Raw genomic sequence first — 144179 nt, 5'->3', positions numbered from 1 at the left:
TAACTGTTCTCGAAAGAACAGATTACTGTTGTTGACTGTGCAGCTTTTCCCTGGAATAAATGATGACTAACTGAAACCCTCAGCTGCCGACAGGTGTTGTTGATATACCTCTTATTTATGTTTTCTATAGGTCGCTTTTAGAGGTTGTTGTGAAGATTTGACCATCGAAACGCATAATTTGTAGTGTTTTTTACATTGTAAATAGGTGTTCGAGCCAACATTTTAGCATTATCCTTTACAACCACGATCTCATATCCATTGTGGATGAAATCAAAACATTCTACAACTGCTCAAGTCGACTGCTGATGTGATTGTCAAGTGGAAACAAGAAGAAGCTAAAACTAAAGCAATATCAGGTAAAAAATGGTTCAGATGGCTCTAAGCAATATGGGACTTAACATCTGAGGTCATCAGTCCCCTAGACTTAGAACTACTTAAACCTAACTAATCTAAGGACATCACATACATCCATGCCCGAGGCAGGATTCGAACCTGTGGCCGTAGCAACACCGCGGTTCCGGACTGAAGCGCCTAGAACCGCTCGGCCACAGAAGCCGGCCAAGACAAGGTAGACCTCATGTATTGAGGAGAGGCGACTGTAGAGCATTATAGAAATCTCTAGTCAATTGCAAAGTTACCCGCTGTCCAGCTAGCCCACTGACTGCGTATGAAGTTAAAAGAGTGGGGTGAACGATCGAGGAGCTCTTCATAAGCCATACGTTTCTGTCGTCAATGCTAAGCGACGCTTGAAGTCGTGCAAAAAGCGAGGGCACTGGACATCATGGATGATCAAACACAAGTAAGTGGTAATGATGAGTCACGCTATAATCTGTGGCAATCTGATGGAGGGGTTTGGGTTTCGTGGGCGCGTGCAGAACGCTTCCAACCATCATACAGGGTGACAGGTATTGACTATAGGAAGTAAATTCGTCATAACTTCTGAACGATTTGCGTTAGAACGTTCAAACTGCACGATTGGCCGGGGGCATGATGGGAATAGTATGCGCTGTATGGTTTGGTTTAGCAACGAAGCCTACTTTCAGTTGGATGTGTTCGTCAATAAGCAAAATTGGGGCATTTGGGGGACTGAGAACCACATTTCGCGATCGAGAAGTCCTGTGTGATGTGCAGTGTCTAGTCACGGAATCATCGGTGCGATATTCCCTGATGGCACGGTGACTACCGAAAAGTACGTGAAGGTTTCGGATAATGATTTCATCCACATTATTCAGTGTGAGCTTGATTTCGACAAGATGTGGTTCATGCACGATGCAGCTCGACCCCATCGAAGAAGGAGACTGTTGGGGACCGCATTTTGGCTCTAGGGTAACAAGAAACCTCTGGAATTGTCTCGTTTGGCCACCGAATTCTCCGGATTTGAACACATGTGATTCTTTTTATGGGGTTATTTAAAGACAAGGTGTACAGAAATAACGCCAAAACCACTGCTGAACTGAAAACAGCCATCCAGGATGTCATCGACAGCATCGATGTTGCGACACTTCACCGGGTCATGTAGAATTTCGCTATTCGTCTGTTAGACATCATCACTAATGACGGCAGGCATATCGAACATGTTGTTGTTGTGGTCTTCAGTCCTGAGACTGATTTGATGCAGCTCTCCATGCTACTCTATCCTGTGCAATCTTCTTCATCTCCCAGTACCTACTGCAGCCTACATCCTTCTGAATCTGCTTAGTGTATTCATCTCTTGGTCTCCCTCTACGATCTTTACCCTCCACACTGCCCTCCAATGCTAAATTTGTGATCCCTTGATGCCTCAAAACATGCCCTACCAGCCGATCGCTTCTTCTAGTCAAGTTGTGCCACAAACTTCTCTTCTCCCCAATCCTATTCAATACCTCCTCATTAGTTACGTGATCTACCCACCTTATCTTCAGCATTCTTCTGTAGCACCACATTTCGAAAGCTTCTATTCTCTTCTTGTCCAAACTAGTTATCGTCCATGTTTCACTTCCATACATGGCTACACTCCATACAAATACTTTCAGAAACGCCTTCCTGACACTTAAATCTATACCCGATGTTAACAAATTTCTCTTCTTCAGAAATGATTTCCTTGCCATTGCCAGTCTACATTTTATATCCTCTCTACTTCGACCATCATCAGTTATTTTACTCCCTAAATAGCAAAACTCCTTTACTACTTTAAGTGTCTCATTTCCTAATCTAATTCCCTCAGCATCACCCGATTTAATTTGACTACATTTCATTATCCTCGTTTTGCTTTTGTTGATGTTCATCTTATATCCTCCTTTCAAGACACTGACCATTCCGTTCAACTGCTCTTCCAAGTCCTTTGCTGTCTCTGACAGAATATATCGAACATGTCATAACCTAAATCCGAATATCTTTAGTGACGTTTGTATGTTGAATAAAGTGTGTGGACCCCGTAGTTTGTAACTAATCTACCTTTCTTTCATATAGTTCGATAATTGTCGCCCCGTATGTAGTTCAGGCACTGAAGTAAGGGAAAGTCGGTGGTCTCACGCTGTATGGTGTTTTTTTGTTGTTAGGGTTTGGTTCCCTTATTGAGATAAGGAAAACGCTATGTCCAGGATATGAACACCTTTTGCGCATTGTGTACTGCTTACGGCAGAAGAATAGTTCCGAGACGATGATTGTATCAGTCTGACACAGCACCCTTGTCACAAAGCAGCCACTATGAGACAATGGTTTGTAGACAACAACATTCCTGAAATGGACTAGCCTGCCCAGAGTCCCTATACGAAAACCTGTGGGATGAGTTAGAACGTCGCTTCAGTCGTGACCTCGGCGTCCAACATGAATACTTTATCTGGGTTTGGCTCTTGAGGACGAATGGGCTGTCATACCTCTGCAGACATTGAGGCACCCCACTAAAAGGGTCCTCACCAAGCAGTAATAAAAGCTAATGCCGAACACACCTATATTAATGTCCACTAACACGCTTGCGGATATCTTTGACCAGATAGTATATGTTCTTAAACGATTCATCGCTCTAATAATCGCCATGAAATAAAAATGGGTAACAGCTGCAGGCTGACCAAGTGGGGTGCAGCAATTTTTCGTTCTTCTTGAAGAAAGATCCAGTCGCTGGTTTCCACGCTATGCAATGTGTCATCCGTGAGAAGTATACAAAAGTTTGTCGCAACTGTGAATATTTTTGACATCAGCTATATTTGACATGGAAATTAAAATCTGTGAAGCACCGAGAATCGAAACCGGATTCCTCGCTTATCGTGAGCAGTTGCCTTAACCCCTCGGCTATCTGTGGACGCTTCCAGGACCGATCCAAACCACCATACGCATCAGTGTCTGCATGGATGCCTAAAGAAAAAAACATTGTAATAATAACTGTGCGAATCAGTGATCTGCTGCAAAATAGAATTTTCTATTCATGTTGGAAGGCAGCCTACGACAACGACAGAAAAATGGGATCGCCCAGTGTGGTGAGCCCCAACCAATTCAACCCAAACACCAAGGACCACCAACCCCAAGACACGCACCCCATTTCTTGTAGGCCAACGATATGGCCATCAAAGCTCAAGAACACGGTTTTAAGAGTGTAGAGAAAAAGTGGGACGCCCTCTAAGCACCTTTCTGGTACACCACTACAAAAATTCCCTTACACAAAGTCTCTAAAAGAGACAAGTCTACCCCTTCCATTTGCGACCAAGCAAACTGATTGCTGAAAGTAAGCTGGAATGGAACAACACTGCAATACACAGATAATCCAACATAGGTCGGTGTCACTGGACTGGCCATCGCTGCGATAAGACCCGTCAACAAGTCCAGTGAGAAGCAACGAACACTACCGGGAAAATGGGCCAACAACAAATAGGAGGGAAACTAAATGTGATGAGAACTACAGCCCAGGCATTGTACTTCTTCCGCGGGCACGGGTTCGATTCGTGGCCGGGTTGGAGATTTTCTCCGGCTATGGACTGGGTGTTGTGTTGTTGTCGTCATTATTTCATCCTCATCAGCCCGCAAGTCGCCCAGTGTGGCGTCGACTGAAATAAGACTTGACTCGGCGGCTGAACTTCCCCGCATGGGGCCTCCCAGTTAACAATGCCATATGCTCTTTTCCTTTCTTTTTGCCTATTGTGATCCAGATGTGTTCGTGCCAAAAGCTAAAATGAAACATGTCAACTAATTATGCCACCCCCTTCATCCTCTCCACGCGCAGTACTGTATATTGGGGTTCCCAGGCTGTGTTCCGCGGAACACAAGTATTCCGCGGGGAGTAAATAAGTGTTCCGTGAAAAGTGTTCCTTCGACATTTTAACGATACTCAATTTTTAAAAAAAAGACCTTTATTATGAATTCTGTCTTATTAGCTACGATTTAAAATTGAAGAAACCACAAAGTAAAACCAGTTTTCTTGATTTTTGAAAATTTTATTAACCTTCAAAATAAAGACCGTCTTCCATCAAAGTACGAGGATTATTAAAGTGTTCCACCAGAGGAAATCTTTGGTAAACCCTTCCCTATACAAACCGACTGGATTTGCTGACGCTGATTCCCAAAGAGATTGTTACTAAAACACAGAGAAGCTTGTTACTTGGAGCTTTCTGTTGACCTGGTAGACTTAAATCACACAAGAGATTCTTGAAGAAAGAACTGCCGAGTCCAAATGACTACCGTTCACAACCGGTGATGCCCAGTGGCGAGAACTGGAGGTGGAAGATTTGGAGGACCTTGAACCACATCAGAACGAACGTAGTGCCAAGGCAGGCAAATCTTGTCGCGTGGGGCCTTATAGACGGATATAATTACAGTTGTGATTGTAGGGAATATAATGGTATGGAACATCACCTCATCCGCCCTAACGCTCTCAGCAAATGAACCCTCGATGAACGTAACCTAATTTTGTGTTGATAACTCTGATCTCCGGAAACGAAAAAGCAAAGCTTGTTATCATGTTGCAAGATGCTAAATCATACGGCAGACTGTCACTGCTCTTTTATCTCTTTTCATGAATGAAAATGAAACTTAGTACTGTTTTGACATATAAATTTCAGTACCTTCCATAGTTCTGGAGATACATAAAGTGCCTTAGAACAAAATTCTCTGTGGCTAAAAGCACTGCGAAGCTGCATTGGTAAAGTACCGGAACTTCAAGCGCTGATAGAAAGCACCGAAGCTGAAATCGTTATAGGTACAGAAAGCTGGCTGAAGCCAGAGATAAATTCAGCTGAAATTTTTACAAAGGCACAGACGGAGTTTAGAAAGGATAGATTGCATGCAACCGGTGGTGGCCTGTTTGTCGCTGTTAGTAGTAGTTTATCCTGTAGTGTAGTAGAAGTGGATAGTTCGTGTGAAATATTATGGGTGGAGGTTACACTCAACAACCGAGCTAGGTTAATAATTGGCTCCTTTTACCGACCTCCCGACTCAGCAGCATTAGTTGCAGAACAACTGAGAGAAAATTTGGAATACATTGCACATAAATTTTCTCAGCATATTATAGTCTTAGGTGGAGATTTCAATTTACCAGATATAGACTGGGACACTCAGATATTTAAGACGGGTGGTAGCGACAGAGCATCGAGTGACATTATACTGAGTGCACTATCCGAAAATTACCTCGAGCAATTAAACAGAGAACCGACTCGTGGAGATAACATCTTGGACCTACTGATAACAAACAGATCCGAACTTTTCGACTCTGTAAGTGCAGAACAGGGAATCAGTGATCATAAGGCCGTTGTAGCATCCCTGAATATAGAAGTTAATATAATATAAAAAAAGGGCGGAAGGTTTATCTGTTTAGCAAGAGTAATAGAAAGCATATTTCAGACTACCTAACAGATCAAAACGAAAATTTCTGTTCCGACACTGACAATGTTGAGTGTTTATGGAAAAAGTTTAAGGCAATTGTAAAACGCGTTTTAGACAGGTACGTGCCGAGTAAAACTGTGAGGGACGGTAAAAACTCACCGTGGTTCAACAACAAGGTTAGGAAGCTACTGCGAAAGCAAAGAGAGCTTCACTCCAATCCAAAAACCCACCGTGGTTCAACAACAAAGTTAGGAAGCTACTGCGAAAGCAAAGAGAGCTTCACTCCAGCCAAAACCTCTCAGATAAACAGAACCTAAACGATGTCAAAGTTAGCATAAGGAGGGCTATGCGTGAAGCGTTCAGTGAATTCGAAAGTAAAATTCTATGTACCGACTTAACAGAAAATCCTAGGAAGTTCTGGTCTTACGTTAAATCAGAAAGTGGCTCGAAACAGCATATCCAGACACTCCGGGATGATGATGGCATTGAAACAGAGGATGACACGCGTAAAGCTGAAATACTAAACACCTTTTTCCAAAGCTGTTTCACAGAGGAAGACCGCACACCAGTTCCTTCTCTAAATCCTCGCACAAACGAAAAAAATGGCTGACATCGAAATAAGTGTCCAAGGAATAGAAAAGCAACTGGAATCACTCAACAGAGGAAAGTCCACTGGACCTGACGGGATGCCAATTCGTTTCTACACATGCCCCCCTTCTAACAGCCGTGTACCGCAAGTCTCTAGAGGAACGGAAGGTTCCAAATGATTGGAAAAGAGCACAGGCAGTCTCAGTCTTCAAGAAGGGTCGTCGAGCAGGTGCGCAAAACTATAGACCTATATCTCTGACGTCGATCTGTTGTAGAATTTTAGAACATGTTTTTTGCTCGAGTATCATGTCGTTTTTGGAAACCCAGAATCTACTCTGTAGGAATCAACATGGATTCCGGAAACAGCGATCGTGTGAGACCCAACTAGCTTTATTTGTTCATACCCAGAAAATATTAGATACAGGCTCCCAGGTAGATGCTATTTTCCTTGACTTCCGGAAGGCATTCGATACAGTTCCGCACTGTCGCCTGATAAACAAAGTAAGAGCCTACGGAATATCAGACCAGCTGTGTGGCTGGATTGAAGAGTTTTTAGCAAACAGAACACAGTATGTTGTTATCAATGGAGAGACGTCTACAGACGTTAAAGTAACCTCTGGCGTGCCACAGGGGAGTGTTATGGGACCATTGCTTTTCACAGTATATATAAATGACCTAGTAGATAGTGTCGGAAGTTCCATGCGGCTTTTCCCGGATGATGCTGTAGTATACAGAGAAGTTGCAGTATTAGAACATTGTAGCGAAATGCAGGAAGATCTGCAGCGGATAGGCACTTGGTGCAGGGAGTGGCAACTGACCCTTTACATAGACAAATGTAATGTATTGCGAATACATAGAAAGAAGGATCCTTTATTGTATTATTAAATGATAGCGGAACAAACACTGGTAGTAGTTACTTCTGTAAAATATCTGGGAGTATGCGTGCGGAACGATTTGAAGTGGAATGATCATATAAAATTAATCGTTGGTAAGGCGGGAGAGTCCTTAGAAAATGTAGTCCATCAACAAAGGAGGTGGCTTACAAAACACTCGTTCGACCTATACTTGAGTATTGGTCGACAGTGTGGGATCCGTACCAGATCGGGTTGACGGAGGAGATAGAGAAGATCCAAAGAAGAGCGGCGCGTTTCGTCACAGGGTTATTTGGTAACCGTGATAGCGTTACGGAGATGTTTAGCAAACTCAAGTGGCAGACTCTGCAAGAGAGGCGCTCTGCATCGCGGTGTAGCTTGCTCGCCTGGTTTCGAGAGGGTGCGTTTCTGGATGAGGTATGAATATATTGCTTCCCCCTACTTATACCTCCCGAGGAGATCACGAATGTAAAATTAGAGAGATTCGAGCGCGCACGGAGGCATTCCGGCAGTCGTTCTTCCCGCGAACCATACGCGACTGGAACAGAAAAGGGAGGTAATGAGAGTGGTACGTAAAGTGCTCTCCGCCACACACCGTTGGGTGGCTTGCGGAGTATAAATGTAGATGTAGATGTAGATTATAGAACACATATTATTAGAATACGCGTGGAGGGATCAGAATACTCGTGTAGTGAACAGGAAATATACATGAAGAATGAATTTTGAATTCTGAATCTGTGAACATTTTTTCAGTAGTGAAAAATTTTTAGTAGTTGCAGGGGCTACAGTCTGGATGATTGATTGATCTGGCCTTGTAACATCAACCAAAACGGCCTTGCTGTGGTGGTAATACGAATGGCTGAAGGAAAAGCTACACCCTCAATTTTTCCCGAGGGCACGCAGCTCTACTGTATGGTTAAATGATGATGGCGTCGTCAGGGGTAAAATATTGCGAAGGTAATATAGTCCCGCACTCGGATCTCCAGGTGGGGACTAATCAGGAAGATGTCATCATCAGGAGAGACAAAACTGGAGTTCTATGGATCGAAACGTGGAATGTTAGATTCCTTAATTAGGCAAGAAGATTAGAAAATTAAAAAAAAGAAAACAGATGGCTAGGTTAAGTGCAGTTCGGTGGCAGGAGAAACAGGACTTCCAGTCAGGTGAATAGAGACCTATAAATACAAAGTCAAATAGGGTTAATGCATGAGTAGATTTATTAACGAATAAGAAAATAGGAATGCGGATAAGCTACTACGAACGGCGCAGTGAGCGCATTATCATAGTCAAGATAGACACGAAGCTCACATCTACCACAATAATAAAAGTTTATATGCCAACCAGCTCGGCAGATGTTGAAAAGATTGAAGAAATATGTGATGAGATAAAATAAATTATCCAGACTACTAATGGAGACGAAAATTTAATTGTGATAGGGGATGAAATTCGACACTAGGAAAAGGAAAAGCAAGAAAAATAATAAGTGAATACGGATTGGGAAGAAAGAATGAAATAGGAAGCCGCCTGGTAGACATAATTTAACCATCGCTAACACTTGCTTTAAGTATCATGAAAGAAGGTTGTATAGACCAAGAGATCTAGAGACTCCAGAAGGTTTCAGATTGATTGCATAATGGTAAGACAGAGATTTAAAATTTAAATTCTAATACATTTCCAGGGGCAGATGTAGACTCTGGCCACAATTTATTGGTTATGAATTGTAGATTAAAACAGAGAAAATTGCAGAAACGTTGGAATTAAGGAGACAGGACTTGGATAAGTTGAAGGAACCAAAAGCAGTTTAGAGTGACAGTGGGAGAATTAGGCAATGGTTGACTAGTGCAGAGGAAAGGAATACAGTAGAAGAAAAACAGGTAGCTTTAAGAGATGAAATTGTGAAGGCAGTAGAGGATCAAATCGGTAAAAAGACAAGGCCTAACAGGAAACCTTGGATTACTCAGGAGATATTGAATTTAATTTATGAATGGATAAAGTATACAAATGCAGCAAATGAAGCAGGCGAAAGGGAATACAAACGCCTAGAAAATGATATTGACGGGAAATGCAAAATGGCTAAGCAGGGTTGGATAGTGGACAAATGTAACTATTTAGAAGCATATTTCGTTAGGGGAAAGATAGATACGCCCACAGGAGTATTAAAAAGGCCTTTGGAGAAAAGAGGAGCAGCTGTAGTAATATTAAGAGCTCAGATGGAAAACCAGTTCTAAGCAAAGAGGGGAAAGCTTAAAGGTGGAAGGACTATACAGAGGATCTATACAAGAGAGATGAATTTGAAGGCAATATTATAGAAATTGGAGAGACGGGAGATATGATATTGCGAGAAGAAATAAACAGAGCACTGAAAGACGTAAGTCGAAACAAAGTGTCGAAAGTAGACGAAATTCCGTCACAGCCACTGATAACACTGGGAGAGCTAGCCATAAGAAAACTCTTCCATCTGGTGTGCAAGTTGTATGAGACAAGCGAAATAGCCTCAGACTTCAAGAAGAATGTAGAATACCAGTTACAAAAAAGCAGGTGCTGACAAATGTGAAAATTACCGAACTATCAGTTCAAAATGTCAGATTTGCAAAGTACTAATATGAATTCCTTACCGAAGAATTGTTTTAGCCAGCCTCGGAGAAGATCGGTTTGGATTCTGGAGAAATGTAGGGACACGCGAGGCAATAATGACACTGCGACTCATCTCAGAAGATAGTTTAAATAAAAGGAAAATCTACGTTTATAGCTTTTCTAGACGGAGAGAAAGCGTTTGACAATGATGATTGCAACAACCTCTTTGAAATTCTGAAGATAGCAGTGGTAAAATACAGGGAGCGAAAGGTTCTTCACAACTTGTGTGGAAACCAGGTGGCACTCATGAGAGTCGAGGGGCATGAAATGAAAGTAGTGGTTAAGAAGGGGATGTGGCAGCGTTGTAGTATGTTACCAATGTTATTGAATCTGTACATTGAGCAAACAGTAAAGTGAACCAAAGAAAAATTCACAGAGATGTAATAAAAACTATGATGCTTGCCAGTTAGATTATTAATGTCAGAAACAGCAAAGTACTTGGAAAAAGGGTCAATAATCATAATAGGAAACAATGTCTTAGTGCTGATCTTTAAGAGAAGTACGATACGGTTTTATGTCTGAAGTTAATTTGGCAATTACGAAATAATATTTTTACAAGTAAAATGAATTTCATTCATGAGTTAATATCGATCAGTTACGGGATTTTCTATGTTATGTGAGAACAGACACGACTCTCATTGGCCATCACTAGTATCAACTACTCAGAAAAGTCGAGTGTTGTAACTGAAGAACCGGTGCGTAAGTTTGTGAATGCAAGGACTCCGATGATTTTGTTAAAACGTTGCAGAAAGGTGTTTGATGAGGACAGAGAGACTGCGGGCAGTCAAATCCGGACATGTGTATGATATCCATTTTTAAGGGAGATTCTGATAATGTATTCTCATAAGTGACACAGGTCTTCCTTACAATATGTTGTATTATACGCAGACGTCGCTTAGAAAGTAACTAAGAGAGTGTGATATTTTTAGCGAACAAAAATTGTTGAACTGTGCGGTAGAGTATTGCACTTGGGATTAGAGTTCGGACCTGGAAGCATTTTTGTGACGTGGCTGTTCCGAGAACACATTTTCTTTCTTTAAAACACGTATTCCATGTATTCGAAACCCTAATCCTAAGAAGTGTAATGAACTTCGTATTTCAAAGTAAATATGATGCAGTTTAGGGACACATGCAATGCAATAGTCATAGGTTTTCATAAATTTTCTTGGCTGACTAATTTCGTGTGTCGCCCTAGATCAGGCAGCGGAAAGTGTGGAGGTTACTGAGGTGAGTGGAACCATCAAATTTCAAATGAACAGTAATGTGTTGATTTTTAAGACGAAAGTTTTATTTATTCAGAGTCAAAGGTAAGAATCGTCAGTTTAATTTACGTGGTGACTTAAGAAAATTATGTAATCCAAGCAATGGCCATTCTCTTGAACACAATTTACAACTATAGGTCGGAAGTTACTTGTGTCTCGAGCCAAGAGGCACATGTCAAACAATGTTTTTCTTAATGCTAGCTTTTAACATTTCAAGCAACACTTCCAGCAGTCGCAGTTAAGCACTCTGTCTCTCAGTCATGGCTTCAGTTACGTGATTTGAACCTAGCTAATGACATTTTCAAGTTTGTTGTTAAGTTTATGACATTTGCAGAAATTAATTAGTACCGACATTACCAAGAAAAGCTTGATGAGAAATTTAAACCTTTCCCAGCGTATGGATTGTCCCATGACATTTCGGGCAAACTGCCGGATGCAAAAAGCTTACTGTCAATTGTTGGACGTCCACACCTCGTCACAGAATGTGGATGTCGGAGACTTTTACACACTGCAGATCTAGTTACAAATGTTTTGGAGCACTCAGTTCAATTGAAACTGGGGCCCCGCAACTCTTACTCCTCAGGTGTTCTAAGTCTGATCTGACGATATTGTCAACTATGGTTACAGTGATGATGGAATCATAAGAGCTGGACTCCAGATCAATGGAAAGCTGTCATCTGTCCGAATGAATCATATTTCTTATTACACCAGGCTCACCAGATCTCGACCCTCACGTGTCTCTATGTTGATCCAACAGCATTGTCAACTTCGGTTGTGGTGGGAATGGAATCATCGAAGTACAATGGAAACCTGTCACTTATTCGGATAAATCTTCATATCACGCCAGGCTCACCAGCTCTTGACCCTCATCATTTCCCCTACTGATCCAGTGACATTGTCGACAATGAGTACAGTGGGGATGGGATCACTGAAGTTCGATACAGATCAAAGGAAAACTGTCACCTGTTCGGATAAATCACGTTTCTTATGATGGCAGGCTCACTAGTTCTCGACCCTCAAATGTACCCATGTTGATCCAAAAACATTCTCTAATTTGGGTTCTGCGGGAATGGCGTCATCGAATTTTGATTGTGAACCAATGCAGACCTGTCACCTGTTCAGATGAATCACATCATATCACACCAGGCTCAGCGGCTCTCTACCCTCACGTGTCCCTCTGTTGATCCAACGGCCGGCCGGAGTGGCCGAGTGGTTCTAGGCGCTACAGTCTGGAACCGCGCGACCGCTACGGTTGCAGGTTCGAATCCTGCCGTGGGCATTGATGTGTGTCAAGTCCTTAGGTTAGTTAGGTTTAAGTAGTTCTAAGTTGTAGGGGACTGATGACCTCTGAAGTTGAGTCCCATAGTGCTCAGAGCCATTTGAATCATTTTTTGTTGATCCAATGTCGTTGTCAGCTTCAATACCGTAGGTATGGGGTCATTGAAGTTGGACTGCAGATCAATGGAAACCTGCTACCTGTTCAGATAAGTCACATTTTATATTAGACAAGGCTCACCAGCCCTCAACTCTCACGATTTCCCTGATTCACGCAGCAACATTGTCGACAGTGGGTACAGTTGGGATGGGATCATCGAAATTCGACTGTGTATCAGTGGAAAACTATCACCTTTCATATCACACAAGGCTCAGCAGTTATCAATCCTCATGTGTTCCCTTGTTGATCCAATCACATTATCAACTATGGTTACAGTGGGGATGTAATCATCGAAGTTCGACTGCAGATCAGAGAAGCCTGCCACCGGTTCAGATGAATTACATTTCTTATTACACCAGGCACAGCAGCTGTTGGCCCTTACGTGTTCCCACATTAATCCAGCGACTTTGTCAATTTTGCTTATAATGGGAATGGGATCGTGAAAGTGGGACTGCAGGTCAATGAAACCTGTCACCTGTTCAGACGAATCACATTTTTAATTACATCAGAGTCAGCAACTCTCGACCCTCACATGTTCTCATGTTTGGATGAATCAAATTTCTCATTACACCAGGCTCAGCAGTTTTCGATTCTCATGTGTTGTCCTGTTGATCGAATTACATTGGCTGCTATGGTTACAATGGGGATGGGATCATCAAAGTGGGAGTGCATAGCAATGGAATCCTACCACACATCCAGATAAATCACATTCCTTATTATACTAGGTTCTGAAGCTCGCAACCCTCACATGTATCCATGTTAATTCAACAACATTGTCAACTGTGGTTATAGTGGAGATGGGATCATCGACTGCAGATAAATGGACACCTGTGACCTGTTGGGATGAATCACATTTCTTATTTCACCAAGCTCAGCAGCTCTCGATCCTCATGTGTTCTCATCTTGACCCAGTGACATCGTCAGTTATGGCTACAAAGGGTATGGGTTCATCGAAGTTGGACTACCGGCCAATGGAAACCTCCGCCTGTTCAGACGACCTCCTTTTCAGACGAATCACATATCTTATTACTCCAGGTCGGTTGTCATATGAAGACACATCATACATGTGATTGTCTGCTCGGAACACGCTTTGTGTCGTTGATGCACGTTGGTAGGGACAATATTATGCTTATGGGGGACGGTGGCTTCTTGGAGAAGTAGTACTTTTGTAGTGACGGATACGCTGAAGCTGTTTCTTCAGTTTCTTGAGGGTAGCAAAGTGCCCTTCAGAGTTGATCGTTGCACCACGAGGGAGGACATCAAAGAGAAAAAAAAAAAACACCTTCAGTGTTTCAGAAATCCGTTGTCATGAAATTACCGTCTGAGGCTGCGGCCTTGGAGTGTTTCTTCGGAGGAGAGGCGGCGTGGCGCCACTCAGTGGACTGCCGTTTTGTTTTCGGTTAGAAGTGATAGAGCCATGTTTCATCGTCTGTAACGGTTCGACATAGATAGCCACAATCCGCCTCGTAACGCACCAGTAGTCCTGCACAGATGCTCCTTCAGTGCTCTTTACGGTCTTGTGCTACGTGGCGAGGAACCCGGCGGTTCAAAAATGGATCTGAGCACTATGGGACTTAACATCTGTGGTCATCAGTCCCCTAGAACTTAGAACTACTTAAACCTAACTAACCTAAGGGCATCACACACATCCATGCCCGAGGCAGGATTCGAACCTGCGACCGTAGCAGCCGCGTGGTTATGGACTGAAGCGCCTAGAACCGCTCGGCCACACCGGCCGGCAGACGTCTAGTTATCCAGCGAGTTATTTGATTGTAATCTGTTGACCACCTCGAATGAGAGTGTCCGCACGTTCCAACGCTGCAGAAGGCACAGCTATGCGCGGTCGCATGGCAGGCAGGAGTTGGACATGTTTGAGCGACCTTGTTGCAACGAAAACAGACGTCTCGACCAGTGATTCGTGGTGCTTTAGCTCACTGTCAGATCTCCATAGACATTCTACAAGCGGCTCTGGTTTTCCGCCAAAGGCAATTCAATGACAGCTTTCTTCTTGGAATGCACTTCCGTTACAGACCCCATTTTGAAGGCTACGTATAGCGCCGAGACCTATCAGAACTTCGTGAAACTATAGGGGTTGAAACTGGAATATTCCACGAAGCCTCACGACAATTTTTTCAACTGAATATGGCGAGAGAAAAAATGTGTTGCATTACTTATTTAACCTCCTCATATAACCACCCTGAATTCTAATATACGTGCATAGTGTAGCGTCAGAGTCCATTTGGTTAATATTAGTCCATTCCTTTCATTATTTATCCCTCTCGTACTTGTACACTATGTCTGTCGACCTGCAAAGAAGTGTTGCACCAGCGACACAAGCAATGGGGACGGCGATAGCGACGGCGTGAGACGCGAAATGGGAGCCTGGCTCATATACGCGTGCGCCCTGTTATTATATGGCTGCCGCGGCCAGCAGATAGCATCGTCGGGGGCGGTCGGACATGTAAATCAATTACGAGTGTCGGGGATGCGCGGTGCAGGCGCAGAGGCTACCTGCAAGCGGCGCGCCGGGGAAATGAATGGCCCGGCGCAGTCGCCGCGGGACACGCCGGCACTGCCGCCCAAACGGTAGCAGCGGGGGCGGCGGGCCGTGTGTGAGCAGAGAGAGAGAGAGGAGAGAGAGACAGAGAGAGCCCGTGCACTATGCGGGCCGTTAAGGCGCCAGTGGCGGCCGCTGTTGGCAGTGATTGGCTGTCATCCCACGGCCAAAGTGGCTGCGAGTGTCGGGCAATTGCGAGTGGAGCAACTCGTGTACCTCTGCGATAGCGATCGACATACAGATGACGCGTATATAACATCAGCGCGTGAAAAATAGAGGCGGTGATGGGGCACTTTAGTCTAATAGTAACGACATATCATAAGCACACGTACTGCTGCTGCTGCTACTCGAGCTGTCTGGACAGCCGATTGAAGATATGCAGAGTGTTCCAAAACGATACCGACAAACTTCGAGGGGTTGTAGAGAGTGTCTTGGCGAACAAAAGTCTTCCAATGACACTGTACAGCGTTGAAGTTACTGGCACTAGCACCGGCCAGTACGCCACTGCTTCGGAAGAAAAGTCATTTTGTACGCTGACGGACCATAGGCGGAACGTCTCACAATGATGTTTGGTATTCAATGATCGCAACTGCTTGACAGAATCACCAGGGGAGAAGATGGAGCTAGCTGCTGGATAGACTGGCCTTCTCCCCTATGAATGTGATGCTTTGTTGTCTTGCTGGATGACGGTTTCAGACGTGGATTTCCATCAGCAATTTATTTTTCTCCTGTATACCGAAAATCGTTGGAGATTAGAGGGTTCCAGGAGAAAAATGACCAGCAGTTGTAAACCCGTGTGCGAAACTGTCATCCACTGGGGCAACAAGGAATGGCATTCAAGGGGACAAGGCCTGTCTACACAGCAGTTAGTCTTCTACATTGGTGATCGGGGCAGTTAGTCACGATCACTGAATAACAAACAACATTGCCTGACGTTCCGCCTGTGGCTAGTAAGCATACAGAGTCACATTTGCTGCCAAAGCGGTGGCGGTACACTCTGTTGGATCCTCACTTTGTTCCACAAGACACCCTCCAGAACATACCAGTTTGTCGGTATCGTTTTGTAACATCCAACATAAAACTTGGGGAAACCTATCAGTGGATATTAATATGAGGTGTGATCATCCTTCGTCTTTATGAGGCTTTAACTTTGCTGATGAGCTGTCTGAACGTCTGTGGAGGAATGGCTGGCATTCTTCCTCAATAGCCGAGACCAGAGACATTAATGATGTTGAAAGCTGCGGTCTGGAAAGAAGTCGAGGATGTAACTCATTCCACAGCAGTTCCATTGGGGAATCTGGGCAGAAAAAAATGTTGAAATGTGTGTAAAATCTTATGGGACTTGATAGACTGCTAAGGTCATCAGCCCCTAAGCTTACACGCTACTTAACCTAAATTATCCTAAGGACAAACACACACACCCATGCCCGAGGGAGGACTCGAGCCTCCGCCGGGACCAGCCACACAGTCCATGACTGCAGCGCCTCAGACCGCTCGGAATCTGGGCAGAACATGCTACTTTATGACAAGGTGCATTATCATGCTGATACAAAGGACATCATCTACGAACAGTCCCTACACTATGTGCAGTGCACAAAGCTGTAAAATATGTTCATATCCTCCTGCACTTAGCGTTTCCTTAAACGCAATAGGGGGACCACGACCTAACCACGAACTCCTCAAGCCGTAACACCACTCACCGCTTCCGTACTTCACTGTTGGCACTACTCACTTACGGGAACCCTTCCATAGGATCGCCACAGTGTAGAGCGAGATTTATCATTCCACACCACTCGCTTCGCACCCACTATTCAGTGGCGTCGCTCTTTCCACCACCTCTAGCACCGCTTAGCAATTACCAGAAATGTGTGGCTTAAGACGCGCTGCTTGACCATCGTGCCCCAATCGTAACTCACTGCAGACAATAATTGTACTAGCTGCACTGTTGGTAGCACTTTCGAACTCATGAATGATTTCTTCTGCTAATTTTATGTGTTATTTCACAACCATTCTTAGCAATACTCAACGGTCCCTGATCCAGGTTTAGTTGTGATTGTTCTTCCGAGAGTCTATTCACAACCGCATCACCAAACGTCGACTTTTGCAGCTTTAGAAGGTTTGGAAAGACCCTGACGGATTTTTACATGCAATGACTACTCCCCATTCGAAGTCAGTAAGCTCTCTGTCCAACAAATTCAGCTGTTACTTCTTGTTTACTTGCACAAAATACCCTGCCCTTTTAATACTGATGGTTCCCCCTATTACGTCACAAGTCACCGCCTCCACTTAAATATATGTCACCCCCTGTGGCTGGCAGTTATGACAGTGAGTGTGAGAACATAGAGCAAATAATTTTTTCTTAGAGGACATGGGAGCAGATATTCTGTTCTTAGAGGCCATGGGTGGGGAGAGTGGTGTGCTGGCCACAGGCCCCTCCATACCCCCATCAGCGGTGTCCGGTCAGTAGCGGTGGGCCTTCATGGTGGAGTTTAGTTTTTAGTGGCCATGATGACAACATGTATTAAAGTGTGAAGTTGGTGTGCGTGTTTTAATAAATGTGTTCTGTACAAGTTGAACTTTTGTTCAACATATTAGGCAAATATCAGTTATTTGACATTGTTTTAAAAAACTGTAGAACTTTATACTCCCGTCATGATATTTGGTACTCACTTCTGCGTTACATAGTGGTGTCTGGATCACAGATAGTGTACATAGTTTCATATTTGTTCTTGATGGCGATGAGAGACAGGGGAGAGAGATGAAGGTAGCACTTGCACACATCCAATACGTGTGTGTATGTGTTAGCCAAGGCATTACGAGTACCGGCTTGATAGTGAGCTGGTCCACTTCGTAACTGAACACAGCAGTGATTCTACATGGCATGAGTTCGACAAGTCATTGGTAGGTTTCAGAGGTAATGTGGCACCAGAACCCTATGTACAGGTTATGCAGTTCCCATAAATTACAGTAAATTACGCCGCAGATCTGGCACCCGACAGTGTCCTAGATGTAATCTATAAATGAACTTGATCACAAAGATGTCAACGTGTGTTCACTATCAAGCTCTTCCAGTTAAGGTAGCACAATTTTGTTCTGCTGGAAGATGTCACCGTCATCTAGGATTACATGAAGCGTTAATGGATTCTGATAGTTCGAAATAACGTTAATGTAGTCCACAGGTATTCTGATGACTTTGATCATAATGCAGGTCTCCTGGAAGTTTCCTAGAGCAGCTCACGAAACTTCATTGAACTTTTCGTCCTCATCCACCCTACAGCCTGGATCCTGCACATAACAGCGCTACGAATAAAGACCTACTCCCCTAGTCATGCCCATGTTGTCTGTCTGCTGCTGTAATGCACTTGGATGCACGGATGCTCGTGTTTCAACGCTACGTCGCTGTACTAGTAGCTGCGCCTAACGCATGTCCTGAAAATAAGACTTCTAATAACGCAAATCCTGCAGCGCACAGTTTGAACATCATTCCCATGAAGTCTGGTACCCACGTACTGAATAGTTTTACGTCTACGTTGGCTCAAATACTTAAAACTTAATTTTAACCACCCTGTTCAAATGATTCAAATGGCTCTGAGCACTACGGGACAACATCTTAGGTCATCAGTCCCCTAGAACTTAGAACTACTTAAACCTAACTAACCTAAGGACATCACACACATCCATGTCCAAGGCAGGATTCGAACCTGCGACCGTAGCGGTTGCGCGGTTCCAGACTGTAGCGCCTAGAACCGCTCGGCCACTCCGGCCGGCTAACCACCCTGTATTTTAGCAACTGAGAAGCTGTGGTTGGTAAGATACTATGCGACAAAAGACACAACCCTCACTCAGAAAAGACAAATTTATTTAAAAAATGATGAAGTTTAACAGTCTCAAATGAATGTAAGAAAACGAGTGATGAATATATTTTAATATCTGAAATTCGAGCAATTTTCAATTGAGGTTTGACAGCATAGCCATCGCCGAGCTTCTATTTCAAAACAATTTAAATACAGCACATTGTGAATTCCGGCACTATAACAACACACAGAAAAAATTTCAGTTGACACATCTTCCAAAAGCGACATTAATCATATCCAAACATTTAATTAACGCATCAGTTAACATCTACGAGTACAAGCACTGCAGATCGGAACAGTAAATGAGCAAATATAAAACAGTTTAAAATAAAATCTTTAGGTTTATCAGAGAAATATTATTTGCACCTATTTAAGTGGAATGCAGATAACTCAGGCTAGTTTTAGAAAAGAATATACAAATAAAATTTAAACAACATCGTCCACAAGGCTTCGAATAAAACAGCAGATAAATAATTCAACCTACATTAACTCTTGAGTACAAAATAAACAGCAGGAAACCAATACAAATGTTAGTGATGACAGTTCATCAAATGGGAACCGGTGAACTGTTTAAATAAAGTAGGGGTTAATAGCTCTCGAGTATTCTTCATATAGTCTACACACTAAGATGCTCACCACACAAGTCCAAAACACGCCGATCACTTCGCTCGGTAATACACTTTGTTTTTAATTCTGTAGACACCAGATACCAGATCAGGATCGGCGGCCATCTTGCACCAAATCCGAGCAACGTTCTTCTCGGGCGTGTAAATCCGTAGGATCGAAAATCAAAATATACCTACTCAAGATAATCACTTCTAGCTTCCATGTTCCACATGACACATCCTTGGTTGGCTATCCTGCAGTTATGAGTGCTAAATGACTGAGCTTTGTGAATTGCCATGAAGTTGGCGCTACACAGAGAGGAGATGGTGGCTTAGCTAAAAAATTGTCGATTTCATATCGAAGTGCGTGCGGATGATGTAGCTAAAATGATCGCCCACATGAAGTAGATCAATAGAGCTTGATATATAACACAATAGGATGATTGCTCTAAATTTAAATAGCAAAAATGATTACAATCAAGTGGTCAACGATACAAGAGAATAGAATTCCGCGATATTGATACTGGCCATAAAAACTTATACGTTGAAACTAAATTTGTAGCCGACGGCTGTGGCCGTGCGGTTCTAGGCGCTGCAGTCCGGAACCGCAGGACTGCTACGGTCGCAGGTTCGAATCCTGCCTCGGGCATGGATGTGTGTGATGTCCTTAGGTTAGTTAGGTTTAAGTAGTTCTAAGTTCTAGGGGACTGATGACCTAAGATGTCCCATAGTGCTCAGAGCCATTTGAACCATTTTGAACTAAATTTGTAATAAAAACAGGGGACAAAATAAGTAAGAATGACATTATAGCTAACCTGGGAGCTAAACAAGGTTGATGTGTTTCCCCAACATTAGTCAGTCTCTGTAAAAATGGCATGACTGAAAAGGGGAATAAGGAAACAAATAACGTGAAAGACCTAAAACTATATAAGGACCATTATATAAAAACGTGCTGACGACTAGGCTACAATAGTCACTTCAGACGAAGAATTACAAAGAAATATTTGTAAATTAAACCAAATTGGTTAATATTATAATTTCAAAATATCTACAGAAAGGAAAAAAAGTCATGGCATTCCAATAGAAACAGGTGGGGTCAAAACAAAATATTTGAGCAAGTAAATCGTTATAACTACCTGAGCTGCAACATTTCTTTTGATCATAATAAAGATCTAAAGAGAAAATCCGCACAATTTCAGTGTGTCTTTGAAAAAATGGGAAACATTAAATGTAAGAAAACTGTTACAACTCCTTGAGCTCAGGGGTTGCAATTTGTTAGAACGACCGAGAGCTATGGTCTGGGAGAGAGGAGTGACTCACACCGAAGCTTACAGAGAAACACCACCAAATGTGTCATTGACTTTATTCCATCGAAGGTATACAGCGAGCCTTGCGCTGATCCCAGCGAAGGGCCGTGCGGCGTGCGTCCATGCTTGCGTCAGCCCCAATTCCAATGTCGGAATCTGCTGCGACGGCGTTCGGCCGCCCGACTTTGCAGACGTAGCGACCCTTCTCAAACCACAGCTAAGTGGCCACCGTGCATGCTGGCTACAACGGTAGCCCAGGACACGGCTGGCTGCTCCCTCAAGTGCATCTCGTGGACCTCATGTAGAGCGTAGAAGGAAAATAGCCGATGACCGTCGTTAAAGTGAGCCTTAGCAGCTCCGGCCGCCCGCCCGAGGCAGCTCGGTCAATGACCGCAGAGAGCTCTGCACCAGGGAGGCCGCCAGTACGCGCCCAAGCCCTGCTCCTGTCGATGGCACAGGGACGATGTCATCCAGAGAGCGGAGGCCAGCAGCCCTCTCGCTCCACGCGCTGGTTCAGCTCCAAGGCGCTGCCCGCCCTGCCACAAATATGGCGCAGCGGAGGTTAGTTCCTCTCTAGGGGACAAGTAGAGTGCTCTTCAATAATTATAACGTCAGCTTTCCTCAGCCTGCTTGGCCCTTACACAAAGGTCTGGCAACGTATGGGTTCTCCACAGCACGTCAGTATATTGTGCTGCCCTGATTACTTCACACTTCTATACAGTGCCCTCCGGACCGCGCCAACGGTGTCGTAAACCTGCCTCATATAATCGTTTGTTAAATATCGACATTACCCGCATCTGCCATTCGATGCGACAATCGGTTCCTTAATGACTACCTTCCAGCTATAGCTGCGCGGGGGGAATTTACAAGAATTCCCCAAATCCACAACTGTAACTATTCGTGGCGCAGCAAAACTAAAGAAACTCAACTGAAATTACATAAAACTTTATCATTACAAATGAACATATTAGAAATGAGCTTAAAATGTTTGCAATGACAGAGAAATCGACATACACATCTATAAGCAGAAATGGAAAGAAAGTCTAAACAATCTGCAACAAAGGAGATGTCCTACGAAAGGGTTGCAATATGTACTCAAAGGTGTAAGGGATGGCCCGGGAAATGGTGGACTTAAGAAACTGAAACTGGAACGGGTTCATCGAAGTCCATGACGATAGGATCAGGTGTGACCTAATCTCGTTATGTTATACTGAATGAACTAAAGTCCTTTTAGTCAAGTGTGATTAATTTCACGTGTGGAAATCTGAGATAAAAAGGAATAAATGTATATTCATTCATCAACCCTGTAGCTTTATTCAAGGAATCAAACATCTTTCTCTGGCCTTAAATACGTTGTTCTCACAATTATATAGTAACAATGTTGTTGAATAATGAGCAACCTTATACTGAAAAATGGACTGTTGTTCGAAACACATCAAGGCGCTCCACTCAACAACTGCCACAAAATTGAAGCCAACTAGGCCCAAATACATATACATCAGTTAGCAAATTTGAATGCAGTGTCTGTTACCGTTCTCGAACAATCAGAACAATCCACTTTATGATGGATTCGTGAGCACGCCGTATAAAAGTGGTTTCCTAATCAGTTCACTTCACAACGTAAATTATTTATTCCGACAGAATTCAGAATTCACGGACAATGGCAAATGCACTGAATGGATGGGAGCACGTATGCCTACTACCTTCTAAATTATCAGGAAAATTGTGGAGAGGGAAGTGGAGCAAACACTATGTTTATATGGTAGTGCAGCTGCAGAAATTACTGACAATACTGTCTGCCAAAGACAATATTACAGTGGAACAATTTTTCATATTGAAGGTAAAGTATATTTTTACGACTTCAACAAAGACAATATTACGAGGGCAGTTCAATAAGTAATGCAACACATTTTTTTTCTCGGCCAATATTGGTTGAAAAAAACCGGAAATTTCTTGTGGAATATTTTCAAACATTCCCGCTTCGTCTCGTATAGTTTCATTGACTTCCGACAGGTGGCAGCCCTGTACGGAGCTGTTAAAATGGCGTCTGTAACAGATGTGCGTTGCAAACAACGGGCAGTGATCGAGTTTCTTTTGGCGGAAAACCAGGGCATCTCAGATATTCATAGGCGCTTGCAGAAAGTCTACGGTGATCTGGCAGTGGACAAAAGCACGGTGAGTCGTTGGGCAAAGCGTGTGTCATCATCGCCGCAAGGTCAAGCAAGACTGTCTGATGTCCCGCGTGCGGGCCGGCCGTGCACAGCTGTGACTCCTGCAATGGCGGAGCGTGCGAACACACTCGTTCGGGATGATCGACGGATCACCATCAAACAACTCAGTGCTCAACTTGACATCTCTGTTGGTAGTGCTGTCACAATTGTTCACCAGTTGGGATATTCAAAGGTTTGTTCCCACTGGGTCCCTCGTTGTCTAACCGAACACCATAAAGAGCAAAGGAGAACCATCTGTGCGGAATTGTGTGCTCGTCATGTGGCTGAGGGTGTCAATTTCTTGTCAAAGATTGTTACAGGCGATGAAACATAGGTTCATCACTTCGAACCTGAAACAAAACGGCAATCAATGGAGTGGCGCCACACCCACTCCCCTACCAAGAAAAAGTTTAAAGCCATACCCTCAGCCGGTAAAGTCATGGTTACAGTCTTCTGGGACGCTGAAGGGGTTATTCTGTTCGATGTCCTTCCCCATGGTCAAACGATCAACTCTGAAGTGTATTGTGCTACTCTTCAGAAATTGAAGAAACGACTTCAGCGTGTTCGTAGGCACAAAAATCAGAACGAACTTCTCCTTCTTCATGACAACGCAAGCCCTCACACAAGTCTTCGCACCCGAGAGGAGCTCACAAAACTTCAGTGGACTGTTCTTCCTCATGCACCCTACAGCCCCGATCTCGCACCGTCGGATTTCCATATGTTTGGCCCAATGAAGGACGCAATCCGTGGGACGCACTACGCGGATGATGAAGAAGTTATTGATGCAGTACGACGTTGGCTCCGACATCGACCAGTGGAATGGTACCGTGCAGGTATATAGGCCCTCATTTCAAGGTGGCGTAAGGCCGTAGCATTGAATGGAGATTACGTTGAAAAGTAGTGTTGTGTAGCTAAAAGATTGGGGAATAACCTGGTGTATTTCAATGCTGAATAAAACAACCCCCGTTTCAGAAAAAAAATGTGTTGCATTACTTATTGAACTGCCCTCGTACAAGCGGAAGAATTCCTTGAAAATGTATTTACGCAGCCTCAACAAGGACGTTAATTAATGAGAGGACCCAGTCAGAAGGTCTTCATGGAAGGATTGGATAACAATTTGAGAATAGTTTGTTTCTTTAAAATAATATCTTCGCAAATTTATTACTACAATGCAGGCAAACTAATATATTACAAATATTCGTAAGTTCCTTTCTTTTGACAATAAAATTTACTAGCTGCTAGAATTATATATATATATTTCTTAAAACAGCGCAACATTTTGCATTGTGTTTCAAAAGTGGCACAAAGAGAAGTTTCCTGATTTAAGGCATTAACTCATTTCTTACTAAAACAGTGCAACTCTACAACAAGGTTAATTTACATTAAGAAACCAAATTTGCCTTATGTTCCAAAACATTACATCTACATCGACATATATACTCAGCAAGCTACCGTACGGTGCGTGGCGGAGGGTGTCAAATGGTGCAAATGGCTCTGAGCACTATGGGACTCAACTGCTGAGGTCATAAGTCCCCTAGAACTTATAACTACTTAAACCTAACTAACCTAAGGACAACACACACATCCATGCCCGAGGCAGGATTCGAACCTGCGACCGTAGCGGTCGCGCGGTTCCAGACTGTAGCGCCAGAACCGCTCGGCCACCAGCGGCCGGCGCGGAGGGTGTCCTGTACCACAACCAGTCGATTCATTTCCTGCTCCACTCGCAGACAGGGCGAGAGAACAATGACTATCAACATGCCTCCGTATGATCCCTAATTTCTCGTATCGTATCTGCGTGGTCCTTATGCGAAATGTATGTTGGCGGCCGTAGGATCGTTCTGCAGTCAGCTTCAAATGCCGTTTCTCTAAACTTTTTCAGTAGTGTTCTTCGAAATGAATGTCTTTATCCCTCTAGGGATTCCCATTTGAGCCCCCGAAGCGTATAACACTGGCATGCTTATCGAACCTACCGGTAACAAATATAGCAGCTCGCCTCTGATCTGCTTCAATGTCTTCTTTCAATCCGACCTGGTGTGGATCGCTAACACTCGAGCATTACTCAAGAATAGGTCGCACTAGCATCCTATATGATGTCTCCTTGACAGATGAACCACGCATCCTTAAAATTCTCCTAAAAAGGAGTTTACTCGCTTCAGGCGTTAAATCCTTTCTTATTAAGCAGTGCAATATGCAGGATGTCAGCTATTGCCACCAAGAATAACTCCTAGGGTATGACAGGAGCTGAAAAGTTTGTGGGACAAAAGTTGCATGGGACAACAGGGGCAATAATATGACGTTGGTTTTTTGTTGCTAGGTGGGATCGCTTCAGAGATATGGTCAACTTTATTTTTTTAAATGGGATGCTATGGTTTGGTACTTATTTTCTGATAGCTGCTATCTCGACGAAAGGTATTTGAAGGTAAACGAAAGTCAAAAAGGTGTCAAGAACGTCCATTTACAGAAGGTGTTCGAAGTGATGACCATTGCTATCAGTGCAGTGCTGCAATCTTTTTGTCATGGATTGAGTGGTATTCCTTATCACATCGGCACTAATCGAAGCACATACTCTGACAGTTCTCTCTCGCATGTCTTCAGGTGTAGTTGGAACGTCTCTATATATCTTTTACGAAACTCCACAAGGAAAAAATCCAGAGCCGTCAAGTCGACGAACGAACCGACCACGACACAGCTCCTCCACGTCCAATCCAATGATTTGGGAATTGTCTCTGCAACTATTTTTTTTCTGGTCATCAGTCTTCTGACTGGTTTGACGCGGCCCCCACAAGTTCCTTTCCTGTGCTAACGTCTTCATCTCAGAATAACACTTGCAACCTATGTCCTCAATTATTTGCTGAATGTACTCCAATCTCTGTCTTCCTCTACAGTTTTGCCCTCTACACCTCCATCTAGTACCATGGAAGCCACTTCCTTATGTCTTAACAGATGTCCTATCATCCCGTCCCTTCTTCTTATCTGTCTTTTCCACATATTCCTTTCCCCTCCGATTGTGCGCAGAACCTCCTCATTCCTTACCATATCAGTCCACCTAGTTTTCAACATTAGTCTGTAGTATCACATCACAAATGCTTCGATTCCCTTTTGGTCCGGTTTTCCCACAGTCCATGTTTCACTACCACACAATGCTGTACTCCAGTCGTACATTCTCAGAAATTTCTTCCTCAAAATAAGGCCGATATTTGATATTAGTAGACTTCTCTTGGCCAGGAAAGCCCTTTTTCTCATTGTTAGTCTGCTTTTGATGTCCTCCTTGCTTCGTCCGTCACTGGTTATTTTGCTGCCTAGGTAGCAGAATTCTTTGACTTCATCTACGTCGTGACCATTAATCCTGATATTAAGTTTCTCGCTGTTCTCATTTCTTCTACTTCTCATTACCTTCGTCTTTCTTCGTTTTACTCTCAGTCCATACTCTGTACTCATTAGACTGTTCATTCCTTTCAGCAGATCATGTAATTTTTCTTCACTTTCACTCAGGATAGCAATGTCATCAGCGAATAGTATCATTGATATCCTATTACCTTGAATTTTAATTCCACTCCTGAATCTTTCTTTTATTTCCATCAATGCTTCTTCGATGCACAGATTGAACAGTAGGCGCGAAAGGCTACATCCTTGTCTTACACCCTTTTTAATACGAGCACTTCGTTCTTGGTCGCCCACTCTTATTGTTCCTCTTCGCTGTTGTACATATTGTATATGAGCCTTGTCTCCCTATAGCTAACCCCTACTTTTTTCAGAATTTCGAACATCTTACACTATTTACACTGTCGAACGGTTTTTCCAGTCCGACAAATCCTATAAACGTGTTTTGATTTTTCTTCAGTCTTGCTTCCATTATTAACCGCAACGTCAGAATTGCCTCTCTCGTGTCTTCACCTTCAATATAGCCAAGCTGATTTTCATCCAACACATCCTCAGCTTTCTTTTCCATTCATCTGTATATTATTCTTGTAAGAAACTTGGCCTGCCAGGGTGCCCGAGCGGTTCTAGGCGCTATAGCCTGGAACCGCGCGTCCGCCACGGTCGCAGGTTCGAATCCTGCCTCGGGCATGGATGTGTGTGATGTCCTTAGGTTAGTAATAGACGGCAAAACTGAAGTGATATCAGGTGTTCCCCAGGGAAGCGTCCTGGGACCTCTGATGTTCCTGATCTATATAAATGACCTGGGTGACAATCTGAGCAGTTCTCTCAGGTTGTTCGCAGATGATGCTGTAATTTACCGTCTAGTAAGGTCATCCGAAGACCAGTATCAGTTGCAAAGCGATTTAGAAAAGATTGCTGTATGGTGTGGCAGGTGGCAGTTGACGCTAAATAACGAAAAGTGTGAGGTGATCCACATGAGTTCCAAAAGAAATCCGTTGGAATTCGATTACTCGATAAATAGTACAATCCTCAAGGCTGTCAATTCCACTAAGTACCTGGGTGTAAAAATTACGAACAACAGTTGGAAAGATTACATAGATACTATTGTGGGGAAGGCGAGCCAAAGGTTGCGTTTCATTGGCGAGACACTTAGAAGATGCAACAAGTCCACTAAAGAGACAGCTTACACTACACTCGTTCGTCCTCTGTTAGAATATTGCTGCGCGGTGTGGGATCCTTACCAGGTGGGATTGACGGAGGACATCGAAAGGGTGCAAAAAAAGGGCAGCTCGTTTTGTATTGTCACGTAATAGGGGAGAGAGTGTGGCAGATATGATACGCGAGTTGGGATGGAAGTCATTAAAGCAAAGACGTTTTTCGTCGCGGCGAGATCTATTTACGAAATTTCAGTCACCAACTTTCTCTTCCGAATGCGAAAATATTTTGTTGAGCCCAACCTACATAGGTAGGAATGATCATCAAAATAAAATAAGAGAAAACAGAGCTCGAACAGAAAGGTTTAGGTGTTCGTTTTTCCCGCGCGCTGTTCGGGAGTGGAATGGTAGGGAGATAGTATGATTGTGGTTCGAGGAACCCTCTGCCAAGCACTTAAATGTGAATTGCAGAGTAATCATGTAGATGCAGATGTAGATGTAGTTAGGTTTAAGTAGTTCTAAGTTCTAGGGGACTGATGACCATAGATATTAGGTCCCATAGTGCTCAGAGCCATTTGAACCATTTTTGTTTGAATATTCTGATCCAGTCCTTTCGAAATCATTCCTTTTTTGATATCTTCGCATTTTTCCTGCAGCCGTCTTAGCTTCCCTACACTTCCTATTTATTTCATTCCTCAGAGACTTGTATTTCAATATTCCTGAGTTTCACGGAATATTTTTGTACTTCCTCCTTTCATCGATTAAAGTATTTCTTGTGTTACCCGTGACTTCTTCGTAGTTATCTTCTTTGTACCTAGTTTTCCTTCCAAACGTCTGTGATGGCCCTTTTTAGAGATTTCCATTCCTCTTCAACTGTACTGACTACTGAGTTATTGCTTATTGCTGTATCTGTAGAATTAGAGAACTTCACTCGTATCTCATTCCTTAGTACTTCCGTATCCCACTTCTTTGCGTATTGATTGTTACTGACTAATCTCTTAAAGTTTTGAACATGGCAGCTTGTTTCAGTAACTGTTTATAAATTAATATTGAAACAAATGAGCTCTCGGTTACAATTTTTTAGTCTTGTTAACCAGGTTTTGTATTGTGTTGTTAGACAATACTTACACATTTTTTTATAATTTTTTTTCTTCCCATAATTTTGTAATTATATTATAGGCCACTTTAAATGTTTCAATTCTGATGAAGGCACTCTTAGAAGTGTTGAAACCTGGTTAATAAGACTAAAACATTGTGACCGAGAGCTCATCTCTCTCGATTTTAATGTCAAACTTCAACCTACTCTACAACACTGCTATATTGTGATCTGAGTCTATATCTGCTCCTGGGTACGCCTTACAGTCCAGTACTTGATTTCGGAACCTCTGTCTGACCCTGATGTGATCTAACTGAAACCTTCCCGTATCACCTGGCTTTTTCCAAATATACCACCTCCTCTTTTGATTTTTGATCAGAGTATTCGCTATTACTAACTGAAACTTGTTACAAAACTCAATCAGTCTTTCTCCTCTTTCATTCCATTTTCCAAGTCCGTATTATCCTGTAATCCTTTCTACTACTCCTTCCCCTACGACAGCATTCCAGTCCCCCATGAATATTAGATTTTCCTCTCCCTATAGGTACTGTATTAACCTTTCAATATCCACATACACTTTCTTTATCGCTTCATCTTCAGCTTGTGACGTCGGTAAACTTGTGAGGACGTGGCGTGAGTCGTGCTTGGGTAGCTCAGATGGTAGAGCACTTGCCCGTGAAAGGCAAAGGTCTCGATTTCGAGTCTCGGTCCGGCACAGTTTTAATCTGTCAGGAAGTTTCATATCAGCGCACACTCCGCTGCAGAGTGAAAATCTCATTCTGGAAACATCCTCCAGGCTGTGGCTAAGCCATGTCTCCGCAATATGTTTTCTTTCAGGAGAGATATTTCTGCAAGGTTCGCAGGAGAGCTTCGGTAAAGTTTGGAGGATAGGAGACGAGATACTGGCAGAAGTAGAGCTGTGAGGAAGTGGCGTGAGTCGTGCTTGGGTAGCTCAGATCGTAGAGCACTTGCCCGCGAAAGGCAAAGGTCCCGAGTTCGAGTCTCGGTCCGGCACACAGTTTTAATCTGCCAGAACGTTTCAATAATAAAATTTCGTTGTTTACTATCCTTCTTTATGTTGCAGTTTCAATTATCAACTGTGTAAAATGGAAGGAAAAACCAGAAGATAGCTAACTTCAACAGACTCAGGGCACACTTAAGTTCATCATACGATGACTCCAGTGCTTCAGTCAGTTCCTAAGAGGGCAAGGAATAAACACTTTAAAGAAATCTTGCATGTGATGACTGAAGTGGTCAGTCAGAGAGATCTTAAAATTTCCCAGCGTGTTCTTCTTGAGGAGGAATGTTAAAACAAAAATAGCAATCGTCCCATCCGTTAGTGCACCCAATGCTGTGGAAGTATGTCGAACATTTCAGCTGTAACATTCTCCCGAAGAAACTTCTAAATAACAAGCTCTTGAAGATAAAAGCAAACAAAGAATGGAGGAAGGATATCGTAATTGGCTCAATACGTGACATTATTACATACAAGTGCCGTACGACACTTCCGTCTTCGAACACCTATTGAAGAACGGCAGTAACTCATCGTAAGATTAAATTAGAATACCGGGTTATTCTAAATTCAATTAGTTGTAAGAAATTATTGTGTTGAGATAAGGTATTACATGATTAAATGTGAGGAAACAGCAATTCAGTAAGTTTGTTTTTTTAAAGTGACCTCCAAGAACATGGCTGCCAGGTCAACAGAGATGGCATTTTCCAAAGTTCATGACGTATCTGCAAGAGGACAACAGGGCGGTGTCCCATTGCACTTCCGTAAAGACGTCCGTAAGTTGGGGGCACTGAGATACTATGAGCCGGCCAGAGTGGCCGAGCGGTTCTAGGCGCTTCAGTCTGGAACCACGCGAGTGCTACGGCCGCAGATTCGAACCGTATCTAGGGAATGGATGTGTGTAATGATCTTAGGTTGGTTAGGTTTAAGTAGTTCTAAGTTCTAGGGGTTGATGACCTGCCATGTTAAGTCCCATGGTGCTCAGAGCCATTTGAACCATTTTTGAGCTACTATGACGATGGATCGGTGGTGCATCAAAGGTTCATCTCCAGCTGTTGGCATGACCCCCACCTTCACTGGACCTGACACGGGGTGATTTTTAGCTGGGGTTGCATCTAACAGTGTTTTCACACCTCCAGTTCCCCAAAACCCCGCTTTCTTAAAGGACGTATCAGGGCAGCTGAGACCGACATCGATGCGGACACTTTAGCGCAGTGGTTCCCAACAGGTGGTCCGCGGACCCAAGGGTCTGCGAGCTATGCCAGAGGGGTCCGCAAGATGCTATTAGAATAAAAAATATATTAAATATATTTCGTATGATAACAGATTTTCTGTTTTGGCCGCTTTCTGCATGAGCAGAGCTTTAGCGAACGCTAACTTCTGCGTCTAGTGTCTTCCTAGAGTGTAAAGGGATCGGCAGTGAGCATGAGCAACTTCTTATTCATACGGAAGTAAAATGGCTTTCTCGAGGTAGGATATTGTCAAGATTTTTTGAACTTAGAGACGAGGTTCGTGTCTTCCTTCTTGACATAAAGAACGCGGATTTTCTAACTAACTTCTCTTGGCTTTGCTCAGTTGCGTACTTAGCTGATGTACTTGAACAATTGAATGTGTTAAACTTGAGTTTACAAGGAAAAAATGTAATTATGTTCAAAGTTGAGGATAAGATTAGTGCTATGGTCAAAAAGTGTCAGATCTGGGCGTCAAGGATACAAAACGAGTCACTAACTAACTTTGCTACTTTAAAACAATTCTTGGAGTCACCAGAGGAGAGTTTGCTTGACCAGATCAAGATCAGTGTAGCCGAGCATCTACGCAGTCTAGCCACCACTTTTAGAGAGTATTTACCTGAACCTGACCCTGACGATAGATGGATTCTAAATCCCTTCAGCTGTGAAGAAATAGACAAAATCCAAGGCCTCACTGAAGAAGAGCAAGATCAACTTGTGTATCTGTCCAGCTGTGGTACGACGATAAACATTTTCACCGGTGATAAAATTACAGACTTCTGCGCATCAGCACGCAAGGACTACAAGAAACTTGGAGATAAGGCAATGAAAAAGATTCTTCCATTTGCAACCACGTATCGGTGTGAGCATGCATTTTCGTCCATATGTTTCATGAAAAAGAAATATAGGAATAGGCTCAACATGCGGTCGGATTTCAGAGTGGAAGTTTCAAGTTTGGAACCTAACATTTCATAAATAATGGACTCAAAGGTCAAATTCAAAGGTCAGATTGAACTCATCTCATTAAGAACTAAAAATTAAAGGTAACTCTATACTGATAAAGTACTCTATTCTAACTGTATTTTTTCAAATAAATAATATCTCGTTTGAAATTAGTCTTTTCTTATTTTTCACACATGTCTACTCAATGCAATCGCAAGTGTAGTACACTTGAAAGACCAATACACTCAGTTTTAATTTTTTCCTATCATTTTCAGTTCATGCTCAATTTTTATTTTTTTAAGGAGTTGGTTATACTAAACACCCAGATTTGAAGACAAAGATTTTGAGCAATAATCAAAAATTTAACAGTAACAATAATGGCTAAATTGAAAAAGTTTTAAGCTCAATATATTTTCAATAATGAACATACTAATGTTTTTTCTAAGTACCAAAAATAGAAAACGTATAAAATACTCTTAATTTGGCTTTTTAGGTACTTGATATTGTGATATGGCAAGGTACCAATCATGCTCGATGAGGGGGGTCCTCGAGAAAGGTTTGTTGGGAACCCCTGCTTTCGCGCAAGTGTGGGCTGAGTTGGACTGTAGACTGCACATGTGCCGTGTGACTAACGGTTCGCATATTGAACATTAGTGAACGTGGCACAAAAAACTTCTGGAGTTGCTGTTTCGATCTATAGTATCTAATCTGAATGCAGACATTTTTTAAAACCACTAGAAAGTGTCTTCATCATTTTCAATTGCCCTGTATAATATTTAATGCTCTATTACGGAAGTAGTAATTCGCTACAGCCAGCACATTGTCTCATTTAATATACTGTGAAAAACATTTGCTTTTTGCCAACTTAGAATGCAGCTCACATTCTCTACATCTCTCACATGCAAGAACCCACGTTGTGTCTTGCCTCTCACACGACACTTCTAGAAGACGTCGGTGCTATCCATTAAAAAAAGAGGAAAGTTGTGTGAAAGTACTTTCTGCCTATAGATGATTGTTTCGTAGTCCAAGCTCTTAGTGGATAAAAGAAAATTGTTAATCAGGCAGGTACAGGAACATCCATTAAGTGGTTCAAGACGAAGCTTCGGACCAACCGACTTTTAGAATTTTTTTCGTCAGAGCAGGTATTGGTACTACTTTTTAAAATCGTCTTATAACAGAAGGGAGTAACTGAACTTTGCAGAGTCCATTTACTGATCTAAACATATACAGGGTGTATTAATAGATTCCAGGTAAAAAATGGGAAAACAAAAATTGAACAACTCTTCGTGCGCGGAACGTACTAGCCACGCAAAGGACGACTTCTAATCATTCACTTTCTTACTGTGCTCGTTTATAAGTTATTCCATAATTGCTTTCAATATATTTCAAACATGTACAGAAAGTAAACAACGGTGCTACCCGCACGTACTTGCTTACTCGTAACTGTCATTACCAATCGAAGCTGTATTGCACATAATCAGCGACTGATATAGTTACGTTCGTGAGTAGAAACATCATAGCGCAGCGCTCTTGTGTGCCAACGTATGACTGTTGCTTGGGACTAACAGTCGGTAGTTTTCAGTTGTATTAGTTGAGAAGCCATAGGAATTAGAGTTGACGTAATGGGTTTGCTGGAAAGGTCAATTCATCATATCTGTTTCATGTAATTATTCACTCCGTTCTTCTCAATGCAATTCAAACCGACAGAATGAAAACAGGAGAAATGGGTGTGCCGACAGAGAAACAAACATCGAGACCCACGTAAGGCAGTAATGAATCACAGCCAGGGAGTGAGCACAGCTCAGCCTGGAGAGAGGGATGTTCTTATGGAATAAGACATTGATTAATTATGTGATATCCTCTATACAGACCTCCTACTGCGGACACCGGATAAATTAATATCATGACACACTGTTAGATTGTTCAGTGTGTCACTGCTCTCATCAGGACCCACGTGTTAGCTTTTCATGTCACAATAAGGCGAGTGGCAGAGAATAGATAACGCCCCAGTTACTTTCCATCTTCCTCTTGATACGTGGTGGGAGAGAAGAATAATGTCTGCATCACTCAGTATTAAGCTACACAGTATTAAGCTACAATTTCCTTAAGTTTAACTTCGAGACGACTATTCGGGAAAGACAAAAGAAATAGAGATAAGGCTTATCAAGTTAGGAAATATATTTTGATCATCAGAATTTGGTGTTCTTAGAAGTGTGTCAGTAAGCTACTAGTAACGTTTTAGCGTTTTGGGCAGTACACGCCAGGTCACAATCATGGGTATCTTGAGACGTGTGTACCTTATTGCTAGCTACGTATAAATCACTTGTTTTAAGAGCAATGATTGAAAAGAACGAGTGCTGCAAAAATTACTTCAGTAATTGGAAAATGGTATTAACAGAGTTAAAGTACGAGCGGCGCACCATTTCTAAGCCCGGAGAAATAAGTTTTCGGAAGAGTAATTTGCCAATTGTAGCAGCATTTGCTAAAATATTATCCCGAAAGCCTTGAAAGGTGATTAGCTCTATTACGTTCTTTCACATCCAGCAGACACGCCAGTACTGAGTGTGTTACGCACCAGTTGCCAAATATTTCATATATTTAACCACAACATGATCTGAGTCTACGTTATCCTAATACAAAGTGTTTAAAGTTTCATATACATACATACATTAATACTTGTTCCAGAGATCATGAATACGACATTTCGTAATGATGTGGAATGTGTCACTTTGACATAAGTCTTCTTTACAGAAAATATTTCTTTTCTTTCACAGTTAGTACTTCATATCTAAAAATTCATCTATTGAATAGAAGGAGTTGTCATTCAGAAATTATTTTAATTTATTTTTAAATGTTGGTTGACTATCTGTCAGACTTTTAATGCTATTTGGCAAATGACCAAAGATTTTTGTGGCAGCATAATTTACCCCTTTCTGTGCTGAATGTGGTGCTACAGAAGAATGCTGAAGATTAGATGGGTAGATCACATAACTAATGAGGAGGTATTGAATAGAATTGGGGAGAAGAGGAGCTTGTGGCACAATTTGACTGGAAGAAGGGATCTGTTGGTAGGACATGTTCTGAAACATCGAGGGATCATCAATTTAGTATTGGAGGGCAGCGTGGAGGGTAAAAATCGTAGAAGGAGACCAAGAGATGAATACACTAAGCAGATTCAGAAGAATGTAGGCTGCAGTAGGTACTGGGAGATGAAGAAGCTTGCACAGGATAGAATAGCATGGAGAGCATCATCAAACCAGTCTCAGGACTGAAGACCACAACAACAACAACAACAACAACAACATTCTGTGCTGAAGTCAGATTTAACTCAGAATAGTGAAGACCATCGTTTCTTCTAGTGCTGCAGCTACGCACTTCTCTGTTATTTTTGAACTGGGATGGGTTATTAATAACAAATTTCGTAAGTGAATATATGTATTGCAAAGGTACTGTGAATATCGAGAGTCCCTTAAATAAATGTCTGCAAGGTGATCTTTTTTGGACTCCAGCTATTATCCTGATTACATTCCTTTGTGCAATGAATACTTTTTCTCTTAGTGATGAATTACCGCTAAATATGATGCCATATGAAAGCGGTGAATGAAAATAGGCGTAGTAAGCTAATATACTGATATGTTTATCACCAAAATTTGCAATAACCCTAATAACATCAGTAGCCAAACTCAACTGTTTCAGCAGATCGTCGATGTGTTTCTTCCAATTCAATTTCTCATCAATGCACACATCCAGAAATTTTGAATTTTCATCCTTAGAAGCAGACTTCTCTTCGTAGTCAATATTTATCAATGGTGTTATGCCATTTATTGTACAGAATTGTATATACTACATTTTCTCAAAATTTAGTGAGAATCCATTTTCAGAGAACCACTCAATAATTTTCAGAAAGACGTTATTTACAGTTTCCTCGGTTGGTTCTTGTTTGTTGGATGTGATTAATATACTTGTATCATCAGCAAAAAGAAATAGCTTTGCAGCTCCATGAATATAGAATGGCAAGTCACTAATACATATAAAAACAATAAGGGACCCAAGACTCAACCTTGTGGGGCACCATTCTTGATACCTCCCCAGTTAGAGGACTCTGATGATTTTTGCAGACTATCTCTACCGTTAATTTCAGCCTTCTGCAATGTTCCAGTTAAATATGAATTAAACCATTTGTGCACTGTCCCACTCATACGACAATACTTAAGCTTATGTAGAAGAATTTCATGATTCACACAATCAATAGACTTTGAGAGATCACAGTGTATTACAATGAGTGATGTTCGGTTATTCAGTGCATTTAATATTTGATCAGCGAAAGTGTATATAGCATTTTCTGTTGAAAAACCTTTCTGAAAACCAAACTGACATTTTGTTAGTACTTCATTTTTACAGATGTGATATGCTACTCTTTAATAGTTTACTTTTTCAAGAATTTTGGATAAAGCTGTCAGAAAAGTGAGTTTGGGCATCGGACCTATCCCCTTTTTTATGCGTTTGACAATAGCGTATTTCAGTCTATCTGGAAAAATGTCCTGTTTCCGTGAGTTACTACATATTTGGCTGAGAGTCTTACTTTTCTGTTGGGAACAAGCTTTTCGTACTCTGTTACAAATGCCATCAATTTGCTTTTGAATGAATTTATTATTTTCCTAATTTCAGTAGGAGAGATGGGTTGAATTTCAGTTTTATCAAATTGCATAGGTAGTGCCTCTTCCATATACTGCCTTGTATTTTCTAACGGATAGCTGAATCCAATTTTCTCTACAACACATAAAAATGATTATTAAAAATGTTTCTACTTCTGGCTTCTTGTTAACAAACTTTTCATCGAGTTTCATTGAGCTCTCTGTTGCTCTGTTTCCCTTTTAACAATATGCCAAGTTGTTTTAAATGTAATATCAGATGTGCTAATCTCAGACATAATGCACACACTTCTGGACTTTTTAATAATTTTCCTTAATATAGTGCAGTAGTTTTTATAATGTTTCACTCTTTCTGGATCATTACTCCTCCTAGCTGTAAGATACATTTACCTTTTCTGTTCACGATATATTTTATTAGGTACTGTCAAAAGCAAAAAAAAAAAAAAAAAAAAAGCAGCAAACATTCACTGGACAACATAAAACTCTTTTTTCACAGTTTGTAGAGAAAGTATATTTGCCGCTGGCTTTTTACTTTAGACCGTGCCTAATAGCACAGAAGCTTTAAGCACATTGTGGTGAGATATCGTAATCCCAGAACATATTACGCTAAATATGGTATAAGGGGGCAGCAAAGAAGTTTCAGTTTTTGGGTGTTCCTGCAGTGTATATGCAACGCATATACACTCCGATGCGAGTATATGAGCACCGACATGTAGGCAAGGAATTAGTGTGACATTCGTGTCTTTTCAACTTGCGTACATAAATACGGAAACGTGCACGACTTTATTCACTAAATCGTCCAAAGGGGATAACGTACTGTTATTCTTCTATTGGTTAGCGATGGACAAACATCGGCAGATATCCATCGGAAAATGAAGAATTTATTGGGGGTAGCATGGTCTGTCGAAAACCACCGTTATGGTGCACCAAGGAATGTTGCTACTTTATGAGTGCAATTGATTAATGTGTTTAATTAACAAGCAATATAATTTAGCGTATTAAAGCACTGCAGTTAATTCTGAAATTCCATAATGTGTGTAGCTTGTAAATTTATTGTATTTTGGAGGGGAACTGATTGCTGTGGTATTGTTACTGTGGTGCAAGGCTTGCTGGTTGGAGAGGGTGAAAGCCTGCCAATCGTGGATTATGCCGTTGGGAGCAAGATGGGAGTGCACTCATCATAATAAAATACGATTTCTACTGAGAATTTCTTTTTATCCATCTAGCTGCATAAACTTCCAATATAAGAACTTGTAGGATGACTAAAATCTGCCAGGGGTTTAAGAGCTAAATGCTGCCATTCATCGTGTCAAGGGCAACTGAGATTTACGAAGAGTGACCAGTTTTTCATGTCTGTATTTCGTAGTCGGCGTGTGGTAGGTAGCGATGTAAAGGAATGGAGTAGTAACAAAGACAACGAAGAGTAATGACGAACAAGAACAATAAAAAATATTTTGAAATAGTATTAATGGGAGATTCATTGATGAGCCAAGAACGTTACGGCCACTGCGTACCGAGAGACTGTTTACCTGCAGGCGCTGCGGGGTGATGCAGTTGGGGGAATTCATAAGCAGAGGCGAATAGAGGATCATTGCATCGAATATACAGGTCGCATATGGGGAAATACACTGACATAAGCAACTTTTACGAGGATCAGATTACTCCAGTGCCCGCTAATGAGCATCTAGAAAATAGCAGTGCTGTTCTAGTGTCTGTGAACGCCTATAGAAAGTGGTCGAAGGACAGTGAAGCCAGTTATAGGCGAGAAGGTGTTGGACGTCCAAACGTCATCATACAATGTGGAAGTCGACGCTTGCCCACTCTGCAAAGCAAGATAAATGGCAGTTTGTGGCAAGTATGATAACACATTGATGGAGGCACAAGTGTTCCATGGTACAATGTTCAGCACATAGCTGAACATGAACGTTTCCATGTTGACAACGATAATGTCAATTAGGATTGCAGTGGGTACAAAAACATCGAAACTGGACAGTGGATCAAAGGAAGCATTTTGACTCACCTTATGAATCACTTTTCTCGGTACACCACACCCACGCTCGTGTCAGAGTACGTCGTCATCAAGGTCCATGGCAACTAGAAAACAAGCACCGAACCACGGGCGCAGGCCGAAATCAAGCTGAATGCAGTTCAAGTCGTTCGGGTATTTTTGAGCGTGATGGTACATGCTTGGGACACACTAAGGGGTTTAACAAATCTGTGAAATATCTTTGGATGACAATCCCAAATGAAACGATCGCATGTAGACGATTTCGGCAAATTGAGGTCAGATGAAATGACACTATGTGATATGGGATAGCGTGAAGCACATTTGATCATACGAAGATCAGGGTGCCAATACCCTCCTATCACCGATCTAGATTTTCTCGTGGTTTGGCTTCATCTCTTAAGGCAAATGCCAGACTGATTCCACTGCCATACCCAGGACTGATTTCTGACCCCATTCTTGTAATCTTGTCCAGTCTGAAAGTGTTCCATCGCAAATGACCTCGTAGAACACTGGACGTTCCTTCGTTTCGAGTAAATGAGAACCAACATAAGCCTGGGGCCTTTGCCCTTATTGATAAGTGATGGACAATTTATAATAATCCATTCTTCAGATTCGAGATGGATTACGAACAGCCCAGCGGTCACGAGAGAAAGAGTGGAGTAGAAAGCAAGAGCCCCGGGCGGGGGCTGTGCTGTGCTGTGACAAATCGTCGTCATTCGTCTGTGCAGCTTTGGTCCACGCCCGCAGCAACCGCACCGGCCAGATTGCTAACTGCCTGGACTTCTGTTCTCTGCTGCCGACTTTCTCCTCGCGAGCCAAATTTGCGCCGAACAGTGAAGACACTGTCTTGGCTTCACAATAGGACCCGACGTAAGTCTGCCGCCTAAAGTAAATAAAACGTGTTTTGTTGCTGTGCTGCAGGGGAATGTGACCACTTACATTGACAGAAGTCTTACCCCAGAAAAAAAATGGAAGTATTGAACCCAATAACATGAAGTGTGACAAAAAAGTAACGGAGTATTCGTCTTAAGGAATCTTTTTTTATTTATTAACATCAACTTTGTCCCATTCAAAGTAATCCCACCCAGATTATAATATACTTATGTCAGCGTGTTTTCCAGCCTTATAAACACTTCTGGAATTCAGTTGTCGTTATGATCTTTAGCTGTTTCAGCATTCAGTTGTTATCTCATCATCGATGGCAAAACGACGTGCATTCGCGATTATCTTCAGCTATGGAAATAAAAAAAGTCGCAGGGGCCCATTTTCGGCAAATACTGTGTCTGAGGCAACATTACGGTTCTATTTTTTGCAAAAAAATCACGAACGAGCACTGAGGTGTGAGTGGGAGCATCATCGTGATGCAATTTCCACGAGTGGTTTTGCCACAGTTCTGGTCGTATTCTTCGGACTGCTTACGCAAATGGCATATAACTTCCAGGTAGTATTCCTTATTGACCGTACAACCAGAAGGCAGAAACTTATGATGCACTATCCCATTGGAATCAAAGAACACAATGGGAAGAACCTTCACATGTGGCATTTCAGGCAATTTGCATTGCGATGATTGGGCCATGGTTTCGACGTCATACCAGTATACCGACGTTTCGTCACCTGTTACAACCATCTTTAATTGTTCGGGATCGCTGTCGACTTCATTCACTAACGATGTCTACGCGACGTCGTGTTTGGTCGAAATTCAACAAGTTCGGAACTAACTTTGTTGTTACACGTTTCATGCCCAAACATCCGAAAAAATTGCTTAGCATGGAACTAAGGATATACTGAAATCATCAGCAACCTCTATGGTGGCGATTCGGTGGTTTTCCAGAGCCATTTTTTTTACTTCTTCCACACTAAAGTTGTGCTAATCCATCTAGGCCAGGCGTTGTTTTCAACGTTTTCTTGCCTCTCTTTGAAACGTTTACGCCACTCCTAAACTCTTGTCTTACTGATAATGGATTCGTCAAAGCAACAGTCGGCATTCCGAGTGCGGTGCTGCACTTTATTCCACTTTCAAGCAAAATGTAATGAAAATTCTTTGATCAATCCTTTTTGAAAGTAAAAATTCGTCAAGCACTCGAACACACGTGTAACCTTTTCGACCGTTAACAATAAACTTAATATTCAAAATAGCTGAAAATACAAAGATAAATCAGGAGCCAACAAAATGAAAAAAAAGTTTCGAAAATCAGATGAATAAGGCTAGCGAAATTAAAAAATTCCTGTTACTCTCTGATCACACCTCGTATATTCATGTACCAAATATTTACACGTACACATCGTAGGAAGATAAGCGCATAACAGCAACTGTCATGTTCAGATGAAGATAACGATTCACTTTCAATGAATGATCTAGTGGTATCTGTCTCAGCATATACCTGTAAACGTACCTGTTGTCTGTAGGTCACTGTGAAATGCCAGGCAGGATGTACATTTTATCCAACATTCCATTTTATTTATATTCAGTTTTATCGGTTTCACTTGCTGCCGGCCGGAGTGGTCGAGCGGTTCCAGGCGCTACAGTCTGGAACCTCGCGACCGCTACGGTCGCAGGTTCGACTCCTGCCTCGGGCATGGATGTGTGTGATGTTCTTAGATTAGTTAGGTTTAAGTAGTTCTAAGTTCTAGGGGAGTGATGACCTAAGCAGTTAAGTCCCATAGTGTTCAGAGCCATTTGACCATTTTTCACTTGCTGCATTATTTTCCCCTTTCGTTAATGAGGTTCGTAGTACCTCGTATGTTAGCCAAAGATTTCTACTGGGCTTTGTCTTTTTCCCTATTTCCCTGCTGCCTTCACTATTTCATCCCTCAAGGCTACCCATTTCTCTTCTGTTACGTTTCTTACCCCTGTTACAGTCAATCGTTTCCTAATGCTCTTTTGAAACTGCCTGAACCTCTGGTACTTTCAATTAATCCAGGCACCATCCTCTTAATTTCCTCTCATTCTGCGATATCGTAAGTTTTAATCTACAGTTCGTGAACAAAAGATTATGATCAGACTCCACATTTGCCGTGGAAGTGTTCCGCAATTTAAAATATGGTTTCGAAATTTTTTATCATTGTGTAATCTATTTGTAGCCTTTCTCTGTGTCTACGTCACTCCCGCACATTTTTTCTTACATGATTTTCAAATCAAGTATTAAAGATGATTAAATTACGCCCTGTCCAAATTTCTACCAGATGGCTTCCGGTTTCATTCCTTTTCCGCTGCCCGTATTCTCCTACAATTGTTCCTTCTCTTCCCTATCCTACTACCGTATTCCAGTCTCCCAATTCAATCACATTTTTCATATCACTTAACTATCTGAATGATTACTTTAATCTAATCATTCATTCTTTCAATCACTCTCTGCGGTGCTATTTGGCTTATAAATTTTTACTATAGTGGTGCATGCTGGCTTCGTGCCTATCTTGGTTACGCTAATACGTTCACTTTGCTGGTCATAGTAGCTTACCCGCATTCCTATTTTCTTATTCAGAATTAGACCTATTATTACTGCATTACCTCTATTTGATACTGTATTTTTTACCCTGCACTCACCAGCATCAGAAGTTCTCATCTTCCTGCCTCCGCAATTCATAAATTTCGACTACATCTAATTTCCACCAATCTGTTTCCCTTTTCAAATTATTCAGCCTACTCCTCCGATTGAGAGATCTAACACTCTACTCGCCGACCCGTAATGCCAGATTTTTCTGAAATGACGACGTCCTTCAGAGTACTCTCAACGCGGAGATTCAAATCCGGAATATTTTACCCAAGATGATGTCATCCTTGTCCAGCCATGCAGTAGCATACCGTTGGGAGAAATTACGGCTTTAGTTTCCCCTTGCTTGCAGTCATTCCAAGTACCAGGTGGTTCTAAATGAATTGCAGCTAAACACAAAGGTCTAGTGTGCACTGTAACTATCGTATGGCAGCGAAACTTGGCAGATAATCTAATTCATTAATGTGAACCGATTTACACTGAAAATAATTTAGTTCTAGTTTTGCCCATCGGGTACGAATCGGACGCAGCGAATGCAAGAAGTATAGGAATGTTTTCGTATGTAACGAATTAGGAACGTTACTTGGGAAAAAGAGGTCAAACAGGTGATAGTCCCAGAGCCAAAAGTCACACGGATCCAGATCAGATGATCTTTCAAGCCATATATCTTGAAATCCTCGGGAGATAACACGTTCGAGGAAGGTTGCATTAAGCAGATCTTTCACTGGGCGAGAGACATGAGGTGTTGCCCCACCTTGCATGAGAACAGTGGTTTCTATACAGGTTTGCTCCTCTGAAGCACGAAACATTTGCTGTACAACTAGGTCTCGATAACCTGCAGACGCTACAGTACAGCTGACAGACTCTCTGGTTGTATTTTCTTCAAAGAAGAATGCACCAACAATAAAAGTGCTTGTGCATTGACACTCCGGAGTCACATAAGGTGAGTGCACAACAAGCGGCTTAACAGTACCCCAGATTCGGCAGTCCTGTGAATCCACTGCATCCTGCATTGTAAAATGGGCCTCGTCACTCCTTAGTACATTATTCGGCCACATGTCATCAACTTCGATTCTTGCTAGAAACCGAAGAGCATATTCAGAACATTGCTGCGGCACATGAGATTTCAGTTGCTGCACCGTCTGTATCTTGTACCAGAGTTAAGTAGACCGCAACTCTTTCCATAGTGTAGCCCATGGGATGGACAATTCTCGTGACACTACATGAGCGCTAGCCGTATCATGGGCACGTGCTAAATCGTCAGCTACGGCAACAGCAAACTCGTCAATGACTTCCACCGAGATAGGACGCCTTCCTCTTCTAAGTGCCACATGAAGCTCACCCATGTTTGCGAATTTCGTTATCCTCTTCTTTAAACCATTGCATGACATCGGGCCTCTGCTCCGACACTTCAGTCGGCGATGCTCTCTCGAGGCAGCAGCGTAATTGCTGCCGATCAAATAAACTGCGCCAAATCTCTCTTCTCGCTAGCCATCCTATTCACTCACGTTATGGCTTGTCAAGTGACACCATGGATGTCATACAGAAACGGTGTACAGCGCCAGATTTGCACCTTGTGGACAAATCTGGAATTTTTTTTCAGCGTAAGTGAATTACGCATTGACGCATTAGCATATCTACCAAGTTTCCCTGCCATACGATAATTGCAGCCCACAACTGACCTTCTTGAGTAGCTGCTCTTTAATTAGAACCACCCGATACCAGTGTGAGGGTATCTTCCTATTTTAGGTACGTAGGGAGTGCGGGAAGAACGACTGCTTAAACGCCTCTGTGCATGCAATAATTACTCTAATGTTGTCTTCAGGAGCCTTGTGGGAGCGATACCTAGAGAGCTCAAAGATATTTCTGGAGTTCTCACATAATACCAGTTCTTGATTGAACTTGCAAAAGAAGGCTGTCATTGGCGTCTACAGTATCGTCAGCGTTGTGCCATTTTGGTTTCTCCAACGTTTCCGTGACAGCCTCCCGTGAGGCAAACAGACCTGCGTGCCGCCCTTTTTTGTATAATTCCAGTATCTCCTGTAAGTCCTATCTGGTACGGGTCCCACGCTCTTGAGCAATATTCTAAGTGATTTGTAACCTTTGTGGATTGGCTGCATTTTTCCACTATCTTGGCAGTAACCTGAAGTCTACCACCTTCCCTGCCTAGGACTGAGCCCATGTTTTCATTCCATTTCATATCCCTACAAAGAGTTAGACACAGTTATCTGTATGAGTTGATTCATTCCAGTTGTGAAGGGTATTACATTTTATATTTATATACACTTATATAAGTATACCATTGTTGCACTACTTTGGAATCTTATCAGGATCTAACACGGCATTTGTGCAGCTGTTCTCAGAGAGTACTTCATTATAGAAGTCTGCAAGAGGTTGCTATCAATATTGCCTGTCAGGTCATTAATATACAATGTGAACAACGTAGGTCCCAATATCTATATCCAAGGTAACACGCTGCATCCTCGGTACCAAGAAATATCCAGTTCAGTCTCAGATTTGATTTGATATTCCAAATACTCATATTGGTTCCATTTACTATACTAACTTACTCCTGAGATAACTATCCCAGTAGTACGAAATTCTTCCTTATTTCTGAAGAAGTTATTCATCTATGGAAATGGTACAGTCGTTATTGTATTGTAAGGAAATAAAATTTGGGTTTTGGGACGAAATTTTATTAGAAACTTGCACAAAAAGCAGTTATCAATTAAAATAGTCAAAGGGCATGAACGAGAAGCATTAGTTGAGAAGGGAATGAGACAGACATGTAGACTGACAAGCACTAAACCAAAGGAAAGTTTGGAGAAGGAATTAAACTTCAAGGAGAACAAATAAGAACGCTGTGATTTGCCGATGACATAATTCTGTCAGAGGCAGCAAAGAACTTCCAAGAACAGCTGAACGGAGTAGGCAGTGTCCTGAAAGGAGGATATAAGATGAACATCAATAAGAAGAAAAACTGGCTTTATGGAACTTAGCTGATGCCGAGAGAATTAGAAGAGGAGATGAGACATTAAAACCAATACATGAGTCTTGCTACTTGGGAAGCAGAGCAATTGGTGATAGTGAAAGTAGAGAGGATATAAAAAGCAGACTGGCAGTAGCAAGGAAAGCATTTCTGAAAAACAGGAATTTGTTATAACCTAATATAAATGTGTTAGGATTCCTTTTTGAAGATATTTTAATTGAATGGAATAATCGAGGATTTTTTTTGTCTTTTCCAGCAAACTAACAAACAAGATTGACACAAATGGAAATTTTTTGATCAGTCAATAAGGCATGAATGGAGGTCCACATATGTGGATCTCAAGTCTCACTTATCTTAAAACTGTACTAGTCTTTGCTTTATTTTTTCTCTCCCTTTTCTTCAATAAAACATTTTATTCACCGGTATATGCATACATATTTTATTTGAAACAGAAAATAGCTATCCTAATGTTAATATTTTTGAAATACACGAATTTCAATACAGGTCTTCGTTAATGTTCTGAAACAACTTCATAAATGCAAGAAAATGATAAACATACAATAATTTCTGGCAAGTAATAATTTGCTGCTGTTAGTAAGTACATCTTTACGTTAACTTCTGTGATAAGCTTGAAAACAAATGTTTTCACAATAAATAAATAAATTCCACATTTTACGCACGTATCTTATTTTTGATTGCAGCCAGATTTCCTGCATTTTGAAGCATCCATCGCCTTAAAAAGGCTGAAACTGATTGCGACACAACTCCTCTTGGCTTTTTACTCACATTTGCTACATCATCCACATCTTGAATGTAAGAAGAATTCACTGTACATGGACGTCCTCTTCTCCTAACTACTGGTGCGACATCTTAACGTCCGTATTGTTTACCAGTCAATTTGATCAAGATCAGCAGGACAATCGTCAGCCAAAAAGAAGAATTCGTCATCTTTCCAACCAGATTATTCCACATTGATGTCATTGAAAAGAACTTCTACTCAAGCACTGCTGTAGAGTGTAGAAATGACAGTTATTACAGTATTCCATCATCGAATAAGAAATTTAAATAAGAAAAAATGTGCATTATGAGCTGGGGCGGGGGGTTCACGTACGAGGATCTCCATAAAATGGGTTATTTCGTATTAACGAACAAAATTTATTCGAATTTGAACTAATTCTCACCATCTAGGTCAGATCGCGAAAGTTAGCGGAAAAAAACCACCGATTCTCAGTCTAATATTTAGTCACAGTCCACGCTTGTGGGCTATCGGTCTATAAGCGAAAAAATACGCTTATTCGCGGAGAAAAGGAAAAGGAACGGTGGTCCACATGTGCCGACCGAGCGATCGAAGAGGATAAATATGTAGCTCGTGTAACTAATAAGGAGGTACTGAACAAAACTGGAGAGCATAGAAATTTATTGTAAAACTTGCCTAAAAGAAGGGATCGGTTGATAGGACACATCGAGGGTCATGAAGGAATCATCAGTTTGGTGATGGAAGGGAAGTGTGTATGAGTGTGTGCGGATAGGTAATGGTAGAGGATGACCAACGGATGAATACGTAAAGCAGGTTCAAATGGACGTGGGATGCAGTGATCGTTCGGAGATGAGGAGGTTTGGACAGCTGCATCAAACAAGCCTTTGTACAGAAGATACAATAACAACTACAAGGACAAACTCTGACTTCTGCAAAACACAGTTCTTTTTTCCGTTCTTTTCGCAAACGTATTTCGACATCTGTGTGTCATCGTCAGTGAGTCTCGTTTTATATATGTGAAAATAAATGATGTTCGAGGTTGATGTAATTTAGGTCCAATATCTACAAGCAGTTATTTTTCTGTTTTGTTCTCATTTGTCACCTGAAAGTACATTAGCTGTGGCGTTGGAATTGTACGGGTTGCAGTTTCTCAAAGTGTCATCTGCAAATTAAAAGAAGAATTTCTTCAAAGAGTTACTGTTTTTCAATAATTTTTCCGAAAGAGCAGTGGTATGTGATCAGTACTTAGGTATTCCGTTGTATTGTAGATCTTTAGCGCGCTTTGTTAATGGGTTGCAATTATATGCAATATTTATTGCACATTTTTCACTTCAGTTTCACCTAGTATCATACGTTTTCTTACACATACATGAAATTTAGGAAAAATTTATCTCGTCCCACTCGTCGACCTGTGCTGTCACTGTGCCGATTACTTAGGCCTGAAACAGAAACCCAGCCACGAATTTTGGATAAAGTTACACAGAAACAAAGCGAGACCCACTGTAAATGGCGCAGGGTATCAAAACATGTTTGGGCAACGTATAGGAAATGGAATATATTGTGTTATTTTGTCGAAAACTGAGTTGGTGAGAGCCTGTCTGCATTAAATACTGTTTAACTCTTACAATAAAGTAAAAAAAGCAAGCAGACATAGTTAATAATGCTATTTATGGGAGACAAATGTCGCCGCTACTGGTTTAGAATCGACCGGTTTTTCGTCAGACGTCACTTCACATTTAAAACGTTGTTATTCTTTGCATAGGATGTTCGCTATTTGTGGCAAAAGTTCTTTGGGTTGGCACCACCGCTCCAAGCTACTTTCATCACAATCAATAAACATCACATATAGATCAAAATTTATCTTAATTGTGAATAGTCGTCATTGGACTAAACCGGAAATGCCGCTATTTGTTGCTAATAAATAGCATTATTAACTGTGGCTGGTTGCTGTTTTCACTTTATTCTAACAGTTAATCTGCAAATTGTGTCTTGGGGAAGGCAGGATTTCATTCTCAAACACAAAAAAGAAATTGTCAACAGATGCTTACGACCAGTAATTTGCCTCATCAATACAGCATATTTAATTAGTTGTCTGCAAAGCAGACGTTAGTCATTATTTTGAAATGGTTGACTTCTCGTTGTCTTGATTCACAGTCATGTAGAATGTTGTAGAGGATGTCATATTCGCCGTTGGTTCTAGAAATAATTTATTTTACAATTAGTTTCCATGTAAACAGTGTCCCTGAACACTGATTGGTAACAATTAAGCGAATGAAACAATGTTAACACACCACGAAATGTACAAGATTTGACGGTGTACGGAGCTTCGCGCGCGTCTGATGGTACTGTATTTCTACACTGAAAAGGCGTATTTTCCATGATGTCGGAGGATTTTAAAGTCTGACATGTGCTGAAGCAAAGTGTAAGTGATGTATTATATACAGCACGTTAGTAATGTACCACTGTCTATATGCCATGTTTATGTAATTCTGTATATACGAGTATGCTCTGTGTTTCATTTTTGTATTCTTTTAGCTTTTGCAGTGCACTTTAAAATGACTCAAAAGCGGAATTTGTGGTTGTGAAATAATTAATTTCTGCAGTCAACGGCGAAATGATGTTCTGTAAGAAATTTTGAAGTGACTTCCATCGATGGACAAATTTACGTATGGGAAGATGAAGGTGTCCTTAGTTGATTGGTTTGATGTTGGCTTCATAGTCTACTTTACAGGCATGATAATATCCGTGGTTCATCTCCTAGTACAGAGAAAATTAACTGACGAAATGAAAGTCGGATAAATATACATAGTAAAGTACTTGATCTTTTAAACATTTGCAATCTGCAAAGTTTCACATATATTGAGGGCAAAATTTGGAAAAACACAACCAGTGAAATGATTGTATGGCTTTGATGGTCGGGAAGCCCCATGCGGGGAAGTTAGGCCGCCGTATTGCAAGTACATTTTAGTTGACGCCACTTCGGCGACTTGCGTGCGTCAATGGTGATGAAATGACACACAACAGCCACTCATCACGAGGCAGAGAAAATTCCAGATCCTGCCGGGAATCGAACCCAGGAACCCGTGCGCGGGAAGCAAGAACACTACCGCAAGACCACGAGCTGCGGACAACACAGGCATAATACACTTGCTTTCTGTAGTCTCACAAATGACCATACTTCCATTTAGAACGACTTACCGTCACGTCTGTAAACAATGAAGAAGAATATACATACTATACAATGCAAAGCGCTTACATATTCGTCAGAGACAATCTCTGGTACACATTTAGCAAAATTGATAAAATTAATTTACAAACTTTTGTGTAAAATATTTCATTAACCACATGGAATATAAATATTTAAGCATGCAATAACTAATTTTCGTGAACATTAATTTATGAGAATTTATTTTTATGTAAGCGAAGATAGCCGGCCGGTGTGGCCAAGCGGTTCTAGGCGCTACAGTCTGGAACCGTGCTGCTGCTACGGTCGCAGGTTCGAATCCTGTCTCGGGCATGGATGTATGTGATGTCCTTAGGTTAGTTAGGTTTAAGTAGTTCTAAGTTCTAGGGGACTGATGACCTCAGAAGTTAAGTCCTATGGTGCTCAGAGCTATTTGAACCAATTAAACGAAGATACCGATACCCGGTGGTATCGTAGGATTCCTAATGTATCATTGGTTTGATTTCTTTACAAACCACAGTAAGCTAATAAACTAACTGGTCTTGTAGAATCTATCCCATTACAAGGCATCAGTTCAAAAGCCACAGCGCTCTCGAGCACCCGGTAGAGCAAAAAGTTGTTCGATTGTCTTCGCCTTAAGCTTTGCCTTCTGGGCGGCAAACGGGAGCACGCCGGTGGCTGCAGCAGCCGGACGGATAATCGCCGTGGGACACCGGCGTAGCGAGGGCAGTCACCCGGCGGCTGCTGACAAACAGCAGCGGAGGCCCATGTTGCGGTGACCACCAGGAAATGGGACGGCGACCGCAAGAGGCGCAAGAAGCGCGCGCGCCCCGCCCCGTGCCGCACTGCCCATTCTCACGGAGCACTCCCATTACCGTGGCCAGCAGCGGCAGGGACCGCGGCCTCACACACGGGCCCTGGCCGGCCAGCGCGCCGCTCTTGCGGTTTCGGGGCCACCGTCTACAACCGCTGGCCGCCGCGCACCCAGGTCTATCACAGCTGCAAGTCTCGCTGTACCTTTTGCTCGTGCTTAAATTTCGTACACAGTCTTCACTTCCGTGATCGTCAAAGATGTGAACTGCATTCCGCTCGAAGAATCGTCGATCGTTTTGGGCTGACCTGCATGCATCGGATTGGAAGAATATTACATGCAAAGCCCTCTTTGCCGCACGGATCGTTGTGGTCTTCTCCAGACACGACGCCTCGAGTCGTCTTAAGCGTAACCAACACGAGATGATACTACTTACTCGTTGCTCATCTCACCACACAATGCGTGTGTGAGTTCCGGCTCGGCTTCGATAAGGTCTTGACACCGCTGTACTTTGTCTATAAATGGAGGCTAGCGAACTACTGGTACTTCTCCACATCCAATCTGGATTCCAATCACATTACTCGATACAAGAACCGCTACTTGAAGTTACAGCTCACGAACAGGAGATGGACAAAGTAGTAAGAAATCTCTGCAATAACAGTACTCAAAGAAAACCATTCCCATGCTTCCGCGTTCTAGTGCTGAAGTGCTCCAAATAGCGGGTGAAAATTCCATTTCTGGCATTGATAGCAGTCGGATGGGATAGGATATGCATCCAACATCCTCAACTGTTTGTTGGCTTCATTTCAATTATACACTGCTGGCCATTAAAATTGCTATACCACGAAGATGAAGTGCTACAGACGTGAAATTTAACCGACAGGGAGAAGATGATGTGTTTTGCAAATGATTAGCTTTTCAGAGAATTCGTACAAGGTCGGCGCCGGCGGCGACACCTACAACGTGCTGACATGAGGAAAGTTTCCAACCGATTTCTCATACACAAACAGCAGTTCACCGGCGTTGCCTGGTGAAATGTCGTTGTGATGCCTCGTGTAAGGAGGAGAAATGAGTACCATCACGTTTCCGACTTTGTTAAAGGTCGGATTGTAGCCTATCGCGATTGCGGTTTATCGTATCGCGACATTGCTGCTCGCGATGGTCGAGATCCAATGACTGTTAGCAGAATATGGAATCGGTGGGTTCAGGAGGGTAATACGGAACGCCGTGCTGGATCCCAACGGCCTCGTATCACTAGCAGTCGAGATGACAGGAATCTTATCCGCATGGCTGTAACGGATCGTGCAGCCACGTCTCGATCCTTGAGTCAACAGATGGGGACGTTTGCAAGACAACAACCATCTGCACGAACAGTTCGACGACGTTTGCAGCAGCATGGACTATCAGTTCGGAGACCATCGCTGCGGCTACCCTCGACGCTGCATCACAGACACGAGCTCCTGCGATGGTGTACTTAACGACGAACCTGGGTGCACGAATGACAAAACGTCATTTTTTCGGATGAATCCAGGTTCTGTTTACAGCATCATGGTGGTCGCATCCGTGTTTGGCGGCATCGCGGTGAACGCACGTTGGCAGCGTGTATTCGTCATCGCCATACTGGCGTATCACCCGGCGTGGTGGTATGGGGTGCCATTGGTTACACGTCTCGGTCACCTCTTGTTCTCATTGACGGCACTTTGAACAGTGGACGTTACATTTCAGATGTGTTACAACCAGTGGCTCTACCCTTCATTAGATCCCTGCGAAACCCTACATTTCAGCAGGATAATGCACGACCGCATGTTGCAGGTCCTGTACGGGCGTTTCTGGATACAGAAAATGTTCGACTGCTGCCCTGGCCAGCACATTCTCCAGATATCTCACCAATTGAAAACGTCTGGTCAATTGTGGCCCAGCAACTGGCTCGTTACAATAAGCCAGTCACTACACTAGATGAAATGCATGGACAGCTGTACCTGTACACGCCTGGCTCAATGCCCAGGCGTATCAAGGCCGATATTACGGCCAGAGGTGGTTGTTCTGGGTACTGATTTCTCAGGATATATGCACCCAAATTGCATGAAAATATAATCATATGTCAGTTCTAGTATAATATATTTGTCCAATGAATACCTGTTTATCATCTGCATTTCTTCTTGGTGTAGCAATTTTAATGGCCAGTAGTTTTTCTAATTTCTGTCTTCACTACAGTTTCTACCCTATGCAGCTCCCTAGAATATCGTGGAACGTATTCACTGATATCTTTTCCGTTTCCCTTCGTCTTGCCAGTGTTTTTCGTTCGTCCCATTCTTCGCTGTTTCTACGTGTTTTTTTTTTCGCATTTCTTGTTCACTGCCATACAGTGCTGTGCTCCAAACGTTCATTCTCAGAATTTTTCTTTCTTAGCTGGCTTCTTTCGGCTTGTGCCACTCTGCTCATTATGTCTTCCTTGCCTCGTCTGTCATGAGTTATTTTGCTTCCTAGGTAAAAGAATTCATTCACTTTGTTTACTTCGCGGTCAAGAGCAACGATGTTAAATTTATTGTGAATCCCATTTCTGTTAATCTCATTTCTGCTCCTCATCATACTTTGCACTTTCTTTAGCTTACTCTCAATCCATAGTGTGTGTTCATTAGACTGATCATTCCACTAAACAGATCCTGTAATTCTTCTTCACTTTCGCTGAGGACAAAAAGTGAATCTTATTGTTAATATCCTTGCACACAGAATTTCAATTCCCCTATTGAAACCTTCCTTTGTTTCCGTCATTGTTTCTTCACTTTACAGACTGAACAGTAGGGGTGGAAGACTGCACTCATGCCTTACACGCTTTTCAACCCGAGGACTTCTTTCTTGTTCTTCCATTCTCATTGTTACTTCTTGGTTCTTACACATATTACTACCATTTTTCTCAGAATTTCGAATATCTCTCATTATTCCACAATGTGTAACGGTTTTTATAGGCCGATAAATTCTAAGAACCTGCCTTGATTTTTCTTTTCTCTTACTTTCATTATGAATCACAATGTCTGAATCGACTCTGTGTTTCCTTCAACTTTCCGAAAGCCAAACTGACCATCATCTACCAGACTTCTTTTCCAATATACGAAAATATACACTACCCCAGTATGCTCTTTGTTAGCTCTGTACAATTCCTTTAAGTAGTTAACTCATGGTTCTTGTCCTATAATGTGGTGGCACGGTGTGCACCTCACTGGCATACATGCACCACACAATGATAGCTTGCCATCTGTTCCTGCAGACTCAGTACTCATATACTGTTGCTGGAGCTCATATGGTGCAATGAGACGTTGTTCGTGAGTTTTGGTAAGTTTAATCAACATGTGGGACGCTGTTTTTAAGACCACATCCGCGGTTTTTACTTACGGCCTGATAACGTCATACGTTCCGGCGCAATTTGCGAGGGATGTTGATGGCACCATTCAGCCTATTTACAGCCTGACAGTACACACAGTTGGTGGATTACTATTATTTAGACAGTGAATGTCCATTCTCCCATCCATCCCCACATATGGGTCCCATAAGATGTAATTCATGTGAGTAATCTGTTAGTAATTGGGAAAATGTCCACCTGAAGATGTGGCTTCAAGTTATGAAACCGGTTGTGATTAAAAATGAAGGGTCTTACATACAGCTGTTTCAGCTTTCGCTCGACAAGATGTACATTCACATCTGCAATGGCCCTGAACACAAAGTTGTTTGTATCCATTGAGTTCTAAAACCCAGGAGTGGAAGTTGAAGGCAGGTCGAGGTCAGGATCCCATGGAACGCCAATCCACAATGGGGTCAATAGCAGCTTGGTGAGTGTGTGCCTTTCTGATACTCCATGGGCTTTAGTGAGACAGTATTAAAGAACCAAACATTTATTGTTCGATAATACGCTGATGTGATAGCGTCCTAGGCTGCCTGGGACAGCGAGACAAAAGAAGAATGTGCTTTGCCAGGAATGCGCTGAAGCCATCACTTGGTTCGCGTGGTTGCTGCTGAGACGACAGAAGTGGTACAAGGTTGCTGAAGTGAGGTTGCTCTGGGTATGCCACAAGCGGCAGGCAGCGGTGTGTGGAGTCAAGGTGTGTCACACGGCCACTCACAGGCAGCAGAGCGGCAAGCAAAAGTGGAGGCTGTCCACAGGAGCAGAGTGTGGGCAACAGAAACGCACATACTACCGCTAACGGAAGAGCAGCTGCATGTCTGGACCTGTAAGATAGGCCGCTAGGTGGGTCACTGATTGAGGGTGCCTAAAACCACTCATTGGTCTCGTCTTAGATGGCGATATTGCGGGTAACAGTATTAAAGTCCCTAAGGTGAGACACGCTGTTCCATAGCAGTGTGTAGACAGCTAGAGGAGCTGATGGCAGATCAACCAGGCTCGTTCGTTGCAGACTATCTCACACTAAAAATGAGCAATAATTGTATGAGATTGGCCCTAGCGTGTTACCCTACTGTACTAGTTTCTTCACCACAACTCATAACATCGCTATGTCCTGGACATCGAGAAATCAAGCCATCCAATTTGTAGCTGCTCTGTCTCTCTGGTACGACTGTAGTTTGGTTCTTTGGCTTGTTCAGCTCATCTATGGGGTGAGGTAACCAGTTCGTGGTCTGCCCGCAATACTGTGATATCACTGATCTCCCAGTTTTGAGTTTCTGCTTGGTTATTATGGCTTCAACTGTTTTCACTTGCATTACCAAGAAAGGTGACTGAAAGTTTACTTGGCTGCGCCAAATATATTATCTTGCAATGAAATGGAGTATAAGCGAGTGAGCCATGCACAGCTCGTGTTCATTCCGTTTATTACTTGGCATCTTGTCATTGTGGTTATGGCATCTCGTTTCTTATTCGATTTACTGTCGTCACTAAGTTACTAGCTTGTATGCCCGTGAGTGGTAGCAGCAGAGCTTATCGATATGATTACTGTGGTACTAACTTTGGAGTGACCGCTAGTATTTCCGGGTCGCATGGTGTCGAGTGGAGAGTGGCAGCAGCCAGCCAGGGCAAGCCGGGGCTGCTGGCAGCGTGCTGCCACTGCCGGATCGAGGAGGGGTAGCTGCGAGAGCGACGACTTCGTGGCACACAGAACTCTGGACGTTTGGGTGAAGAATTATCTTCTAATCCAGCCTCGACTAATCTGAGATCTCGCCTTTGGTCGGCGGGTTGTTGCTCCCAGGGCCACTGAGCCTGGCAGCAACGAGCGAAGTGTTTCGAGGCGGAGAAATACTGCACTGTATTGATAAGCGCTGCTGCTGCCAGTCACGGGCAGGCAAGCCAGCAACTTAGTAACGCCAGTAAATCGAATAAGAAACGAGATGCCATAACTGAAATGACAAGATGCCAAGCAATAAACGGAATGAGCACGAGTCGCACACGGCTCAGTGAGTGTGAGACATGTGTGCACTACTGTAATGTTTTTGATGACGAAGAGAGAGGAGGGAGAGGTTGAAACGCTGATGCCAGCACGTAGCCTATGCCTCTCAAATAGCAGTAAGGGAACCGCTGAGCTGATGGATGGATCACAATGGGTCTCTCTCTCTCTCTCTCTCTCTCTCTATTCGTTTAGTCGGTTCCGACTCTTCGTGACCCCATGAACCAAATCACGCCACTTTTTCCTGTCTTGCACTTTTTCCCGTAGACCTTCCAGGTTGGAACACATTGCTTCTGTGATGCCATCGATCCATCTCATCCTCTGACGTCCTCTTCTTCTAGTTCCTTCAATCTTCCCCAGCATTAATGTTTTTTCCAGCGAGGCATGCCTTCGCATTGTGTGTACAAAGTAGGTCAGCTTTTGTTTTAAGATTAGACCTTCCAGGGAGAAATCTGGTTTAATTTGCTCCAATATTAACCTGTTGGTTCTCTTTGCAGTCCATGGAACTCTAAGAAGTTTCCTCCAACACCACAATTCGAAGGAGTCAATTCTTCGCCGTTCAGCCTTTCTAATGGTCCAGGTCTCACATCCATACATCACAACTGGAAAGACCATAGCCCTCACAATGGGTAGTGTTACATAAAACCAGGCACACAGGTTTGAAATTAAACCCACATTCCCAGCAGAAACTGTACACCACCACCTCCCCAACAGTTGCTGGCCAAATCTGTCAGCCAAGGATTATTCCGACACCAGCATTCAATTAGCAACCTCTGAGCATAGCACCACATCACAAGCATCCGTAGCGAACTCAGCTACAATCGGTGGTATGCTTTTCATATTAATGTAATTTCAACATTAGGCACTTAAAACTGTTTAAAATATGTCACGGGGCTTGTCAGAGCATGAGTAAATTCTCGAGTCCTGCCAGACACTCACGGCAAATTACCAACTAATTTTCTCGTAGAAGCCCCACAGTATGTAGACTTCACCACAAGCATTTGCTACAGGGTGCGGGAGCGACTCGTGTCGAACAGAGCTAGTTAGCACTTGCTGGCGGCTTCGCAAACGACGGAGCGCCGACCTTTTGTAAACATGTGGCCGCTTGAGATGCAAGGCGTGCGCTCATCCGCTCGCCCACGCGGCCCAGAACAATGGCGGCAGCGGTCGCAGCACGACCGGCGCTGCGCTGTCGCGGCCGAGAGATATCGCGGAAGGGCCGAGCGGCTCCCATTGTGCGGCCCGGGCCCGGGGACAATGTACCGGCTGTCAGCCGGCGCTCGGGCGACGGCGCTCTGCCGCCTCGGGCATGAGAAAGGCCGTTGCTCCGGACATTCTGCGCCTAGCTGCATCTTCCGCCGACCAGTACTGGACAGCTTACCGTTACCCCGTAGAATGTCAAAAATGGCTCTAAACACTGCGAGACTTAACATCTGAGATCATTAGTGCCCTAGACTAAGAATTACCTAAACCTAACAAACCTAAAGACATCACACACATCCATGCCCGAGGCAGGATTCGAACCTGCGACCGTAGCATCAGCTTGGTTCCGGACTGAAGCGCCTAGAACCGCTCGGCCCTAGCTGCCGGCCCGTAGAATGTCCCTTTTATTTTTAAACTGGGTCATAAAATTATGTCAGTACCAACTTCGTCAGGGACACAGCAGTTCAAGCACATGGTTTCACCTCGTAACATTGTAATACTCGCGACACCTGTGGAACATTGAGCATAGTTGGCCCCGTTTGAAGGATCCCATGGAAGGGGTCTCTGTACAGCCTGGAGACGGTGGGTCAGACTTTCTATATTATTTCTGAATGGACTGTCTTACCCATTTTCTCAGCTGCTTTTCTTGCACCTGTTGAAAATAATCTACATTTAAATCTGTAAGGGAACGTAGAGAGAAGTTTTAGATGATGGACGTGATCTGCAGGACTTAGTGGAAACAGAGTAAAATGGGAGCGACAGGCTGTCACCTGCATCCACTTTTTCCTTTTCTCATTTTGCTGTAATGACTCTTCGATGCAAGCGAACCATCATCCATCAAAACTCTCCCAGTAAAAGTTTAACGGACATTCTAAGCGTGGCAAGTTGCCCGCTGCCCTGGCGGGAAGGACACGTATTAGTAAATATACACACCATATACATAGTAAGATATCTGACAACAATAAAGAACACATATAGCTTGATAGAGAGGTTAAGTATGAGAGCCAAGCACTGATCAGCCAAAACACTGTGACCACTTACTATCGATATAAGCGCGTCCAGGCGATAGCAGGGTCACCCGACGCGGAATTACTGACAGTCAGACATACGTACGGTGCATGCAATACCAGTGAATGCACTGTCTGTATATAATATGGGGAAGCACACAATCTACCTGAGTTTGACCGAGGGCACATTGTGATGGTACGGAGGCCCCACATGAGCGTTTCAGAAACTGCACGACTTGTTGGGTGTTCGAGGAGTGCTGTGGTGAGTGTCTTCAACATGTGGTGAAAACAAGATGAAACCATGTCGGGGTGTAGCGAGGTTGTGAGTATACCCATCATTACAGACGTCGGACGTCATTCGCTGGGAAGACTGATAAAACGGAACAAGCGGCGAACTGTGGCGTAACTAACATCTAATTTGAAGTTTGGGGAGAATGTGGCTGCACACACAGTGCACAAAACACTCCAAACACCTGTGCACCTGCCAAGATAACGGCACGGCAACTACGACTGAAATAGGCACGTGACTATTGGCACTGTACATTGACGGAATGGCAGAGTGTTGCTTTGTCTGGTACCTTCTTCATAATGCCGATGGGAGGGCGGGAATCCGTCATCTTCCAGGGGAATAACTCCTTCACAGCTGTATTGTTGGACGGAGGCAAGCTGGCGGTGGCTCCATTGTGCTCTGGGGAACATTCGTGTGGGCACCCATGGGTCCAGTGGATCTCGTGCAAGGCACCATGACGGCTGAGGTGTACGGTACACTGGTTGCAGAGCACGTAAACCCCTTCATTAGGTCATGTTTCCTGACACCAGTGACATTCTTCAGTAAGATAATGCGTCATATCACAAGGCCAGGAGTGTGATGAAGCTGTTTGTGGAACACAGTGGCGAGTTCTAATCAATGTGCTGCCCAACCCTTCCCCTCCCCAAATCGCCAGTCTGAACCCAATTGGACATATCTGGGATGTGTTTGACCGTGGCGTTAACACATGTTCAAAGAAGGTAACTGCAAAGTAACCATGGGTAACAGAAGAAATACTTTAGTTGGTCGATGAAACAAGAAAATACAAAAATGTTCAGAAAATTCAGGAATAAAGAAATAAAAGTCGCTGAGGAATAAAATTAAAAAAAGAAGTGCAGGGAAGTAAAGACGAAATGGCTGCATGAAAAAGTTAAGAAAACGTAAAAGAAGTGATTGTCAGAAGGATTGGCATAACACATAGAAAGTCAAAATAACCTTCGGTGAAATTCAAAGCAACTGGGGTGACACTGAAAATGCAACGGTAATTCCACAGTTAAATGCAGAGGAGAGAGCAGATAGGCAGAAAGAGTACAGTGAAGCTGTCTATGAAGGGGAAGATTTGTCTGATGTGTTAGAAGAAGAAACAGGAATCGACGTAGAAGAGAGAGGGGAGCCAGTATTCGAATCAGAATTTGAGAGAGCTCTGCAGGACTTAAGATCAAATAAGGTGCAAGGAATAGATAACATTCCATCAGAATTTCTAAAATCACTGGGGAAAATGGCAACAATACGACTATTCACGTTGGTGTATAGAAGGTATGAGTCTAGCAACATACCATCTGACATTCACACAATTCCGAAGACTGCAAGAGCTGACAAGTGCGAGAATTACCGCACAACTAGCTTAACAGCTCATGCGGCCAAGTTGCTGATCCGAGTAATATGTAGAAGAATGGAAAAGAAAATTCGGGATGTGTTAGGTGACGATCAGCAGAGCGGCAATTCTGACAATGCAAGTGATAATACAAGCAAGATTACAGAGAAATCAAAACATCTGTACATCGAAGAAGTAATGATGGAAACAAAAGACAGTTTCAGGAGTGGAATTAAAATTCAAGGTGAAAGGATGTGAAGGATACCATTTGTTTACGACATTGCCATCTTGAGTGAAAGAGGAGAAGAATTACATGACCTGCTGAATGGAATGAACAGTCTAATGAGTACAAGAAAGAAAAAATAATGAGACGTAGCAGGAATGAGAACAGTGAGAAATTTAACATGATCTCGCAGTAGAAGAAATCAAGGAATTCTACTACCTAGGCATGAAAATAGCCACTGACGGACGGGGCAAGGAGGACGTCGATAGCAGACTAGCACTGGTGAAAAAGGCATTCCTAGTATCGAGCATGGCCTTAATTTGAGGAAGAAATTTCTGAGAATGTACGTTTGGAGGAGAGCATTCTATGGTAGTGAAACAGGGACTGTGGGAAAACTGGGACAGAAGAGAATCGAAGAATTTGGGTTATGGTGCTACATACCAATGTCGAAACTTAGGTGGACTGATCAGGTAGTGAATGAGGAGGTTCTGCGCGGAATCGGAGAGGAAAGAAATATGCGGAAAACACTGACAAGGAGAAGGGACAGAATGATAGGACATCTGTTAAGACATCAGGATCTGACTTCCATGGTACTAGAAAGAGCTGTAGAGGGTAAAACCTGTAGAGGAAGACAGAGATTGGAACACATGCAACAAATAACTGAGGACGTAGATTGCAAGTCTACTCTGAGATGAAGAGGTTGGCACAGGAGCGAATTCGTGGCTGGGCGCATCAAACCATTCAGAAGACTTTTTTACATCTTTGCACCCTTGTTCTCGGTGGATCTAAGAAAAACTCTGCTGGTTTTCTTGTTTGCTGATTTCTGTACCTTAGCTGTTGTATTTGCTTTGAATTTTGCGAAGCTCGGCAGCGGTGGTATGAAGGAATAGACGAGGGTTTCCATCGCTCACGACTCTGATTCGAAAATTTCTCGACGTAATCTTTCATTCTCCTCACGCAGTTCTCGTGTCTTTCCAAGCAGACCTGAACTGAAAAATGGCCCACTTGGACTCTTTCTGAGTCAGTTTATTTGTTACAACAGAAACTTTCTTCGATTCCTGAAGAAAAATGGCGATCCCGTCGTAGAATTCCTCAGGGCATTCCCCAGCCATATTCAATAGTTGGTGAATATCCCTTGAATGAGAAGTAGGAGAAATGAGAAGAGCGAGTAACTTAACATCAGGATTGATGTTCACGAAGTAGATGAAGTTAAGTAATTCTGCTACGTAGAAACCAAAATAACCAATAACGGACGGAGGAAGGAGGACACTAAAAGCAGACTTGCACTGGTAAAAGGACCATTCCTGGTCAAGAGAAGTCTATTAGTATCAAACGTAGGCCTTAACTGAGGAAGAAATTTCTGAGAATGTACGTTTGGAGTATTGCATTGTATGGTAGTGAAAGATGGACTGTGGGAAAACCAGAACGGAAGAGAATGGAATCATTTGAGATGTGATGCCACAGATGAATTTTGAGCATTGGGTGGACTGATAAGGAATGAGGAGATTCTGCACAGAACCGAAGAGGAAAGGAATATATGGAAAACATAGAAAGGTAGGAGATATGTTGAGATATCAGGTAATGGCTTCATGGTACTAAAGGCAGCTGTAGACAGCAAAAAGACAGAGATTGGAATACACCCAGCAAATAACTGAGGACGTAAGTCGCAAATGCTACTCTGAGATGAAGAGGTTGACACAGGAGAGGAAAGACAAAGGTTTGCTCTAGAATTTTTTGCTCGCATGACAGTGGGCAATGAATGGCCAGAATACATGGCAGAATGAGCGAGTATCGGTTGATATGAGCACGGATTTTCCACTGCCCATAATCTGCAATTCTGCCTATTGACATGTTCTTGGAGGCGAAAATGAGCCTCGCCTGTCCACAGGCTGTTTCTGCATTTCAGTTTGTGGTAGAAAACAACGGTCAACTTACTGAATAAGTCATGCAGCAGTCTCACGATAAGTAAACCGTTTTCATTGCTCAGGGCAATTATAAACCTTTTTTTCCATCTGATGTGATGCAGTTTTGCCGTGGTGGATGGGTTTACCACCTAACTAACAGTGTCACAACATGTGAATGCCAAACTTTTTTGACATACACTTTTCACAGTACGGTTGGCTCAATGTGCAACTCACACCTTAGCTGTTGTAATACGATTCATCTATGAGTTGTAGCCGAACCAATTTACGTTATGACGCTTACTGCGCAGCCTACTGGAAAAATTTTCTTGTTCTTTTTTTGTTCCCATATTATTTCCCTCCTCTTCGATAATATTCTGTTCAAACATGACGTCATTCTGAGCAGCATTTCTTTTCTTATAGTGGTTTGAAACTAGAGCTTCAGTTATCATCACACCGCATAGTAGATTTCCGCTTGTTTAGTTATTTATCCTATATTTAAATTTGTAATGATTTTACAGGAACAAACAGAACATTTTGTTGGTAAATGAATAAATGATTTTTACTTTGTCCAGCGGTATGCAGCACTTGAGCATGGAAGCCATCCAAGCTTTGCTTCCTTATTTTCTAGGTGATACAGCCTAGTGAAGACCTAATTTTGCAACCGTTAATGGTTACAGAAGAAAGATGGAGGTTAGATGGGTACATCATGTTCCAAGATGCTACTCCACACGAGTGTAAAATGAATATGCGCAGCGGAAAATATTGAACGCGAAAATCAAGATTTGGCCCTGTCTGACTACCCCGTGAAGCAGATCTTAGGATCTCTTAGTTGTGATATTATTTCCTCCTTCTTGCTTTTTAACATATAAATTACAACCCAAATATAAATGAATGATTAAGGGAACTAGTAACTACAAAATGATAAATGTTGTTTCAGCTTATAAATTTATTGTAGATTAAAAAACATTTTATATTACAAATGTTTATATTTCCTAACTAATATTACTGATCAATTGCCCAAATCTGCCCCTTTTTATTGCTACGCGATCTAATACAAATAACACGAAATGACTGACACCATCTACGTACCAAAAATTAGAAGATACTACTTTCAAACATTATCTACAGTGGTGTGCAACGTTAGTGGAAATAAAAGTTACGTGACCACAGCTGTTTAGGTTTATAACCCTAATAAGCCGAAGCAATTACCAATATTGCAGTTTGTACTGCGTCCGATGCGTCGGAGTGATGGTTCTCGTATACGTCTGCGACGATGGAAGACTCCAGCCACTAAACAAAGAACTCTTTCAAACACTAGGGCGGCAGAAGGCGGTCATCTGACTAGTGTGATCTGATACTGTCTTCTCCTGTCTGTGTTCTACAGACAAGAAAAGCGAGCCCCCAGCCACAAGGACGGAATTCAGATAACGTCTCTACGTGAGTATAGACAGAGAAAGTGCTCTCAATCACTGAACGCTGCGTACTCAACGATGACTCCCTACCTGGAGGCGAAGTCTAGAAGCGTATATAAGTTCGCAACAGTACAGTGCCTAACCGTTCCCACTATAAAATCTCCTGAGAGCAAAGGCAGCAAGTCCATCTGTACCAAGAAAAGCTGATACTAACCGACCGTCAAACACGGGCGTTCGAAACGGAAGACAACCTTTTCTCCACCGCTGTCTTCCCAGCAAATCTTGGCTCTCATCCCTCATAGCTGCAGAAGACGAATCATATTCTCGAAACCACAGAATATTCTCCCTCTCTACAGATTTTTCCGAACGCCAACAAACCATATTTTAGTCTTTTGCCGTGCAGCGCGCGAAGATTGCGAGGAAATACCTATCCCCGTTAAGTAGGAATTCATACAATGGTACGCTTCTCCGAGTAAAAATCCTCGGAAATAACCCAGCCTGCGTGATTTCCGAGGCAACACTTCCTAGTTCCTCTCTGCTGCGTCCAAGATTTTCAGAGTTTCCGGAGTATTGTCCGGTTATCCTTCCGGCCCCGCGACAGCACCGGCCGGCCGCCGCTGTATTGTGCTGCAGCGTTTAAGTGCCCCGACCGTCCGTCTTGGCTACTTCCTGTGTCAAACAGGACCAACACACCTCTGTGGGTTTTTCCTCCCAGGGCTGGAGTTACGTCTGTTGTTTCATTTCCACTGGCGTTCCAACCTCTACGAGTATAGACACTCATTCATTATGCCGTTTTGATAATAAAGATACTCCATCACCTTGCATGGAGGCTTAATTATGTATAATGCAAATAATTACGCAGTCTCGTAACCGGTTGGCCCTGACTGGTATTAGTACGCAATCTGACTGCATAGAATAACAACAAGAAATGAAAGAAAACTTCCGTTAACACAATTAATTAATTAAGTCCCCAGCAACTATAAAACCTACGAAACAACCAAACACAAGTGTAACTGTTCTGTGTGTGGAAGTGTGATTCAACGTACACATCTGGCACGGTTCTTCCTCAAAAAGACAAGATATTTTAAATACCATTTACACTGAATTAATTACATAAAACTGAAATACTATACTTGGACATAGAAACCAGAATTATACTCTAATACATGAACACAAGCCAGATGCTTTGTTGACTGAACCTGTGACCAAGAGGCATTATTGTTTAAGACATTTGAAATAAAAATAAAAGAAATTTATTACCTTCATATATATTGACGAAACATACACTCAGATCATTACAACATCCGCAATCGAATAGCATCGGCTGTCTAGCCCATCAGAACAACTGCATACAACATGCTCACAACTAGTCACGGCTACATCAGAACTCCTACTGCCCACTTTTCAATAAGCACTCTCCACGACGACTTCTCGACAATCACTCTCCACTACCACATCTCAACAAGCACTGCCAGTGGAGGCGGCTGAATAATACTCTTTGGCGCAATCTCTGGCGCTGTGACTCAGTGTAGCCACCTTTCAACCTTTCATGCAACAAGCGTTAACAACTATTTACAAGGTGTACGTGACAATGTCAATCTTCTTTAAATATTCATATATACGATGTATAACATATCAAATAATACCTAATTCCTGTTGTAAATCGCGGCAAAGTATGTAGATGAGTGCTTGAAAGGTGCGAAATGATAGCGACCTTACAATGTAATTAACCTGGAGGTTCTGAATAGAATTGGAGAGGAAAAAAATGTGTGGCATATTTTGACTAAAAAACGGGATTGGTTGATAGGACACATTCTGACACATCAAGGGGTCATTTGTTTACTGTTGGAGGGAAACGTGGGGGCAAAAATCGTAGAGGGACGCAGAGAGATAAATGCAGTATATAAATTATAAATGTAGTAGGTTGCAGTACTTATTCGGAGATGAATACGATTGCACAGGATAGAGTAACATGGAGAGCTACACCATACCAGTCTACGGAGCGAAGACCAAAACAACAACAACAACAATGATATGATTGCTTTTTTCAGAATAGCCAAGGAAACTACACACTGTAAGATGCGCAGCAGTGAGACAGAGGGCAGCAAAAGAGAAAACACTGAGGAAGTCACGTAAGCAGCAGATCGTAGTTCCGGTATTTCTATCTTTTCCTCTTTACCTCTGTTTCATTGCCGGCCGGTGTGGCGGTGCGGTTCTAAGCGCTTCAGTTTGGAACCGCGTGATCGCTACGCTCACAGGTTCGAATCCTGCCTCGGGCATGGATGTGTGTGATGTCCTTAGGTTAGTTAGGTTTAAGTAGTTCTAAGTCTAGGGGACTGATGACATAAGATGTTAAGTCCCATAGTGTTCAGAGCCATTTGAACCATTTGAACCCCTGTTTCATTCACTAATGGTGCATAGGAAGATGTTTGTCGGTAAACGTCAGTATGAGCTCTGTTTCTCTCATTGTTATCATTTCGTGAAAGGTACGTAGAGGAAAATATGTTGCCTGGCACTACTCACTTGGAATTTCTATTGTAAATCTCTCCGTAATGCACAATGCTTCTCTCATCCACAGCCTTCAAAGTATTGACTGCGAAAGTACAAACCAACGACAGTATCCTCTTCAGAACAGATAAGGCAAGCAGCGAAGAAGCTAAGAAGAGAAATTCAAACTACAATCTGAAACATCGGAAAACATGGAAAGGAAGGACCATGAAATCGTCCCAACCTCTGTGTTGCATGTCAAATAAGAAGAGGCCAAGTAGCAATACATTGCAGCCTGGGTAAAAGACACAGTGGACCGACAGTCTAAGTTCAACTGTACAGTGAAGTTATGATGAACTGCCACAGAATGACGTTTAGATCTACGATATTTCCGAACAGGGATAAAAACTTGATAGTGGCGAATCCTTCTCCCCCCCTCCCCCCCCCCCCCTGCTCGAGTGTTTGAGGCAGGATGTCAAAAATTAAGAAAATTGATTTTTCAAAAAATGTTCATTTTGTAGTGCACATCTTTCTGAAGAGTTTGATATATGAAACTTACATGTTCGAGGAAATGTAAGACATGTTATTTGGTCTTAAGTGTGAAAAAGTAGAGTGCAACGCCTCTTCACACACCATTCTTCAATCGCACGTCACTGTATTTGTTCTGTGGAATTCAAACATGTTTATTTTGTAATGCAGGCCATTTCAGTAAAGTGGAAATTGAAATGTCCTGTGGTAGCTCTGCTACTACCAGTCGGCCGGATTGATATTCTACCCCCCTTAAAAAAACTCAATTAATACTGGATGGGATTATTTGTGACCGGTAAAATAAGAATTCTTCAGAAAATTTGCTCTCATTATTGCCTATAAGGTAATAACTTCCTATTTTGTGTGACAGAAATTGAATATAGGAAACAAAAAAGAACAGCAAATTCTCTCTAATCTTGCTACAGCTTTACACAGCGTACTTTCCTTTCTGCGAAAGTATTTATTACCCCATCAAAGTTCGTCAAACGTTTTGCTACACGAAAAATGAAAATGTCGTTGTCTAATACTGAAACATCTGTTAATAGGAATAGTGCCCGAAGAATGGTGTGGTTTCTCGATTTGATTACGTCTATTGTGTCACTGTCTGCTTGATAAAACGAAACAGATTTATTAATATTGCAGCAATTGTAACACGCGCCAAGTAAGCGAGACTGTTTTGGCACAAATGGTCATTTTTATCTACCCCATTTACGTAAATAACACAACAGAATAAAATTCACGGAGTTCCAACATCAAGCGTCCATTAGACCTACTACAAGCAAGAAGTTTTATGTTGGCAAATAATTTCACATTTCGTTCATGTGCTCCACTTTCTCAAGCAGGGGATCGGAAAGTAGTAGCAGTACGAAATTTTTAGATAAATTTGGAATCGTCATATTCTGCACGTTTCTTCCCCTTCCTCGTTCTAAAAAACAATCTTGTCATCACTAATTCTGTAACTATTCTTGTCGTAAAAACTTATTCCTCTGTTACCTTCACTAACCCTGCCAGAATCACCGGTTTAGTTATCCTGCGTTTATTCTCCGGTTAAGCGTAATTACCTGATCGTACCACTCGTTCTGCACGCTATTCCGAAAATAGAGATTAAGCGGCTGCTAAGCGGGGACTGTTTAACTGGCCATTAGCAGTGAAGCGATCTTGCAAAAATTTTCTGTCAAAATTTCATTTTCTTGGCTACACTGAGAAGATAATATGAAATCTTTCGTGTCTGTTATTTCTGTTAGTAGTTTATTTCCATTCTGGTAGTCTGAATCTATGGATTTCACTAATAATTATAACAAAGCTGATCATTCGCACACGCAATTAACCACAGAAACAAACCCCTATTGGCATTCACCCGTTCGGGTTTATTCATCTCAGCTCGTATAGCGCCGTCCCCTTTTGTCTGCGGGAAAGCTTTTTTTTATGTGACGGGGAATCCCCTGGCAGAGACATCACGTACACTAAGCACGCATTCAAAAATCAACTGACGATTCGTTCAGAAATTAACTTAGAATATGTTCAAAACTGTTCAAAAACCGACAGGGTTTGTTTTAAAATCATATGAATAATCGATACACCAACGTGCGCTGGATGCTAGACTTTTCGTGAAACAAGGTTTTTTCTGCAATAGTATGGATTTGGCGCCCCCTGAAAATTGACGCCCGGCTTGCCCCCCCCCCCCCTCCTTTACCCCATAGATACGGGCCTGCATAGATGTGGGAAGCTATGTAGCAGAATGAAGATTTCCAGGATCCAGGGTAGAAATATGGAAAATACTAATCAATCCGAAACTGGGAACAAAAAAGGAAATAAATGAAACGTATACTCTGTGGTACAGGACCAAGGCCAAAAACTAATATCAGTAGTAGCCCTAAGTTTCTAAAAAAATCTAATTTCAATAAATTTTAAAATGTGAGGGATCCCATTTGGATATATAGACTGACGTGACGAAAGTCATGGGAGTCGACCTAATATCGTGTTGACCTCCTTTTTCCAAACGTAGTGCAGTAACTCGATGTGGCTTGGACTCAAGATGTCGTTGGAAAGACCCTGCAAAAATAATGAGTAGTCCATAATTGCGAAAGTATTGACGGGGGTTTATTTTGTGCACGAGCTTGAGAGGCCTGTCTCCTCTCATTCTTTTCAATTTTTTTGTTTGATATTTTATTGATGTGTCTCTGTGGGGTGAGCCGAGAAAGATCAGTGCTGCAAATGAAACCTGCAATGAGGACTCTGATTTTTGTTCATGATATTTCAACTGGTGTTTGGACTTTGCTTATTGTTCTGTCCTTGTATGGGCGAGCTGGGGCTGCACGAGAGCCACCTTCATTGAGTGTGGCAGAAAAACTTGAGGTCGGGTCGGGCAGATATTTCTGTGAATAAGCGTAGGAGTGGACAATGGCATGTGGCGGCTCCTCAGGATGGCCGACCTACTACGGCTCTGGCCATTGTTTAGGCTTGAAGTGATGGCGAGCGTGACTTTCTGAGCCAGCGGTAAACATTTTATTGATGTTTTCAGGCTGAGATTCGCTTGCCAACTCCAAGTGATAGCATTTTTTCAGTGGTTCTCAGACTCTGAGGTCTGAAGCCAAGGAACTCCTGACGCACTGGCGCCTAGCATCCTGGCGATGTTTCGTTTTTGGCAGCAGTTTTCACGGCTGCTTTCGCGCGTCCCGCAAAGTACAGGGGATTGACTGGACAACTAAAGAGGCAATGTGACGTCAGAGAGCCCTACTGAAAAATGGCGTCAACGTCCACGATAGGCACAAGCAGTTGCCATCCAGCTTGCTGGGATTTTATGGACTTCAAGGAACACAGATGACTGCCGCATTTTCGAGCAGTCTCCTACGATAGGAAACATTCTAGCGTAATGGGGCCATCAGGCACTAGTTTTCTGTGTCCGTGCGCTGTGCACGAGAAGGGGAGTCTGCTCCGGACCGCCGGGGAGATGTATCAATAACGGTGTCTCGGTGGTCCACAATTTACCTCATCAAGTTTTATCCGTGATCATCGACCATCAGAGAGTCCAGCAGTACAGAGGTCAGCGGCTGGACCATCTGACATCTGTTTGGTGTCCACACAGTCCCTGAGATCTTGTTGGTAAAGTATTTGGAGCATCGGCATAATGGGGCCCCTGCAATTTTTGTCTGATGCCCTCAGCAGCGTATGCTCTCGTTTTGGCGTTACGGTACCTACAATTTTGCATGTGGATTTTTCTCAGATTTCTCATTTACTATGGGTATTCTGTCGCACAGTCGGGGTTTATGATTATCTCTGTTGACTGATCCACTCATAATGAATTACCGAATTCAGTATTTCAGAGTAGGTGCCGCTTTAAAAATCCGCTAACTATTTATTCTTAACACCATTATTTTGTGCCTTTGTACAATGAATCGCATATTTTGATATTTGTTAGACAACATAAATCTCTCTGTGATATTTAATTTGTTTATCATTTAGTAGTCACATGATAATTTCATTTTCTGGCTATTTTTTATACCTATTGAGCATAGAGATTGATAATAACTTTAAATTGTAGTTCGTGTGCAACCATTTTTACTACTCATCTACAGGGTTATTTTACTAATTCTCTAAGAGTTTATTTCTCCATTGTGCATAAGTTAAGGTGGTAATTAAAGGGGAGGGTGTGGTTGAACGAAAGAGCAGCTCTCAATTCAGTTGAGTCCAAGTGTTACACACACTTCTCCACCCCAGCACCTCGCAAACGGACCTCTCGATTATGGGCCGGAAATGTTCAATGGACTTATGGCGGGCGATTTGGGTGGCCAAATCATTCGAATTGTCCAGCACCTTTTTCAAGCAAGTCGCAAACAATTGTGGCCTGGTAACATGGCGGAATGTCAACCGTCAAAAATGCATCGTTACTTGGTTACATGAAGTAGATGCATAGCTCCAAATCGTTTCCAAGTAGCCGAACATGACAATTAACAGCCAATTACCGGCTCAGTTGGACCAGACGACCCAGTCCATTCCATGCAAAACAGCCTACACCATTATGGAGCCGCCACTAGCTTACAAAGTACGTTATTGACAATTTGGGTCCGTGGCTTCGTGGGATCTGCGCCACACTCGAACCCTACCAACTGAAATCGGTACACATATTGCATGGGGGCTTAATTAAAATAAAAATGCAAATAATTTTAATTTTTTGCTTCAGTAGCTGTCTGTTCGGTTACGAAGTCTCGTAACGGTTGGCCCTGACTAGTATTATTACGCAATCTGACTGCATAGAACAACAACAAAGAATGAAATGGAAATTTTCATTAACACAATTAATTAATTAAGTCCCCGGCAACTATAAAACCTACGAAACCAAAGCACAAGTGTAACTGTTCTGTGTGTGGAAGTATGACTCAACGTACGCATCTGGCACGGTTCTTCTTCAACAACACAAGAAATTTTAAATATCATTTATACTGAATTAATTAAAGAAAATAGAAATACCATAATTACTCAAGAAAACCAGAATTACACTCTAATACAAGAACACAAGCCAGATGCTTTGTTGACTGAACCTGTAATGACGCATTATTCAGGACATTGAAATAATGAGAAAGAAAAGAAAAGTAGTTTGTTACCTTAATTTATATTGATGAAAAGCACTCTAGACATTACAATCTCTCCACACCGACTCGCTACTATCACATCTCAACAAGAACTTTTCAGTATCACATCTCAGCAAGCACTGCCTACTAGCTCATCTCAACAAACACTCCTCACTACGACATCTCAGCACTGACTACCACGAGCTCACCCCAAGCACTGCCCACTACGAGTTCTCAATAATCACATCCAGTGGAGGCGGCGGAACAATACTCTCTAGCGCGATCTCTGGCGCTGTGGCTCAGTGTATCCACCTTTCAATATGACCAGGCAATGGTTTTCCAGTCGTCTAGGGTCCCACAGATATTATCACGTGCACACGAGAGCCGCTGCTGGCGATAGCATGCTGTTAGCAAAGGCAATCGCGTCGGTCGTCTGCTGCCATAGCCAATCAACGGCCAATTTCAGCGCACTGTTCTAACGGATACATTCGTCGTACGTCTCACATTGATTTCTGCGGCTATTTCACGCAGTGTGGCTTGTCTGTTGGCACTGACAATTCTACGCAAACGCCGCTGTTCTCGGTGGCTCAGTGAAGACTGTCGGCCACTGCGTTGTCTGTTGTGAAAAGTAATGCTGAAATTTGTTGTTCTCAGCACACTCCTGACACTGTGTATCTCGGAATATTAAATTCCGTAACGATTCTCGAAATGGAGTGCCGCATGCGTCTAGCTCCAACTATCATTCGGCGTTGAAAGTCGCTTAGTTATCGTCATGCGGGCACAGTCACGTAGGAAACCTTTTCACATGAATAACCCGAGTACAAATGACACGTCCGCCATCATCATCATCATCACTTAAGACTGATTATGCCTTTCAGCGTTCAGTCTGGAGTATAGCCCCTCTTATAAAATTCCTCCATGATCCCCTATTCAGTGCTAACATTGGTGCCTCTTCTGATGTTAAACCTATTACTTCAAAATCATTCTTAACCGAATCCAGGTACCTTGTCCTTGGTCTGCCCCGACTCCTCTACCCTCTACTGCTGAACCCATGAGTCTCTTGGGTAACCTTGCTTCTCCCATGCGTGTAACATGACCTCACCATCTAAGCCTGTTAGCCCTGACTGCTACATGTATAGAGTTCATTCCCAGTTTTTCTTTGATTTCTTCATTGTGGACACCCTCCTGCCATTGTTCCCATCTACTAGTACCTGCAATCATCCTACCTACTTTCATATCCGTAACCTCAACCTTCTTGATAAGGTAACCTGAATACATCCAGCTTTCGCTCCCATACAACAAAGTTGGTCGAAAGATTGAACGGTGCACAGGTAGCTTAGTCTTGGTACTGACTTCCTTCTTGCAGAAGACAGTAGATCGTAGCTAAGCGCTCACTGCATTAGCTTTGCTACACCTCGCTTCTAGTTCTTTCACTATGTTGCCATCCTGTGAGAGTATGCATCCTAAGTACTTGAAAACGTCCACCTGTTCTAACTTTGTTCCCCCTATTTGACACTCAATCCGTTTATATTTCTTTCCCACTGACATTACTTTCGGTTTGGAGATGCTAATCTTCATACCATAGTCCTTACATTTCTGATCTAACTCTGAAATATTACTCTGCAAACTTTCAATCGAATCTGCCATCACAACTAAGTCATCCGCATATGCAAGACTGCTTATTTTGTGTTCACATATCTTAATCTCACCCAGCCAGTCTATTGTTTTCAACATATGATCCATAAATAATATGAACAACAGTGGAGACAGGTTGCAGCCTTGTCTTACCCCTGAAACTACTCTGAACCATGAACTCAATTTACCGTCAACTGTAACTGCTGCCTGACTATCCATGTAAAGACCTTTAATTGCTTGCAAAAGTTTGCCTCCTATTCCATAATCTCGTAGAACAGACAATAACTTCCTCCTAGGAACCCGGTCATATGCCTTTTCTAGATCTATAAAGCATAGATACAATTCCCTGTTCCACTCATAACACTTCTCCATTATTTGCCGTAAGCTAAAGATCTGGTCCTGACAACCTCTAAGAGGCCTAAACCCACACTGATTTTCATCCAGTTGGTCCTCAACTAATACTCGCACTTTCCTTTCAACAATACCTGAGAAGATTTTACCCACAACGCTGATCAAAGAGATACCTCTGTAGTTGTTACAATCTTTTCTGTTTCCATGTTTAAAGATTGGTGTGATTACTGCTTTTGTCCAGTCTGATGGAACCTGTCCCGACTCCCAGGCCATTTCAATTATCCTGTGTAGCCATTTAAGACCTGACATTCCACTGTATTTGATGAGTTTCGACTTAATTTCATCCACCCCAGCTGCTTTATTGCACTGAAATCTATTGACCATTTTCTCCACTTCCTCAAATGTGATCCTATTTCCATCATCATTCCTATCCCATTCTACCTCGAAATCTGAAACATTACTGACCGTATTTTCACCTACATTGAGCAACTCATCAAAATATTCGCTCCATCTGCCGAAGGCATCCACAGGATTCACCAGCAGTTTTCCTGACCTGTCCAAAATACTTGTCATTTCCTTCTTACCTCCCTTTCGAAGACTGCTAATTACACTCCAAAATGGTTTTCCAGCAGCTTGACCCATAGTCTCCAACCTGTTTCCAAAGTCTTCCCAAGATTTCTTCTTGGATGCTGCAATTATCTGTTTGGCTTTGTTTCTTTCTTCAACATAACTTTCTCTGTCTACCTGAGTTCTAGTATGTAGCCATTTTTGATACGCCTTCTTTTTCCTTTTACAGGCTGTCTTGACTGTGTCATTCCACCAAGCTGTTTGCTTCATCCTACTTTTACACACTACTGTTCCAAGATATTCTTTAGCCACTTCTAGTACTGTATCCCTGTACCTTGTCCATTCCTTTTCCAATGACTGTAATTGACTACATTCAACTAACTGGTACCCTTTCTGAGATCGCTGTTATGTACTTGTGCCTGATTTCCTTATCCTGAAGTTTCTCCACTCTTATCCTCCTACATATGGACCTGACCTCCTGCACCTTCGGCCTCACAATCCCAATTTCACTGCAGATTAAATAATGATCAGTGTCATCAAAAAATCCCCTGAATACACGCTTGTCCCTCACAGCCTTCCTGAATTCCTGACCTGTTATTATATAGTCAATGACAGATCTGGTTCCCCTGCTTTCCCAAGTATACCGGTGAATGTTCTTATCTTTAAAAAAGGAGTTTGTGATTACTAAGCCCATACTGGCACAGAAATCCAAGAGTTGTTTCCCGTTCCTGTTGGCCTCCATATCCTCTCCAAATTTACCCATAACCTTTTCATACCCTTCTGTTCGATTTCCAATCCTGGCGTTAAAATCACCCATGAGCAGAACACTGTCCTTGTCCTTTACTCTAACAACTACATCACTGAGTGCCTCATAAAAACTATCCATCTTATCTTGATCTGTCCCTTCACAATGCGAATATACTGACACAATCCTAATTTTCTTGCTAGATACTGTCAAATCTATCCACATCAGTCGTTCGTTTACATACCTTATTGCAACTACGCTGGGTTCCATTTCTTTCCTGATGTAAAGCCCTACATCTCATTGTGCTATTCCTGCTTTGACTCCTGACAGGTAGACCTTGTATTCTCCCACTTCCTCTTCTTTCTCACCCCTTACCCGAATGTCACTAACAGCTAAAACGTCCAGCCCCATCTTACTTGCAGCCTCTGCCAGCTCTACCTTCTTCCCAGAGTAGCCCCCATTGATATTAATAGCTCCCCATCTCTGTACCAATTGTTTGCCAAGTCGTATCTTAGGAGTCCCTGGTTTGTCAGTTAGAGGTGAGACTCCGTCACCTCCAAATGTCGGAGGCATTTTGCTCTGATTGTTGCCAGCATCATATTTAAAGTACCAGGGAAGCAGGTTGCTAGCCTTACTTTCCCCGATTCCCATTGGGTTTTACCCCTAACGACTGAGGGACTAAACGGTGGATTTGGTAGTCTTTGCCGTATGAGCACAAAGGTGACCACGACTCAGAATATGTCCGAGATGCCCAGCCTTATTCCAAAGTAACTGGTATCCTGACTGTCGGGACCACTTACTTGGCCACTCATACGTTGCCCGTGGTTCATGAACTAGGACATAACTACAGGAACCCACACCATGAACACGTCCGCCAGTGCACTGTAATTATACACCTTGCGTACGGTATACCACCGTCATCTGTATATGTCCATATTGCTATCCCACGACTTTCCTCACTTCAATGTACATAACTTTATTTAACTGCAAAAAAGGCATTTTGGGTTAACAATCTATAAATAGAAGAACGGCCAACTGAGCTTTTCATTTGTTCTAGAAGACTCACTTTTCATTTATGGTTTTCATTGCACTACATTTCTACTAGAAAAGTAAGATATAAAATTCAGTTCGTCAAGAGGTCTTAATTTTACACTTTAATTTCCTTTTAAATTTTTTCTTCTTTATAAACATTTTAATTTATTTGCTGTGACGCATACAGCTGTAAATCTAAAAAGAAAGATCGTAATTTTATCTTACTTTCCTCACTCAAAAAAAGTACGCCCTTTTCATTATTACTCTCATTTGTAAACAAGCACAGATAACTGAAAAGTTCTGACAGGACATGTAGGAAACAAAAAGTGGTTAGTGTGCTGTCTGAGGAGCGCGGGTCCTGGGTTCACTTCTCGGGCAGATCGATTTTCTTCGCTTGGGAGCTCGGTGTTTGTGTTCTCCACACCATTTCATCTCATCTTCATCACAATCGCCAAAATCACCGAAATAGCATGAAATACCAAGATTTTCACCAGGCCGCCTAACAGCCCCTGACAGTGTTCAAAATGGATCAAATAGCTCTGAGAACTAAGGGACTTAACATCTGAGGTCATCAGTCCCCTGGACTTAGAACTACTTGAACTAACTTAAGGACATCACACACATCCATGCCCGAGGTAGGATTCCAACCTTCAACCGTAGCAGCAGTGCGTTTCCGGACTGAAGCACGTAGGACCGCTCGGCCCCGACAGTGTCTCACGATCGATGCGGCCAAGCGAACATTTACTTTTTTATTATTCTAGGGGCGATTTTCAGCGAACGTGAAAAACTGTTTCTATTGAATCTTATATTGCTTCGAAGAATTTACAGATACATCATCAAAAGGAATCAGAATGTAATTTCGAGTTCTTTCGTCCATTCTGCAGCCATCACGCTTTAATTAGATGCGTCGGCGGTCGCTGCGCTGACGCACACGACCCAGAGGCCTCAGACTTCGCTCTGGCATGCGGAGCCACAGCCGCCCTCGCCTCGCAATTAATTCCGAGCCACGGAAACAGAGCGCCTATTGTGTACACAGCGCTCCGGACCTGGCCGGGCAGCTGCGCAGATCGTGTGACGCAGCCCGCTGGCTCAACGAAGAGCAAGCGCCCACTGCCCAACCTCGACGAAAGAGATACTCAGGCACGGCTGAGCTATACGAATAGGAGGTGATATAGTTTTGTGAATCCAATGGCGCCTCACAACATTTGTAAGTGACCCGGCAGATAGCGTCGGATATTCCATGAGGCTTTTTGCGGGTGATGCTGTTGTATTCAGAGAACTCACCAAAAAAAAAAAAAAAAAAAACTGTTACTTTAAAGGCAGATATTTCCTAAATTGTTTGAATACACAATTGCAAGACAGTCACTGATATTACCTACGAAGCAATTTGAAGTGGAACGGACACGCAAAATCAATGTGATTAAGGCAGATGCTAGATTGATATTCATTGGAAGAATACTCAGAAAATGTAGCTCATCAAAAAGTAACTTACAAAACACTCGTTCGATGAATATTCGAATACTACTCGTCAGTAAGGGACTCATACCAGCCAGGACTAGCTAAGGAAATAGAGAAGATCCAAGATTCGATACAGATCCATTTAGTAACCACGAAAGTGTCACAGAAATGTGTGTACGTTCATACAAGAGTCAACAAATTTGCATTGCTTCCTCCAACGTGTACCTCGCAAAATAGCCTTAAAGATAAAAGGATTCGAGACCACGCGGAGGCTTCGTGGCTGTCTTTCCTCTCGGGAGCCATTTGCAACTGGAACAGAAAAGGAGGGAAGTGACAGTGGTACACAACGCCATACATAGCAGGGTGGTCTGTGGAGTTATAAAATAAATAAAAATAAAATGGAATAAAATATTAATGATTAATTATTCTGTATGTATGATGATTGGTTGTAATTGGTATTTGCTTATCTGGAACGTGGACGTTTAATTATTCGGTATCAGACGCTTGACAATGGCTATTTGGAAAAGGCAATGTAACTCGTAGTTGACCGTGAAAGAAAACTGAAATAATCGGACTTCGTAATTAAATCGTTTCCAAAGACTGCTGCGGTAGGTACGGACTCATGATCTAATCTCAATATTACAATGATTTGCCAGCCATGCCAATACGTCGTACAGAGGTGATTGTCTACTAAACATAAAAAAGTTACACAGTTAGTTAAATCAGATATATTCAATGAAATAGCCTACAGTTCATAATCCTACTTACTTTTATAAATATAAATTCATTACAGAATCGAGTGCCTAGTGTGGTTGCAACTCGCAGTATTCTTCTATAACATGAAAATATGGCGGTGTGCCAGACAATAAAATAAAATACGTGCTTCTCGCACCACTTCTACCTGAGCTCTCTCTTCTCTTAATCAAACATAAGAGTAACGTAATTATTCTTTTGTCTTTATCAGCGACACAGCGCTGCAGTTGTGTGCCATAGGCTTTATTTATTAGTCACTGATTATTTATTTAATTAATATTTCGCGTTTCCGCGGAAACTCACGCTCGGCATGCAAATGTGCCTTTATAGAGTGTAGACGTAGATGCAGATATAGACATTCCATTACGGCAGATATTGGGCCTGTATGACAATAACGAATGCAGTCTGGCAACGTTCGTTCTACTCGGAGCCTTCACACATTGAACTGATATGTTGTGCGTGGAACCAGTACTCGTCTGCAAAGAGCCGCTTCCCCCACCCCCCACACCTCTTCATGACTCTAGTTACTTGACGCGACTGTAGCATCCTGCACGATGGAGCGAACAGTATGTCAGATTGTCCAGGAATTACGCTGATAAGCCAAAACATTATGACCACTGTCCATCGCGACGTTGGATGACGCCATGTGGCGTTGCGTGCACGTGATGCGATAACAAAAGTATGTAAGCCGAGCGAACGCGGACGGGTTATCACCTTAGCGATGATATAGAATGCAAATGGGTAAATTCATTGAAGAACGTGGGGTTCGGAGGCTTATGTGCTCTGTGAAGAAGGCCATCTATGGCATCTCTGCCGAAAGAGCACAAAGCCGGTGCAGGCACATGTGTTCGAGAGCACACTGTTCATCGCACTGTGTTGAGCATGCAGTTCCACAGCAGCACACCCCTATGTGTTCACATGTCAGGTCACGTACGATCGGAGCGGGCACGGGACCATCAGGATTCGTCCGTCGATCAGTGAAAACGTGTTCAGGTGAATCAGTTTTGCTACACTAGGTCGTCCCGCAAACGCTGTCAGGGAGGTGAACGGCAGCTTGAAACGTTCAAAGTGCCAAGGACGCAGGCTACTGGGAGCAGTACTATGCTGTGTAAGACATTCTCCTGCAATTGCATGGGACCTACGGTGGTAATCGAAGACACGCTGACAGCTACGAACCACCTGCATCCCTTCATGCTTGATGTCTTGCCCGACGGATATGTCATCTTTGAGCAGTACAACTGTCCGTGTCTCGGAGCCTGAACCCCGTTACATTGGTTTCAGGCGCAATATATCGAACTCACGTTGTTGTCTCTGCGACCAAATTCGCCTTATGTAAATCCTATGGAACCCATCTGGATCGCTATCGCGCCATCACCGTGTACGCAGATCAGCAGCGCTTTATTTACGCGAACTGTATGACATGGCCGCGCGGGATTAGCCGAGCGGTCTAGAGCGCTGTAGTCATGGACTGTGCGGCTGGTCCCGGCGGAGGTTCGAATCCTCCCTCGGGCATGGGTGTGTGTGTTTGTCCTTAGGATAATTTAGGTTAAGTAGTGTGTAAGCTTAGGGACTGATGACCTTAGCAGTTAGGTCCCATAAGATTTCATACACACTTGAACTTGTATGACATGTGCATAGGCATCTAATAACATGTACCTCTACAAACCTACCAACAATCTGTCAGATCCCTCACACGCAGAATCAGTATTGTATTTCGTCCCAAAGACGGACAAACAACCTATTAAGCAGGTGGTCATAATGTTTTGGCTCATCGAAAGACCAAAAAGATAAAATTAGAGAGGTTAGAGGCTTATCCGCAATCGTTCTTCCCGCGAATTAACCGGGAAGTGACAGCGATATACAACGTTCTCTTCGCTACACACAGCAAGGTGGCTTGCGGAGTATAGGCATAGTAGGTATAGACACACCTTTACGGCAGATACTGGGCCCATATGACAATGGCGAAAGCAGTTTGGGAACGTCCGCTCTACTCGGAGCTTCCGCACATGTATACACACATCATGATGCGGTACGCGCACCTCTACGTGAACCAGTACTCACTGTCGGCGCATCAAAGGACGGTCGCCGCGCTGACAGTCTGTGCGGCTCCAGACGTCGTGGGATACTTTTCTTTCTGCAAACAAGCCCACCTCCTGACTTGACGTTCGTGACATGGCTGAAGATCCTGCACGACAGAGCGGACAACATGTCAGTCCACCAGGGCACAAGTTGATTGGTGCCTTCGAGATACTGCACAGCGTTCAGTATGACCCTCCTGAAACCATCGGTTGCATATTCACATAACATATGTTAATAAACGCAAACACTAATGTCGTAGTGGCTCATTGTAAAAATTCTCTTGAAATCAGTAGAAAGAATAACTCGTGAGTAACAAGTGCTACCTGTAGTCCAGGAAGCAGTGTCAGCGTTCTTAGGGAGTGAAAAAAATGGGTTAGTATAGACGAGCAACTCTTCGTAAGCCACACATTTCCGAAGTCAGTGCTAAGCGACGATTGCGGACTGTGGTAAGAGCTACGCCACTCGAGGTGGACGACTGGAGACGAGCGACGGGGAGTGATGAATCACGCTATATCCTTTGGCCTTTCTATGAAAGTGTTTGAGTTTGGCAAATGCCTAGAGATCCTTACTTGCCGTCATCTGTATTGGTTGGTTGGTTGATTCGGGGAGGGGACCAAACAGTGGGATCATCGGTCCGATGGGAAGGATGGCGAAAGAATGCGGCCATGGATGTGTTCACACTTCACCTTTATGAGGGCTCCGATGCTACTGGGCACACTGTCTGAATGTCTGTGGAACAATGGCAGCCCCTTCTTGTCCACAGCCAAAAACAGAGAGATTAGTCTTGTTGGACAGTGGAATCTAAGTTGTAACTCGTCCATAAAGATGTTCCATTTTGTCCAGATCGACAAGCCGGCCGAAGTGGCCGTGCGGTTAAAGGCGCTGCAGTCTGGAACCGCAAGACCGCTACGGTCGCAGGTTCGAATCCTGCCTCGGGCTTGGATGTTTGTGATGTCCTTAGGTTAGTTAGGTTTAACTAGTTCTAAGTTCTAGGGGACTAATGACCTCAGCAGTTGAGTCCCATAGTGCTCAGAGCCATTTGAACCATTTGAACCAGATCGACAGACCATTTCAGGAATGTTATTTTTCGTAAACCGTTGCCTCTTGAATGCTACACACATAGCAAGGTGGCTTTCGGTGTATAGACGTAGTAGATATAGGCACACCATTACGACAGATACTGGGCCCGTATGACAATGGACAATGGCGAAAGCAGTCTGGCGACGTCCGTTCTACTCGGAGCCTCCACTCATGGGTAGGCACACCATGATGCTGTATGTGTACCTGTACGTGAACTGGTACGCATCCAGATCACATCCAGTTTTAATGTGCTCTAAAATGTCCCTGGATATTTTGATCTGATAGCGTAGATGATCCATTTCACGATCAAAGGAGAGAAGCATGCAGTGGTTGTATTTTATGTCACCTACTCCCTATTGATAAACCCGCCAGACGATAGCAGCGTCACCTGGCCAGGTATGACTGCTAGTCAGACACACGCACAGTGCATGTAGTATCAGTGAGCGTGCTGTCGTGTGTAGAATGGAGAAGGCGCGCGATCTATCTGAGTCTGACCGAGGGCAGAGTGTGACAGAGCGGAGTCTCGGCACGAGCGTTTCGGAAACCGCATGACCTGTCGGATGTTCGAGGAGTAGCGTGGTAAGCGTCTTCAACACGTGTCGAAACAAAGGCGAAACCACGTCCAGACCTCGTGGGGTTGAGAGGCAAGCAACCATTTCACATGTCGGATGTCGTAGGCAGGGCAGACTGGTAAAACTGGAGAGACAGCGAACGGTGGAGTAACTAAAATCAGACTTTAGCACTGGGCAGAGTTCAACTGTGTCTGAACACATAGTACACCGAACACTCTTAACGAGGGGCCTCTGGGGCGGTCGAACCGTTCATTTTCCAATATTAACACCACGTCATCGGTAACTGAAATGGGCATGCGACAATCGGCACTTGATGTTGGCGCAGTGGCACAGCGTTGCATGGTCTGGTGAATCACGGTACCTTCTTCATCATGCTGATAGGAGGGCACGTATTCGCCGTCTTCCAGGGAAATAGCTCCTTGACATCTGTAGTGCGGGACAGAGACAAGTTGGCGGCATTCCATTATGCTGTGGTGAACATCCACGTGGGCATCCATGGGTCCAGTTGAACTCGTGCTAGGCTCCATGACAGCCAAGATGTGTCGTGCACTGGTTGAAGACTACGTACACACTTTCACGACGATCCTATTTTCCGACGGCAGTGGCATTTTTCAACAAGACAATGCACTGTGCCACAAGGCTAGGAGTGTGACGGAGTGGTTCGAGGAACACTGTGGCGAGTTCCAATTAGTGTGCTGCTCAACCCCCCCCCCCCTCCACCCCACCCGCAGCTCATCAGATCTGAAGGTGATCGAACACATCTGGTCTGTGATTGAATGTGGCGCCAGAGTTCATCGCCCCACCTCCCAGGAATTTACGGGAATTAGGTGACATGGGCGTGCAAACGGGATGCCACTTTCCTCCAGCGACCTACAGAGGCCTCATTGTTCCCATGCCACGGCGCGTCGCTCCTGTTATCAGTGGCGAAGGTGGAAGTACTTCTTATTAGGTCATACAAGTTCTGGCCGATCAGTGTATGTGACACATAGTATGACACATGACGGCACAGAGTACACTGGAAGCTAACACATGTGGACAGGTATTTACATTCTGAATGTTACAATAACTCAGTGTCTAAGAACTTAGTCAAGCACATGGTGACCACTCGCTCACAGCCCTTAAACGGTGCTCACAATGTACCAGCTGAGCTGAGAAGCTGCGAACAGCATTATGTTAGTTTGCAGTGTCATGCCGATACAATCATCATCTCGGAACTATTGCTCTGCTGTATGCAGTACACCTCTAAAATGTGTTTGTCTCTTTCGTATTCAGCGTTTTCTTAAGTGGCATGAGTTGACATACCCTAAACACGTAAAGCATTGCCGTACAATAGAACAATTTCTGACGTAATGCACTGTTTGCACTGCAGATACCGAACTGATACGGCGCAATGATTAGCCCTGGACTCTCCTTCGCGAGGAAGACAGTTCAAACCCTCCTTCAATATTACTGATTTAGGTTTTCCGTGATTTCCCTAAATCGCTTCAGGCAAATGCCGGGATGGTTCCTGTGAAAGGGCGTGCCATTGGTTCCAACCCAAAATTGATCCGCACTACCATGATCGTTAATAAAAGGACGCAGTCAAGCAGGATATTGATAAACTGCAACCAGCAGCGCAGTGGCTTCACATAAAGGGTCTCAGGAACCGAAATAGTAAACATCCTCACTGGGTTGGTATCCAACCCGTCTTCTACAGTATCCGTAAGATCCATGTTGTATTAGACTCAATCAACGACGTGCTTTATACACTGCAGACGTGTACAAAGTGCTCTGTGAGTGGAGAAACCGGCAGGCAAGAAGGAGCACCTATCTCGTTTTCTAGTGATACATTTGCCTTGGACAGCACTACAATGTACAGTGACCGAACACTGTAAAGAATGCGGTAAGAAAATAAAATTCAGTGAAACATATGGACTTAGAAGCAGCCATGGATGCCCAAGATCAGAGAGTCCATTGACATATTGTATCAAATGGTTCAAATGGCTCTGAGCACTATGGGACTCAACTGCTGTGGTCATAAGTCCCCTAGAACTTAGAACTACTTAAACCTAACTAACCTAAGGACAGCACACAACACCCAGCCATCACGAGGCAGAGAAAATCCCCGACCCCGCCGGGAATCGAACCCGGGAACCCGGGCGTGGGAAGCGAGAACGCTACCGCACGACTACGAGATGCGGGCCATATTGTATCCTAACAATATGAATACAGAGGATCACTTTAGGCTTGTACGTCTTCGTTGCCAGCCGTTAGAGCCTAACGGACCGTACAAACGACAAGTGAGCGCTACGAACATAAACTGCAGCTTCGTGATGCATCTCCCACATGAAAATGAAAATCCACACCACTTTCACCGATGACTGCTAATTACAATAATAAACAACAGCATGTCTAGGCTACTTACACCACTGAAACGCAATTCCAATAAATGTTCACACTCTTCCCTCGACAGGAGGCCAATAATATCAACTTGCTTTTGTCCACTGGTCTCAATGCTACTGCCGTGTCTATTACTTACGAAAAAAATTACCTTCTGTAATAAATCATGTTGAGACATGTTGCATTTCGAATTCTGGGGGCTCATCTTCAGGTGCCTGATCATCTTACGCATGTTTTTAAAAAAAGTTACTACTCGACCTGTAAAGACTATTTATACAAAATGACATATTGTGACTGCAGTTTTTACAAAACTAAGACAAAAACGAAAAACTGTTTACTGTTTCCATCAGTGGTTATATAGCTTCTAATCACAATGTACTTATACAGACTATTCGTGCCACAGCACATTTGTAAGAAAAACACAAAAAAGCAAACAAGGCAGAGAATATTCAAATATCAAGATGTTAAATTTACATATACACGAAGATGTTACTAAGATGGTACAAAGATGCGATGAACTTTTTACAGATGTCCTTTGCGAAAGGATTATTTCTGAAGACATCAGATCTGACATTTTACCAATGACTACAACAATTATTGTTTAGGAAAGAAATTCTCTAAAAAAAAAAATTTTTTTTTTGAAACTGTTGAGAAAACTGTCGCTATTAAAATTTGGTCCTTTAATATGCCCCCAAAACATTTTTCTCCGTCTAACAGTATTTGTAGTCGTTCTAGCAGGTCGAATTATCTATCATTACTTTCCGTGTGGAGTACAGATAGGCTGTTGTGAACGTCATTTAGTTGTGTATGTTCAGATATATATCGTTAGCTACTGATGATTTCCCAAAGTGGTTCAGCTTGAAATCATAAATAAGGTCTTTGCATCATGCATGAAAAGAGCTTCCTGTTTTAGCAAATGTTGCACTGTACGTATTCCACTGTGTTCTTTTGCTAGCGTGTTTATGTTTGCCGTGTGTGGAAAGCAATGACCAAGGTCGATGTTTGTCGATAAAGATGTTTTTATACTCGTGTTTCTAAATAAGTTAGCAGTTTCATGTGGCATTGTTTGCAAGTGGGGAATGCTAGTGGAGATTTGTGTTTCAGTTGTTTTTCCTGCAGTGTTTCTATTGTTGATGTTGGCCTGTATTTTGTTAGACTTTTGCCAGTTGATTTTACTGAGTAACCATTAGTCAGTATACCTGCTTTGATGGTATCCATTCTTTGTGTTAGGACTTTCAGTAGCGTACTTGTATATGTTTGGACGGAGTGATGATTTTTGATTTGTGATAGCAGTTTAGTTTGGTTCCTCACATATGTAAAAGCTGTGTTCCTATTGTTCATTAACAATCATGGGGCTTAAGAAATTTATGGAATGATCTGTTTCATGCTGTATTCTAAACTTTATTTTATTTTATTTTGGAGTGATTTAAGAAGTTCTCGTAGTTCATCCTTTGGTCCAACGAATATGAGTAGAGTGTCACCAATATATCCCCTGCAATGAATTATTTTTAGCAAGTTTATTTCTCCTTTGAAAAAATATGTATGGATATGTCATCACGGAGGCTTGAGTTGTTATCCATAACTACGTCTTATTTGTACTTGTAGATTTTATCGTTAAATGAGACAGTATCAGTTACGGCATTGTAACAGGACCATTTAAAGTAGATTGACCAAATTTGAAATCTCAGTATTCCAACAATATGAACTGTCTTATTGACGGGTGTGTTTCTGCACAAATAAAAAATATCAAATGATGCAAATCTAGCTTCTTTGTGGATTTTTACATCTGTGATGAAACTCATTAGCTCATGCATACTTTTTGTTGAATATGTGAATTACAAAGTGTAAGATTTACAGAGGATTTATTAAGTAATTTGGAAAATTTGTATGCTGGTGTATTCTTACTTTTGACAATTGGTCTAATTAGGGAATTACGTTTGTGGATTTGTGGTCGTGCTCTGAGTTTGGGTACAGTGGAGTTCATTAATGAGCAGCCTTTCATCTGTTTAACAACAATGTTAAAGCTGTGAGTGAGCATCATTAGCTGAGCGGTCTAGGCGCTGCAGTCATGGACTGTGCGGCTGGTCCCAGCGGAGGTTCGAGTCCTCCCTCGGGCATGGGTGTGTGTGTTTGTCCTTAGGATAATTTAGGGTAAGTAGTGTGTAAGCTTAGAGACTGTTAAGCTAAGTCCCATAGGATTTCACACACATTTGAACATTTTTGAGTGAGCATCATACTCAGCGCTCTAGTCATGACGACGTATAATAGAACATGGGCAAGAAACTACATCAGCAAATGCAGGGCCACTGCAGTCATGGTCTGGCAGCAGGAGGTGCTCAACTTGTTTATTTTTACCTTATCTACCTTATAAAACATAGCATGTGGTCAATACTGACTTCTATATTTCTACTTTTCTTGGATACCACCAGTTTCTCTTTTCTGCTGACTGTAGCGTACTCGCATGAGTACTTGGTAACCATGGATTCCTAAACTGATAATCTAGTGATAAATCTTGTAGTACCTGCTTTCCTGCCTCATAGAGCCCACATACACTGTCTAACAGTTTAATAATTCTAATAATTTTCGGGTCTTCAATCTGGCACGACATTTCGCCCCAGAGACTTCTGACCATCTTCAAGTGAGTAGACAACTGCCGAAGAGCCCAGGTGCATTCACGGTATTTATGCCGAATAGCGCGCGTGCGAAATGTGCTGGGGTATTTTAGGCGCATGCGTCAGCTGATGGCATGCGCGGGGCAGCCCAGTTGTGTGTGCTGCTCTTGGTGGTGAAAGAGAGACGTGATCTAATTAGTGAGTATCGAATAACCCCGTCGATTCCTCTGTGACTGGATAATTTTAGTTTTAGCATTCCAATTTTTACCCAGTCGGAAAAGGTAGTCATGGTTTATAAGATTACGGCAAGACGTATTTCCATCGATTCTTGATTGTTGTTGTTGTTGTTGTCTTCAGTCCTGAGACTGGTTTGATGCAGCTCCCCATGCTACTCTATCCTGTGCAAGCTTCTTAATCTCCCAGTACATACTGCAACCTACATCCTTCTGAATCTGCTTAGTGTATTCATATCTTGGTCTCCCTCTACGAGTTTTACCCTCCACGCTGCCCTCCAATGCTAAATTGGTGATCCCTTGATGCCTCAGAACATGTCCTACCAACCGGTCCCTTCTTCTTGTCAAGTTGTGCCACAAACTCCTCTTCTCCCTAATTCTATTCAATACCTCCTCATTAGTTATGTGATCTACCCATCTAATCTTCAGCATTCTTCTGTAGCACCACATTTCGAAAGCTTCTATTCTCTTCTTGTCCAAACTATTTATTGTCCATGTTTCACTTCCATACTTGGCTACACTCTATACAAATACTTTCAGAAATGACTTCCGACACTTAAATCTATACTCGATGTTAACAAATTTCTCTTCTTCAGAAACGCTTTCCTTGCCATTGCCAGTCTACATTTTATATCCTCTCTACTTAGACAATCAACAGTTACTTTGCTCCCCAAATAGCAAAACTCCTTTACTACTTTAAGTGTCTCATCTCCTAATCTAATTCCCTCAGCATCACCCGACTTAATTCGACTACATTCCATTATCCTCGTTTTGCTTTTGTTGATGTTCGTCTTATATCCTCCTTTCAAGACATTGTCCATTCCGTTCAATTGTTCTTCCAAGTCCTTTGCTGACTCTGACAGAATTACAATGTCATCGGCGAACCTCAACGTTCTTCTCCATGGACTTAAATACCTACTCCGAATTTTTATTTGTTTCCTTTACTACTTGCTCTAAATACAGATTGAATAACATCGGGGACACGCTACAACCCTGTCTCACTCCCTTCCCAACCGCTGCTTTCCTTTCATGCCCCTCGACTCTCGTAACTGCCATCTGGTTTCTGTACAAATTGTAAATAGCCTTTCGCTCCCTGTATTTTATCCCTGCCACCTTTAGAATTTGAAAGAGAGTATTCCAGTTAACATTGTCAAAAGCTTTCTCTAAGTCTACAAATGCTAGAAATGTAGGTTTGCCTTTCATTAATCTATTTTCTAAGATAAGTCGTAGGGTCAGTAATGCCTCATGTGTTCCAACATTTCTGCGGAATCCAAACTGATCTGCGCCGAGGTCGGCTTCTACCGGTTTTTCCATTCGTCTGTAAAGAATTCGCGTTAGTATTTTGCAGCTGTGACTTATTAAACTCATTGTTCGGTAATTTTCACATCTGTCAACACCTGCTTTCTTTGGGATGGGAATTATTATATTCTTCTTGAAGTCTGAGGTTACTTCGCCTGTCTCATACATCTTGCTCACAAGATGGTAGGGTTTTGTCAGGACTGGCTCTCCCAAGGCCATCAGTAGTTCCAATGGAATGTTGTCTACTCCCGGAGTCTTGTTCCGACTCAGGTCTTTCAGTGCTCTGTCAAACTCTTCACGCAGTATCGTATCTCCCATTTCATCTTCATCTACATCCTCTTCCATTTCCATAATATTGTCCTCAAGTACATCGCCCTTGTATAGACCCTCTATATAGTCCTTCCACCTCTCTGCTTTCTCTTCTTTGCTTTGAACTGCGTTTCCATCTGAGCTCTTGATATTCATACAAGTGGCTCTCTTTTCTCCAAAGGTCTCTTTAATTTTCCTGTAGGCAGTATCTATCTTACCCCTAGTGAGATAAGCCTCTACATCCTTACATTTGTCCTCTAGCCATCCCTGCTTAGCCATTTCGCACTTCCTGTCAATCTCATTTTTGAGACGTTTGTATTCCCTTTTGCTTGCTTCATTTACTGCGTTTTTATATTTTCTCCTTTCATCAATTAAATTGAATATTTCTTCTGTTACCCAAGGATTTCTACTAGCCCTCGTCTTTTTACCTACTTGATCCTCTGCTGCCTTCACTACTTCATCCCTCAAAGCTACCCATTCTTCTTCTACTGTATTTCTTTCTCCCATTCCTGTCAATTTTTCCCTTATGCTCTCCCTGAAACTCTGTAGAACCTCTGGTTTAGTCAGTTTATCCGGGTCCCATCTCCTTAAATTCCCACCTTTTTGCAGTTTCTTCAGTTTTAATCTACAGTTCATAACCAATAGATTGTGGTCAGAGTCCACATCTGCCCCTGGAAATGTCTTACAATTTAAAACCTGGCTCCTAAATCTCTGTCTTACCATTATATAATCTATCTGATACCTTCTAGTATCTCCAGGATTTTTCCATGTATACAACCTTCTTTTATGATTCTTGAACCAAGTGTTAGCTATGATTAATTTATGCTCTGTGCAAAATTCTAACAGACGGCTTCCTCTTTCATTTCTCTACCCCAATCCATATTCACCCACTATGTTTCCTTCTCTCCCTTTTCCTACTCGCGAATTCCAGTCACCCATGACTATTAAATTTTCGTCTCCCTTCACTACCTGAATAATTTCTTTTATCTCATTATACATTTCATCAATTTCTTCATCATCTGCAGAGCTAGTTGGCACATAAACTTGTACTACTGTAGTAGCCATCATGGGCTTCGTATCTATCTTGGCCACAATAATGCGTTCACTATGCTGTTGGTAGTAGCTTACCCGCACTCCTTTTTTTTTATTCATTATTAAACCTACTCCTGCATTACCCCTATTTGATTTTGTATTTATAACCCTGTAATCACCTGACGAAAAGTATTGTTCCTCCTGCCACCGAACTTCACTAATTCCCACTATACCTAACTGGAGCTAAAATTTTTGTTCTATTGTATTCCATTGAGTGTCTCATGGTAATACAGTGTCCTGCTACTGCTGATGTTAACGGCTGCCGAAGTCGGTTGTATCTTTCTTCTTCTGTACAACGCTCCTGGACGGTTCGTGTCGTCTGACATATATATGGTACGCAGAAATTGTACAGAAAACCCACGCACTATATCTCCGGTGATCTTAGTACCTAAAGACATCGGGTGCACAATATGGGGCGATGAAACCCTCCACGCAGAAGTGGAGTACTTGGAGAAGTTTTTTAAAGAGGCGGCTACACTTCACCTCAAACAAGAAAGGCCATGCACAGTAACAATAAGAAGAAGAAGCAGCGCATTGAGGATACTGATGACTATAAATCAACTGCGTTCCTTCCGTATGCCGGGAATGTGTCTTCTAAAATAGACAGATTTCTTAGGAAAAATAAAATCAAGGTTATCATTTGTCCACCGCCGGAGAGCTTGGCCCTTGCTGGAAAAGACGACTTACAACTGAAAAAAGCGGGCATTTACGAAATTCCCGTGTGTGTCGTGCCGCATATATAGGCCAGACGACGCTAGCAGTTCAGGAGCGTTATACAAAACACGGCAACCATGGGACACTCAATCGAATACAATAGAACAAAAATTTTAGCTCCCGTTTCCAGTTTTCTGGATTCAGTAATCAAAGAATAGGTGGAAATGTGTCTTGCCGATAGAAGTTAAAGTTTTGTGATAATTGACTCTCACAAGGACCTTTATAAATCTGGTGGAATGTCGTCTGCTCCAAGTGCTTTGTTCCGACGCTGGGGTTTCACTGCTCTTCTCACATTTCCCATCTCATATTCATCGACTTCCACTTCCGTCCCGTAATATTGTCTTTGTGGTGCTGCTACCCTGGGACACATATCGCCAAAATCAAGTAGGTGGTGGCAGTGGACGAGCCACATAACCCACATTTGTCTTTGCAGTGCATCTGAAAACTGTTCTAGGTATGAGTATGCGCCAGAAAACAGCAATAGATTGGCTGATCGGTTGATTGGTTCATATAATTCTTATTTGGTCACTACACTATGTTTATTATAGCTTTATGAAATAGTTGTCTTAAAATGAGTTCCAAAAGTTTTTGTATCTCTACATCCACTATCCAATTCTTACTTAAAAGCCCTATTTACGGACACCTTCAGGAGCATCCGGAGGAATGCAGTGTCACACTGAGGTGTTCTATGTGGGCTGTGTACTGGGAATATTGTAGAATATGCTTGATGCGTCCAGACCGATTTCTATGAAACAGAAATCGATGCTGTGGTGAGTAAGTCATATTATGAACGAGAGCTGACAACATCCAATGGTAATTATTTCTCCGAAAATTATTCCAAATTCACCATAAAAAGAGGCTGAACCGTAAAACAAACCTTTCACTCTGTAATGGAGGAAACATTGTTTTTATTTTGTTAGTTCCAGATGGGTTAAAACAATGTGCTCGACCTGCAATTAAACCCAGAAGCCTCGCATTCGTAAACATGATCTTACCAACTGATCAGCTTAGTTCAGCGTCTGTTTCATAAGTGCAGCCGACTCCTACTAGAGATCATAAAAAATATTCGAAGAAAAAAAGTTCTGATTAAGTAACGGATTACTTCTGCTTACTTTGTAACTGCATGGAGGCAGAAAGGATAGAGAGCTTGGCGTATCCTTATTTAGAATAATAAATCGTCTTGTGGCTGCTTTTATTCAAATATCGTTAAATGATTACGTACATTCCACAGCTTTTCAATTACTTTGGATATGTGGAAAATGATTAACATTCCACCACCGTTAAGAAAAGGTAAAGATTTTTTTAATTGGTTCGATATGGTAGGCTCACATGTTATATTAAAATTGAAGATCACGACAGGACACAAACGTGCAGTGCTCTGTCTCATTGTCCACTCTCACAGCTTCTGTTCTAACCATATCTCTGCAGTTCTTTCCAAATTTCACAGCTTTACATTGTAAGACGTGTATATTTCTATTGTCTATTGTCAAACCACAATTTATGAAAGATGTTTATATTTTATTAATGGGACTAAGTAAGAATAATTAATATTTGTCATGTTGGAAATAATTGTGGTAGCAGGGAATGTCTGCACCAAAGTATTATTGGCAAGAGAGACCGCACACTGATACAATTTTAAAAAGGGCGGGAGAGACAGCGTATGGATACATTTTGAGAAAAGAGCGGGAAAGACAGCGCATTGATACATTTTGTAATGGTAGCACCAAAGCATTGTTGGCAGGAGAGACCGCACTTTAGCGTTCGTAGGAAGTCAGTAGTATGAGAGAAGTGAAGCGAGTCGGTAGCAGGTCTGAAGCGAGAGGCTGAGAGGAGCGGTGTGCCTGCCAGCCACCAGCTATGATTTACAAGAGATTATAAACGGATGTACAGAGACATCAGCTAACTATTATAATAAGAGGAATTAATATTATTGAATTAATTTTTTGAGAAACTCAAGACTACTAAAGGTATGTTTGCGCATTGCTAGTTGTAAGATTATTGTAAAAAGTAAGTCCCATTTGAACGTTTTTAAAATCTTTTCATTCAGAATATAATTAATTTTTGCCAGTAATATTCCATTACAGATTATAATCCATCCCAAAAACCATCAACGTAAAACTTTGCAAAATCTTATTGTTGTCAAGAAAAAGTTTAACTATGAATTACGCAACGCCAGTCAAATTAATTAAAGAATAACGACAGCTTTGCTGTTAAAGAATAATGTCAGCTTGGGTAATAAATACAGCTACTTATTAGGACAGCCCACCAGCAGCTAATAGAGTATAGTAAAACAGAGTAAGTGTATTCATGTCGCAGTTCGATGTAGCAGTCAGATAGCGATCCAGTAACAGTAAAAAAGGTAAGGAACAGTTTTTGGTTGTTGCAGATAACGACTGAGGGCCATGACGACGACGCATTCTGTTTCGTCGAAAAAAAAAAATGGAAATGAAGTCCCATGCTTCTTTACAGAGCGTAGGGGAACGATGCGGGAGACCCGCACCGCCTTACTAGGCAAGGTCCTAATGGAGGTGGTTTGCCGTTGCCTTCCTCCGACCGTAATGGGGATGAATGATGATGATGAAGACGACACAACAATACCCAGTCATCTCGAGGCAGAAAAAATCCGTGACCCCGCCGGGAATCGAATCCGGGACCCCGTGCTCGTGAAGCGAGAACGCTACCGCGAGACCACGAGTCGAAATAATCAAAATATAACTTTTATTAAGCACCATTTAAATTTTTACGCGAAGACTAAGAAAGAGAATTAATTTCAAAGGGAAGATTTCATTTGTTATTATTAAGCAAGAGGTAGAAATCCTAAGGAAGGGTTTCATAGGTTATTGTAGAAGGGAAGGTTGCGTATCACAAAAGAGATCAGTAAGACTCTTTAGTGAATCTACAGTGAAAATGAATATACTGACTCTGACAGTTGTATGAATAAGCTAGTGTTAAGGGGCGCAACGCTTATACTAAACTGTATACCTTTAATTCACAGCCCATCGGCAATTCTGTTTGCTCTATTGATTCTGTGTTGAAAAGTGTTTGTTCAGTGTTGAATCCGCTTTGAACAGTGATATATTTTGTTGCGTGTACTAATTATAGACACTGTCCCGCAGAATAATTACTCGTTCTCAAAGTGATAATACTGACGAGAAATTCTTTTCAGGAATAGACAGAAACAATACGTTTGAAAAACCCGATAGTGAAACCTTCCCGTCTCCTCTATATCTCTTTTGTTACTCAACCTTCCCTTCTACAATAACCTATGAAACTTTCCCTTAGGATTTCTACCTCTTTCTTAATAATAACGAATGAAATCTTCCCTTTGAAATTAATTCTCTTTCTCAATCTTGGCATACAAATTTAAATGCTGCTTAATAAAAGTTATTTGCTGATTATTTCGACGAAACATAGAATGTGTCGTCGTCGTGGCCCTCAGTCGTTATCTGCAATAACCCAAAACTGTTCCTTACCTTTTTTACCGTTATTGGATCGCCATCTGACTGCTACATCGAACTGTGACATGAATACACTTACTCTGTTTTACCATACTTTATTAGCTGACGATATTCTTTAATAGCAAAAATGACGTTATTCTTTAATTAATTTGACTGGCGTTGCGTAATTCATAGTTAAACTTTTTCTTGACAACAAAAAAATTTTGCAAAGTTTTACGTTGATGGTTTTTGGGATGGATTATAATCTGTAATGGAATATTACTGGCAAAAATTAATTATATTCTGAATGAAAATATTTTACAAACGTTCAAATGGGACTTACTTTTTACAATAATCTTACAACTAGCAATGCGCAAACATACCTTTAGTAGTCTTGAGTTTCTCAAAAAATTAATTCAATAATATTAATTCCTCTTATTATAATAGTTAGCTGATGTCTCTGTACATCCGTTTATAATCTCTTATAAATCATAGCTGGTGGCTGGCAGGCACACCGCTCCTCTCAACCTCTCGCTTCAGACCTGCTACCGACTCGCTTCAATTCTCGCAAACTACTGACTTCCCACGAACGCTAAATCCTGCCAACAATTCTTTGGTGCAGACATTCCCTGCTACCACAGTTATTTCCAACATGACAAATATTAATTATTCCTACTTAATCCTATTAATAAATTACAAACATCTTTCATAAATTGTCGTTTGACAATAGACAATAGAAATATACACGTCTTACAACATCAAACGTCATTTGAGTGGCACTCATGACAGAAAGCATGTCGCAGAGAAGCGGCTTGGCCACAACATAGGGTACCTTTCGAGGGTAAATCTTGCACACTGGAGTGGAGTACTGACTTTTTTCATTTTTTTTTCTGCTTGTACTTCTCTCTCTATGTTCCAAATTCGAGATTCTCAAACAGGTACTGGCAGAATTCAAGCTGTCAGGATGAGCGGTTTGTGATGCCTGAAGACCCCAGTCGATAAGAGCACTTTCCGTATGGTGCATGAGTTAAGGTTCGAGTACCTGTCCATAATTCAGTTGTGATCTAGGAGAAGGCTACTGTGGCCCTGTCAACGCAGCAGGTGTCGAACGAACCCGGGGGACCCCGGAAGCTGGCAGGGTGGTCTTCGGTCGCATCCCAGCGTCGCCCTCGCAGCAGCAGCAGCAGCAGCAGCAGCAGCTGGCCGGCCTTACAGCGCGGGTGACGCACCGTTAGCGGGCGGCAGATAGCACTCGGCCGGTAGAGCACGGCGCAGCCTTAGCCGGACAAACGAGAGGCCGGGACGCGGAAACGGATGGCTATCGGTCCCGCGCGGCGCTTCTATTAGAGGCTCGTTACGCGCCGGCCGCCGGCTATCTGGCGCGCCGTCTCCACGCCGCCCTGTGTCGCCGCGCCCTTTTCGTTTTCAGCGCTGCAGAGCATTGAACCAAAGGCCACTGATGCGCGCCTGATCTCATTCCCGGCTGCGGCGCGTCGTTACGGAGAACATGCTGCTTATTAAGTGATGCTAATCGTACAAGGGCCTTCCCCTTCGGATTTTATCTACTATTTCATGTATTCACATGAAGAGAAAGTTTCCTTTACGTAAAAAGCACTGATGAACATTAAAACTGCATCAGACAAATTTTACTTATTGTACACGTACGGTATAGAAAGAAGAATACATAGATTAGTACGTGGTTGTGGGGCATTAACAACGGCTCTAATACAACTACACTTCGAGTAGAGCTGAGCTTAGATGACTGGTACGGGTATGTTTCCCATGCTGTTTCACCTCAGAGCTCATCAATCACAGTGGCTGGTGACTCGATAATTCATCATGTTTCCAATGGTTGATGGATCTGGAGGATGTGCTAACCAGACCAACAGTCGAAAACACTCTATATCGAAGTATATCTAGACAGCATGAGTCTTGTGTTATCCTGTTGGAACATACGTTTTAATGGGTGTCAGATCTTGAGAACGTGCAGACCAGACCAACAGTCGAGCACCCTTTGTATCGAACTAGATCTAGACAGCACAGTCTTGCATTATCCTGTTGAAAGGTAATGGCACAGATAGCTCGAAGACTCGACATAGCAAATGGCCTTAGCGTCTCTAACGGCTGCTGTCCAAATTACCAGATATGCAAATCAGAGGTTATCCTTCAGAGCCGTCAATGCCACTCCGTAACATAATGCTAGGCACGGGGCATGCATAACGATGAAAAATCCAATCTCGCAGTGATTATTATCTTCAGAGCCTCTACATACAGATACATCCATCACCATTCTACACGCAGAACCAGGAGTCGGCTGGAAAAACGATGCCATGTGTTCAATTGGGCCTACCTCTGTCGGTCCATGTATTTCTGTTGACTTAACAATGGTTACTGTGAAGACAGAACATGGGGTTTCAATCGTCATCGCACTGTTCATAAAGACGTTTCTTATTCGCACACTGGGTATAACACGATCTTCCCAGATACAAGCACCATTAATGTGTGATTTATGAATGAGGAACTCGTTGTGTAATCTTTCCTAGTACACTCACTGTAGGCAGCATAACACATACCTACTCTTTGCTACTGAGCTGAAATGTTAACCATTTTCATATCAAAACATTTACGCTTCATGCCAAATATGTTGTATGTCGAGTTTCTAGGCGCGGCGTTTCAACGGCCACCAGTTTAGTGCACAATGCAAAGGGTTTGCTGTGCATTATATTGAACCACAAAATGGGAGAAACCCGGCAACTGCACTAAGAGCAATTAAATTAAAGATGTGTGGCTGGTTGCATGGAACATCCTAGTTACCCTCCTAATGACGCAGCAAGGCACTGAAGACGTTGGGGAGTCAATCCAATCCATGATCGCTCGACAGCCGACCTGGACTCATGCAAACGAGTCATGGCTGGATCCATCTTGTTCATAGCGCAGCTGTGGCCACTTGAAGTGGGATGATGTCACCCGAGTATCATGCCAGTGGTTTCCTGAGATATTGTTTGTCAAAATAAATTAGGCGTCTCACGTCACTTTTGTAAAACGATTCCCTTTTTATTCTTAGTTTGTCGCTACTTGTATTATCTTATCAAAAGTATTCGGACGCATCCTTATCATGGGGAATTGACTAATAGATGTTACGAGGTGGGCCTACCAGCATAAAAGGAGATGGGTCATAGGATGACACAAGGTGTACAACTCTGTTTCTGCCGTTTGCCGATAGGTGGCGACAACGGTAAGTAGCGGTCGAAAGAAACAGATCGTAGACGTCAGGCAGTTCGCTTGGACCTCGGTCAACATAACCTCATTCAAACATTAGTCGATTTGTGTCTGCATCATAAAGTTGTTCTTGATAGAAAATGTCAGTTTACGAGCCTAATTCTCGTCATTTGCGGGAGGTGTTTTGTTTGAATATGAAGACAGCAACAGCTGAGTCTCATCGAAGGCTGAGAAGTACGTATGGTAAGGACGCTATTAGTGAATGAACCGGTCGTGAGTGATTTCAACGCTTCGAGTACGGTGATTTTAACGTCGTAGACCTGCATAGTGGTGGAAGAGAGAATGTTTTCGAAGATGCAGAACTGGAGACATTGCTGAGTAAAGACTCGCGTCAAACTCAAGAAGAATTGGCACGATTAGTGGGAGTGACGCAGTAAGCCATTTCAAAACGTCTCAAGGCTATGGGCATGATTCAGAAAGAAGGAACATGGGCCCCGTGTGAGCTGCAACCAAGAGACGTTGAACGGCGTTTGTGTGTTTGTGAACATTTGCTTCAGAGGCAAATACGGAAGGGATTTCTGCATAGCATTGTGATCGGAGACGAAACATGGGTTCATTGCGATAACCCTAAACGCAAAAAATCATTGGGATAACCCGGCCATGCTTCCACGTCGACGGCCAAACCGAATATTCACGGCTCCAAGATCATGCTCTGCGTTTGGTGGGACCAACTCGGCGTCGTGTACTATGAGGTGTTAAAACCAAGTGAAACAATCACAAGTGCTCGTTATCGAATGCAATTAATGCGTTTGAGCTGAGCATTAAAAGACAAACGGCCGCAACACAGCGAGAGGCACGATAAAGTGATTTTGCAGCACAATAACGTTGGACCACACGTTGCAAAAGAGGTCAAAACGTATTTGGAAACGTTAAAATGGGAAGTCCTACCCCACTCCCCGTATTCTCCAGACATTGCACCCCCTATCACCTGTTTAGATCACTGGCGTATGGCCTGGCTGACCAACACTTCCGATCTCATGAAAAAGTCACAAATTGGATCAATTCGTGGAGCTCTTAAAAAGATGAACAATTTTTTCGACGCGGGATTAGTACACTGCGCGAAAGATGGAAGGAAGTAGTGGCCAGCGATGGAAAATACTTTGAATGATACATGCGTAATTAGTTTGTTTCATTAAAGCCTCAAATGCTTGGAAAAAATGGTGGAAGCAAAGATGTACACCTTGTATTTAAATAAAAAATCGATCAGGGCCGTACAGCCCTTCTAAAGCTGCCCACGTCGGCTCTTGGTGGTATGGCTGATGTGGAAACATGAAGGAACAATCGCACCTAAACCAAGACCAGGTAGACCTCATGTACTGCTCATGTACTGATGGACAATAACCGTCGAGTGATGATGATGATGAGGCCCCATACTCTGAGGAGCGTAGGAGAAGATGCGGGAGACCCGCACCGCCAACTAGGCAAGATCCCAGCGGAGGTGGTTTGCCATTGCCTTCCTCCGAACCGTAGAGTACTGCAGAGGATTATTGCAGAAAATCGTATGAAGTCGGTGGAATGAACCACTCGTGCATCTAACATCCCAGCTACCATAACGATAGTGCATGGGGAGTTAAAAAGGATGGCGTAGAGTGGTCGAGCAACTCCTCATAAGCTGTGAATTTCTGTAGTCAATGCCGAACGACGCTTGGAGTGGTGTAGAGAGTGCCGCAACTCGGAAATTGATGACTGGAAACGAGGGATTTGCAGTGATGAAGCACGCTATCTGCCTTCATGTTTAGTACCAACAACGAAGTACATAGGAGGTGATTTTATGGAACGGGGACGTTTTTCCTGGTTAGGGGTCGTCCGCTAACTGCGTTTAAGGAAATGGTTGAAGAGGAACGATGTATCACTATACATCGTTGTGTACAGCATACAGTAGAGGAACATTTCGGAGAAGATGATTGTGTCAGCATGGCAGTACACCATGTCATAAAGCAGCATCTGTGAGGTAGTGTTTTGTAGACAATAACGTTCCTGAAATAGACTTGCCTGCCCAGAGTCCCGACCGGAACTCAGTGTGACACCTGTGGGATGAATCAGAATGTCGGCTTCACTCCAGACCTCGGGATCAAATCTTTTCTAGTTTCGGATATTGAGAAGCCCGCCATTCCTCCATAGACATTCAGACATCTCACTGAATGTGCTACCTGCATTGTTCAGATCGTCATAAAGGCGTAGGGTGGTCACACCCCATATTAACGTCGGCTGAGGAGTGTCAATACTTTTGACCGGACAGTGTAGTCTTCAAGTTGTAGAAACATATGGGATGACTCTAGGTTTCTCCTGAGCTCAGACAGTTGTACGTGTAAATTTTAATTACAATTCCTGTTGTTTCTACTATGCTCCATTCCAGATCTGCAACGGATGCAATTTTCATCATTTTCGCTACCTTTGTTTTGTATGGTACGACCACGTCTATCGCAAGGTTGTACTTGTGTACAAAACATTTTTGCTATAACATTTCGGATATTTTCTAACAAATTAAAGTGCCTTGCATAGTCCCTTAATATCCAGTGTTTACTTATTTATGTTCCTCATCCTCTCTCTCTCCTAGCAAGCCCACGTGAGATAGTTTAGAACCAAACGAGTAAGTACATACGTGAAGTATGTCATGTAACTCCAGAACCCCACCACAATAGTATTAAAGGTAGTGTTTGAGGTTACTGTAGACGTAAACGAACGCCTAGCTTTCAATCTTTAGCACACGCTTTCCAAAGAAATGTTCCCTCTAATAAAATAGCAGAGTAAAGCATAATATTTAGACGAATTCAGTATGATACAGAAAGTAGTAAAACTTTGTCTTGTAGGGCCGTGAATTTTTTGACTGTGGATTAATTTTAGTCACGTCCACTGTGCTCTATCAAATGTCTGCAGACGAGGAAGACTGCATAAACACCGAGGCGTCTCGTTCAAGAACAGTGCCTTTATGGAGAGGCTTATTGCGTCATTGCTTGGCGGACTTTTCGATGTGTATCATGCCAACCATACACATCGAAAGTCCGCCAAGCAATGACGCAATAAGCCTCTCCATAAAGGCACTGTTCTTGAACGAGAAACCTCGGTGTTTATGCAATCTTCCTCGTCTGCAGACATCTTAATGTGTATTATGCCAACCAGCGTGGAGGGCAAAAATCGTAGAGGGAGACCAAGAGATGAATACACTAAGCAGATTCAGAAGGATGTGGGTTGCAGTAAGTACTGGGAGATGAAGAAGATTGCACAGGATAGGGTAGCATGGAGAGCTGCATCAAACCAGTCTCAGGACTGAAGACCGCAACAAAAACAACAACATCATGCCAACCAACCTCTGCCATAATGTTTGGAGTTAGCATTATACTGACTTGAGAGGAGATACAGAAGGAAATGTGAGAGACATTATTGGAATTGTAGCAGGTCAGTACAAATGAAGGAAGGAATATTCGAATTTGACGTCACGTCAAAAACGAGGAATAGAGATCTGACTAATTGCAAGAGTTTATTTCTGTCTTTTTTTTGGGGGGGGGGGAGTAAACAGTGAGAAAAACTGAGGGATAATCGCAATAACAACTGTGCCATTCGGTAATCCCTGTCTCTCAAGGCACTTAATTTACCAGTGTTTCTTTTCAGATAATTGCAACTCAAGCGTACCACTGAATATTTATAGAATCACAGTCCTCATTTATCGTATGTTAATTAAATCTTTGATTGAGTCGTAACAGCGAGAGACATGAAGGTAGCGACATACAGCGATGCGTATTTTGAAATGCTTATGTAGCGGCTGGTTATCTTCTAATACCTCTAGAACAGCACATTTGCGTCTTAATTATTCGCCCGCATCTCGTGGTCGTGCGGTAGCGTTCTCGCTTCCCACACCCGGGTTCCCGGGTTCGATTCCCGGCGGGGTCAGGGATTTTCTCTGCCTCGTGATGGCTGGGTGTTGTGTGCTGTCCTTAGGTTAGTTAGGTTTAAGTAGTTCTAAGTTCTAGGGGACTTATGACCACAGCAGTTGAGTCCCATAGTGCTCAGAGCCATTTGAACCATTTTTTTCTTAATTATTCACGGCTTCATTGAGCTTCTTCGTAAGTGACAAATGACGGTCTCGTACTTGGGTAATTGTCAGCGATTTGTGGTGTTATATGATTGTGTAGAAAATGGACGTCTCATGCATCGCTCTAGTTGATCATGTCAGTTCTTCACACGCCCAATTAGGGTGGTAGCAACCAGACAAGTTACGTGACTACCATATACACTGAAGCACCAAAGAAACTTTTATAGGCATGCGTATTCAAATACAGAGATACGTAAACAGGCAGAGTACGGAGCTGCGATCATCAACGCGTATATAAGACAACAAGTGTCTGGCACAGTTATTAGATCGGTTACTGCTGCTACAATGGCAGGTTATCAATATTTAAGTGGGTTTGAACGTGCTGTTACAGTCGGTGCACGAGCGATGGGACACAGCATTCCGAGGTAGCGACGAAGTGGGGATTTTACCGTTCGATCATTTCACGAGTGAATCGTGAGTATCAGGAATCCGGAAAAATATGAAATCTCCGACATCACTGAGACCGGAAAAATATTCTGCAAGAACGGGAACAACGACGACTGAAAGGAATACGTCCAACGTGACAGAAGTGCAACCCTTCCGCAAATTGCGACACGTCTCAGCGTGCGAACCATTCAACGAAACATCATCGATATGAGCTTTCGGAGCTGAAGCCCCACTCGTGTATCCTTGATGACTGCGCGACACAAAGCTTTAACGCCTCGCCTGGGCCCGTCAACACCGACATTGGACTGTTGATGACTGGAAACATGTTGACTGGTCGGACGAGTCTCATTTCAAATTCTATCGAGCGGATGGACATATACGGGTATGGAGACATCTCATGAATCCATAGATGCTGCATGTCAGCTGGTGGACGCTCTGGAATGGTATGGGGGTTGTGCAGTTAGAGTGATATGAAGCCCTATCTACGTCTAGATTCGACTCTGACAGGTGGCACGTACGTAAACATCCTGTCTGATCGCCTGCATACATTCATGTCCGTTGTGAATTCCCTCCAGCACTACTTCAGACATTAGTCGAGTCCATGCCACGTTCTGCTGCAGCACTTGTGTGTGCTCGGGGGCCCTAGACGATATTAAGTAGGTGTATCAGTTGCTTTGGCTCTTCATTGTTGTAAGTCTTCTTTATCGCATCTTCTTTGTGAATGTATCTCATATCTTGCAATGGGAATCAGCTGTCATTTATCTCATCTTAATCGCAATACAATGACTCATTCATAATATTTAGTGTCGTAAGATGTGCCAGATTTTTGCTTTTCACGGGCCTCTATCGGATGAGCTATCCAAACACATCTCTCGAAACCCGCTAATAGATTTACTTCTGGCAGTACCTTATCTCGTACTTTCCAAACATCTTGGTTCATGTTCACGGTGACCTGAATGATCAGACCCAAACGAAAATCCCTCCAAGACATTGTAGAACCAAAAAATCGTGAACTACAGCCTCCATGTACTGCGGATTAAATGTCTCTGAACCGTCGATGTAATCGACGATTCGTATCAATGGAAAAGCGGGAATACTGCGACACCACCCTTCAGTTAGCTACAGTCCAGTTTCTGTCACTTTTCATTCCCTTTCTTGAGGGGTATGGGTGGGCACTTTGAGGCGTTGCATTACCCTTTTGCTTTTTGTTTTATAGGTACATTTCATTTCTTCATTTTTTCAGATTTCTTGCAAAAGTGAAATTAATTTGTTTGTTCAGTACTAAATTTTTGAGTCATATTGAGATACAATAAAGATACAATAAAATATAATACACTGTAATTTTTCTGTTCGTATATACCAGAATACATTATAGGATTGGGATCAGTGGTAATACTTAGCTGATTTCTAAGATGATATATTTTCGATTTTAATTGTTGCACAAAATTTGTTTATTACAGTTGCTTTAGTGGCGGTATAGGTTAAGGTTACAGGTTTTGTTTGACTGGTGTATGTGTATTGGTGTAGTTTTTGTGGTGTTGCTTTGTTTTGAATGTGCTTGTGTTGATGGTGTTCTTTTAGGCTACTACTTCTTAACGATGCTATGCTGCTTTATAGTGTGCGCTACTGGTGGGAGGTGAGGACAATTTGTATAATATAAAATTGAATTTAGAGTGCAGTTGATAATTTGATGCTTATTTGAGTTACTCTCGTGTTATATCAAGTCCTCTTGTCACCAAAGGTGAGCAACATTAGTAGCAGTACGGGGCAGTTACATATGTATGCCAGGTTTTATGGCTAGCGTAATGCTATCGCACATGCGCGTGTGTGTCTTTCTTTGCGGTGTGTGTGTTTTGTGAGTTATGTGGTTAGCTGCTCTGTTCATGTGTGGGGGCTATGGGAGATCTTTGGTTAAGGTTCCCATGGTGGGGGCAAAGTCTGGCTATTCTATGCTGATGTTGTGTGCTACTGTACGCGCTGTCTGGATATATTTTAATTTTGGACGTCTGTTTGTTCTCGGTATTATCAGGATATCCTCCATGTCTGTGCGTTTCGTTAATACGTGTCTCCTATAGTTCGCTCTGAGTTTAGTCAGTCTGGTTTGTAGGTGCTTCACACCAGTGCTGTCATCTACGTCGTCCTCGGCGGTATGGAGATTCTACGTTGAAGTCTTCTTTCGGTAGTCTGAAGTCGTTCTGCTACCGGTTTATGTATGCCCCCCCCCCCCCCCCCCCCCCAACGAGGGCTGCAGCATATTCTATCACAGGTATAGTGTACGCCTTTTATGTGTCGATTGCGGTTTGGTCGTTACATCTGTGGGAGCGTCCTCGGACTCGTCTAATTAAACTTTGTCTTTTCCATGTCTGGGATGCGCACGCTGCCTCTGGGGCGTCTTCTGTTCTGCCGGAAGCCGTTACGGCCTCGGAGCCTCGTGGTCGCCTCGAGGTCCGTCCACGTGGTTTCAGACAAATTGCAGGACACGTGTCGGTTTCTCGCCATCCCGTGGTGTCAGTAAGCCGTTGACAGTTGCAGAATATGAAAGTATTGTTCGCGTTTGCGCACATGCAGTGCAAACCGTACTACGTAGAGAGACACACGAGGTGTCACATGAAAGATGTTTTATTTACCATCTCATGACATGCAGATATCATCTGAATGTTTTATACACATGAAGTTACACAAACAAACATATTTAATTATATACTCATATGCACCTGACAATTTATAAGCTTTAATGTAATCACGCCACCAAACAAGTTGATTAATCAGGTTGTTGCACCGAGTGAGATAATCATATAATCCATAAATCTAATAATTAAGATGAGAGAATCAATTTAATTGGAGATTAATGAAATTCAGTATTATTCATATACGAAGACAGATAAACTGACAACACGGTAGCGTGTGTTGGCAGGAAATACTAGTAATAACATACAGCATTTAGAAAGTGAGATTATTATTTTTTACTAACCATTTTTATTGTTTAACTATAATTTGACACAGTTTTACTTTCACGAAGAATACGTAAATTCTGAATACAGCAATGAAAAGAGGATACAAAATCTGCTGAAAATGATGTACCATTTGTAATTTTAAACTAAATAACAAAGCTGCCATGAACATAAACAATTTTCACCGTTCAAGGCTCAAATTATGCATTGTTGAACTGCGAGTGTGGAAGCTGTCATCAAGGCTAAGGATGGGCCAACACCATAATAAATTGCAGTATTATCGATGGAGGGCGCCACGAACTTGTAAGTCATTATCTGTCAGGTGTCCGGTTACCTTCGATCACATAGTTTACGTCTACAGGAATTACGCTTAAAGTTCGTAACCATTCTTGTAATTCAAATTATAACTCCTTCTCACTTAACAACATAGTAAAAAATATTATTAATATTTCGCAGACCAAGTTACAGTTTTCGAAACTCAGTTATAATACTTCTCGAAATTTGTGAACTTAGCTGCCCACTGCATTCCATCCAAATTAGCTTTTCGGCTTCTCTACTAACTTTGGCACAAACTACTTCGCAGTCGATCATTCGGCGCAATATGGATGACACAGGAAGTGATTCAACTCTGCCTAGTTATTCGAATGTTTTCTAGAAGCTGAAAGAAAGAAAACGATGTGTCCATGATGGAATGTAGCATAGTATTAAGTGCTTCTCCCATATTGTGACGAACAGAATCAGAATGTCAATCAAGTAATAATTAATGAAAGGAAGGAAGAGTTTTGGCACACATGGCAGAAGGTAATCTCTTCATATTTTAATACAGCAGTCGGTCGGAACACAGGTCCGAGTCCGGGCGAGAACATCTAAACTCTCCTCTTCCAAAACTTTGCAGTTTTAATGACATTGTCATTACACAAAAATAGATCTTCAGCTGTGCAAACAAACTCCATCCTTGGACACATGAGCTAACATTCAACAGTCCATGCTTCTCCAGATTCACCCTGGTCACCTTCACGGTAGTGGTGAAGGGTGACACGCCATCCACAGTGCTCCAGCGCGACCAATGCGGTCTTGCCAGTGGGTGGCTGATATTCTGCCGAGTGAGCTTACATACCGTTGTATCCCACTCACGTCACGTCTCCCGTGGGTTACGGCTGAGTTACGGAGAGTACATTAACATATGACGAATGAGAGCTACCATTTTGTGAATATTCATTGGCATGCTTGTGTGAGTAGCAATTATTAGGAACACAACATTGGAATGTTAAGTACGTTGGCAACTGGGACTACGAGGGGTGGATTTCAGGGTAACAGTGCAGACTAGGAGCAAAGAGGAGTACCAGATTTGATAGGGTTACCAAACAGTTGTCCGCTCCTGGTAGCTGAGTGGTGAACGCGACGGAATGTCATACCTATCGTCCCGGGTTCGATTCCCGGATGGGTCGGAGATTTTCTCCGCTCAGAGACTGCGTGTTGTTCTTATCACCATCATTTCATCCACATAGACACGCAAGTCGCCGAAGTGGCGTCAACTCGAAAGACTTGCACCACGCGAACGGTCTACCCGACGGGAGGCCCTAGCCACACGGCATTTACATTTTTACCAAACGGCTTAGGTTCCTAATCTACACATAACTATGTACTCTGTCAGCCAATGTGTACAAAGTGATGGAGCGAATATCACATAATAATAGATAGTACACCTCATGTAACATCTGCGTGTTGAACAACGAAAAATTACTGTTTGTCAGCAATTACATTAGGACTTGAGATACTAAAACTAGTTTTGTATTAGGCCAGCAAACTAACTGATGATGGCTGAAGTAGGGAAGATAAGAAATGTAGACTGGAAATAGCAAGAAAAACATTTCCGAAAAAGAGGAATTTTTTAACATCTAATATAACTGAAACTATTAGTTTCTTCATATGCGGAGGGAATTTTTTCTCAGAATGTCGTTGCAAACATAAATTTTTAAAACCACCTAACTTTTACATTTTTATCAGCTGTCGTTGCTTCTCTACAGCACAATGTAAGTTATATATTCTTTCGGCACTTAAGCCTAAATATTTATGTAAGGTTGTCTTTCATCTATTATTACTGGTTAACGATGGCAGTTTCAAAGCCACTAAACAATGGTGTGACATAAAGGCTGAAAACGGTGGTGGACGTAGTAAAGCTTTTATTAGCAGTTGAGATGGCCTTCCATTAAATAAACCAAATTTATTAGAAAGTCTTTTCTGAAGTTATTTGTCTGGAGTTTAGCCATGTGTGGAAGGTAAATGTGGATGATAGGCAAATCAGACAAAGCTGAGAGTAGAAGATCAGGAAAAGCGCTGTTGCAGAAGAATACTGAAGACGAGGTGGACAGGTCGAATAATGAATCGAACTACGGAAAAAGAAATATATAAATATATGGTACAACTTGACTAACAGAAGGGTTCGGTTCACAGGACACCTTGGGATATCAAGGAACTGTCAATTTGGTAATGGAACGAAGTGTGCGTGTGTGTGTGGGGGGGGGGGGGGTCAAAATTTATTTCCATGCTCGAAGAAAGTAGTCAGGTTCCGATGGATGTAGGTCACGGTAATTATGCAGAGATGAGAAACACTGCACAGGACAGATTAGCTTGGGTAAGAGTATCAAACCAGTCTTCGGACTGAAGACAGCAACAACGACGACTCACTGGAATTATTTATTATTATCAGTTTGCACAGTGGGATACACGATTACAGTCACATAACTGGTTAAAAAAGGAAGGAAAATTAGAGTTTAACATTCCGTGGACAGCGTGCTCATTAGAGTCAGAGCACAGCTCGGACTGCAAAAGGTAGAGAACACTTTATCGTGTTGTTTAGCATGGCACAAGTGATGAATATTAAAGAGAAATAGAAAGTAATGTCAAATAAAATGATGTGACAAAATTCATGGGATACCTCGTAATATCGTGTCGGAATTCCTTCTGCCCGGCGTAGTGCAGCAATTCGACGTCGCATAGAAATTACCTGCAGATATATTGAACCGTGCTGCCTTCAGAGCAGTCCATAATTGATAACCTCTCGCTTATGTCCTATGCATGTTGGATGGGATTCATATCGGGCGATCTGGGTGGTTCATTCGCTCGAATTCTCCAGGATGTTCTTCAATTGCAAACAACGGTGGCCCGGTGGCATGGGGCATTGTTGTGGAAACATGAAGGCCGTAAATGGCTGCACATGGTCTCCAAGTGGCCTAGCAATCATTTCCAGTCAATGACCGGTTCAGGTGGATCAGAAGACCCAGCCCATTTCATGTGAACACAGCCCACATCATTATCGAGCCATCACCAGAGTGCACAGTGCGTTATTGACAGCTTCCGTCTTTGGCCTCGTGGGGTCTGCGTAACACGCGTATCCTACGATCAGCCCTTACCAACTGAAATCGGGACACATCTGGCCAGGCTACGGTTTTCCAGTCGTCTAGGGTCGAACCGATATGGTCACGAGCCCAGGAGAGGCACTGCAGGCGGTGTCGTCCTGTTAGCAAAGGCACTCGCGTCGGTCGTCTGCTGCCAGAGCCCGTCAACGCCGAATTTCACCGCACTGCCCTAACGGATACGTTCGTCGTACTTCCCACACTGATTTGTGCAGTTATTTCACGCTATGTTTCTTCTCTGTTAGCACTGACAATCAGCTTAGCAGCTCATGCATCGAAGCTGCTTACAAGAATAATATACAGAAGAATGGAAAAGAAAATTGAGAATGCGCTAGGTGACGATCAGTTTGGCTTTAGGAAAAGTAAAGGGACGAGAGAGGCAATTCTGACGTTACGGCTAATAATGGAAGCAAGGCTAAAGAAAAATCAAGACACTTTCATAGGATTTGTCGACCTGGAAAAAGCGTTCGACAATATAAAATGGTGCAAGCTGTTCGAGATTCTGAAAAAAGTAGGGGTAACCTATAGGGAGAGACGGGTCATATACAATATGTACAACAACCAAGAAGGAATAATAAGAGTGGACGATCAAGAACGAAGAGCTCGTATTAAGAAGGGTGAAAGACAAGGCTGTAGCCTTTCGCCCCTACTCTTCAGTCTGTACATCGAGGAAGCAATGATGGAAATAAAAGAAAGGTTCAGGAGTGGAATTAAAATACAAGGTGAAAGGATATCAATGATACGATTCGCTGATGACATTGCTATCCTGAGTGAAAGTGAAGAAGAATTAAATGATCTGCTGAACGGAATGAACAGTCTAATGGCCGGCCGAAGTGGCCGTGCGGTTAAAGGCGCTGCAGTCTGGAACCGCAAGACCGCTGCGGTCGCAGGTTCGAATCCTGCCTCGGGCATGGATGTTTGTGATGTCCTTAGGTTAGTTAGGTTTAACTAGTTCTAAGTTCTAGGGGACTAATGACCTCAGCAGTTGAGTCCCATAGTGCTCAGAGCCATTTGAACCATTTGAACAGTCTAATGAGTACACAATATGGTTTGAGAGTAAATCGGAGAAAGACGAAGGTAATGAGAAGTAGCAGAAATGAGAACAGCGAGAAACTTAACATCAGGATTGATGGTCACGAAGTCAATGAAGTTAAGGAATTCTGCTAGCTAGGCAGTAAAATAACCAATGACGGACGGAGGAAGGAGGACATCAAAAGCAGACTCGCTATGGCAAAAAAGGCATTTCTGGCCAAGAGAAGTCTACTAATATCAAATACCGGCCTTAATTTGAGGAAGAAATTTCTGAGGATGTACGTCTGGAGTACAGCATTGTATGGTAGTGAACCATGGACTGTGGGAAAACCGGAACAGAAGAGAATCGAAGCATTTGAGATGTGGTGCTATAGACGAATGTTGAAAATTAGGTGGACTGATAAGGTAAGGAATGAGGAGGTTCTACGCAGAATCGGAGAGGAAAGGAATATGTGGAAAACACTGATAAGGAGAAGGGACAGGATGATAGGACATCTGCTAAGAAATGATGGAATGACTTCCATGGTACTAGAGGGAGCTGTAGAGGGCAAAAACTGTAGAGGAAGACAGAGATCGGAATACGTCAAGCAAATAATTGAGGACGTAGGTTGCAAGTGCAAGTGCTACTCTGAGATGAAGAGGTTAGCACAGGAAAGGAATTCGTGGCGGGCCGCATCAAACCAGTCAGTAGACTGATGAAAAAAAAAAAAAAAAAAACGCTGACAACTCTACGCAAACGCCGCTGCTCTTGGTCATTAAGCGAAGGTCGTCGGCCACTGCGTTGTCCGTGGTGAGAGGCAATGCCTGAAATTTGGTATTCTCGGTATATTCTTGACACTGTGGATCTCAAAATATTGAGTTCCCTAACGATTGCGTCTAGCTCCAATCTTGGGGCCATTATCACGGAAACCTTTTCACGTGAATCACCTGAGTACAAATGACAGATCCGCCAATGCACTATTCTTTTATACCTTGTGTACGCGATACTTTCGCCATCTGTATACGTGCATAGCGCTATCCAGTGACTTAGCATTCCAGTGTAGCTCAGTCGCTCGAAGTGACGGAAATCTTGGAAATCAGAAATAAGGACACACCTAGGGAAAATTTGCACAGAATGTCAGAACGCAATAGCCTTCAATGGGACACACTGCTAATCACTAACACTGCAACACCAGGAAGGACCGGGAACAATGAAATGTTACTCATGGTTCATAACAGGAAATGTTAATGTTCAAATACGTAGGTGATTCGGTTAGGAAATGATGGAATATTTAACTCTGAGTGCTGGTTGTAAGGTTTGTATCCCACATTACACGTAACACTTCATATAACATGCGTCATAATGAGCGTTCATAATTAAGAGTTCCAGTTTCAAAACGCTGTAGAAAGAGAACCGCTGTATAGAATGACGTCAAATTTGGAAAGCAAATTGCTGACTCAGGGGAAAACGTCATGGAGAGAATAAATAGAATTGACCAACAGTGTCAGAATATGTTCATCAGCAGACTCCCGACACACGGCTGTTCTTCAGTTTGCGTCCCAGACGCCCAACACGTTTGTATCCAAGAAGGATCGCGCACTGTGTGAGGCAAAGCTCTTTTATAGGAACGATGACTGTGAGTCAACAGCCCTGCCGAAGTTTCAGACACTGAAGGGTATGAAAAACAAGAACTGGTCTGATGTCTGCTAAGCGTCTGGAGAAAATGATTACAAAATTCGAAAATACATGTTCTTCTGAAGTGCAGTGTTACAGAGGGATGAAAGCAGTTCATCCGACGTCAGTAAAAGATGCGGCCACTGCATAGCACGAGGTTCCGAGCGAAGGTGTGCCAATATGCAGTGCACGGGGAATTGCTCGAACGTCGGCCATGCCTGCGTGCACGATGTATAAAACCGTACGAAACATCCTGCATTGCTATCCATACAAAATCATCCATGTTCCAGCTGACCTGCCAGCAAGACAAACGTTCGCTGTAGAATTTCTTGCCCGCATAAAACTGGACAATGAATGGCCATGGAACGTTCAGTGGGCAGTAGAAGGCCGCTAACATCTCTAAGACATGTCAGTATGCAGAATAGCAGAATACCGGTAACGGAAAATCGGCACGCATATCAACCCGTACCATTTCATTCTGTAAAGGTGACTATGTGGTGCAGTTTGACGGCATCATTGGTTGCAACAGAGGAATTTTGGAAATGCTAGAATTATCAGCGGTGATTTCCCTACAGCCTCGCAGTACAGATCATCTGATCGTAATCTGTGAGTTCTGGCTGTGGGGTTACCTCGAAGACGATGTGTTCTGAGCTCCAGTTACGTCCGTAGCTGAATTGAAGGCACGCGTTGCGCAAAGCATGCTTAATCTGACCCACGAAACACTCCTATCGCTGTGAAATATTGTGTTTCTCGATTTAAACTTTTACATATATTGCGCCAGTTTCACGAGAGTTAGAAACCGATGTCGTTTTGCTTTTCCTGTGGTTTTTAGCCTTAGGACACGTGCAAACCGATTTTCCCCATCCGATGTGGTACTACTTGCTGTGGTGAATGGGTTTACCTGAATAATAGTGCCACAACTGTTGACTGCCGGTCATGTGTAGTCACTAAACAGTACGAATGGTATAAGTGATCGTTGAAAAGGACTGACTCAGCATTCAGATAGGTGAAAACAACCTTCGGTGAAATTGAAGGCAAGGGCGGTAAAATTAAGACCGAAATGGGAATTCCACTATTAAAGGCAATGGAGAGAGCGGATAGATGGAAAGAGTTCATTGAAGGCCTCTGAGTGAGAGAGGACTGTGATCGACCTGTGTAACAACAAACTTAAATTATCTCACGAGACGACGCACTTCCTCACTGGTTTTATGCGATCCGCCACGGATTTCTCTCCTGTGACAACCTCTTCATCTCAGAACAGCACTTGCAACCTACGTCCTCAATTAGTTGCTGGATATATTAAGTCTGTCTTCCTCTACAGTTTTACCCTCTAAAGCTCTCTTTAGTACCATGGAAGTTATCCCCAGATGTCTTAACAGATGCCCTACCATCCTGTCGCTTCTTCTCGTCAGTGTTTCCCATATATTCCTTTCCTCTCCGATTCTGCACAGAATCCACTAATTCCTTACCTTATCAGTCCACGTAACTTGCAACATTTTCCTGTCGCACCAAATCTCAAATGCTTTGTTTCTCTTCTGTTCCGGTTTTCGCAGAGTCCATGTTTCATTGCCACACAATGCTTTGCTCCAAACGTACATTCTCAAAAATATTTTGCCAATGAGTAGATCATCATGGCCCTTCTTCAATTAGGCCACATGTCTTGTTGATACTGTTTAATGCAGTGGTTTCCATTGCCTTCTGGATCCTCTTGCCTTGACCATTGCTTCCGCCTTCATGGGCAGTTTTCCACTCCAAGGCCAAGAGAGTGCCCTGAACCTCTGTTGGCTCCTCCGTCTTCTTTCACAAGGTCGTTGACAGAGTGAGGGTGACTTCTTATGCCGGAAGTCTTCGGCTGCCAATGCTAATTACTATTCAAAATTTAAGCGGTGGCAGGTTTCGAATCCGGAAGCTAGGGTAATTCATTTTTTCTGTTTTTATTTGTTTGTTTATTTGTTCTCGTGTTAATTATAAATTAAATACCATTCTGACTATGTGAAAAAAACCGTACAGCAGATGAGCATGAAGATCGTCCAAGTCGTCTTTTCATATGATGAGGAGTACTGTCCCCTGTGTAGACAGGTTGACATAGATCTTGAATCGTGGACCATCGTTATGTATCTCTTCTCGTACCTGGAACACAGCAGTTAGCTAGAGGGTTCATTAACAACGAAACGAGATGTTTGGCAAAACAGGACCGGTATTCCGCCCAGCATTATAAATTCAAGTGTTCGTCCAATAGGAAGGACCAATACCCTCACACGTCTTCGTCACCGTCGCGGGAGAAATTGTACAGTACCATTCTTTTAATGTAATTGCCTGCATTTATCCTGATAGCTGGGAAGTAGGCGGGACGACATGTGAGTGAAATAGAGCTTCAGAATCAGTGGACGTGAGGACCGTCGTAAGGGAAGGGCTAACATTTGTTGTGTAAGTAGCCAACATGCAGCCGCCGTACCACATGTCAACCGATGTGGGTCAGAATCACTTACTGCCCAAAGTGGACAAAAGGGCGCATCGACCTGGTGAAGGGAGAGCAGTCATTACCCTACACCACAGGTGTTGCCCCAGGTCATCTACCATATGTAAAAATCGTCAGTCTTGGTGGTTTCCCGAAATGCTGTTCGTGTCGTTGCCAGAATGATTCCTCATTTCCATTATAGTCGACGTATTCATCTCGTGAAATTCAGCAACTATATTGATATTTAAGATAAATGTCATTTATTATTTAGATTCAGCTGCATACTTTTAATTAGATTATATGTTTCGATCACTCAGGATCATCTTCAGATCTAAAACAAAGTAAAACTGTATATGGCCATCTAATATTTTACAAGAAATAGAAGGAAAGAATGAACTGTACATAAATGCAGAATTTACCTAAGTAGTTGCGTCATCAACCCTTGTTGCCTGATCAGAACCACATATCAAAGTACTGTGTTTTGCAACTGTGGCCAATATTTCAAGTAGGTATACATTGGTGGTAGTGGAGAAGGGCGAAGGGGGAAGAGGAAGTGGAGTCAAGGTGACTGAGGAAAGTGAAAGACAGTAGGAAAGGGGTGGAAGGGGAATTACATTTTTGACAAGAGGTGTCTTACTAAAATTGTAGAAGGTATTATTATGTAAAAGGTCTCGTTAAAATACTAATATTGAACAATTGGTATGTAAAATGTAAATGGATCTCAGACCAACTCGCTCCATTTAGTATTTTATGCCGTTTACCTCCTTGCTGCCTTTTCTCTCCGCCAATCTCCCTCACTTCATCTCCTCTTACCCCTTCCTCCCTCTCCCCTACCTTCAACACATACCTATTTAAAACATCGACTGCAGCTGCGAAACACGGTACTCTAAGTCGACAAAACGTGTTGCCGACGCAAGTACTGTCGCAAATTCTACATGTGTGTCCAATTTCTGTGTTTCTACTTGTTGTAAAATATTAGATGCTACATATTTATTTTTTCTTTGTTTTAGATCTGAAGATGATCCTGATTGATCGAAACGCGTAATCTAATGAAAATTGTACAGGTAGGACTGAGCAGTAAATGGGAATTGTTAGATTGCTGATTTGTCTCTGCTCCGCTGATATACCTTCCCCAACGCGTCACATGCTCTCAATACACCAGGCGTGTTATTTTTTTTTTTTTATTTTTCTTTTATCTCGCGGGGGTCGACCATAATGTTTTGACGAATCAGTGTAAATATAAGAAACAAATAACTGTTCCTAGATGAGACCGGTGTATCGTAAGCGGCAGAATGTTAGGAAAGGAAGGACAGCGTGGACGCAGCAGGTGGCGGACAGTGCGCGCCGGTTCCGTTAGGTGGCGACTGAGACGGCAGCCGGTAAGCTGCGGCGAGTGAGACGCCGTGAAATCGGATAGAGCGCCGCGCCGGTCGGCTGCCATTAGGGTCGCCTGGCTGCGCCGGAAACCCGACGCCCGTCTGCGCCCGCGCCACCGCCGCCGCAGCAGCCGCCTGGGAAAAACCGCGAGCGCGCCGTCCTGCCCTCGGCAGGAATGCCATTCACGCGTCCGGCGTCCGGCCTTCCAAGGCCGCGCGCTGCGCCGTGCCCTGCAGACGCAGCGCCTCCCGTATTCCGGAGGCGGGCGACGCCTCTGGCAGCCGTCCCACGCGTCGCGCTGGCCGCCGCCGTCTCCGAAACGCTTCGCTTGCTCCGCCTGCTGACGCCATTAGTCCCGGCGGAATTCTTGCATGTATAATTCGTGGCTCGCTGGAAAATTAATCAGGGGAGCCCTCACCAAGGACGTGCCGAAGATCACGCAGTAATGCGGATAATCAGTTGAGATGTATAAGTCACACATTACCCTCCCCAACAGATATAAAATCCACTACCGGAAAAAATTAGTATGCGTCGATAGATGGCGTCGAATCTGATCCGATCCGCCTGGGAGATAGTAAATGGCTTCAGTGTCATCCGCTAACAGATAGCGTAATGTCATAGCTACTAGAACGCCGTCTATGTCTGCCTTTAACAGGAAATGCTCAAAGCCAGAAGGTTTGGTGTGGTGCAAACGGGTGAAAGGCAATGATGCCATGGAGGCGCATTTGTGTTTCCTACAGCCAAATCAGCGACTCTGAAAGGGGTTAAGCTATGACCTTCCGAGTGGCAGGATGGCCCTTTCGCATAACTGCAAAAGTTAGACGTGCTGTGTCAGTTTTTGCTGGTATCAGTGGCCACATTAACATTCTCCCATTCTTAGACGAGTTTCTGGAAGTCCACACAGCATATACGGAAGTCCACTCAGCATAGAGACCTGCCAGGATCATCGTATCAAATGGTTCAAATGGCTCTAAGCACTATGGGACTTATAGTCTGTCTGTAAACTCAAGAGCGAACAGTGCTTTTGATGGGGGAAGTGGCCTTTCCCGGAAGAACGCTGCCACCGGCCTACAGGGGCACCCAAAATGTGTTACCTGTGTAGCGGTGTAGATCGGCGTGCAGTGATATACATCCTTTCTGTTCGTGGGATCATAGTTTCCAGTGTCAGTCAGCTTACTTTGTATACTTACTGATGTACTTCGATATCCGGAAGTGATGGATAATCGTGTAGCATTGCAGTAAAATGTGCAGAATACGAGGAAGAGGAGGTATTTGCGGAGTAACGAGTGTTCTATCCTCTCTAATGTTATTACAGCGTGTATTAAAGAGGCGACCCAAAAAGAACTGTTGCCAATATTACCAGTCCCAGTCACAGGGCTGCAATTTATGCAAACGTCAGCCTCGTCCAATAGGGCGCGTAAGAAAGGAACGCGAAAATAAGCCGCATCGTTTAGTGGAATCACCACGAAGGAAAACTAATGATTATAGTCAATTTCAAAACCACATAAAACATTTGATGCTTAGGGAACACTAAATCTCTATCTGTCACTATTCACCTCATTATGAGACATATTGCTTGAAATATGTGCGCAATAGCTATTCTAAACACTGCAGATATTTTCTACGTCGATTCTGGACTTCTAAGCAAAAAGCTTGACATACGAGGTGCGTTCACATATTAATTTTTATTTTTTGGTAATAACTATTTGTTAATCTACAGCAATGTTATCCTCTTCAAAGTATTCCCCATTACATACTATACATTTGTGCCAGTGCTTTTTCCAATTCCCGGAATTCTTTATGAACTCTTTCTTTGGGATAGTTTATAGGTCTCTTAACTGTGCATGGAAAAACTGGTAGAAGCCGACCTCGGGGAAGATCAGTTTGGATTCCACAGAAATACTGGAACACGAGAGGCAATACTGCCCTTACGACTTATCTTAGAAGAAAGATTAAGGAAAGGCAAACCTACGTTTCTAGCATTTGTGGACTTAGAGAGAAAGCTTTTGACAATGTTGACTGGAATACTCTCTTTCAAATTCTAAAGGTGGCAGGGGTAAAATACAGGGAGCGAAAGGTTATTTATAATTTTTACAGAAACCAGATGGCAGTTATAAGAGTCGAGGGACATGAAAGGGAAGCAGTGGTTGGGAAGGGAGTAAGACAGGGTGGTAGCCTCTCCCCGATGTTATTCAATCTGTATATTGAGCAAGCAGTAAAGGAAACAAAAGAAAAATTCGGAGTAGGTATTAAAATCCATGGAGAAGAAATAAAAACTTTGAGGTTCGCCGATGACATTGTAATTCTGTCAGAGACAGCAAAGGACTTGGAAGAGCAGTTGAATGGAATGGATAGCGTCTTGAAAGGAGGATATAAGATGAACATCAACAAAAGCAAAACGAGTGTAATGGAATGTAGTCGAATTAAGTCGGGTGATGCTGAGGGAATTAGATTAGGAAATGAGACACTTAAAGTAGTAAAGGAGTTTTGCTATTTGGGGAGCAAAATAACTGATGATGGTCGAAGTAGAGAGGATATAAAATGTAGACTGGCAATGGCAAGGAAAGCGTTTCTGAAGAAGAGAAATTTGTTAACATCGAGTATAGATTTAAGTGTCAGGAAGTCATTTCTGAAAGTATTTGTATGGAGTGTAGCCATGTATGGAAGTGAAACATGGACGATAAATAGTTTGGACAAGAAGAGAATAGAAGCTTTCGAAATGTGGTGCTACAGAAGAATGCTGAAGATTAGATGGGTAGATCACATAACTAATGTGGAAGTATTGAATAGGATTGGGGAGAAGAGAAGTTTGTGGCACAGCTTGACCAGAAGAAGGGATCGGTTGGTAGGACATGTTCTGAGGCATCAAGAGATCACAAATTTAGTATTGGTGGGCAGCGTGGAGGGTAAAAATCGTAGAGGGAGACCAAGAGATGAATACACTAAGCAGATTCAGAAGGATGTAGGTTGCAGTTGGTACTGGGAGATGAAGATGCTTGCACAGGATAGAGTAGTATGGAGAGCTGCATCAAACCAGTCTCAGGACTGAAGACCACAACAACAACAACAACTGTGCATTTTTAATCTCATCCATGCTTGTAAAACCGCTGTCCTTTAAGGCCTGCTTTGAAATGTTTATACCACTTCCATGCTCTTGGTTCACTCATAACAAGCTCACCAAAAGCAATATTTAACATTTCTAAAAATTTAATGCACTTTATCCCATTTCTAGAACAAAATTTAATACAGATTCTCTGATCTATTTTTATACATAACAAATAATCGTTGATGCTAACAAAACACATGTAACCTTTGTGACAGCTGACAACAGAGTAAATACCCAATATGCATAGCGTTGTACACATACTTTTGAGACATGATGACGAAGACAGTGACAAAAAATAGAGCAGATCGGAATAATACAACACTCAAAATTATAAATTTCTGCTTACTTTTTAAAAATTCTTCATGTTGCAAAGATTGTTAAGTTTCAATGCAGTCCAGCAAAGACAACGTCTACCTTTTAGTAGAAGCACAAGGTAAAAACAAATAGAGGAACATACAATACATCCACATGAGCAGGCATTCGGTTCTATGTTCGTAGTATAATCCTGACTTCCATTCTTATCTTAATATTATTTACTCTATAATGTAGTGTTTCGAAAGAAGCTATCGTTTTTTGTAGTCATTATGGTCTTAATGCATTTGTCTAAAAATGAACACAGCCGAGGGGTATCTGTACACGGCGTCGCCACAGATTTACATCGCGCGCCGCGGCAGGGCCGGTACTACGTTGTGAAACGGCCTGTAGAAGCGCCTTGTGACGTAGCTGGGTTGGCAGAGTGGGGACGCGCTCGCTCGCTCTTCAGTTTACCGACAGACTATAACATCTGAGATCATCAGTCCCCTAGACTTAGAACTACGTAAAGCTAACTAACCTAAGCAGATCACACACAACCATGTCCGACGCAGGATTCGAAACTGCGACGGTAGCAGCCGCGTGGTTCCGGACTGAAGTGCCTAGAACCGCTCGGCCACAGCGGCCGGCGATCGCTGTATCTTAAGGGCAGCAGTGTCAGATCATACAGCAACTGCATCCCAGGGCTTGTGGCCCACATGTGCCCACACGAACAGTTTCGAACCAGTTATTAGCAGTGGGACTATAGGCATGCACACATCTAGCCCATCTTAAGAACACAGCATCGATGTACACAGCTCGACTGGTGTCGTCAGAGGATTTCTTGGAACATGGAATGACACGCCAAGGTCTTCGGCGATGGAAGCAGATTCTGCCTGCACGCAAGTGGTGGTCGTTTGCACTTACAATGTAGACCTCGTGAAGACTGTCGCGTAGAGTGCGTTCATCCAAGACACTCTGGCCCCTGTGGTGTATTTCTTCTTTAAAAAAGATATTTATATTTTGATCAAATTATTATTCTCTTGTGAAGATTTAGAAATCTGTTGCCAGTTTTGCACCACTTCTTGGCGGGAAGTGCAAAGACTTTTCAAAAAACTTAAGTGCTTTAAGTGATAGTTTATATTTCACCTGAAATAATTGGCAGAAGGCGTAGCTTTCTCAAGATTAAGAACACAGTTCGCATTGCCACTTAATTTATTTTTGTCGTGATCATGTTCTATCAATAGCAGATATGAGACATAGCAACTACGAACAGAGAAACCTAAGGGACCAGACAGAGCTGGAAATTTTCTTTGCTATACTACATCATACGAGGGGCGTTCAGAAAGTAAGCTCCGATCGGTCGCGAAATGGAAACGACTATGAAAATCCGATAAAGCTTTGCACAGATGTGTTGGGTAGTGTCTCTAGTATAACCCCAGTTAGCATCACGTCGCTCTTCTCATTTCTGAGCTCGCAGTGAGTGCGTAAAGATGTCTAGAAAATAGTGTCTGCCGCCAAGTACGAGGGCCTGGTGAGAAATCTCGCCTGAAGCTATGCAGCTAACATTACATAACTGTCGTGCTGTTTCTTCTTCAAGACAATTCTCAGCCGCATTCTGCAGGGGCAATGAAGATGCTCCTGCATCGTTTTCAAATGGAAATGTGAGATTACCCACAATACAGTTCGCAATTGTCTCCCCCTGAGTTTCATCTCTGGTCACATGAACCGCTGTCTTTGAAGACAACATTTTGACACAGACAACGAGGTGTAGGCCAGCGTGGAGAATTGGCGGAAAGCACTGGCGGCTGCCTTCTATGATGAGGCTATTGAAAAGTTGGTACAACGCTATGACAAAAGTCTAAGTCAGAACGGCGACTACGTAGAGAAGTAGCTGAAAGGTGTAGCTAATTGTTACAAGTAAAACATTTCTGATGTTCACTGTGGTTTCAATTTGGCAATCAATCGGAGCTTACTTTCTGAACAGGCCTCGTATATTAAAAGAAGCTGGATTTAAATCAGAAACAAGGTAAATAGCAATGCGCCTTCTGCCTTAACTACGACGTTTCCGACATGCAGTCGGTCCCTGGTAGCTGTATGAAAACTATAAAAACACCGTTATTTCTGTTGCTATTAATAGGAGATGGATAGCATAGAAATACTTTAAGTAATAAGCAGGCACTATAGCATTTGGGAGCACAATAACAGTATTTCTAACAATAGGCTCCGTACGTTTCAATTTTATATCTTGCTGGCTGTTTCTTTAAATAAAGTCCTTTAACATTTTCGACATTTCGTCTTAGCTGCACACATAAATTCTTACATAGCACTGCACAACAGTAATATTTTATAATAACTAATTAGTGATTGCGGACCGCGCCATATAGGTGTCCGCCGTCTTTAAAAAATATCACGACTATGTTAACAGAAGAGGATTACAATTCTTCAGCTGTCAAAAAATAAGAAACACAAAATATCTCTATCGATACAAATTATGAACAATTCGTATTCCGCGCCGTGGCGCGTACGGTATTCTTTGAAATATCAGGTGGTCGCTGCTCAGCGACGATCTGATATTTTTTACACAGATGGGTTTTTTGAACCTGCATGGTTAAATTATCGAATGTAAGTTTATTTAAGCTATCGAAACAGATACTAATATTACACCCCCATCACTGGCCTTATGGTCTGGCTGTGATAAGCTCGTTCACCTCTGCAATTTCTGACGAGGACGCTAACCAGCGCTAAGGTATGTGCAGAATATTGTTACATTCATTCTTTCGCCGTTCTTGCAACAGGAAGATGATGTGTTGCTCCAAAAGAATAACGCTCGCCCACACACTGCCTGTGAAACTCAAAGAGTTCTGTAACTTCTCTGGCAGACGCGATTTCTGGACTTGTCTCCAGACTCAAATATCTCGTGTAAATCTGTACCAGTGGTCTACGGGTGGTGTCTTTGATTAATAAGCAAAACGTTTAAATTTTGAATAAAAATCATCAGCTTTGGCTGCCGAAGACTTTTGGCATAAGAAGTCACCCTCATTCTGCCTGCGGCGTTGTCAAGGAGGGCACAGAAGCGAAGAGAGGTTCAAGACACTATCTTTCTCTTTGGGTGGAAAACTGCCTCTAAAGGCGAAAGAAACAACAATGATCAGCGGAATGAGGATGCAGAAAGCAATGGAAACCACTGAATTGAAAAAGGCACGTAATGTGTATTCACAGGACAGGCGGCCTGTAACTGAAAAAGTGTCACGATGATCTCTCTATCTGCAAAAAAATTCCGGGATAGCTTCCATTCGGATTTCTCGGAAGGGACTGCCAAGGCGGAGGTAACATTGAAAAAAAGAGTGCGTAACCAATTCAAAGATTACATTCTACGAGTTGGGGAGTGGAATGTCAGAAACTTGAACGTGGTAGGCACTCTAGAAAATATGATAAAGGAAATGCAAAGGCTCAATCTAAATGTAGTGGGGGTCAGTAAAGTGTAATAGAAAGAAGACAAGCGTTTCTGGTCACATGAATATAAGGTAATATCAACAGCAGCAGAAAATGGTATGGAAGGAGTAGGATTCGTTATGAACAGGAAGTTGGGGCAGAGAGTGTGTTACTGTGAGTCGTTCAGTGATAGGGTTGTTTTCATCAGAATCGACGGCAAACCGACAGCGACAAAAATAATTCAGGTATCCATGCCGACGTCGCAAACTGAGGATGAAATACAGAAAGTATATGAGGATATTGAAGGGGTAATTCGGTATGTACGGGGGTGGGGGACTTGAATGCGGTTGTAGGGAAAGGAGGAGAAGAAAGTGTTACAGGAGAATATGGCCTTGGTACCAGCAATGAGAGGGGAGAAAGATTGAGTTCTGCAATAAATTTCAGCTGGTAATAGCTGATACTCTGTTCAAGAATCACAATAGGAGGAGGTATACTCGGGAAACGCCGGGAGGTAAGGGAAGATTTTAGTTTTATTACATCATGATCAAGCACAGATTCCGAAATCAGATACTGGGTTGTAAGGCGTACCCAGTGGTGATGAGGAGTAGGCTGAAGTTTAAGAGAATAGTCAGGAAGAATCGATGTGCAAAGAAGTGGAATACGGAAGTATTAAGGAATGAAGATATACATCTGAAGTTCACTAAGGCTATAGATACTGTGATAAGGAATAGTTAGTAGGTAGTTCAGTTGAAGAGAAAAGAGCAGTCACAGAAATTAAAAAATAAATAAATAAATAAAATAAAATAGGTACAAAGAAGGTAACTGCAAAGAAACAATGGGTTGCAGAAGAAATTCTTCAGCTCATCAATGAAAGAAGGGAATAAAAACTTTTTTATGAAAATTCAGGAATACAAAAATACAATTCTGTGAGGGCTGAAATATATAGGAAGTATAGCAAAGCCAAGGCGAAATGGTTACACGAGAAACGTGAAGAAATCGAAAAAGAAATTATAGTCGGAAGGTCTGAATCAGCACGTAGATAACTGACGACAACTTTTGGTGAAATCAGAAACAATGTACGTGACATTAAGAGTTCAATGGGAATCAATGGGAATTCCATTATTAAATGTAGAGAAGAGATCGAATAGATGGAAAGAGTACACTGAAGGCTTCTACGTGGGGGAAGACTTGTCTGATGTGATAGAAGAAGAAACAGGATTCTATAGTTAAGAGATAGTGCATCCAGTGTTAGAATTTAAAATAGCTTCGAAAGACTTAAGATCAAATAAGGCAGAAGGGATAGATAACATTCCATCAGAAGTTCTAAAATCATTGGGGAATGGCAAAAAACTGCTATTCACTTTGGTATGTAGAATGTATGAGTCGGGTGACATACCATCCATATATCATCCATACAATTCCGAAGACTGCATGAGCTGACAAGTGCGAGAATTGTCGCACAATCAGCCTAACAGCTCATAAATCCAAGTTGCCATCGAGAATAATATACTGAAGAATATGAAACTTAGTATGTGTTAGATGACGATCAGTTTGGCTGCAGAGAAGGTAGAGGGACCAGAGAGGTTTTGACGTTGCGGTTGACACTGGAAGCATAATTAAAGAAAAATCAAGCGTCATAGGATTTATCGACCTAGATAAAGCGTTCTGCAACGTAAGATGGTGCAAGATGTTCGAAATTCTGAGGAAAATAGGGGTAAGTTACAGGGAGTCAGGGATGATATATAAATATGGGGAATAATAAGAGTGGAAGATCAAGAACGATGTTCTTGGATTAAAAAGGGTGTAAGACAGTGACGCAGTCTTTCGCCTCTACTGTCCAATCTATACATCGAAGAAGAAACGTTGGAAATAAAAAGGAAGGTTCAAGAGTGGAATTGAAATTCAAGGTAAAGGTTGTCAGTGATAAGTTTCGCTTATGGTACCGCTATCCTTCGTGAAAGTGAGGAATAATTATAGGATCTGCTGAACTGAATGCAGTTTACTGCATACAGAATATGAAGGGAGAGTAAATCGAGGGAAGACGAATGTGGCGGGAAGTAGCTGAACTGAGAACAACGAGAAACTTCGTATCGGGACTGAAGGTCACGAAGTAGATGAAGTTAAGGAACTCCATTACCTAGGCAGCAAAATAACACTTGATGGATGGAGCAAGGAGGACGTCGAAACAGACTAGCACTGACAAAAAATTCATCTAGCAAATATCTGAGGACATAGTTTGTAAGTGTCACTCTGAGATGAAGTGGTTGGCACAGGAAAAGTATTCGTATCTGGCCACAAAAAACCTGTCAAAAGACTGATCGCACACACAGTCGCAGTCAAATACACAGTCAAGCACGCGCGCACACACACAGAACTGTTACAGAACGTATTCCTTTAAGGTATTATGGCAGAATTCGCCATATGTACAATCGTCTGGATGTCATAGTCAGTGTCACAATTACTGCTGTGAAGACTACACCAGGTATCGCCCGCCTGGCTAGCCGCGAGGTGTCAGGACCGGTGTGCCGGCCGACCAGCCTGTGTATGGATTTTAAGGCGGTTTTCCATTTGCCTCGGCGAATGCTGGCTGGTTCCCCTTATTCCGCCTCACTTACACTATGTTGGCGATTGCTACGTAAACAGTGTTTCCACATATGTGTACATCTTAATTGCTCTACCACGCAAACATTTGGGGTTACACTCGCCTGGTATGATACGTTCCCACGGAGGGGGGGGGGGGGGGTTTGGAGGGGTCTAGGGTCTACTGGGAGCCGAACCGCACAATAACCCTGGTTTCGGCACGGGGCGGCGGCGGCGTGGGTGGACTGGTGTGGCCTGTTGTGGGGTTGTGGACCACTGTGGGCTGCAGTGGGAAGAAGCCTCTCCGTCGTTTCTAGGTCCCCGATTCAATACACACACACACACACACACACACACACACACACACACACCAGGTATTAGTATGGGTGTTTCGGCATGCGCCGCCACTTCAGAATTGCTTGTTTTGCTGATGTGTAAATTTAACTATTTCATGTGCTCGATACGTACTGTTTCAACAATAAATCTTGACTGCATTGGAAACCTCTACGAGGGTGCACTACGTTACTTTCTCTTTCTGTTTTCCCTCTCTTCCTCGCAGTGCATTTACATAGCACGATTCCAACTTCAAAATTCCTCCATCAGGTAAGAGATGAAAACTCTCCTACCAGTGAAAGACTTGTCTACGTGAAAGATGCACTAATTTTTATGCATAGGCTCCTGTTAGGTCAATGCCCTTTGACCAACATTTCTTCAGATGTAGATTCCATCCGAAAAAAACATTTCTATTACCATAGTGGAACACATCATTCCCAGCCATGCAGTAGACTCTGGTCGGGAGCTGGTGGGTGGGCTTTGCCCATCCTGTAACATGATTTATGAGCAGCGACCATAGGTGAGTGTGAAAGACAGCGTCGTTTTCGAGTGACGGGGAATTGTAGCTATGATCGGTCGGGAAGATAAATCCAACTAACGTATAGTGACCTGGCCAGACAGGGTGGTCTTCAAATTAGATAAAATGAGAGAGTGTTCACAAGAATGGCTGGCGTTCCCTGCTACCCTTTGGGTTACAAACTTCTGAATGTGTCTGCAGGGAACAGCACTTCACCATAGTATGGTGAGCGTTAGCCAGAAATGGCCAATCTCTGCTCTGGAGGCGTATTGCCCGAAACGTCTGGATGTGAAAAGAATGTCGTCGAGCTGTGTGTTGCTTCCAAATCGGGGAGTCGATCGGTAGCCCTTGAAGATGAGGCGAGTTTCAGCCCTATGAGGCAGAGGAGCTGTGGAGGCGTACTTCAGAAGTTTTTAATCGGGGTCAGTAGTGGAACGTTCAGAAAGTGTTCGAAAGTAAGGTTCAAATGGCTCTGAGCACTATGGGACTTAACATCTACGGTCATCAGTCCCCTAGAACTTAGAACTACTTAAACCTAACTAACCTAAGGACATCACACAACACCCACTCATCACGAGGCAGAGAAAATCCCTGAACCCGCCGGGAATCGAACCCGGGAACCCGGGCGTGGGAAGCGAGAACGCTACCGCACGACCACGAGCTGTGGACGTGTTCGAAAGTGCTTTCCTACTTTCAAGTGCGTGAAAACTTCTTAATCTACTGCTGGTTAGCGTGAGTCTGTGTCAGTTCCGAATGACGATGCAAAGTTCCTCTGCACATGCATGCATGTCAAAGGAACAGGCTCTGCGGCAATCACAGCAATAGCGAATGTGGACAACCAACAGCTGTAGAATGGAATGACGACAATGAAAATTTGTGCCGGATTGAGACACGAATCCGGATATCCCGATTATTGGGTATCTGTGCTCGACTCATGGCCATACCCAAACTTCTATATGTCGTCATCCATGCTTCCGCGACCTGTACTCGTTCATCCGTTATGTATATTTGTGTACAGGTGAAAATATTTTACTTTGTAATTCATTGCCAGGTTTTGGCGGCTAAATACGATATTGCGGCTAAATACGATATTGCGTCTGGCGTGGGGTCAGTCGCTTGACGGCGCGTCTCGGTGCGGGCCTGCCCGTTGCCGGCGCGCCGTAAGGCACGGAAGCTCGCACTAGGGCGTATCGCTTTTCAGTCGGGTGTGCCGCGACAGTCCTCACAGGGGAAGTGATGCGTCTCCTATAGCCTCTCCTTCCCAAGTGGCTCTTTCCGCCTTCCCGTGGTGCCAGATGTTAAGCTCGGCATTCTGCCTTGCGACAAAAGGGAGAGCTGCGACCCAACCCGATGCGAAAGCGAAGGGTGCGTGGCACAGGGGGAGCTGTGTCGAGGGACCGAACACCAGTCCCTTTCTGTTCGCAGGGCACAGACCAGCAGGTGCTCTGCATGCCGGCGACCTCGTTTGTCGGCGTGGGATCGCGGCGCGAGTCGGCAAGGGTGCTTCGCCGCGCCCCTGGGTAACCGGGGCGTGTTCTGCCAAACCCAGGAGGTGGTGACATCGCCTGGGCTAGGTTAGATGGGCCCAGACCGCCGAACGACTGGGGGGCCGACCCACCACCTGAGTAGGAGTGGGTCCTTGGCCTTCAGGTGGAAACTCGGGCTAGTAGGCGGCGAAGGGCGAGGGGTGCATCCGCCTCTCCGGAGTGCGGGGTGCACTTGCCGAGGAGCGTCGCGTGAAATCATCGACGACGAGGCCTTCGACGGGGACCAGTGCGCTGGCAACGGCGCGTTGAACCCGCAGCTCTGGAGTGCCCTTGACCTAGGGGCGAGGTCGGTGGGCGAGCTGCAACAGTCCCCCCCCCCCCCCCCCCCCCCAAGCCAGAGGAGCTGGTCCGGGGTAAGAGACGGGCTCCCAACTTTCTTTCACTCGTCGACATCATGGCTGAACAAGAGACGAGTGATTCGAGTGCGTTATCGAGGGCGAGTATGTTCACTGTCCCTACCTCACAGGAGGAAGTGGGACATGAGGATGAAAATGTATATGAAAGACACTGTCGTATCAGTCAGATCCTAGATTCCAGTGTCAAAAACGGAAAGATCAGCCAGGCTGCGGTCCTGGCAATAAAGAACGAGCTCGCTGGCTGGGCCATAGCACATGCAAAGCTCGAAGGGCGTCTCGAAGAGTTGGAGAAGGAGAACGCCAGACTACGACAACAACCGATCAAGACATGGGCTGGAGTGGTGGCGCAAACCGCCACAAAGGCCCAAACAACAAAAGAAACGATTGCCAAGGTTTCAAAGAAACCAGACACGGCAGTCTTTTTAAGACCACTACCTGGACAGACCATTAAAAAAGTCCAGGAGATTTTTACAACTACTATTGATCCGGCAAGAGACAAAATAAAAGTCAACAAAGTGAAAGCTACCAAAAATGTCGTAATCGTGGATCTTGCCACAGAGGAAGATAGAGACAAGATATTAAATAATACCAAGCTAAAGAAGGCAGTTAAATGTGAACCACTGAAAAAGAGAAATCCACTAGTTATCTTATATGATGTACCTGTAGCCTTGACCGAAAGTGACATATATGAAACCCTGTATAAACAAAATTTTGATGACATTGAATGGGAAACCTTTAAAAATGAATTTAAGCTGCGTTTTAAAACCGGGCCTCGGGAGCGAGATGTTGTCCATCACGTCGCCGAGGTCTCCGGTAAGATGTGGCGCAAACTTACCGCTATGGGCAAGGTATACATAGGGTTCCACGCAATTAACGTCAGAGACTACTTAGTAGTTCCCCGATGCCACAACTGTGGTGATCTGGACCATGTCCACAAGCACTGCGAAAGGAAGCCGGCCTGCTCCAGGTGTGGGGCAGAAGACCACACAAGGAAAAACTGCAACAAAAATGTAACCTGCATCCCATGCATAAAAAGAGGTAGGAAACCATGCAACACCACCGGAAGGAACTGCCCAACGTACAGGATGTTGGAACAAAGGTTAATTTCCCGAATTGACTATGGCTGAGGCCATAACCGAACTCAGGAAGCCTAAAAGGAAATCCCCAAGCAAGAGGCTGAGGGACGCTCTGAGGGCAAGTAAATTTAAACAATTTTTACAAAAAATTACGCAACCAAGATCTATGGTTATAATAATGAAAGACATATGTATACAAACAGATCCGTGTGAAGAAGAAGCTCCCTCTCCTCCATGCTGGGGACCTGGGTCGAACCAAGAACCTTCTCGGCCACGAAGGCATCCTGTACCTGGGAGTTCACTTCCACATAGCAAAGAATCGGTAAATACCGAAAAAGTCCAGTATAACGAAGTGACCAGCACAAACTCATCCACTGACTCACCAACCCAGAGAGAAACGGGAATAGACCCCCAACGAATATACCCCAACCTGGAGCATGCACTGCAACTCTCCAGATTGGAGGAGCCGGCAATCCTCACTACGGCTTTAAGACATGTGGTACGTGTCGGCCATGAATATGGCAGAGATGTCACCTTTCCAGTAATGGAGGCTGTGGACAGAATCCAGCTTAAGACAATGAATCTCCCCACCGACTTCGGAGCCCTGCGAGATCTAGTTAAAAAGGTTTTTGAAAGACGCAATGAGAATTTTAACATAGAGGAACTATATTATCAAGCAGTAATAACCAATGGTAGAGTAGCTCACGACTGGTCCAGAAACTGGCCAGAATCACACATTCACACTTACTTCCCACGTGAACCAACTAAACGTGGGTCAGATAAACGCACACAACAGTAAACTAGTCTTGCAGGAACTTCGGAGGGAGGTGGAAGAGAAGAGTCTAGATGTACTCTGTTTGCAGGAACCGTACTCCCAAGCGGGACGGATCCCATACATGGCTGCCAATTGGCAAATAATATACACCGGAGCAGAACCAAAAGCTGCAATAATAATCACTAACAGATCATTCAGGGCCACGGTCCTCGCGCAGTTCTCAAGCGAACACTGCAATGTCGTGGAACTGCAAACATCGACAGGAGTGATCTACATCTCCAACATATATTTCCAATATGGGCGAGAAATAGATGAGTTCTTAGAGACACTCACATTGGTTACCACGGCACTGCGGGGACGCAGGATGATAGTGACGGCAGACATAAATGCGAAGTCCCCCCTCTGGTTCAGTGGCACTTACGATGATCGAGGGCTAAAGGCTGAAGAGACGATAATGGCATTACAACTGGTGGTTGCAAACCAACAAGGGAAACCCCCCCCCCCCACCACCTATACAGGCGGCGGGGGAGATGGCACAAATATAGATGTTACGTTGGTAACACCAAATCTCATCACAAAAATCAATAACTGGAAAGTGTGGGACAGAGCAACCACCAGTGACCATAACCTAATTTCTTTCAATATTGGGGAAAGGGAGTGCCACTGGGACATGGGGTGGGAACTGCAGCTTAATTACAACAAATCCAACTGGGACCGTCTCGCGGAAGAGTGCAACATCCCGACATTGCTGAAGGGTGATGAAAACGTGGACGAGTACGCCGAAGAACTGGTACAAGCGATCACTAGGGCGGTGCGAGCCGCGGTACCAACCAGGAGGAGAGCCGTTGCGGCCACCCCCACACCATGGTCGGCTGAATTAGAACAGATGCGCCAGGCTGTAAGGAGGGCAAGGAGGTACTACCAGCGGAGTGTCGTCTGGAGAGAAAAACAAAGATGGTTACAGATCTACAGAGAGAGTAAGGATCAATTCCAACAGGAGCTCAGGGCTGTCAGACTCAGAAGTTGGGAAAACTACGTGAAAAGCCAATTGGCTACAGACCCTTGGGGAGTCCCATACAAATTAGTACGAGAGAAAATAAGATCACCTATGGTGCTATCCACCGTCAGGGACGGGGACCGGATGACGGGCACATGGCAGGAAACTGCCGAGGCCCTCCTTCGGGTCTTGTTACCTGACGATGTGGAGGAAAATGAGACACAAGAACAGAAAGGAATCAGAAGAGAAGACCAAAGGGACTACAACAACAACATAAGAACTTACCCCTTCTCTGAAGAGGAAGTCACTGCCCAGATAAATGCCCTTAAAAAGGGAAAAGCTCCTGGCCCAGACGGCATTACTGCGGAAGTGGTGCAATTCCTTGCCCCCCAGCTCGTAGCTCCTCTCACTAAGTTGTACAACGAGTGCCTACAACTCGGGAAATTCCCAGCTATTTGGAAGAAAGCGAACGTTATCATAATCAAAAAGGGTCCAGATAAAGATCCTGCAGAAATCAAGTCCTATAGACCCATCTGCTTGCTAGATGTACTGGGCAAACTTTTTGAGAGGCTACTAGCACACAGACTGACAGCACACCGCATGCTGTGTGGGATGAGCGACAGACAATTCGGTTTTCGGTCTGGGTGTTCTGCGTCTGACGCAATCGCCCTGGCTGCCGAGGTCTGTGGCTCTGCCCCGCACAATGTCGTCGGCATCATGGTAGACATCAGTGGCGCCTTCGACAACCTGTGGTGGCCCTCACTCTTTTCCCGCCTGCGGGAGAAGAACTGTCCAGGGCTACTATACGGCTGTCTGAGGAGCTATTGTGTAGACAGGGAGGTCTGGCTATCGGCCCCTAGCGGCACGGTCAGGAAGATTGTGACCAAAGGATGTCCTCAGGGCTCTGTCCTAGGACCTCTCTTTTGGGACATCAATATGGAGCCTTTACTCGAAGATCTAAAGAACTGTGACGATGTGCTAGAGGTCATAGCATACGCAGACGACCTCCTCTTGCTGGTCGGCGGCCGTAGCCGTGAGGATTTAGAACCAAAAGTGGAAAGAGCCGTAAATGTGCTTACATCATGGTGCCACAGAAGTAAAATGACAATTGCGCCCAACAAATCAACTTACTTGCTTCTTAAAGGCCAATTGGTCAGAAATCCCACCGTAAGAATCAACGGCATGCCAGTTCTTCGGCGCCGTGAGGCCCGATACCTGGGTGTAATCATCGATGAGAGGTGGAACTTTGCATCACATATTGATACCGTATCCCAAAAGTCACTGGTTTTATTAAATAACCTCATTGGAATTGGTCATAGGCGATTTCATCTCCCACCCAACCTAATAAAACTATATCATAATAGTATTCTGACCTCCATAGTAGGATACGGTTCAGGAGTCTGGGCACACAGACTCACGAGGGTCATGCCTGCCATGGCCGTAAGAAGAGTGCAGCGGAATATGCTTCTACGTTCGGCAGGGGCTTACAGGACTACACCAGGAGGAGCACTGTTAGTACTAATGGGGACTTGTCCATTAGATATAAAGATCCGAGAGCAAGCCGCCTGGTACTGGGTGAAGAAGGAAAATAGGGAAAAAACTAGGGAAATACTTGGGGTCTATGTGGGGGACAAGTATGCCATTAAAAAGAGAGGAATTGAACTTTGGCAGAGTCAATGGAATAGTGAGGACACTGGACGCAGAACCTATGAACTGCTACCAGACATAGAGGAAAGGTTGAAATTTACATTTTTCACACCCACAAGAGGATTGCTGCACTTTCTTACTGGACATGGACCATACCCAACATATCTATGTCGGTTTGGGAAGCAGGCTACACCAGCGTGCGACTGTGGTGCTGTGCAAGGTACCCCAGAACATGTGGTGTATGAGTGCCACCTCTTCGATGATGTAGCCCATGATCTACGACAACAGCTACCGAACAATGACACGTACCACATAATAAGGCACGAAAACACCTTCAACATCCTAAATACTCTCACTGACGTAATATCAAAGAAAGTAATTAGGAACTTTTTGAGGGACAACCATCAGTAGAAGAAAAACACTTTCACCGACTTAGACTTCGTGCACCCTTCCTGTACCGCCAAGTAGGGACCTGGCCAGCCGTCACACGGCTGGAATCCGCCTTACCTTGGACTAGGAGGGAGGGGGGTACAAAACACCGGATTTGACCGCACACCAATTATGACATGTAGTTAGATTAGATTAGATGTAGGAGATAGGATAATACCTAGAGTAGACTGCAGCGACACCAAGTTGAAGGCCAGCCCAGTGCCAGGGGCACGCCCACTGGGATTAGCTCAGTGGGCCAGGCCAACACCAGTAGGTTTATAGTAGCACTGGCACACTTGTAACGCTGCAGGTAGAATGTAGACTCTTAGATTAAGTAACTTAGAACCCCATAGCGGTAAGACTAGAGTAAGACCAATAGAAGTACCTGTAGTGTAGAATAAAAGCTGCAATAACTGTATCACTATTAAGACCCACTAATGTAGTTAGGTAGTGGGTTAAATGAATAATGTAATGTAATGTGTTGAATAAAGTTTTTTTTAAAAAAAAAAATACGATATTGCAGTGCCTGTGTTACAGTCTGGTGAAGTTGGCACCCGAGTTTCGAGAAATGTGCACTTTTTTTAGAGTTCTTAATAGGTATACCATAGCTCTAGAATTCTCTCTGCAAAATTGAAGTATTTTGCAGAATTTTGTGAAGGAAACAATTATACTTGGAAAAATTTTAATCTTATAAAGAAAGTTAATTACTAAGTTCTTAATTACTAAGTTCAGTCTGGTGAAGTTGGCACCCGAGTTTCGATAAATATGCACTTTTTTTAGAGTTCTTAATAGGTATACCATAGCTCTAGAATTCTCTCTGCAAAATTGAAGTATTTTACAGAATTTTGTGAAGGAAACAATTGTACTTGGAAAAATTTTAATCATATAAAAAAAGTTAATTACTAAATTTGCGCAAAAATATGTCACAATTCTGAATAGCTCCACAAGACATTTACAGAAAGTCCTAATGACATTTTTGTGCAGGTAATAGCTTATGGAACAACTGCAATAATGAGGGACCTATGTCCACCATCACGTAATGCTGGCACCCGACTTTCGAGAAAAATGCATTTTTTTTTCAGAATTCGTGGTAGATATCCTGTAGTTCTCGAATTTTGTGTACTAAATTTGAATAGTCCTGCAGTATTGCGGGAAGAAAACACTAGTAATGTGGAACATTTTAATGTTATAACATAATATTTTCCTATTTGCGAAAGTAGAATTGTGGTCACAATTCTGAATAGCTCCCCAAGAGTTCTACAGAAAACTTGCAATGTCATTTGATGCATCTGCAGCGTACAGGTTGTAAGTAGTGGAATATGGGCGGCGTCAGTGAAATCTATTAGTGCATGTTGCCTACATTCAGGGGCAAGCATACATTCAGAGGCAAACCTATCTTTCTCTTTTGATTGACAGGTCCGTAACCTGTTGTTCTGCGAAGAAGATTACAAACCCCTGGGGATAGTCGATCCTTAATCCATTTTTCGATTAAGTGGTTTTCCATGTCACCCCTGCCCCTTCCTCACCCTCTCGAAAACCTGCGCGGCATCCCTTCAATTACCAAATTAACTGACTAATTAAATTGATTGACTAATTAATTAAATTGATTGAAAAAATTGGCGAGAAACAGTTCAATCGTGTCATTTTCGGTATTCAAGAGCTACTTCCCATTGTTTGAGTAGTTCAATCAGTTTGATTGATTAATTAATTAATTGAATCGATATCCCTCAGTTTTCCTTCCCGCCCCCCTTTCTGGGAATATTGATTGTTCGTTTGCAGTGTATGGAGTATTGAGTATTATTTGAACAATTTAAACAATGTATGAAATATTGTTTATTGAAAAAATTAACAGGGTACAAGGTGGTGTATGGAATACAGTTCAGTTAAGGAATTTTTTAGAAAACTTATTGCTGTGTGTGAAATATTTAACCAATTGTGGCGCTTTTTTCATTCCGATCGTATAAGGAAACGCGTGATTACGCCATGACAGATCGGTTAAACAGATCTGAAAAACTTTCTCGTGTGTTGTCACCTGCGCAGGCTGCCCCGGCAGCACCACACCGCAGCGCCCGCGACGGCTGTGTGCTGCCTCACCGTGCAGGCCTCTGCAGTGGTGCCCCCTGGCTCATGCGGTGGGGGACTTGGAACCGATGGTGTCCGTGCTAGCCGCTACAAGTGGCATCGAGCTAATCCCTCACTGGACAAAAGCACACTTCCTGTCAGCATCCACCGCGGTCTCAAGAGGTCTGTGTGCATGAACCAACCTGTCGCATGCGAGAGATGCCTTCCTTCCAAACCAAATACCTGACAGAGAATCGATCCAGAAACACTGCTGAAGTTAATAAATAATTAATTTCCGGTCACAGGATCATGATGTACGTAATATAAGACAGTCACGGTAGCTATTTCACTCAAGTAAATTGAAGATGTCACAAAAGTAGTAGCTGGCTGATTCGAAATACAATTTAAAAAAGATTGTTGCATACAGAGAGAGAGGGAGAGCTGTAGTTTGCTTTGCAGGTGACATACGAACTAGCATGATATATTTCATTCCCCAGCCTTCCTCGCACACTTTTCTTGCAGTATGCTTCACGAGCTGCTTTGGGAGTAATTAAATCCGATGCAGAATATCATTTATCGAAGATGTCACAAATGTTGCTTCAGAAGATGTGCCAGAATAAATATTAATTAAATCATTAATACAGGTGTTAACAATTTACTTCAAACACACACACTTTAAAACTACTGAAAATAAAATGAGACCAACACTGCACAGCAGTTTGCGTGCTTAAACAATAGTGTTGTTTTTTGATGACAAATTTCATTAAATAGTCCTAACCTTTTATTATTTGATGTCACGAATGGAAGCAGTGACGTATAATAAGATAGTTGGAATTTCAAATTTCGACATGAAATTACACCATCACAGTTATGGGATTTCCAACCACAAAAGGTCTGCTAAGTGTATTTCCTTTACTTTTAAAAGGCTATGGAATTCTTAAATTGGTTCATTCCGCTACACCAGGACGAAGAATAAGGGAGGAATGGATTCACGATGGTGGATAAAAGATGGCGGCGATAGATATGGCAACGTCACAATGATGTCATGGCTGGAAACTCAAATTTTGCCGGGAAAATAGGTCAATTGGGCTACCACCACTAACCTAATCCCCCTCCCCTCCCCCAGAATATGGCGGGAAGTTCAAATTCCTTCAGGACAATCCAACACGCCATGGCTATCTCTATAAACCTAAGAAAATGGCGGAAAATAGGTCACTTAGGCTACCTCCATTAACCTAAATCATCTGACCACCACCTCTTCGTAGGAACTGGCAGGAAAAGGGATCATTCAATGCTGGATAGGATGGACGTAAGTCTCTATTTTGCAGGAAGTCTTTATTTAAACAATTTGAGGCAGTACCACCATCCAGTGTCCACCACGAAGTCTGGAGTCCAACTGACCTAGTACACAGTGCTGCCACTAGATGGCACTGTCATCACTCCCGTGACGTAATCCGAGATGGCAGTATAGACTGGGAGGGGGATAAATGGCAGGTTACGCTGCTGCTGATGGAATGTGAAAGTCGCCTCTACAGTTAGAGTTCTTCAAGTGTTATACTCACGTCACATATCTTTCTAAATAAGCGTGAAGTCACCCTCTGGGCCGCGCTCACAAGTGTTTACCATTACTCGCGCGAAACCTCTCTCTCCCTGTGGATACTGACATCCCAGGTCGCGGTATAGATATCTGTTCCAGAATAACATCGACTGCTTTCACTTCCTCCCAATCCTAACGGGACATGCGAGATGTGTCTAGCCCACGCGTGTGAAACCTGTGGATATTGTGTAACAGCACGCGCTATAGAAATCTGTTCCAGAATAACGTCGTCTTCTTTCTCTCCCTCGCTATCCTAACAGGACCTGTTCATGAAAATAGCCCAGAATAACACCGATTACACTCTTCCTGATGGTCCTAACGAGGCATCACGTGTTACTCTTCCCATGAATCGTAATATCTTACTTTCAACCTACGTCTCAGAAATGCAGAACTTCTCACTGCAAAAAGCCTTCATCACACTAGCGAAAACACAGTTAATCATAAAAGCATTCTTGTTACTAAGACAGACAGAGAGAGAGAGAGAGAGAGAGATGGAGAGAGAGAGAGAGAGAGGGACGATGGTCGCATCAAGCCCTTCCACAAATAGTGACATTCGATAAAAGCTTCTCATTGGCTGTACATTCAAATGAAGCTCTCTCATTGGTCGACTCAGTCTATACATAAACCCAAAACCAAACTCCATCGTCCTCTGTCCGCTGCTGTCTGCCTTGTTGTGCATTCCATCGTGTCTCCGTGTGTTTACTTGTTCTTTTCTCTCCTCCATATGAAGAAAGTTAGCTGCGAGTGTAGTGGCAAAAGGCTTGGAGTTCTGGAGACAGGATTACCAAGTGAGTAAATAATTTCTGTTTTGAGTGTAAATTTTCGTGTGTATGGTACATTCGCCTTATTAATTCTGTCTTCTTGTTATAGTAAAACTCCAGGATTTTGTCTTGGCGTGTGAGAAGACACAGGAGGGGGCTGGACCGCAACAGACTCTGCAAGTGTCCTGTGTTGGGTTCACAGCCAGAATTGCCTTGTGAGAATAATTTTCATTGTAATTTGTTCTTGTATAGTAGTGATTCAAAATTTTCTTAGTTCATACTTTTTTTTGTTCCACTAGATCACTTGAAGCCAATGCAAATTGAGCTGGAGGCAGAGCTGGTAGCTGGGGACAATTATCTACTACAGCAGCAGCAATGCTATGTGGAACAGCCTCCTGCTGTGGATAACCGACAACAATACTCATGTAAGTATAGAAAAAAATCCATGTGTGTGGTCTTTCTGTCTAACACGACATTCAAAGTAAATAAAATTATGTCTCGTCCTGTTACAGGAACAGCTCTAGGAGACTTCGATTTATTTGACAGGCAGCTGGAGGCTGTTCGGTAGATGCAGGAACAACCTCCAGCAAGTAATGAGATGCCCAAGCAGCATACTTGTGAGTTTTTTAAGAAAAGATTATATGTCTCTAATAGTAGCAGTAGTAGTATAGGGAGTTTTTTTCTGTAAAGAATCGATTGATATAACTTATTTGTTGTTGTCGTCGTTGTAGGCCAGAGAGACGAGCATAGACAAAGGCACTCTGATCTGGCTCTACGAGGTGATGATAATGATGACTTTTTTGAGGGTGCGATGGAGTCGCCCGATCAAGAGTTAATGCCCTGGAGCCAGAGCGAAAAAAGTATTACTCACTATGCTAATAACCATGTGATCGTCATAATTCTTTGTTTCACCGCACCAGCAGCGGTAAGCAATGTACTTAACTATTATTTATTCTATCTCTTCTTCTTCTTCTACATGAGACGCATTCCAGCACCCTCAGCACGGTGTGGGGCGCATACCAGTGGCGGCTAAACCATCTTCCTCACCAAAGCGGTGCCCGGTAAAGGCTCCCTCGCCTATAAGGGCGCTGCTAATGGCTGCACGGGAAGCCACCACCGCCGCCGCCGCCGTCGCCGTCCGTGGGCCGAGCAACAAACTACCGCCCCTCATCTACAACGTCATCGGGAGCCATCGCCGCAACCTGGCTGTTCCCATCCCGCCAATCCGGTAACACTGCAACATCCTCCTCTGTCACCACCACCATCATCATCATCGTATGAGCCTTGTCGGAATCGACATACACGCAAGGTACATATGCCTTGTCACATACCGACTTGCCCCTCCCCAACACCAACAGGGTGGACTCAAAATAGTATTAATACTAATACAGATGATCCTGTTCGCTAGTGGCAGTTCTGTCTCCCGTCCTTTTAGTGAAGGACATCAGGTCAGTGATACCATACTGCAGTTAGAATACTCAGTGATTGCAGACGCTTTTTAGGAGCGAATCTCGTTCACGAGGATCGAGAACCTGGTAAGAGGGTACCGTGACTCTGTTGGTTTTCTAAGGTCATGTAAATCGAGCTCCTCAATGATCTGCGGTATCCCGGCATTAAAAACAGTGTATTGTTTTGCATCGAATTATCGCAACCCCCAAAGTTGAGCCTGTTGTTGAAGAGACAACACTTCACTATCTTTGGAAGGGAAAATGGCATGATAATTTGGAGCACGTTAATCGCCAAGTGGTTTCGTAAATCGGCTTTGAGTGCTATACTGGCCCAGTTTTCCGAGATGGAGGTTAGAGGGTCAGCTAAAGCACTCAGCCGCGAATACTACACCTGGACATCCATACACATGTATACGAGGTGTGGCTAGAAAAAAACCGGACTAGTACTGGTGAAACAATAAAACGAATGCAATAAGGCTGAAAGTCGCGTGGCCTGTCACGTGACTCTCGCTCCGCCTACTGCTCGAGTTTCATCTGCCTCCTGCACTCAGTCTGCCCGTGGCGTCTGTTTTAAGTAGTTGACGTTTTGTCTGTGCGTCGGAAAATGTTGAGTGTACAGAAAGAACAGCGTGTTAACATCAAATTTTGTTTCAAACTAGGAAAATCTGCAAGTGAAACGTTTGTAATGTTACAACAAGTGTACGGCGATGATTGTTTATCGCGAACACAAGTGTTTGAGTGGTTTAAACGATTTAAAGATGGCCGCGAAGACACCAATGATGACACTCGCACTGGCAGACCATTGTCAGCAAAAACTGATGCAAACATTGAAAAAATCGGTAAACTTGTTCGACAAGATCGCCGTTTAACAATCAGAGTAGTGTTTGAGTTAACAGGAGTTGACAAGGAAAGTGTTAGGCAGATTCTTCATGAAAGTTTCAACATGAACAAAGTGTGTTCAAAAATGGTTCCAAAGTGTCTCACAATTGAACAGAAGGAACGCCGAAGAATGATTTGTTCTGACATCCTGGAAAACATTGAAAGTGATCCCACCTTCTTACAAAATGTTATTACTTGCGATGAATCGTGGTTTTTTACTTACGATCCCGAAACTAAACGCCAATCGATGCATTGGAAAACTCCTGGTTCTCCACGACAAAAAAAAGCACGAATGTCAAAATCGAAATTCAAGGCAATGATGATTGTTTTTTTTGACATCAAAGGGATTGTGCACATTGATTGGGTACCAGAGGGACAAACAGTGAATCAGCATTACTACATTAGCGTCCTGGCTACCCTACGTGAGCGAGTACGGAGAAAACGGAACGATTTGTGGAGAAAAAAGTCATGGATCCTTCACCAAGACAATGCCCCAGCTCACAGTGCGTTCTCAGTGAAGACGTTTTTGGCAAAACACAACATTCCCATCTTAGATCATCCACCCTACTCACCTCATTTGGCCCCCTGTGACTTTTTTCTTTTCCCTAAAGTCAAGTCAGCTTTGAAAGGAACTAGATTTGAGACTGTTGAAGCAGTAAAAGAAAAAGCGACGGAAGTAATGTATGGACTTACCGAAAATGATCTGCAGCATTGCTATGAACAGTGGAAAATTCGTATGGAGCGGTGTAGAGACCGAGGAGGAGAGTACATTGAAGGAGATAACATGAAATTGTAAATAATTGTAAATAAATGTTTTTTCCAGCATCAGTCAGGTTTTTTTCTAGCCGCACCTCGTATGATCTGGCAGGGTCTAGGTATATCAAGCTCCCTAAAGATATAGCTAATAAGTAGGCATGTATTAATATCAAGAATAGAAAGGATCAGGCTTGTTTGCATGGTCAATTCTGGCCTGCGAAAGAAAGTGCAATTGCAGAGATCATCTCGAGCGTCCGAGTACATACCATGTAGGTGATAATATTTGTGGGTATTATAACTTTGAAGGTATAGAGTTCCCCGTCAAGATCCAGGACATACCTAAATTTGAGCTGCAGAATAACGGTATATCGGTTCATGTTTATGGCCAGGAGAAGAAAAGCAAGTCAGGACAAGCATACTGTTATTGGTCCACTCTATTTCTCAAAATTTTCCAGTGAGTGTGAGTTGCATGTAAACATGCTGCTCTTCTCTGAAGGTGATAATTATCACTATGTTTGGATCAAATACATGTCCTGACTCATTTCCTCGCAGCTAGCAACAGATTGTCGTGTAAAACATATTTGCTTAAGGTATCTGAATTATTTCTCCGCAGACAAGTTATTAACGACACATCCAGTAGAGTGTGCTTCCGAGGACGTGGTATGTGTTATTATGCCTACTGAGGACAACCAGTTCATAAAGTTCAAGAATGCTCACCACCAGGAGTGATGCCTGTTTGTAGTGTACACTGACTTTCAGTGCCTCCTCGCTGCTGTGACACACTGTGATGGTGACCCTAAGGCCTCAACTACCACCTTTAAAGAAAAACACGTACCACATGTGGCAGCATACCATATTGTATCGTCATATCGTTCCAGTCATAACTGCTACAAATCTTTTGTCGGGGATAATCCTGCAGTTTGGCTGCTCACTAAGCTCGAAAAATTTTAAGAGGAGGTTGATAGGCTTTACAACATCAATGTGCCCATGACCAACTCGAAGGAGAATGAAGATCTGTATAATAATGCGATTGATTCTCATATTTGTGGGCTGCCATTAGATAGAAAAGTGGAAATTAATCGTGTGGGCCACTGTCATCTTACAGGGAAATTCCGTGGCACAGCTCACAATGTGTGTAATTTGAATTACCAGCTACCTAGACACTTACCCGTTTTACCCATTTTCTTCCATAATTTAAGCGCATATAACACTCACTTTCTAGTTGAGCACCTGGCTAATTTCAGTTGGGAGAAAAATCAGGTCAGTGTCCTACCGGAGAGCGTTGAGAAATACATTTCATTCTCCAAACGAATGACACCTAGAATTATGCTCCATTTCCTTGATACGCTACGTTTTATCCAGGTTCCACTCCAAAAATGCGATGAAACTCTACCTCGGGGGGATATGAATATCACTCGACCTGCATTTCCCAATGAGGAAAAGTTTCAACTTATAACCATGAAGGGGATTTTCCCCTATAAGTATGTGGATAGTATGGGGAAACTCAACGAAACCAGGCTAGCCAACGTAACTGCATTCTCCAGCAACCTTACAGGCGATGCCATAACAGATGCAGAGTATGAGCATGTCGAGAATGTCTGGCGGGAATTCAATATTTAAACTTTAGGCTTTACATGCACACAGACAGACATACGCTTGCTTGCAGATATTTTCGAGAAATTCCGGAGTCTACGCATGACCACATATTCTCTGGGTCCCACCTTTTATTAAATGGCACCTGTGTGGTCTTTGGATGCAATGCTCAAGAAAACTAAGTGCAGCATTGAATTATTGACTGAGGCTGACATGCTTCTTTTCTCTGAGTTAGGGATCTGTAGGGAACTTCGCCAATGTGTCCAGAGGTACGCGAAGGCAAATAACCTGCGGATGGGTGACAGGTTCAAAGCATCCCTTGATTCGAGTTACATAATGTACCTGGATGTAAACAACTTATATAGGCACGCCATGCAGCAATCACCGCTGATTGGTGAGTTTTGATGGGTGCCTGAAGACGAATGCAAGGGATTAGGTGGAAAAATCGTGGGGAGTATGGCAGCTGATTTGATGTAGGGTGAGTGGTGGAGGCAGAACTCACATACTCTATTAGTTTCATGATGTGAGAGCCGATTTGCCACTGTGTCCAGAGCAACTAGTTCCACGAGGAGGCTCCATCCCAAAACTGATGACAACACTTGGGGATAAGTGGAGATACATCATTCATTAACGTAATCTCCAGCAGTGTCTCAGATGGCGTATGGAGCTGGTTAGAATCACCGTGGCTATCTTCTTCAAGCAGTTCTCCTAGTTGAAGGAGCATACTGATTTGAATACGAGACAGAGAACTTCTGTGATGTGTGACTTTGAGAAAGATTTTTATAAATTAATGAATAATTCAATTTTCGGTAAAACAATGGAAATTTGAGGGAACGACGTGAAGTTTTGATTAGAACCGAATGGTATGGGCGTTATGGCATAAGAGAATGCATTGGCAGGCCAAATTTTAAGCGGGACACCATATTCAATAAGAACTTTGTTGGTGCGGAGATGGCAAAGACTGCAGTAATTTTGACAAAACCTATTTATGTGGGGATGTGCATACTAGACCTATCCAAACTCCACATGTATCACTTTCACTATGCGTTTGCGAAAACTCATTTTACAGACCCTAAATTACCTTATATGGATACAGATAGCTTCGTCTGTTGGGTGAAGAACTGCGATCCATGTGAAGTAATTAGGTGCTACAATAATCAAGTCCTCATACATAGCCAATAATCCTTATGGTGTTATTCCACAGAACAAGGAGGTCGTATGAAGGACTAGGCGAATGGATTGCCGATTGTGGAGTTTGTAGCTCTACACTCAAAAAATGTATGCGTATCACACATTGGAAGGTACCACCCAGAGGCGGGCTAAGGTTGTGCGTTCTGTGGCATCGAGAACCCTCTCTATCGAAGACTATTGGCGGTGCCTGTGTAATGGTGCTTGCAGTGCTGCACCGTAGCCACAGCATATGGTATGGCAGACCAGTATTCGATCGAGAGGACATGCGGTGTACACTGTGATGCAGTCTAAAATCGGTCTGTCACCTCATGACGATAAAAACGCCATTTATGATGAGAGGATTGAAACTCGCCTGTACTCATACTACTCACTTGTAGCGAGAGAAGGGGTGGGGGACTCTTAGTGATAGTGGGAGAGAGAGAGAGAGAGAGAGAGAGAGAGAGAGAGAGTGCAGAGTTGCAGTATGACCCTTTTATGATAGTGTAAGTAAGTTTGTGTGTGTGTGTCTGTGTGTGTGTGTCTGTGGGGAGGGGTGCGTGTGTGTGCATGTGTTGTGCAAATAATTTTGTGTACTATGTGCACATCTAAATACATACATAGAGAGAGAATGTGTGGTAAAAGAAAGGATAGAAATTGAAAAGCAAAAATAGAAAAAAATATTTATATATTGATTTACTTGTTCATACGCAACATATGTGTAGCCTGTAAATATATATATCTACGCAGCATGTGCGTCTTGTAAATAGAATAGCTCTTAGTATCTCCACATTAGTTTTTAGCATAGATTCATAAAAAAATTCTTACCAGAGAGTAGTAGCTTGAAAGTTATACTGTACCTCAAAAACTACATTGTACCTCAAGAAATATACTGTATTTGTATTAACTGAACAAAATTGAAGAAAAAACGTTCGTCAACATACGTCTCTGTTGTTGTTGTTATTTACAAAGAACCGTAAACCCTATTGCATTATGTATGTATATGTATATAAAGGCTGTGCATGTCTCAAATGTTATTGGCTTTGCTGGAGATGAGTGCTATTAAGGAGGTGAAGTTTAAGAGGGAAGATAACAAAATATATAGAACGGTTGCATGAAATTACGCCTATGTGGCAGCACAAATTGGGTTCTGGGAGCAGGAGGCACGTGACCGTGCCCACTTCCAAAGATATGTAGCAGACATGTCTATAATTATATCTTCTGTGCTTGAAGAAAACCACAGATGTAGCATGTGGTTAAAACTGTACTCTGTCAAAGAGGGAACAGAGTTGAGAGAAAAGAACACAGAGGTTATGAGGTAAAATTCATTTATTTCTTATCCAAATTAAAATTAATTTCACATTTTCATAAGCAGACACAGCAACACTATTTTCATACAGGTTCTTCTTCTTGAGTCGATGGAGAGAAGGACACCCGTAGAAGTCCAGGTCTTGAACAGCAGCAAACTTAAAGATTCGATGCATCCATCAGATCTTCTTCCCCTTCACGTAGACAATGGTATCCATATGATTGAATAATTTAAGCGCTGTCACCATATCTTTTTAGTGTATACTAGGATCATCCCAGTGAATTCCATGGTAGAAATTTGTTAAGCACTTTGCAGTCTTACATGTCTTAGCACACTTCACATACTTGAAAGATCTCGGTGATGCTATGTTTGCTGAGAATGTCTTTATTATTTCTGCATCTTCTGTGTACGGTACAAATGCAACATCTTTAAATATGAACTGTCTGCGCCCACCATCATAGAAACCCTAAGAGTCCGCAATGATGTTCACATCTTGAGAAGCCATTGTGATACACTCTATGTATGGTGCAGAACTTATTCATTTATACAACTCATTACACAACACCGGTGAGCAGACAGTAGTTGATCATACAGTCATGTAGAACTAGAGCATATGCGGCAGTGCGTTCTGGGAACAAAGATTCAAATTCAATTCACACATCTATAGCTCCAGACTTAATTATCTCGTTCTGTTTCGAGCAGTCTATTACAATGATTGGTGAAAGCTCCTTGAACTTCTGTGGAATGAGTACACACCCTCCTCCTTCGCCTTCAGCAATTTCATAGTAAGAAGCACGAAAACTTGCATAGATGTAATATGCTAGACAGTATACATTTTCATTCCACTGCATGTGTAAATTGTTATATGGGCAGAATTCTGAATTTAGGTACTCTGGCGTTAGTTAACTGGCAGTTGTCGAAGACGATGAAATCAAATGCTATATTACCTCTTCTAGCAGTCTGAAACGCAAGTATGATGAACCTAGGTGTCTCCAGCTGCGAGAAGGTTTTAATAGCCAATGTTTGTCTGCTCGCAGAGGGTAACTCTGGGTACTCGAAAACCTCCCACGAGGGAAATGTCAGTGATAGAAATGTACCGGAATTTAGGACTTTTAAAAGCTTTAAACGCTCCTCGTCTGATACATTGATGCGAGGCATTTTCCACATTATCTTGTTGATTGTGATCACATTTTCTTCTTGAGCTCTTGAATGTATGAGTTCTTATCTGTAGCACTCTGTACCAGAACGATTTCTTGATTAGTGTTCATAATAATATGTCTCATGTCCTTAAAGTAGCCCATAACCATTTTTAGAGGTATGCATGCAAAAAATCGCCTGTACTTTGCAACTGTTCTATCCTCCAGATCGTCTACGAAACACCCCACATTTTCTAAACTATGCAAATCCACAGGTGATGCAGAGAGGGTTGATATTATGCCGACATTGTGTGTATGATCGATATCAGGCCCATTGAGTCCATAACGTTTCTCTTGGAACAGGAATGCTAAAGCGTTACGAACAAGCTTGGATCCCACTGTATAGCTGCCATAGGTTTTCTTGAACGACTCCTCTAGATATATGAACCTCTTGCATGGACGCATCAGTGCATCTTGGTGCAGGATGACAATCCTAATTTCATCGTTCTTGTTAAATGTGGTTGAAGTGTAAGGTTTAAGAGAGAAGTATTCCTGATGTATAATTCTCTCATCATACTCTATTGGACTGGTTATTTTGAGTGAATGACGTCATTGTGCGGTTTCAAGCCAACTGATTTAAGAAATACGTAGTTCGCATGTGTTATCACTTTGCAGTTCAGTAGTGAGGAGATGGGCTGTGGATGGCATGCACTTGTTTTATACTGTGCGTCCATCCTGCCTTAGATGTAATCGTACAAGTATTTCCTCACTACGAAAGTCAACAAGTTGATTATTCTGGTCCACAATACGCCTCTCCAAATAGTACAATGTCTGAGCTGTCACTGGTAGGTATATTGCATTGGCAGGAGTCTCAACAATCTTATACCCCATTGCAATTAAGGGGAAAAATCCGTAAATAGTATGAATCAGACTATCGTTGAGGTAGGAGTTCATTGCAATGTTACACTCGACTCGGATTGTGCAGACAGAAATTATGTCTACAGTCCAATCTGACTTGTAAAATTTGCATGGATCTTTCTTCAAAACCTATCCTCTTGAGTAGCCCAGTTGGTGCCCTATTGAACCTTTCTTGTTAAAGTCAATCTTTGCATTTACAGTCCTTAATTCAGATTTAAGTGTATTGATGTTTGCACGTAGCTCAATACCTTTACCTAACTGCTATAAGACTTCGTTTAAATCATCGATTATTCACCCAGTTATATTTCCACAA

Source organism: Schistocerca nitens, chromosome 5 (genome assembly GCF_023898315.1).
Source record: "Schistocerca nitens isolate TAMUIC-IGC-003100 chromosome 5, iqSchNite1.1, whole genome shotgun sequence".
Lineage (NCBI taxonomy): Eukaryota > Metazoa > Arthropoda > Insecta > Orthoptera > Acrididae > Schistocerca > Schistocerca nitens.
This window is presented reverse-complemented; position numbering follows the sequence as displayed.